The sequence below is a fragment of the Akebia trifoliata genome, chromosome 6, assembly GCF_017979445.1.
Source record: "Akebia trifoliata isolate Shusen 1 chromosome 6, ASM1797944v1, whole genome shotgun sequence".
Classification (NCBI taxonomy): Eukaryota; Viridiplantae; Streptophyta; class Magnoliopsida; order Ranunculales; family Lardizabalaceae; genus Akebia; species Akebia trifoliata.
This window is the reverse complement of record NC_141380.1, coordinates 14,545,776-14,689,954: the sequence shown is the minus strand read 5'-3', so window position 1 is coordinate 14,689,954 and position 144,179 is coordinate 14,545,776. Positions and strand designations below refer to the sequence as shown.

At 35.4% G+C, this 144,179-nt stretch overlaps 2 protein-coding genes and 1 long non-coding RNA gene across 14 annotated transcripts; 1 reads left to right on the top strand and 2 right to left on the bottom strand.

Moving 5' to 3' along the window:
* Window positions 1–31,389: 31,389 nt before the first annotated feature.
* Window positions 31,390–75,568, bottom strand: LOC147400297 (uncharacterized). 5 transcript variants are annotated; one of them, XR_015179296.1, is made up of 5 exons: window positions 75,318–75,567; window positions 59,073–59,331; window positions 58,215–58,289; window positions 37,612–37,657; window positions 31,390–31,783 (listed from the first exon to the last, which is right to left on the bottom strand). XR_015179296.1 is itself a non-coding variant. In XM_086445941.1 (4 exons), the coding sequence occupies exons 1-3, from the start codon at window positions 75,477–75,479 to the stop codon at window positions 58,231–58,233; spliced, it is 480 nt and encodes a 159-aa protein (XP_086302067.1). In that variant the 5' UTR covers window positions 75,480–75,568; the 3' UTR covers window positions 31,390–31,783; window positions 58,215–58,230. The 5 variants fall into 5 exon arrangements, 3 of the variants coding, with proteins under 3 accessions (XP_086302067.1, XP_086302066.1, XP_086302065.1); XR_015179295.1 differs by lacking the exon at window positions 31,390–31,783 and adding an exon at window positions 33,811–34,205; XM_086445941.1 differs by lacking the exon at window positions 37,612–37,657 and having other exon boundaries at window positions 75,318–75,568.
* Window positions 75,569–79,129: 3,561 nt separating this feature from the next.
* LOC147400296 (uncharacterized) lies at window positions 79,130–106,766 on the top strand. Its single transcript, XR_015178989.1, has 3 exons — window positions 79,130–79,277; window positions 98,986–99,302; window positions 106,529–106,766. It is a non-coding gene; the product is annotated as an uncharacterized LOC147400296 (long non-coding RNA).
* A 14,495-nt stretch (window positions 106,767–121,261) lies between these two features.
* Window positions 121,262–143,689, bottom strand: LOC147400295 (uncharacterized). Of its 8 annotated transcripts, none has more exons than XR_015179292.1 (10): window positions 143,025–143,689; window positions 142,592–142,864; window positions 142,121–142,212; window positions 141,894–142,001; window positions 141,436–141,789; window positions 140,822–141,356; window positions 139,905–140,355; window positions 138,529–139,118; window positions 138,079–138,122; window positions 121,262–121,652 (listed from the first exon to the last, which is right to left on the bottom strand). XR_015179292.1 is itself a non-coding variant. In XM_086445938.1 (10 exons), the coding sequence occupies exons 1-5, from the start codon at window positions 143,250–143,252 to the stop codon at window positions 141,917–141,919; spliced, it is 543 nt and encodes a 180-aa protein (XP_086302064.1). In that variant the 5' UTR covers window positions 143,253–143,689; the 3' UTR covers window positions 138,529–138,607; window positions 139,024–139,118; window positions 139,905–140,355; window positions 140,822–141,356; window positions 141,436–141,789; window positions 141,894–141,916. The 8 variants fall into 8 exon arrangements, 5 of the variants coding, with proteins under 5 accessions (XP_086302064.1, XP_086302060.1, XP_086302061.1 ...); XR_015179293.1 differs by having other exon boundaries at window positions 142,812–142,864; XM_086445938.1 differs by lacking the exons at window positions 121,262–121,652; window positions 138,079–138,122 and having other exon boundaries at window positions 138,529–138,607; window positions 139,024–139,118; window positions 142,592–142,676; window positions 142,812–142,864.
* Between the last annotated feature and the right edge of the window lie 490 nt (window positions 143,690–144,179).

The following is a 144,179-nucleotide window of genomic DNA, read 5'->3' as shown; positions in this document are numbered from 1 at the left end:
AAAGAAAAGATATAAGGATCAACTTCCCAAAATACCCCTAGTTTGATATTCTCTCTTTTTTGTTAATTATTTTGATTTTTTCTAAATGCCCCTAGTTTGACATTTTTTTTTATCAATTCTTTTGATTTTTTTTAATGCCCCTAGTTTGTCATTCTTTTCTTTTGAACATTTCAATAAGGGATTTTTTTTTGGATGACACTTTCCTTAAGAAAATACATTTTTCTTTTAATGACCGGGCCTGAAGTAACTTCTCAGGTTGCCTACGTACCCCAAATATTTCTTTTTTTCTTTTTGGGATCAGGTCAAAACGTAGTTCATAATAAGATTCCCTCCCAAGGTTGGTCGGCATAGTTTAGTAAGAAGAGGCTATTGATTTTTATTTTTTTTTTAGGCTGCGAGGGGCTAAAGACAATTATCTTTTTCTTGGTAAGACAGGAAAATGGGTCGACCAATGAAGGCCTCCTTTTGTGAAATACTACTTGATTTGGCCAAGGTTTTAGGAACTTGATGTCTTTATTGCTCTATCGAGTAAGGTTTCCTTTTGAAGAATGAATATTCTTCAGTCTTCTTTTGTGAAATCGAGTATGATTGAGTTTTCTAACTCTAAAACTTCGAGAAAATCTTTTATTCTCTTATGAATGAAAATTCTCCTCTTTTGAGTGAGAAATCTGGTAGATCCACCTGTAAGTCTTAGTTTCTTTGTCGATGCTTTCAACTATATCATTTTTGACCAATAATCTTTGACTTTGAAATCACTCGACTTTATGTCTTGATCTATATTTTTATACAATCCATCTATATATCCTTATGAGATCATGCAAGAAACATTGTTGAATTTCTCAAGTAAGTTTACTACTCTCTATGTTCTCCTGAGGATAATGTATCACCAATTTGCACTTCTTGAGTGTACTCTTTAATTTCAATATTTATCAAATTTGATTAGTGAGCTTTAAGTCATTTCTCATGTTAGATTGTATGTTCAAATCATTATTACACGCATGATAATCATAAGCTTCTATATTTTATTGGAATTGAAAAAACATAGACTGACAAACTCGACTAAAATTTGAAAGTTGAAGAAAGGCTAACGTAACTAAGACAACTAACTGGATCTAAAGACTGACAAAAACTGGATTTAAACTCAAAGAAAACTCAGGGACAATTATCTACAAAGAGAGAAGGTCCTTCTGGGTGGATGGACTATTTGGACTTAACACTGGTACTTTGACTAGATAACTCTTTTGACGGATCCAAAATAACACAGATGAGGATTTAGAACATTTAGGGGCACCTAAGATTAATCATTGATTCTGAAGGTTTCACTCTTAACCACATGATTAAAATTTTGATATAAATTAGCCCTCTGGCGGAAAATCGAATCCAAATGCACCATAAGTCTATAGTGACCAAGAAAGTGAGAAAGGTTAGATGCGGGTCTACCCCTGATTGGGATTGAACCTTTGATCAGATAAATTAATTTGATCTTAAGATCGAATCTTTCTAAATAAAGTGGTCTGGATCTTAAAAAGTGAAACCAATTAGTCCAACTGATTTGGTATCGATCAGTTTGATCCATTTGTCCATTGGGTCAACTGGTTTTAAGTGGTTCAAATTAATCGGTACATTTCACCGATTGGGTAGGACCGATATTGCGGGTTTTGTTTGATTATTCTGGATCGGTCTGCCCACCTACCTGTTGGTTGGATTGAATAAAGCAACCTAGGAACACCCATAGTCAATTCGGGTCGTGACCTATAGGAAGGCTTCTAGACTCTAGGTTTACTACGTGCAATGCATTTTTACTTAGCCACCCTTGCCCAAGCACACTTATATACCTTTCGATACGTGGTGACTTGGTTTGATATACCGTATAGGTGATAATCTAAAACCTCAATTCACTTCTCTGAAGCCAAAAACAGCCATTTCGATCTCCAGTTGAGAGGTGGTGCACAATGCTGAGCAAGGACCCACTTAAATACCTCTCATCTAGAATAGACGTAGTCTATCCCCCTCGTACAGTAGGGTACAGCGGGGCAAGATCTTGCTTAGGCACCGGTTTTGACCAAGAAGTACAATTGATATACTTAGACTATCTTTTATACCTACGGGTACGAGTCAAGAGTTGTAGCTTTCATAAATGGTTTGGCATCCCACGAGGGGACTGACCACGTACTAGTACTACGTTGGCAATCGGGACATGTGACTGTGTGGCTTACAATAGGTCAAAGGCTCAGGTCACTCTAGCCTGGGTGCATCAACATACTTCTCAGAATCACCTGATCAGACGGTATTAATGCCCCCAGTTTGATATACCCTAAGGTACGTGACTGGAGTTGTGGGTTTCATGAATGACGTCGCATCTCCGAAGAGACCGGGCCACGCACTAGTGCCACGTTGGCTAAATGGGACGTGTAAGTGAGTAAAACAGTAAACGTGCATGTGGTGTGTGCAAAACAGGGTGGGGTGTGCCCGGGACCTTTTTCAAACAAATGGGCCCATGGATCCAATCAAACCAATCATACATTTAATCAAAACCAAAATCATTCAAATCATATGAATATTCAATTAAGATCACATTATTCCCATCACATAAGCACATTAACATTACAATCAACATCAATCATGTATTTCAAGCAAGATCATGGTAAATTAATCAATAAATATGACATATGATAATGATCAAACAAACATTGCAATAGGCATAATTTTTATAATTTTTAAGGTCCAATCAATGATCACTTTTGGGTGATCCAAAATAAATCGAGATTCCAATAGGTGTTACATTGATGATAGAATGACAATGGTTGAGATGAGCTCACTCTAAAGAACATTAATTGTGCCAACATTAGATAAATTCAGATTTTCTGTAAATTAGGAAAATACAATCTGAACTTGCATTGATGATATCTAAGGCTCCCGATAACGAAATCTAGTGAACTCAAGTTCTAAATTAATCTACTCTATGAGATCTACATTTTATTAACAGGTTCCTAGACTTAATTCTCACCAGAATGTTCTGTAAAAAAGTTTTAACGTTGCTGTCCCAACTTTCATTCAGAAATAATTCCAGATTTACAGATTGAACTTGCATCGATGATATCTAAGGCTTCCGATAACGAAATTGAGTGAAATTAGATTCTAAATTAATCTACTCGACGAGATCTACATTTTATTAATAGGGTCCCTGACTTAATTCTCACTAAAATATTCTGTAAAAAAGTTTTAACGTTGCTGTCCCAACTTTCATTCAGAAATAATTCCAGATTTACAGATTGAACTTGCATCGATGATATCTAAGGCTTCTGATAACGAAATTGAGTGAACTCAGATTCTAAATTAATCTACTCGACGAGATCTACGTTTTATTAATAGGTTCCCAGACTTAATTCTCACTAGAATATTCTGTAAAAAAGTTTTAACGTTGCTGTCCCAACTTTCATTCAGAAATAATTTCAGATTTACAGATTGAACTTGTATTGATGATATCTAAGGCTTCCGATAACGAAATTGAGTGAACTCAGATTCTAAATTAATCTACTCGACGAGATCTATATTTTATTAATAGGCTTCCAGACTTAATTCTCCCTAGAATATTCTCTAAAAACGTTTTAATATTTCTATCCAACCTCCGTCATTCCATCATTTTCATAGGTTAATTTGAATCTTTCATTATTTAGGAGTCATCAAAAAGTGATCCTTAATTAGAAAAAAAAAATGCAATACCCAAAATCATCTACAATCAAGATAAAAAAATAAATAAAGAGAAAAAATAAATAAAATAAATCTAACTAAATAAAAAAAAACTTGGTCATCTTGGCAATGCTCCCATACTTGGGGTTTTTCAAGTTTGATCCTCAATAGTCCCCAGTGGAGTGAATTGAGGTTTTAGATTATCACATATACGGTATATCAAACCAAATCACCACGTATCGAAAGGTATATAGGTGTGTTTGGGCAAGGGTGGCTAGATAAAAATGCATTGCACGTAGTAAACCTAAAGTCTAGAAGCCTTCCTATAGGTCACGACCCGAACTGACTATGGGTGTTCCCGGGTTGCTTTATTCAATCCAACCAACAGGTAGGTGGGCAGACCGATCCAGAATAATCAAACAAAACCCGCAACATCGGTCCGACCCAATCGGTGAAATGTACCGATTAATTTGAACCACTTAAACCAGTTGACCTAATGGACAAATGGATCAAACTGATCGATACCAAATCAGTTGGATTAATTGGTTTTCACTTTTAAAGATCCAGACCACTTTATCTAGAAAGATTCGATCTTAAGATCAAATTAATTTATCTGATCAAAGGTTCAATCCCAATCAGGGGTAGACCCGCATCTAACCTTTCTCACTTTCTTGGTCACTATAGACTTATGTTGCATTTGGATTCGATTTTCCGTCAGACTTGGACTATTTTATGTCAAAACTTTAATCATGTGGTTAAGAGTCAAACCTTTAGAGTCAATGGTTAACCTTGGTTTACTTCCAATCAGGTGATAATTGGTCCTAAACGTTCTAAACCTCCATCTGTACCACTTTGGGTCCGTGAAAAGAGTCGTCTTTCTAGAGTACCATTGCCAAGTAGTCAGTCATTGCCACAAGTAGTCAGATTTTAGAATCTTTTCAAGCCCAGATTATTGCCTCTGTTCAAACACAAATTGAATCCCTGAAAATTGGAAAGGGAAAAGATAAAGCTATAGAACCTCAAGATGTGTTTGACTTCGTTGAAAACAAAGAAGATGATCAGTTACATGTCGACCTTGTCTTAGCTCATCGAATAACTCAAGTTGAAACTGCTTTGAAAAACATCAAAGACCCTAATGATCTTTCTCTTGGATTAGGGTCAATGACCTTGTTTCCCACGGTCCGTCTACCAGAAAAGTTCACAATGCCAGATATGGAGAAGTTTGATGGTATTGGATGCCCTAGGACTCACTTAAAAGTATATGTCGGCATAATGCAATCTCAGGGTTTAAGTGAAGAACAGATGGCTCAACTTTTTCAAAGAACTCTGACAGGTCCTGCACTACGCTGGTTAATGTCATTGGACTCATCTCGGGTAAGAACATGGCATGAATTGATGAAGGAGTTTATTGGTCGGTACTCATTCAACACAGATATTGAACTTACAAGAAGAGACCTAGAAACTATTAAACAGAAATCCGGAGAAACTTTCACTGAGTTCATTGCTCGATGGAGAGCTAAAGCCGCTCAACTGTGGGACCGACCTCAAGAGAAGGAACAAGTCAAGATTATCCTCAGGAATCTCACTCCAAATTATGCCAAGTATTTGATGCCTCAATACTTGCCTACTTTTCAATCCCTCCTTGAGGCTGGAAATCAAGTTGAAGATGCTTACTCTTCGGGACTTTTTGGTAACTCGTCTGAGTCAAAACCCAAACATTTCAAACCTAATGTCAATTCCTTACAAGTAGCCAACACCTCCTTCGCACTATCTCCACAAGCTACTCAGCCTTCACAAGCTAAGCCTAGGAGACAGTTTGCCAATCTTGGAATGTCCCTTAGTGTTGCTTATCAAAAATTGATGAAAAGGGGATTGCTGGACCTTTACAACCTAAGCCTTTACCTAATCCTCTTCCCCCAAACATGGATAATGGGCAATTCTGTGAATTCCATCAGATGCCTGGTCATATTCTTGACAGGTGCATTACTCTCCGACATGCTATCCAAGACCTTATTGAGCAAGGAAAAGTCACCATACCTACTCCTACTACTCCCAATGTTAATACTAACCCTTTGCCTACCTTTCAAAATCAACCCCCTCCTACTCTGAACCTAATATCAATGTCCAAATCCGAATCAGTTGACCCAGTTTCCTTCATTCACCCAATCGGTCTAAACAGTGCATTCGCTCCATGCCAAATTGAACTCAACTACCCTAAGACAGTGACAGGACTGAAGAATAGAGAAATTATTGAAGACATGGGTTGTCCCACGTATGACAAGAATATGAAGAGATAGTAAAAACAGGCAAATTCAAGTCATCCATCGAAGATAACTGAAGTGGCATAGACTCTAGAATTGTGTCCCTCCATTCATAATGATGTCATCTTAGTTTTTTTTAGCTTTAGTTGCGTCAGTCTTTGAATTCAGTTAGTCATCTTTATTTTTGGGTTTTAGTAAGGTTTGTCAGTCTATGTTCTTTTCAATTCCAATAAATAAAGAAGCTTTTGATTATCTTGTGTGCAATAATGATGTGAACATAAAATCTAAAATGAGAATGACTTAAAGCTCACTAATGAACTTAATAAATATTGGAATTAAAGAGTACACTCAAGAAGTGCAAATTGGTGATACATTATCCTCAAGAGAACATGAGAGAATAGTAAACTTACTTGAGAAATTCAACAATATTTCTTGCATGATCTCATCAAGATATATGGATGAATTACACAAAAACATAAATCAAGTCAAGAGTGATTTCAAAGTCAAAGATTATCGGTCAAAGATGATATAGCTGAAAGCATCAACAAAGATGCTAAGACTTACAAGTGGATCTACCATGTTTCTCACTCAAAAGAAGAGAGTTCTCTTTCACAAAAGAATAAAAGATTTTCTTGAAGTTCTAGAAGAGTTGAATATCAGAAAACTCGATCATACTCGATTTTACAGAAGAAGACTAAAGAATATTCATTCTTCAAAAGGAAACCTTACTCGACAGAGCAATCCAAATATCGAATTCCTGAAACTTTGACCAAGTCAAGCAGCATTCACCAAAGGAGGCCTTCTTTGGTCGAACAATTATCCTATCTTACCAAAAAAGGAAAAAAAATATTCTTTAGCCCCTCGCAGCCTTTTAAAAGAAAAATAAAATAGCCTCTTCTTTCTAAATCATACCGACCAACCTTGGGAGGGAATCTTGGTATGAACTACGTTTTGACCTGATCCCAAAGAAAAAATAAATATATTTGGGGTACGTAGGCAACCTGAGAAATTACTTCAGGCCTGGTCATGAAAAAAAATATATTCTTTTAAGGAAAGTATCATCCAAAAGAAAATCCCCTATTAAAAGGTTCAAAAGAAGATAATGTCAAACTAGGGGCATTAGAAAAAAAAGAAAGAAAAAAGATTGCCAAACTAAGAGCATAAAAAAAAAGAGTCAAAAGAATTTACAGAAAATAATGACAAAAAAAGAATATTAGACTAGGGGCATTTTGGGAAGTTGAGCCTTTTACCCTTTCTTTCTAAACCATGTCCTAAGCCCACCTATTAAGTCCTCCTGAATGCTAATTGACTCGGTTAAGGTGCAGGGAACCAAGAAGTTATCGAGTTGGTCATTCAAGATCATCAAGAAAAAAGATAAGCCTGCTAAGTCAAAAACCCGAAAGGCGACTTAGGAAAAATTTAGGTTATAACCATAAAAAAAAAACCTGCTAGGTTGAAAACCTGAAAAGACGACCTAAGCAAAAAATCAAGGCATCATCAGAAAAAGAAAAACAAAGTCCGCTAGATTGAAAACCTGAAAAGGCGATCTAGGCAAAAATTAGGGCATCATCAAATGGGAGGAAAAGTCTCATCAAGAAGAAAAATTCAGAAGGAAGCTTGTGCAGAAACTGCAGAACCATTCAAGCCACAATATTTGTTTTTCAGCCAAGAGCTAACATCCGACGAAGACAATGTTGAAGTCGAAAAAATCAGAAGTCATCTTGAACATTGTATGATCTTCAAGAGTATGTTTACTTGTTCAAGTGTTCACTACTGGAAGATGTAGAATCATCAACCACTTTGAAGAGAAAGATCTTCTATTCTAATATTTATCAAGATTTATTAAGTCCAGCTCAAGCATTTTTCAAAAGAAATTCGAAAGAAAATGATCAATTCTTTATTGCACATATGATAATCTTAAGAGTCTTAAATTTAAGAGAATGTCAGTTCTTCTATCTATCATACATCAGAGTCCATATTTTTCAAGCGTAATCCATTCCATCAGTCTCGTAGTCAAGTCCCATTTAAAGCCAACCTTGAAACTAAGGGCATTTTTGAAGGTCATTTAATTCCAAAGTTTTTGTTCTTAATCACATGATAAAAAGAAAATCATACAAAAATTTAAAAGTCCGGCGAAACCCAATGATAATTACGAATCCATATACATGATAAGCCAATAAAGGCCTGATCTTTCAAACTTTGAGCTCGATTTTGAATCATAAAATGAATTAATAGGATTGTTTAAGTTCCTATAAATCTAAGCCCGAGAAACGTAGCTAGTAAGTTCGAGTCCGAGAAACGAGACTCCAACTTTTTGAATCATAGAATGAATAGGCTTTTAAGTGCCTACAAACCTAAGTTTGAGTCCGAGAAACGAGACCCCAACTTTTTGAATCATAAAATGAATAGGCTTTATGAAGTGCCTATAAACCCAAGTTCGAGTTCGAGAAACGAAACTCCAACTTTTTGAATCATAGAATGAATAGGATTTTTGAAGTGCCTATAAACCTAAGTTCGAGTCCGAGAAACGAGACTCCAACTTTTTGAATCATAGAATGAATAGGTTTTTTGAAGTGCCTACAAACCTAAGTTTGAGTCCGAGAAACGAGACCCCAACTTTTTGAATCATAGAATGAATAGGCTTTTTGAAGTGCCTATAAACCCAAGTTCGAGTTCGAGAAACGAAACTCCAACTTTTTGAATCATAGAATGAATAGGCTTTTTGAAGTGCCTATAAACCTAAGTTCGAGTCCGAGAAATGAGACTCCAACTTTTTGAATCCTAGATGAATGGGCTTTTTGAAGTGCTTATAAACCTAAGTTTGAGTCCGAGAAACGAGACCCTAACTTTTTGAATCATAGAATGAATAGGCTTTTTGAAGTGCCTATAAACCTAAGTTTGAGTCTGAGAAACGAAACTCCAACTTTTTGAATCATAGAATGAATAGGCTTTTTGAAGTGCCTATAAATCCAAGTTCGAGTTCGAGAAATGAAACTCCAACTTTTTGAATCATAGAATGAATAGGCTTTTTGAAGTGCTTACCAACCTAAGTTCAAGTCCGAGAAATGAGACTCCAACTTTTTGAATCATAGAATGAATAGGCTTTTGAAGTGCCTACAAACCTAAGTTCGAGTCTGAGAAACGAGACTCCAACTATTTGAATCGTAGAATGAATAGGCTTTTCGAAGTGCCTATAAACCTAAGTTCGAGCCCGAGAAACGAGACTCCAACTTTTTGAATCATAGAATGAGTAGGCTTTTGGAAGTGTTTACAAACCTAAGTGCGAGTCCGAGAAACGAGACTCCAACTTTTTGAATCATAGAATGAGTAGGTTTTTTGAAGTGCCTACAAAACTAGGTTCGAGTGCGAGAAGCGAAACTACCATTTTAATAGGATTGTTTAAGTTCTCTAAGCCTTAGTCGGAGTCTGAGAAAAAGAGACTCCTAGCTTTGTTTGAATCATATTGAATTAACAAGATTATTTAAGTCCTTTAGCCCGAGAAGCGTTGTTACAATAGGTTCGAATTCAATAAATGAAACTCCTTTTTTGAACTCTAAAAAAGAATTTCAAATAGGATTTAATGAAGCTCCTACAATGTATGACTCTAATTACCACATTGTTAAACCTTGCCATGATTGTTTTCATTGCATAAGTGCATCTAAATTTGAATCATTATTGTCAGTGAGAGAAGATCTCTAGGACCTGACACATTTTTACTCAGTAAGCATCACACCATTGCACACACGTGCACTTTTGCATTAGTTAGGGAGAATTTTCTAAAATTCGAGGATCTGACACTGTCAGTGAGAGCTCACACTCAAGGACCTGACAACCTTTTAATTGGGGAGAGAGCTTTACCTCAAGGATCCGAACACCGACGAATTGCTAAATCAGGCTGCAAAATGAACTGTCATTAGCTTTGGCATTCGGATATCGCACTATCTACCAAAATAGGTTTGCTATCTAGTTTGCTTCAACCCTCTGCCAAAGAGGGGCATGTAGACACCCCATTTTTGCATCCGCCTGATTAATCAACTCGTCAACCCGATCGCAATGATTCCCAATGATGGATGTGTATTCCATTGCTTTATTTTGTTACTAGATGTGTTTCAAATCCGGATGAGGTATCTCAAACTAACAAAACCTTAGAAACCACGCTACGCTAGGAAAATACGACTCCAGAAACATAGAAACATCATTTTTCAGACAAAAAGAAGCTTCACGATAAAAATCACTAAAAAACTATCAAATTACCAAAATACCCCTAACATCAAAACAACCCTAGAGCCTACATTACGCTTAGGAAAACATTTTCAAACACATAAAAAACAAATTGAAATCAAATAAATCATTTCGCCAATTTTAACAGAATTTGACAAAATTACGAAAATGCCCCTCATAAAGTTCATGACATTTCACACAAAAAATTTCATAAATAACACAAAACTAATATTTCATTTGATTCCTTACAAAAAATCGATTCTAAAACATCCTAGAACATTAAAAACCGACTTAAACGTGAAAGTCCTCTCCGGGGGCAAAACGGTAATTTCACAATTTTCATAATTAAAAATTTCAAAATTAATAAATAAAACATTAAATAATTAAAGTGAAACATTAATGAAATTAATTTAAAATTTTGAACCTGAAAATCGATCAATCGGACTTTCGGGTAAGGAAATTGTTGAGGGTTCGTGAGATATTTCTTTAAGGACCCCTCCATTTGGGGGTCCAAAGAATTAAATATATTTAGAGGGGGATCTCCAAAAATTAAAAGTCAATCAAGCAAGACTGAAGTCAAGGTATTAAAGTCAATCAAGTAAAATGAAGTCAAAATTAAAGTCAATCAAGCAAGACTGAAGTCAAGATATTAAAGTCAATCAATTAAGACTAAAGTCAAAAACATTAAAAGTCAATCAAATAAGACCAAAAGTCATAATAGAACTCTAATTAAATAATAACTCTATCTAATAGAGTTCTAACTTAAAAACAATTCTACCTAAAACAATTTTAATTAAAACACAATTCTACCTAAAATAAGTTTAACTAAAACACAACTCTAATTAAAAGATCTCTAATTAAACACTAACTCTATCCAAATCAACTCCTAAAAATATCTATAAATAGAGGTGCTCACACCCTATTTTCGTATCAAATCATAAACCCTAAGAGAAGTAGGTCTAGAAGCTGCCCTAGCCCCCCATAAACCCTAGTTTTGGAGCCCCAACTCCTTACCTAACATCCCTCCTTCAATTTTAGTCTAGAAAACACCTAAAATCCCTCCAAAAAACACCCCCAAATCCGTAACAACAAAACTTGAAGAGTTCAGATTCAAAATAAGGAGATACCTTGATCTAGGAGATCCGAAGTCAAATCCGGAGACAGAACGAAGCAAGGGAGTAAGTACAAGGAGTTCTTTTTGTCAGATCTGAGGGAGCAAAATCCTTGCTATCGGAAAGGTATGAAATTTTTTTATTTTTATTTTTATCTAGGTTTTTAGCAATGTGATATTTTGGAAAGTTAGTAGAGACCGGCTTTGGCCGGGCGGGGTTGGTGCCTAACACCTTCCAACCCCGTAACGTGATCCCGGACTTCTTTTTCTCTTTCGTAGATTAGTTTGTCCTTTTTTAGAGTCAGTTTGGTTCCTAGACCTTAAACAACTAGGTGGCGACTCCAAACCTCAAGGGTCAAAAGCGGATCCGCGCACCCCGCGGATCGAGGGCGCTTTCAGTGGCGACTCCACTGGGGACTATCGAGGATCAAACTTGAAAAACCCCAAGTATGGGAGCATTGCCAAGATGACCTAGTTTTTTTTTTAGTTAGATTTATTTTATTTATTTTTTCTCTTTATTTATTTTTTTATCTTGATTGTAGATGATTTTGGGTATTGCATTTTTTTTCCAATTAAGGATCACTTTTTGATGACTCCTAAATAATGAAAGATTCAAATTAACCTATGAAAATGATGGAATGATGGAGGTTGGACAGAAATATTAAAACGTTTTTAGAGAATATCTAGCGAGAATTAAGTCTGGGAGCCTCTTAATAAAATATAGATCTCGTCGAGTAGATTAATTTAGAATCTGAGTTCACTCAATTTCGTTATCGGAAGCCTTAGATATCATCGATGCAAGTTCAATCTGTAAATCTTGAATTATTTCTGAATGAAAGTTGGGACAGCAACGTTAAAAACTTTTTTACAGAATATTCTAGTGAGAATTAAGTCTGGGAACCTCTTAATAAAACGTAGATCTCGTCGAGTAGATTAATTTAGAATCTGAGTTCACTCAATTTCGTTATCGGAAGCCTTAGATATCATCGATGCAAGTTCAATCTGTAAATCTGGAATTATTTCTGAATGAAAGTTGGGACAGCAACGTTAAAACTTTTTTACAGAATATTCTAGTGAGAATTAAGTCTGGGAACCTATTAATAAAATGTAGATCTCGTCGAGTAATTAATTTAGACTCTGAGTTCACTCAATTTCGTTATCGGAAGCCTTAGATATCATCGATGCAAGTTCAATCTGTAAATCTGGAATTATTTCTGAATGAAAGTTGGGACAGCAACGTTAAAAAATTTTTACAGAATATTCTGGTGAGAATTAAGTCTAGACACCTATTAATAAAATGTACATCTCATCGAGTAGAATAATTTAGAACTTGAGTTCACTCGATTTCGTTATCGGGAGTCTTAGATATCATCGATGCAAGTTCAGATTGTATTTTCCTAATTTACAGAAAATCTGAATTTATCTAATGTTGGCACAATTAATGTTCTTGATAGTGAGTTCATCTCAACCATTGTCATTCTATCATCAATGTAACACCTATTGGAATCTTAATTTATTTTGGATCACCCAAAAGTGATCATTGATTGGACCTTAAAAATTATAAAAATTATGCCTATTGCAATGTTTGTTTGATCAATATCATATGCCATATTTATTGATTAATTTACCATGATCTGCTTGAAATACATGATTGATGTTGATCGTAATGTTAATGTGCTTATGTGATGGGAATAATGTGATCTTAATTGAATATTCATATGATTTGAATGATTTTGATTTTGATTAAATGTATGATTGGTTTGATTGGATCCATGGGCCCATTTGTTTGAAAAAGGTCCCGGGCACACCCCACCCTGTTTTGCACACACCACATGCACGTTTACTGTTTACTCACTTACACGTCCCATTTAGCCAACGTGGCACTAGTGCGTGGTCCGGTCTCTTCGGAGATGCGACGTCATTCATGAAACCCACAACTCCAGTCACGTACCTTAGGGTATATCAAACTGGGGCATCAATACCATCTGATCAGGTGATTCTGAGAAGTATGTTGATGCACCCAGGCTGGAGCGACCTGAGCCTTTGACCTATTGTAAGCCACACAGTCACATGTCCCGATTGCCAACGTAGTACTAGTACGTGGTCGGTCCCCTCGTGGGATGCCAAACCATTTATGAAAGCTACAACTCTTGACTCGTACCCGTAGGTATAAAAGATAATCCAAGTATATCAATTACTTCTTGGTCAAAATCGGTGCCTAAGCAAGATCTTGCCCCGATGTACCCTACTGTACGAGGGGGATAGACTACGTCTATTCTAGACGAGAGGTATTTAAGTGGGCCCTTGCTCAGCATTGTGCGCCACCTCTCAACTGGAGATCAACTGGCTGTTTTTGGCTTCAGAGAAGTGAGTTGAGGTTTTAGATTATCACCTATACGGTATATCAAACCAAGTCACCACGTATCGAAAGGTATATAGGTGTGCTTGGGCAAGGGTGGCTAGATAAAAATGCATTGCACGTAGTAAACCTAGAGTCTAGAAGCCTTCCTATAGGTCACGACCCGAATTGACTATGGGTGTTCCTGGGTTGCTTTATTCAATCCAACCAACAGGTAGGTGGGCAGACCGATCCAGAATAATCAAACAAAACCGCGCAATATCGGTCCTACCCAATCGGTGAAATGTACTGATTAATTTGAACCACTTAAACCAGTTGACCCAATGGACAAATGGATCAAACTGATCAATACCAAATCAGTTGGACTAATTGGTTTCACTTTTAAAGATCCAGACCACTTTATCTAGAAAGATTCGATCTTAAGATCAAATTAATTTATCTGATCAAAGGTTCAATCCCAATCAGGGGTAGACCCATCTAACCTTTCTCACTTTCTTGGTCACTATAGACTTATGGTGCATTTGGATTTGATATTTTCCACCGGACTTGGACTATTCTATATCGAAAACTTTAATCATGTGGATAAGAGTCAAACCTTCAGAATCGATGGTTAATCTTAGGTGTCCCTAAACGTTCTAAACCCTCATCTGTGTCATTTTGGGTCATTCAAAAGAATCGTCTAGTCCAAGTACCAATGTCAAGTCTAAGTAGTCCATCCACCCAGAAGGACCTTCTCTCTTTGTAGATAATTGTCCCTGAGTTTTCTTTGAGTTTCAATCCAGTTTTTGTCAGTCTTTAAATCCAGTTAGTTGTCTCAGTTACGTTAGTCTTTCTTCAACTTTCAAATTTTAGTCGAGTTTGTCAGTCTATGTTTTTTCAATTCCAATAAAATATAGAAGCTTATGATTATCATGCATGTAATAATGATTTGAACATAAATCTAACATGAGAAATGACTTAAAGCTCACTAATCAAATTTGATAATATTGGAATTAAAGAGTACACTCAAGAAGTGCAAATTGGTGATACATTATCCTCAGGAGAACATGAGAGAGTAGTAAACTTACTTGAGAAATTCAACAATGTTTCTTGCATGATCTCATAAGGATATATGGATGGATTGTATAAAAAATATAGATCAAGACATAAAGTCGAGTGATTTCAAAGTCAAAGATTATTGGTCAAAAATGATATAGTTGAAAGCATCGACAAAGACACTAAGACTTACAAGTGGATCTACCAGGTTTCTCACTCAAAAGAAGAGAATTTTCATTCATAAGAGAATAAAAGATTTTCTCGAAGTTTTAGAGTTAGAAAACTCAATCATACTCGATTTCACAAAAGAAGACTGAAGAATATTCATTCTCAAAAGAAGACCTTGCTCGACAGAGCAATTCAGATATCGAATTCCTGAAACTTTGACCAAGTCAAGCAGCATTCACCAAAGGAGGCCTTCTTTGGTCGAACCATTTTCCTGTCTTACCAAGAAAAGAAAACCTTCTTTAGCCCCTTGCAGCCTCAAAAAAATCAAATAGCCTATTTCTTTCTAAACCACACCAACCAACCTTGGGAGGGAATCTTATTATGAACTACGTTTTGACCTGATCCCAAAAGAAAAAAAAAAAATATTTGGGGTACGTAGGCAACCTGAGAAGTTACTTCAGGCCCGGTCATTAAAAGAAAAATGTATTCTCTTAAGGAAAGTGTCATCCAAAAGAAAAATCTACTATTGAAATGTTCAAAAGAAAAGAATGCCAAACTAAAGGCATTAGAAAAAAGAATCAAAAGAATTGATAAAAAGAAAAGAATGCAAACTAGGGGCATTTAGAAAAAAAATCAAAATAATTGATAAAAAAGAGGAATATCAAACTAGGGGCATTTTGGGAAGTTGAGCCTTATATCTTTTCTTTCTAAACCATATCCTAAGCCCACCTATTAAGTCCTCCTGAAGGCTAATTGACTCGGTTAAGGTGCAGGGAACTGAGAAGTTGTCGAGTTGGTTATACAAGATCATCAAGAAAAAAAAAGAAGCCCGCTAAGTCGAAAACCTAAAAGGCGGCTTAGGCAAAATTTAGGGCATAACCATAAAAAAGAAAGCCTGCTAGGTTGAAAACCTGAAAAGGCGACCTAGGCAAAAATCAAGGCATCATCAGAAAAAAAAAATAAAGCCCGCTAGATTGAAAACCTAAAGAGGCGATCTAGGCAAAAATTAGGGCATCATCAAATGGGAGGAAAGGTCCCGTCAAGAAAAAAAATTCAGAAGGAAGCTTGTGCAGAAACTGCAGAACCATTCAAGCCACGATATTTGTCTTTTAGCCAAGAGCTCACATCCGACAAAGACAATATTGAAGTCGAAAAAAATCAGAAGTCATCTTGAACATTGTTGGATCTTCAAAAGTATGTTTACTTGTTCAAGTGTTCGCTAATGGAAGATGTAGAATCATCAACCACTTTGAAGAGGAAGATCTTCTATTCTAATATTTATCAAGATTTTTTAAGTCCAGCTCAAGCATTTTTTAAAATAATTCAAAAAGAAAATGATCAATTCTTTATTGCACATATGATAATCTTAAGAGTCTTAAATTTAAGAGAATGTCAGTTCTTCTATCTGTCATACATTAGAGTCCAAGCGTAATCCATTCCATCAGTCTCGTAGTCAAGTCTCAGTTAAAGCCAACCTTGAAACTAGGGGCATTTTTGAAGGTCATTTAATTCCAAAGTTTTGTTCTTAATCACATGATAAAAAGAAAATCTTACAAAAGCTTAAAAGTCCGGTGAAACCCAATGATAATTATGAATCCAGATGCATGATAAGCCAATAAAGGCCTTGATCTTTAACTTTGAACTCGATTTTGAATCATAAAATGAATTAATAGATTGTTTAAGTTCCTATAAATCTAAGCCCGAGAAACGTAGCTTAGTAAGTTCGAGTCCGAGAGAAACGAGACTCCAATTTTTGAATCATAGAATGAATGGGCTTGTTGAAGTGCCTATAACCTAAGTTCGAGTCCGAGAAACAAGACTCCAACTTTTTGAATCATAGAATGATAGGCTTTTTGAAGTGCCTACAAACTAAGTTTGAGTCCGAGAAACGAGACCCAACTTTTTGAATCATAGAATGAATAGGCTTTTTGAAGTGCCTATAAACCTAAGTTGAGTCCGAGAGAAACGAAACTCCAACTTTTTGAATCATAGAATGAATAGGCTTTTTGAAGTGCCTATAAACCCAAGTTCGAGTCCGAGAAACGAAACTCCAACTTTTTGAATCATAGAATGAATAGGCTTTTTGAAGTGCCTATAAACCTAAGTTCGAGTCCGAGAAACGAGACTCCAACTTTTTGAATCATAGAATGAATAGGCTTTTTGAAGTGCCTACAAACCTAAGTTTGAGTCCGAGAAACGAGACCCCAACTTTTTGAATCATAGAATGAATAGGCTTTTTGAAGTGCCTATAAACTAAGTTTAAGTCCGAGAAACGAAACTCCAATTTTTGAATCATAGAATGAATAGGCTTTTTGAAGTGCCTATAAACCAAGTTCGAGTTTGAGAAACGAAACTCAACTTTTGAATCATAGAATGAATAGGCTTTTTGAAGTGCCTACAAACCTAAGTTCAGTCCGAGAAATGAGACTCCAACTTTTTGAATCATAGAATGAATAGGCTTTTTGAAGTGCTACAAACCTAAATTCGAGTCTGAGAAACGAGACTCCAACTATTTGAATCATAGAATGAATAGGCTTTTCGAAGTGTGCTATAAACCTAAGTTCGAGCCCGAGAAACGAGACTCCAACTTTTTGAATCATAGAATGAGTAGGCTTTTGGAAGTGCTTACAAACCTAAATGCGAGTCCAGAAACGAGACTCCAACTCTTTGAATCATAGAATGAGTAGGTTTTTTGAAGTGCCTACAAAACTAGGTTTGCGAGAGAGAAGCGAAACTCCAATTTTAATAGGATTGTTTAAGTTCCTCTAACCTTAGTCGGAGTCCGAGAAACGAGACTCCAGCTTTGTTTGAATCATATTGAATTAACAAGATTATTTAAGTCCTTTAGCCGAGAAGCGTGGTTACAATAGGTTCGAATTCGATAAATGAAACTCATTTTTTCGAACTCTAAAAAAGAATTTCAAATAGGATTTAATGAAGTTCCAACAATGTTATGACTCCAATTACCACATTATTAAACCTTGCCATGATTGTTTTCATTGCATAAGTGCATCTCAATTTTGAATCATTATTGTCAGTGAGAGAAGATCTCTAGGACCTGACACATTTTTACTCAATAAGCATCACACCATTGCACACATGTGCACTTTTACATTAGTCAAGAAGAATTTTCTAAAATTCGAGGATCTGACATTGTCAGTGAGAGCTCACACTTAAGGACCTGACAACCTTTTAATTCGGGGAGAGTTTTACGCTCAAGGATCCGAACACCTGACGAATTGCTAAATCAGGCTGCAAAATGAACTGTCACTAGCTTTGGCATTCGGATATCGCACTATCTACCAAAATAGATTTGCTATCTAGTTTGCTTCAACCCTCTGCCAAAGAGGGCATCTGTAGACACCCCATTTTTGCATCCGCCTGATTAATCAACTCGTCAACCCGATCGCAATGATTCCCAATGATGGATGTGTATTCCATTGCTTTATTTTGTTACTAGATGTGTTTCAAAAATCCGGATGAGGTATCTCAAACTAACAAAACCTTAGAAACCACGCTACGCTAGGAAAATACGACTCCAGAAACATAGAAATCATCATTTTGCAGACAAAAAGAAGCTTCACGATAAAAATCACTAAAAATTATCAAATTACCAAAATACCCCTAACATCAAAACAACCCTAGAGCCTACATTACGCTTAGGAAACCCTTTTCAAACACATAAAATAACAAATTGAAATCAAATAAATCATTTCGCCAATTTTAACAGAATTTGACAAAATTACGAAAATGCCCCTCATTAAGTTCATGACTATTTCACACAAAAAAATTTCATAAATGACACAAACTAATATTTCCATTTGATTCCTTACAAAAAATCGATTCTAAAACATCCTAGAACATTAAAAACCGACTTAAAACATGAAAAGTCCTCTCCGGGGGCAAAACAGTAATTTCACAATTTTCATAATTAAAAATTTCGAAATTAATAAATAAAACATTAAATAATTAAAGTGAAACATTAATGAAATTAATTTAAAATTTTGAACCTGAAAATCGATCAATCGGACTTTCGGGTAAAATTGTTGAGGGTTCGTGAGATATTTCTTTAAGGACCCTCCATTTGGGGGTCCAAAGAATTAAATATATTTTAGAGGGGGATCTCCAAAATTAAAAGTCAATCAAGCAAGACTGAAGTCAAGGTATTAAAGTCAATCAAGTAAACTGAAGTCAAAATTAAAGTCAATCAAGCAAGACTGAAGTCAAGATATTAAAAGTCAATCAATTAAGACTAAAGTCAAAAATTATTAAAGTCAATCAATAAGACCAAAAGTCATAATAGAACTCTAATTAAATAATAACTCTATCTAATAGAGTTCTAACTTAAAAACAATTCTACCTAAAACAATTTTAATTAAAACACAATTCTACCTAAAACAAGTCTAACTAACTAAAAACAAACTCTAATTAAAAGATCTCTAATTAAACACTAACTCTATCCAAATCAACCCCTAAAAACATCTATAAATAGAGGTGCTCACACCCTATTTTCGTATCAAATCATAAACCCTAGGAGAAGTAGGTCTAGAAGCTCCCTAGCCCCCCATAAACCTTAGTTTTGGAGCCCCAACTCCTTACCTAACATCCCTCCTTCAATTTTAGTCTAGAAAACACCTAAAATCCCTCCAAAAACACCCCCAAATCCGCAACAAACTTGAAGAGTTCATATTAAAAAACAATGAGATACCTTGATCTAGGAGATCCGAAGTCAAATCCGGAGACAGAACGAAGCAAGGGAGTACAGTACAAGGAGTTCTTTTTGTTAGATCTATGCTACTTCGATGGATGACTTGAACTTGCTTGCTTTTACTATCTCTTTATATTCTGATTCAAATATGTCAGATGGGGGACAACCCGTTGCTTTAATAATTTCTCTGTTCTTCAGTTTTGCCACTGCCTTAGGGTAGTTGAGCTCATTCTGGCATGGAGCGAATGCAATGTTAAGACCGATTGGGTGAATGAAGGAAACTGGGTCAACTGATTCGGGTTTGGATATTGATATTAGGTTTAGAGTAGGAGGGGGTTGATTTTTAAAAGTAGGCAAAGGGTTAGTCTTAACATTGGGAGTAGTAGGAGTGGGTATGGTGACTTTTCCTTGCTCAATAAGGTCTTGGATAGCATGTCGGAGAGTAATACACCTGTCAAGAACATGACCAGGCATCTGATGGAATTCACAGAATTGCCATTATCCATGTTTGGGGGAAGAGGATTAGGTAAAGGCTTAGGTTGTAAAGGTGCCAGCAATCCCCTTTTCATCAATTTTTGATAAGCAACGTTAAGGGACATTCCAAGATTGGCAAACTGTCTCCTAGGCTTAGCTTGTAAAGGCTGAGTAGCTTGTGGAGATAGTGCGAAGGAGATGTTGGCTACTTGTAAGGAATTGACATTAGGTTTGAAATGTTTGGGTTTTGACTCAGACGAGTTACCAAAAAGTCCCGAAGAGTAAGCATCTTCAACTTGATTTCCAGCCTCAAGGAGGGATTGAAAAGTAGGCAAGTATTGAGGCATCAAGTACTTCGCATAATTTGGAGTGAGATTCCTGAGGATAATCTTGACTTGTTCCTTCTCTTGAGGTCGGTCTCATAGTTGAGCGGCTTTAGCTCTCCATCGAGCAATGAACTCAGTGAAAGTTTCTCCGAGTTTCTGTTTAGTAGTTTCTAGGTCTCTTCTTGTAAGTTCAATATCTGTGTTGAATGAGTACCGACCAATACTCCTTCATCAATTCATGCCATGTTCTTACCCGAGATGAGTCCAATGACATTAACCAGCGTAGTGCAGGACCTGTCAGGGTTCTTTGAAAAAGTTGAGCCATCTGTTCTTCACTTAAACCCTGAGATTGCATTATGCCGACATATACTTTTAAGTGAGTCCTAAGGCATCCAATACCATCAAACTTCTCCATATCTGGCATTATGAACTTTTCTGATAGACGGACCGTGGGAAACAAGGTCATTGACCCTAATCCAAGAGTAAGATCATCAGGGTCTTTGATGTTCTTCAAAGCAGTTTCAACTTGAGTTATTCGATGAGCTAAGACAGGGTCGACATGTAACTGATCATCTTCTTGGTTTTCAACGAGATCAAACACATCCAGAGGTTCTATAGCTTTATCTTTTCCCTTTTCAATTTTCAGGGATTCAATTTGTGTTTGAACAGAGGCAATAATCTGGGCTTGAAAAGATTCTAAAATCTGACGGAGCGCAGCTTCATCCATGGTACTCGTTTCTTCTTGTGGCAATGACTGACTACTTGGCAATGGTACTCTAGAAAAACGACTCTTTTCACGGACCTAAAGTGGTACAGATGGAGGTTTAGAACGTTTAGGACCAATTATCACCTGATTGGAAGTAAACCAAGGTTAACCATTGACTCTAAAGGTTTGACTCTTAACCACATGATTAAAGTTTTGACATAAAATAGTCCAAGTCTGACGGAAAATCGAATCCAAATGCACCATAAGTCTACAGTGACCAAGAAAGTGAGAAAGGTTAGATGCGGGTCTACCCCTGATTGGGATTGAACCTTTGATCAGATAAATTAATTTGATCTTAAGATCGAATCTTTCTAGATAAAGTGGTCTGGATCTTTAAAAGTGAAACCAATTAGTCCAATTGATTTGGTATCGATCAGTTTGATCTATTTGTCCATTGGGTCAACTGGTTTAAGTGGTTCAAATTAATCGGTACATTTCACCGATTGGGTCGGACCGATGTTGCAGATTTTATTTGATTATTCTGGATCGATCTGCCCACCTACCTGTTGGTTGGATTGAATAAAGCAACCCGGGAACACCCATAGTCAGTTCGAGTCATGACCTATAGGAAGGCTTCTAGACTCTAGGTTTACTACGTGCAATGCATTTTTATCTAGCCACCCTTGCAAAAGCACACCTATATACCTCTCGATACGTGGTGACTTGGTTTGATATATCGTATAAGTGATAATCTAAAACCTCAATTCACTTCTCTGAAGCCAAAAACAGCCAGTTTGATCTCCAGTTGAGAGGTGGCGCACAATGCTGAGCAAAGGCCCATTTAAATACCTCTTGTCTAGAATAGACGTAGTCTATCCCCCTCGTACAGTAGGGTACAGCGGGGCAAGATCTTGCTTAGGCACCGGTTTTGACCAAGAAGTGCAATTGATATACTTAGACTATCTTTTATACCTACGGGTACAAGTCAAGAGTTGTAACTTTCATAAATGGTTTGGCATCCCACGAGGGGACCGACCACGTACTAGTACTACGTTGGCAATCGGGACATGTGACTGTGTGGTTTACAATTGGACAAAGGCTCAGGTTGCCCCAGCCTGGGTGCATCAATATATCTCTCTGAATCACCTGATCAGACGGTATTAATGCCCCCAGTTTGATATACCCTAAGGTACGTGACTGGAGTTGTGGGTTTCATGAATGACGTCGCATCTCCGAAGAGACCGGGCCACGCACTAGTGCCACATTGGCTAAATGGGACGTGTAAGTGAGTAAAACAGTAAACGTGCATGTGGTGTGTGCAAAACAGGGTGGGGTGTGCCTGGGACCTTTTTCAAACAAATGGGCCCATGGATCCAATCAAACCAATCATACATTTAATCAAAACCAAAATCATTCAAATAATATGAATATTCAATTAAGATCACATTATTCCCATCACATAAGCACATTAACATTACGATCAACATCAATCATGTATTTCAAGCAAGATCATGGTAAAATTAATCAATAAATATGGCATATGATAATGATCAAACAAACATTGCAATAGGCATAATTTTTATAATTTTTAATATCCAATCAATGATCACTTTTGGGTGATCCAAAATAAATCGAGATTCCAATAGGTGTTACATTGATGATAGAATGATAATGGTTGAGATGAGCTCACTCTCAATAACATTAATTGTGCCAACATTAGATAAATTCAGATTTTATGTGAATTAGGAAAATACAATTCGAACTTGCATCGATGATATCTAAGGCTCCCGATAACGGAATTGAGTGAACTCAAGTTCTAAATTAATCTATTCGATGAGATCTACGTTTTATTAAAGGTTCCCAGACTTAATTCTCACTAGAATATTCTGTAAAAAAGTTTTAACATTGCTGTCCCAACTTTCATTCGGAAATAATTCCAGATTTACAGATTGAACTTGCATCGATGATATCTAAGGCTTACGATAATGAAATCGAGTGAACTCAAGTTCTAAATTAATCTACTCGATGAGATCTACATTTTATTAATAGGTGTCCAGACTTAGTTTTCACCAGAATGTTCTGTAAAAACGTTTTAACGTTGCTGTCACAACTTTCATTCGGAAATAATTCCAGATTTACAGATTAAATTTGCATCGATGATATCTAAGGCTTCCGATAATGAAATTGAGTGAACTCAAGTTCTAAATTAATCTATTCGATGAGATCTACGTTTTAATAATAGGTTCCCAGACTTAATTCTCACTAGAATGTTCTGTAAAAAAGTTTTAACATTGCTGTCCCAACTTTCATTCAGAAATAATTCCAGATTTACAGATTGAACTTGCATCGATGATATCTAAGGCTTCCGATAACGAAATTGAGTGAACTCAGATTCTAAATTAATCTAATCGACGAGATCTATGTTTTATTAAGAGGCTCCCAGACTTAATTCTCACTAGAATATTCTCTAAAAGCGTTTTAATATTTCTGTCTAACCTTCATCATTCCATCAATTTGAATCTTTCATTATTTAGGGGTCATCAAAAAGTGATCTTTAATTGAAAAAAAAAAAAAATGCAATGCCCAAAATCATCTACAATCAAGATAAAAAATAATAAATAAAAACAGAAAAAATAAATAAATCCAACTAAATAATAAAAAAGAACTAGGTCATCTTGGCAATGCTCCCATACTTGGGGTTTTTCAAGTTTGATCCTCAATAGTCCCCAGTGGAGTACCACTGAAAGCGCCCTCGATCCGCAGGGTGCGCGGATCCGCTTTTGACCCTTGAGGTTTGGGAGTCGCCACCTAGTTATTGTGGTCTAGGAACCAAACTGACTCTAACATGGATAAAAAGAACTAATGTACCATAAAAAATCTGAATTCGGGGATCATGTTACGGGGTTGGAAGGTGTTAGGCACCAACCTCGCCCGGCCAAAGCCGGTCTCTATTAACTTCCCAAATATATCACATTGCTAAAAACCTAGATAAAAACAAAAATAAAAAATTCATACCTTTCCGATAGCAAAGATTTTGCTCCCTCAGATCTGACAAAAAGAGCTCCTTATACTGTATTCCCTTACTTCGTTTTGTCTCCGGATTTGACTTCGGATCTCCTAGATCAAGGTATCTCCTTGTTTCTGAATATGAATTCTTCAAGTTTGTTGTGGATTTAGGGGTGTTTTTTAAGGGATTTTAGGTGTTTTCTAGACTAAAATTGAAGGGGGGATGTTAGGTAAGGGGTTGGGGCTCCAAAATTAGGGTTTATGGGGGGCTAGGGGAGCTTCTAGACCTACTTCTCTTAGGGTTTATGATTTGATACGAAAATAGGGTGTGAGCACTACTATTTATAGTTTTTTTTAGGGTTGATTTGGATAGAGTTAGTGTTCAATTAGAGATCTTTTAATTAGAGTTGTGTTTTAGTTAAAATTGTTTTAGGTAGAATTGTGTTTTAATTAGAATTGTTTTAGGTAGAATTGTGTTTTAAGTTAGAACTCTATTAGATAGAGTTATTATTTAATTAGAATTCTATTATGACTTTTGGTCTTATTTGATTGACTTTTAATGTTTTGACTTTAGTCTTAATTGATTTATTTTTAATATCTTGACTCCAGTCTTGCTTAATTGACTTTAATTTTGACTCCAGTCTCACTTGATTGACTTTAATACCTTGACTTTAGTCTTGCTTGATTTACTTTTAATTTTTGGAGAACCCCCCTCCATTATTTCTTTAATTCTTTGGACCCCCAAATGGAGGGGTCCTTAAAGAAATATCCCACGAACCCTCAACAATTTTGCCTGAGAGTCCGATTAATCGATTTTTTAGGTTCAAAATTTTAAATTAATTTCATTAATGTTTCACTTTAATTATTTAATGTTTTATTTATTAAATTCGAATTTTTTAATTATGAAAATTGTGAAATTACTATTTTGCCCCCGGAGAGGACTTTTCACGTTTTAAGTCGGTTTTTAATGTTTTAGGATGTTTTAGAATCGATTTTTCGTAAGAAATTCAATGGAAATATTAGTTTGTGTCATTTATGAAATTTTTTGTGTGAAATGGTTGTGAACTTTATGAGGGGCATTTTCGTAATTTTGTCGAATTCTGTGAAAATTGGCTAAACAATTTATTTGATTTCGATTTATTATTTTATGTGTTTGAATGGGTTTTCCTAAGCGTAATGTAGGCTCTAGGATTGTTTTGATGTTAGGGGTATTTTGATAATTTGATAGTTTTTTTAGTGATTTTTATCGTGAAGCTTCTTTTTGTCTGAAAAATGATGATTTCTATGTTTCTGGAGTCGTATTTTCCTAGCGTAGCGTGGTTTCTAAGGTTTTGTTAGTTTGAGATACCTCATCCGGATTTCTGAAACACATCTGGTAACAAAATAAAGCAATGGAATACACATCCATCATTGGGAATCATTGCGATCGGGTTGACGAGTTGATTAATCAGGCGGATGCAAAAGATATGCATTCAAACCCAAACCCACCAATGACACGACATTGTGGTAAGATCTTGAAATCCTCCAAGGAATGTGCATTCAAACCCAAACACACCAAAGACGTGGTATAGTGGTAAGATCTTGAAGTCCTCCAAGGGGTGTGCATTCAAACCCAAACCCTCCAAAGGCACGGCATTGTGGTAAGAGCTTGAGGTTCCCGAAAATGCGTGCGTTCAAACCCAAGCTACCTCTTCAAAAGTAGAATTCAAGTAAAATTCTCTTCACGCTAATCTATTTGTGGATGTGCAATCATCGGAAAACACCTAAATTAAACCCAGTCTTGGAAGGTTTTATCAAATTCAACTACAAAGTCAATTTTTACCAAAGGGAACATAGACAGAAATCCTTATATTCGAATCATCTCTTTCATCAAACAATTCAAGAGCTCTACATCGTGCTACGAAACTTGTTCTTTTCGAAAGCTTCAAGAGACATGCATATAACCAAGAAACCTAGAATTTTAGGAATCCCTGTCAAACTCAGAGTTGGGAAAACTAACTTCTTGTTTTAATAGATTGAATTTAAGTTCACTAAAGTGAAAGGCGAAGAAGCAAGTAGGCTTGAGCTCGGTCAGACAAAAAAAATTTGAGTTTACATCAATGTGATTCGCTATACACAACTCTCACAAAAAGGGGTAGTTGTAGACACCCCATTTTGCCTTGGTTGAGCCCGAGAGTACCAAAAACCTTCTGAGAAAGGATTTAACTCAAGTTGATCTTCAAGTGGTCGCAAGGCTCCCATAATAAGTCAATAGATAAATTACATTTTTTTTTTTTTTAGTATGGTATGGAGATAACCAATGGCTAGGCTTAATTTTTGGCCTAGTTATAGGTTACCAATGGCTTGAAAAGAAAAATGCACTGTATAGAGGTAACCAATGGCCAGGCTTAAATTTTAGCATTGACATAGGTGACCAACGGCCAGAAGATAAATTTGTTCAGTATGGAGGTAACCAATGGCCAGAAGGAAAATTTGTATTGTTCATTGGTTACCTACGGCCAATTTTGTTAGGCAGTTTTAAGTCCCATGTGCACTCAAATTTTGGGAGGGTTAATTACCCTTTAACCCACTTTTTAATTATTTTTTCCCTCAAGAAACCCCTCTATTTTACTTTTTTGCCCATAGCTTAAGTCCCTAATAAATCCATCACCAAGGTTCTTTTGTAAATTTCATTTTTCTTCTAATAAAGACCCTTGGTCAATTTCTTCTCCACATGAGTGTAATTACTATCCTAACCTCAACTTGTTAAAACCTAATCTAGGTAGTTTACACTTATGCCCCCTAAGTCTATCTTCAATTCTAGAAGAGTCAATGTAATTAGATCAAGTTCTAGAGGTGTTGACAATTTTGCCCAACCCTTAAAATTCTCTAGAACTTGTAAACAAAGACTAGACAAACCCTACATTGTTACAGAGTTAGTTGAGTTAGATGATATTAATATCCAAAATCCTCATTCATATTTACATGCCATCTAGCATAATTCTCTAGGATTTGACCCAAAACCAAGGACCTAAGACTCTTTTCCCTCCTCAAAGAATTTTCTAGAAACTAAGACCTTTTACAATCATATCCTCTTGATCACCATGATTGGTAAGACCTTAGGTAAATGAAAGACCTTTAAGTCCAAGGAGAGTATAAGTCATTTGGATTTTCTCTAGAGGTTTGTTTGCAAATAATGGGAATGTTAGAGTTTAGGATAAGTTTATCCCTAAGGGTCCCCCAAACTCCTATAAATATAACCCCCATTCAAAGCAAAAGAGGAAGAGAATGATCCAAAATTCTATTCAAATCTCTCTTCAAAGGAGGAGCTCAAGAAGTTAAAATTTTGTCCAAGTCTTCCTTCAAAGCTCTCTAACCTAACAAAATTCTATAAAAATCTATTCCCAAACCTTCAAGAAACTCTAACCAAGAAGAAGAAAATCAAGGTGGGGTTGGACCCTCCATTATCCCTTTCTAAACCTCCATCTCCTACCTATCCCCTTCTTTTCATTTAAGCAAGCTTATTCCATGTTTCTTTGTTTGTAGTAATGTAGATCTTAATTTTATTCTTGTGAGACTAGGAGGTAGAGAGTAAAACCTCTTAGAGGTCATCTCCTCCTATAAGCCCTCAATAAGATCTCAAGAGCATTAGAATAGATAATTATTTTATTTACATTCTAGTAAGTTTAAAGTTTTAGATCAGTTTTTTCTTATTTTCCATTGCAAGTTAAATTCTTATAATAGTACTTTGTTTTATTTTCTTTTCTAATGACTTAAAAGCTAGAGAGTAATCCCTCTTTATAGGTAATCTTTTCATTCTAAGTCCATTACATGCATACACAACATGTACACACATTACTTTGTCTGTCCATGGACATCTCCTAAAGGCTAAACCAACAAAAAGAAGCTCCCAAGTAAGCACATAACTTTTCAAAAAAGCTTTGGATCTAAAAAGGGAAAATCCACATGGATTCTCACTAAAATCTTGGACTCATAAAAAATTTCAGTAAACAACATTTTTGTTTTAGCTTGCTCACTATTTCATTTCGTTCATTTTCTAAAACTAGACTATAGTTGTTTGATTTTTTTTTTTTTTATTTATAATTTCGTTTGTTTTTTTTTTCAAAATCAAGTTAATCTTTCAAAACCACATTTGTAGTCATGTATTGGTAACCATCTTATGATGAGTGAGACAAGGTGCCTAACACCTTCCTTATCCCTCAACCCAACCTCCTTACTTAGAAATCTAGTAGACCATTTCCCTTCTTCTTTTGGATATGTGAGTCACTACAAGCCAAAGAACAAAATTTCACAAAACAATTTTTATAACTTTAATTGAATGGTGGTGACTCCTATACCTGTGTAGATGAGCTCAAAACCTCTCAAAAGGTTTTCATACCTATGTATCTACATAAGGGAAATGTTCTAAATGCGGTATGAATGAAAGAGTTATAGCCATTACCTATTTTGATAGAGTTAAGGCCATGATACTCCGATCGAAAATTAAGATTTGGTATATCTACAGTAAGATGATTTGTTACACCTGAATCAGGGTACGAATTAAGATCAGGGAGAGATGTTGGGATAGCCAAAAGAGCGGAGTTATTCGAGGGAGGATGATCACTATGATATGAGTGATCAAAGCAGTGCCAACATGTAAGAGCACTGTGATTGTTGACGCCACACACTTGACATGGTCCTCGTGAAGAAGTCGAAGAAGGTCTAGTGCCATGGATAGGAGAATGAGTGCCATTATTAGAAGAAGTATAAGAATGTCCTATGCCTCCCCTACCACAATTTTGTTGTCCATGACCTCAAGTTGATTGTTGATACCCCATGATTAGAGGAACGTCCTTGAGAGTGAGTGGCCACATTAGCTGAGAGTGAAGTAGTATCTGTGGTAGCATTGTGTAGATCAAGACTATGTTCAAAGGCTAGTAAGTGAGCCCGAAAATCCTCCATAGGAGTGTCTTCAATAGTAACTATGAGAGTTGTATAGATAGCATCATATTCAGGGGTTGGGAGACCGCCGAGTATTAATTGTTGAAGATCGGAATCTGGAATGATTTGACTTGCTGCATCAAGGTTATGAACAAGGGTTTTAGCATGGTGAAGATAAGGTCTGTATTTCTCATCTTAAAGTGTTTATGTGAGCACGAGATTTGGATGCAAACATTCGTTCAAGGGCAAGCCACTCGGATTGAGAAGATGTAAGGCCTACAACTTGAGCCAAGACAGGTTCAGAAAGATAAGAAAGGATCCATCCTAACAGGATCTGATCCTGTTTGTGCCAAGCCATAATGCTTGATTGGGGTTGGTTGGCCAGATTCTGTGGATGGAAGTTGTTGGGGTGGGCAAGGTAAGGTACCATTCACATAGCCTTCAAGATTATATCCTTTCAGATGAGGGATAAATTGTGTCTGCGATAGGAGATAATTCTTGCAATCTAACTTGATGGAGACGAGATGATTTATATTAGTGATATGAGAGGTGTTAGATGAGACAATGGAGGAATGTGAAGTGCTAGAATTGCTTGACTTAGAGGAAGAGTGCATAGCAAAAACCAAAAAAAGGAGAAGAGAAGAAATTGAGGATGACGTGAGTCTAAAGTAGCTCTGATACCATAAAGACTCTTTAAAAATATTGAGAACTCACAGAGGTTCTGTACATTCTTTTATAATGCAATTACAACAAATTCTATCCATCTACAACTAGAAGAGATTAACTTCAATTAGGAGAGATGTAAATAAGATAATCTACACTGAGATCAAGGAGTTCTGGACCTGTGGTGTACACGGTTGGTTAAGTTTGTTGAGAAACTAAAGCCATGTGATCCACCACAAAATCTTGAGAATCTGTGATTACTTGTTACTGTTTTGCAAAAAATTTACAATGACTTGTCCACGTTTACATTGTGATTATCGAAAACCACGAATTACTCTTATCAATGTTGTCTTTCTCGTCAAAGGACATTGGCGTGATACGCCTACTAAAGATTCTTAGATGCTTGTCAATAAATTACTTAAGACCGGGGATAACCAAAAGTTTCTTAATGCATGACTTCTTCGGCCTATTTATAAAATGTTAACCGACCAACTACTCCAAAAGACCCAACTGTGGGAGAGGGGGAGAACTATGAATATATGCAGGTCACGGTATTTAACTTTGGGCATGACAACCGAGAGTGGAGGAAAATATACACTCAAAATAAAATTACCTCTCCCTTAACCTTAATTTTGTAATTTATTTTAATGTTACCTCTTGAGATAATTCCTGTGATCTTAGGGATCCATGATTATTTGATACCTAGACTCATGACCTCGATGAAGAACTGTTCTATCCTAACAAGTACTTCCCATCAAAGAAGATACACGGGTGGTAATGGTTACACCATAACAATGGACTCACATATACCCAAGTAAGCTTATACCCCATCTCAAGGTACCTCATCTAATTTACCCTTAATAGGATCACCTGGCACACAATATTTCACTGTTGTCCCGCTCAATGTGAATTTCAAGGCAATACATCTGATTAATATTAATTTCATATTTTTGCCTACACTAATATCTTTTAAAAGTTTTATTTAATAGTAGTGTGAGTACCCTTTCCATGTTCATGGGTATTCATATAATAGATGGTGGAAATAATTTGGGAAATGCAAACAATTGCAAGTGAGATAAATGACTGATAAATAATTGGAAAGTAGTTAAAAGAGAATAATTTGGGAAATTTGAATAATTGAAAGTCATTTATTAAATGACCATGATACATCCACGAAGAGGAAAATGTGTCGGGTGAACCATAAGAATTGTTTATGGATGATTTTCCTGAAGTTTAATATGCAACTTGATGAAGAAAAAAACATAAAAAGTGATAAGAAATTGACTTAGACATCAAAGTCTCTTCAACAAGTACCGCATCAGTACCCAAAGTAGGATCTTAGTTAGGAAAGCATTGGAAGAACACGAGGTGCGGAGGGAAGAAAGCTTATTCCATTACAACAACTATTTAAATAAAAAAAACATGTCAATCACCTCCCAAATGAGAATCCTACCTTGCAAAGATACTACAGTTTTTAGATAGATATATGAATGGTATAAAAGATTCATGGTGCCAATCCCAATATTTAAGACAGAGTTGTGCTGGAGTGACAGTGAAATTCATTGTGTTTCACACTTCTGGCATGGAGGTCCGCACAGAGCCATAGATGCTTTTCATCGAGATACGAGTGAAGCATCTATGGTTCCATACACATGTCCACATCAGCGCAGTGTGAAACGCAGTCACTTCAGTATTTTCACATAATTAGTACTACCATGACGGAAAAAAAAAAGACGAGGAATTGAAGTAATTTAATAGAATTATGGGTACCTCTATTACAACCATGATTGCAAGATTACATAATTTATGGCTCTTACACATATTCATGAGATCTTCAATGAAAAACTCCCAATTTTTAAACAGACATACATTCATTTTCATGAAAAACTCCCATTTTCCTTTTAATTCGTGATGAATCTGTAAGGCCAATCAAGATATTACATAAAAGAAAATCACACTCCATGATGATCAAAAGCCCTTCAAATCATATAAATTAATAAAATCCATAATAGAACAATGAACCCACTAACAAAAGGTAACAACTTTTCGAAGAAATTTCACTTAACAAATAAAATACATGTTTGAAAATTGTAAACCTTGATGGTGAGCATCACTGTTGCCTCCAATGCTGCTTCCTATAAACATACGAAATCATACAATCCATCATCATCCCAATTGAATACCCAATGTTTGCTAACATAAGTCAAATAAATGGGTACTTAGTCTTAAGAATCCAAAGATTTTCTCTCATATTACTTAGGAAATGCATGACTTGTCCCTAACAAGACCCACCAATGAAGAAAGCAAAGTGATTGATAAAATATAAATCATGGAGAATTCAAGGGATATGCTGACTAAGACGGTTCAAGTAGAGAAGTTGAAATGGACATTGATTTCTCTAGGTTTCAAGCCAAGGTAAGCTTCATGGTTTGAATAGGGCATATACGTGATTTTTATCAAGTTAAAGATTGTTGGGTTCAATGAGAAAATCACCACCCCTTTTGTGTGATGGAGTTGATTTCTGTTACCACTCTTGTGTAGAGGTACTTTGGGTAATGTTTTCATTCGTTTGAAAAAACAAAAAACAAAAAAACAAAAAGGAGTCTTATTTATGGTTCTTCTAATCCACTAATAGGGGTTCTCTCTTGAAAAGTTCTCTTTCCCCCTCTTTCTTGTTGTGTGAGAAAACATTAAGAGGTCTCCTATTTATTAAGGCTCTTATGTTGGGTGTGTTTCCTAAGATGGTCTTACCATAATAAACACCAATGTTTCCTTCTTCTATTAAAATCCGGTTGATTTGTTTCTGGTTTGAGAAGAGAGAAAGTTTCCTTGTAATCCACACCGTTTAGGGTGAAACCTTTGGCAACCAACCTAGCTTTGAATCTTTCAACCTTTCCCTTACTGTCTCGTTTGGTCTTAAACACCCATTTTCATCCAACTGGCTTGATTCCTTCAGGTAATTGAACAAGCTCCCAAACCTGATTCAACAAATGACATTGGATCTGATTCTATTCCGACATCATAATCACACTCCTGAAGATATACGAGATAATTGTCTGATATTGTTGACCTTCTTTCCATACTCAACCTCCTCAATGGAGGCTCATTAATAGGCTCAGCTGCAGCTTCTACCATATATAATTGGATGCTCCTTAATTAGATGGGAGTAATTTACAACATCAGTTTAAAAGATCGACATCGATATTAGGATCTTATTTTCCTCAAACACAAACTGTCTAAAATCAACATCCTCCAAGAACTTAGCAGTTCCTGATTGAACAATTTTCATGGTATGGGTTGGGCAGTAGAACCTAAACCCTTTGGATCTTTCATGGTAACTAATAAAATAACAGCTAATAGTTCTAGGATCTAATTCCTTCTCTTGTGGTTGTACATCCTTGCCTCAGCAGGACATCCCCATACGTTCAAATGTTCCACAATTCAAAAGGTGTCTTCGTTACAGCCTTGAAAGGAACACAATTTAAAATGTATATGGCCATTTTCAAATATTCTCCCCACAATGAATCTGGCAATTTTGAATTACTAGCCATTCTTCTTACCATATCCTTAGAAGTACCATTCCTACTTTCTGCCACTACATTTTGAGCCACAATCTCGTACTCTTATAAAAGCAAATGGTCATGGGTCCCATGTCATTATATCTTCCATAATATCCACCCCCCAAATCATATCTGACAATTTTTATCTTCTTCCCAAGTTGGTTTTCTACTTCTAACTTGTAAATCTTAAACTTTGTCAAGGCATCCAATTTGTCATGAATTAAGAACACATAACAATAACGAGAAAAGTAATAAAATAATTTTGTCCTCACAAAGAAGGAAAAGGAAATGGCCCACAAATGTCTATGTGAATGATTTCTAATAACGCTCAACTTCTAGTAGCTCCTTTCTGTCTATCTAGACTAGGTCATTTTTTTCCTTAATACAATCAATACATAAACTAAAGTCCGAGAAGTCAAGTGCACATAAAATACCTCCCTTCACAAGCCTCTCTTTTGATATGTGACCTAACCTTCGATGCCATAACGTTGACTTCTCATTTGTAACACCAAGCTTCACACCACACACATGCAGAGATAGGAGTGATTGAGCATATGCATCATCCAAATTCAATTTATACAAACCATCACATAATTTTCCAGAAACCACAGCTATATTATAATAAAATAGGTTAAACATTCCATGTCCAAAGTGAAAATCAAAACCTCGAGTATCCAACCTAGGTACAGACAAGAGATTCTGCCTAACAGATGGAACAAAAACAGTATCTTTCAAATTTAAGACAAACCCACTATCAAGCACTAACCTATAAAGTCCTATTGCCTCCATTTTATTATACTCCATTTGGCATCACGAGTATTGGATCCCCTTCACTGAGGTTCCAGCTGCTTGTGAATCCCTGCATGGTGGTACCCCTTCTTTCAATGCCAAAACCCCTAGCATTATTATTTAAATATTATGCTTCCAACCCAGGAAATTTGATCAATTTAGGACCTCAATGCCAGCCAAGTAGCCAATAACTATAGAGGGATTATAGCTGAAAATAGCAAAGAAATACACCCATAAATAATTTCATATAAATTCCATGACACAATCTTAAACAACATTTTAAAATCAAGTGGAAGCCGGCCATAAGTTGAGGGTGACCCACTTGTCCCTAATTTTGTCTGCCCTGATGGGACAGCCTATGCATTATTATAAACCCTCCTTTGGGTAGAGATTATAACATGCCAATGGCCTCCCGATTGGTCAACACACTATATAATCGCCCACCATGGAGCTAGTTGATTGTAGACGTCATAGGTGTTGAAGATTTTATTCGTTTCTACTCCATTAGACCATTCTCATAGTGATCCACCTTTGAGCTTGATCAATATTTGTAACAGTCTAACTCAATTTTGTAGGCATCCCATGGTTCAACCAATCCAAAATGGACAGTTTTGAATAAGAATGCCTACAAGATTGGTGTCTCAATGAGTTCTACCTATTTGGATCTCCTTACTACATGAACCAATTCGGTGCAAAATCAATTAAATTAATAGTCCCAAAATGGTTGTACCAGGTTGAATAAAAAAGGTTTTATCAAATCTGGTCGGACCATTTTAGATTGTCAAATCAGGCTGGACTGTACGTTCAATCAGTTTGGCACAGATACAACTCAATACGTTTTGTACTTGCTTAGTTCATAATTTATTAAATAACCATTATACTAGACTTGACTTAAAAGTTTAACAACAGAGAACATGTCTTCTCCTTTACCTAACAAAACTGCGATATGAGGGTTTTGAGGTTGTGGCAAACTAACATACAGCCCCAAAACCGCACTTAAATCGTTTGCGGTTGTTCCCATTCGACTGGCTAAACTAAAAAGAATATCCAGCAGTTTTTTTTTTTTTTTTTTTTTTTTCTTTTTTGTCGCGGTCGATGGGGATCGGTGGTATTGCTGAAATCATGGTGGTACAAACATAGATGTTTGCAATGACTTGTTCATGTAGCACAACAACTAAAATAAATGTATTCAAAGTCTCATTATTAGGCTCCAACAAGAGTTAACGATCAACATGGCTTTGTTACCATTTGATAGATTTTCCAGTTTAGATTGGATCATGGTTAACCTTTATTGAAAGACAATAACAAGTAGAAAAGAAACACATACTACCATTGTTTGCTTCTAAATAGGATTAAAGATGATTCTTAATCACTGCAAAAAAATAAAAAAACAAGTTGGTGCAGTCTTAACTCTATCCTATGCCAAGCTTGATGGAAATGCTTTTCTTTATGGTATCAGTTATAGTTGGGACCGACCAACTATTTATAGAGATTCATGGTACTCACCCATCATAGAGCTTTCTAAGTGGGAATTTCCTTTAGAATCATTTCCATTTTTAAAGGAGAGAAAAGAAACAACTTCCTAAAACACAATCTATAATTAGGAAGGTATCTCTATGCTCAAACCTGAAACAAATCACCCAAAGGAAGGTGTGGATTACAAGGAAATTTTCTCCCCTATTTCAAAGAAAGATTCCTTTAGGATAATCATGGCACTCGTAGCTCACTGTGGTCTTGAGTTACATCAAATGGATGTCAAGACTGCTTTAAAGTGAAGGTTTTATAGTAAAAAACCAAGAACATCTTGTAAATTGAAGAAATCAATATATATATATATATAGACTCAAACAAGCATCTAGAAAATGGTATTTAAAGTTTGAACAATTAATCAGATCATTTGGGTTTGTCAAAAATATTGTGGACCAATGCATCTATATCAAAATTAGTGGGAGTAAGTTCAATATTTTAGTTCTTTACATTGATGACATCCTTCTTGCGAGTAGTGATCTCCACATGCTACATGGGTTGAAGAAATTTCTTGCAAGCCTTTTGATATGAAGGACTTAGGTGAAGCCTCTTATATAATTGGTATTGAAATTGTCCGAGACAAATCTTGAGGTGTCTTGGGCTTGTCACAAAAGGGTTACATTAGTAAAATTCTCAAACTATTTGGTATGGAATATTATTCACCTAGTCCAGCGCCCATTGTTAAAGGTGATAAACTAAGCACATGGCAATGCCCTAGAAATCAAGTTGAAAAGGAATTCATGAAGAATGTACTTTACACATCAGTTGTGAGAAGTTTGATGTATGCTCTAGTATGCACCCGTCTAGATATAGATCTTGTTGTAGGTGTACTTCGGAGATATCAAAGCAATCCGAGAATGGAACATTGGAAAGTCATCAAGAAAGTCATGAGGTATTAGCAGGGACTAAAGATTATGCACTCACATACAAGAGATGTAATTATCTCAAGGTGATTGCATATTCAGATTCGGACTATGCTGGCTGTCCAGATGATAAGAAGTCGACATCAAGATACATTTTCAAGATGGCTAGTGGTGGAGCCATATAATGGAAAAATGAAACGCAGAAATTGACATCTACATCAACTATGGAAGCTGAGTTTGTGTCTTGCTATAAAGCTACAAAGCAAGCTTTGTGACTGCAAAATTTCATCTCAGGGCTTGGTTTGTGGATTCAATTACCAAGCCGTTGAAGATCTTCTACAATAACTTAGCAGCAGTCTCGTTGAAGAACTTGTTGTGCTTATTGAAGGCATCACTTCAGAGCTTATGATTGCCAATCCACTAACCAAAGGGTTGAACCCATGTTATTTATTTAGCATGTTGCCCAAATTGGTTTTACAAACAATTTTGATGTACTTGGTCAGTGGAAGTTAAGTTCCTATCATTCTGTTTATGACACTATTTGGTATCTTTCTTACTTCATCAATTAATATATGATGCATCATGTTTCTTTCGTAATGTTGTTTGGAAAGACTTCAGTTGTTGAAATGGGCTGATTTATAGAATATTGATAGTTGCCATATCATTCAGACAAATCCATCATTAAGTTTAATATTTCGGGCCATGGAGAGTGATGGTACTAATACGTAGAAGATTAGATTATGGTTTAGATAAGAAAAGAAGGAAAGAATGGAGAAAGTGGGAGTCAAACTTGACTCTCACTGTGAATCATGGTATATATAAAACTAGAAAATAAATGAAATTACAAAGATGCCCTGAAATATATTAAACAACTTAAAACGATCCTTCATTAAAAATAACCAAGTCATCCTTGAATAGCCATCCACAAAAATAACAAAATATTTAAAACCTAAATAAAAAGTAGTGGGAGAAGATCCCCATACATCGAATGTACCAAATGAAAAAGACTGGACTCTCTAGGACCACACTAAGTGAAAAAGACACTCTATGGTGTTTGCTAAACTGATACACTTTAGAATTAAGTGTGCAGTCTTTATTTAAAATAAGAATTATGACTCCGTAAAACACGAGGAAAAGAATGATCAAGTCCACAATGCCATTGAAAGGTGCTAAAAGATGAATGAAGAGTTGTTGGGACTGGAGCACTATCAAGAAGATACATACCATCTACTTCACACCCGGCACCAATCATCTTCTTTGTGTTTAGATCCTGAAACACATAGTGAGAGAGGAAAAATGTCACTGAACAATCCAATTTCTTTGTAAGTTGACTTGCAAAAAGAAGACTAAATGAAAATTTAAGAATATAAAATACTTAGGATAAAGAAATATTAGGATTGGGTTGTGAAGTTCCTAACCCAACAACTTTTGAAAATGACCCATCAACTAATTTAAGGTTTTGACAAGATGGAGAAATAAATGATAACAGGTGAGAATTACCTATCATATGATCTGATGCACCAGAATCAATGATCCACGGGCTCATAGATGATAATAAACAAATGGAAGCCTTACCTGTTTGAGCTAAAGTAGCAGTAGTTGATAAGGTGGAAACTAATTTGTCATACTCTTCCCGAGAAAGGATGATGGATTCCCTCTCTATACTCTAGTTTGATGAAATAATAAGCTGAACAACATCCTGAATTGAAGATAATAAGGTCTGAGAGACAACTGGTCTCCTATGAAGACGCCAACAAAAGTCAATAGTGTGCCGATCCTTACCACAGTGGTATACTTTTGGGTTCCACGACATCCACGGTCTCCCCCTGAATCTCTACTACTACCTCTACAACCACCACCACGTGCCCTACAACTACCTCTATGACCATAACCACCACGATCTCCAATAATAGCTAAAAAAGAGCAGCTACTCGTAGGTTGGCCGACTCTATCTAGTAAAGCGACCCTCTTTAGCCTGGAAAAAACATCTGTCAAGGAAAGAAGATCAAGACTTCCTAAAATCTAAGACTAGACTCCATCATACTCTAATTGGAGGGATGAAACAAGATGAATAAAATTCATATCCTCTCTTGGCTTCTGTATTTAAAAGATATCACTAGAAATGGGTTGATATTGATTCAATTCTTTATGCATACGCATCAATGAAGGGAATGTCTAACCTGCGGCTCCATATTGTTCCACAACCAAGTAACTGTAATGACCTAAACATCTTAATATGTATCTCGAGGAAGGAATTTAAAGTTTATACAATGATTCAAAAGTATGGATCCTAAATTTTCAATATTTGAGGAAAATTAATTTCACCAATAGATTCAGAAGGATCGAGAAACATATTTTAGCCTGTAAGCACAACATAATCAGAAATCGATCGAAAAAGTTACTAAATCCTCGAGTTTCACATCAAGTAATTACCAAATAGGTAAACAACACTTTAGAGATATAATTTGAGGAATCCAATCATATCATTAGATTCGTGTCGAAAAATCACCGAAAATAGAGTATAAAAATATCTAAATCGGCATTTGGAAAACACAATTCCCGAAATGACTCGTACATCCCAACTTAAGTTATAAATATCAATCCCTAATTAAAAAAATCTGATTTTTCTTATTTTCCTCTCTAAACAAAACTAAACCCTTTTTCCTCAAGATTTGCAACAAAGATCTACACCAAACGAGAACGATCCGAGCTTTGTCGCAAGAAGGAAAGTTATTCCTCTCGTCAAGGGTTACGCGTGAACGCTAGAAACATCGATTTTTTTTTAACGAAAATCTTTGAGATCGGTCAGAGGTGATCCTTAAACTCCGTTGAACCGTAAAGAATAACCCGAAGTAGGTTGCCTTCCCTTCTACCTTCTAGTCATGCAATAATTTCATAGATAATCCATGTGATCTTCAATAGATCGATTGTTTCATTACATTTATACATATTTGAACGTATTGGATCATATTTGCATGGTTATTTTTTATTTATTTTAGTTCATTTGATGTATTTTATGCATTTTATGAGTATAAGATTTAGATCAATTTTGGTTAAGTTTCGACAAAAAATCAGCAATTCGAAAAAATAAATAAATCAAAATGTTAAGTTTAGTTCCAATTTTTTTTTCACTTCTATATAGTATGTATACCCATTTCCTACCATCATTTCATTAAAAACAATTAAGTAATTTTCAATTACTTTAAGTTCTTAAATGAAATTAAGGTTTTACCCTCCATTTCGAAATGCTGAGAATGGATTTAAGATCCAAATCTCATTGTATCAAAATGTGATTTTTGGTTTCAATAACAAAATGTAAAATTTGACGTTTTTGCCTGATTTTCAAAACGTGATATCTTAAGCGTTCCTTTGAATTAAGTAATAAAAATTATATGGTATTTCTCATATTGTCGAGGGCTTTCATGTACAAAAACCCGTTTCAATTTTGACAACTTTGAAAAAATCAATTTTTTCAACACTTAGCCAAATTTTCACAAATTTCCAACTTTTACGTCTTATGGTTTTATAGTATTTTTCAAGTCTTTCAACTCAATCAAAACCATCGAATGAAATTGGTTGATGCCTTATGAGTTTCGAATTACGTTAAACATGAAATTACTTTGATAGATATGTAGGAAATTAGATGATAGATTGATCGATTTGATTGATGGATGGATGGATAGAGAAAACATGTTCTCGACTGATTGATGGGATAGTGCCTCCAGTTCTACGTAGTGGCTATGCCACGTAAAATGTGATAGATAGATAGAGGGATAGGATGGTTGATGGAAGGAAATGATAGATGATTGTCACTGGAGGGCACTACCAGACCTTGTTTGTATTTTCAATTAAAAGAAATGATATACTATATACAAAATAAACTATTTTGTTTACAAGAAAAGATTCGTAGAAAGTCTATAAAGAGTGACGCGTTGTTGTGTATTCGGAAGCGGCGAGTCAATCTAGGATAACGCTAGATGTCATATGCTCTTCGGTAGTATGGGATACCTTAGAGCATATTATAGCTTATGAGATCTGGGAATTCCTCATACTTATTTCCAAGGGAACGTTGTATGTAAAGGCGATTTCTGTATAATGTAGAGATAGGCGGGGTTCACATACATTGCCTCTTGATAAGCTTCAACGCGAGGGGTTTCCTGGGTTAGTTAGTGATTATTATTAGTCTGTAGTTATCAAACGGTCGACCTCACCATTAGTTGAACTCAGTATTGGGTTCTTGGTTAACGGCCAGTCTAAGCCGAATAAATGATCATCCAACTGTAGTATATTAGACCGGCCACAAAATTAAATTATAACGATGGGATTCCACGTTGAATTAGAAATCTGGAATAACAAATTGCCTTAGCCGAGACGGTTATATCGACGTGTTCCTCTGCTCTCTTATCGACTACACCGCCGTGTTCTTATTATGTATCTTTTCTTTATTTTGTAATGTTGATAGATGTTTTCATTTGAAAGATGCGTACGTTACTTTAAATGATAGAAATGATAGATTGAAAACTTTTATAATTGTTTATTGAGTATGCTTAGACATTTATTATATGTTAAATAATGAAAAACTTGCATTATTTAACTGTTCTGGTGATTACTCGTGCATGTATGACTCGCTGTTAGAATGACGTTCATCCTGCTGAGTAACACTCCCTTGTTACTCACCCTATCTTTCCCCTTATAGATTATTCAGCTAGTGAGAAGCCGTTTTTTGAAGAGCCTTTTGAAGAGTCCTTGAAGAGAATCAGATTGATGTCCTACCACTGCCATGTCTTTAATGATTAGTAGAGGGTCCTAGTGGTTTTTGCTTGTAGATAAGGAACATGTTAGTTTAGAAATTTTTATAATCTAATGTACTATGAGATTGAGGATTTTGATGATATCAGTGTTTGACGATTGTTCCGCTTATTCTAGACTCTTGTATTGATGTTAGTCAAATGTTTTTCCGCTGCGTATATTTTCTTTTCTATAAGTATTATTGCTTGTGAATGTTCTAGTAAGTTGTGTGATTGGTTACCTCACACCTCGAGATTCTAACTGATGAATCATAGGGATTCGTGTTGGGATTTGGGGGCGTGACAGTAACAATCTAAGCATTTTTTTATTCCCATATCTCAATGGCCTTTTCATCAAGAGAATCAAACTTCGCTTTAGTTAGATAAGATTTCTTACTCGACATTCAAAAAAATCTCTACAATTTTCGACCATTGTATGTAATTACTCCCATTTAAGCGAATGAAAGTTATTTGAGTTCCAACCAAATCAGTAGATATACCCAAGATAGTCTTTTGTTCCATGATGAAATAATTGATTACCCAAGAATCAATAAAATTTCTAAACAATTTTCGGTGTTTCTTCCCCCACAAAATTAATTTTCAGATATTTTCGTGAACGATTTTTTACTACCTAAAAATCTCCTCAACACGAATTCCTTATAGCCAAGATGTGCAAAAAACCTCCCAAAAAAGAGAGAAATCTATCTCAGTGAAGTAAGTTTCTAAAACCCCTCCAGATAAAATAACAGGGCTCCAAAACCCTTTTTAGATAAAATCGCAAAACTCCAATACCTCAGAAAATGAAATCGTAGGGTACCTTGAAGGCCAAAAACATAATCTGAAACCTAACCACTACACCGCACCACAACCAACCACTAATAACTGATGAAAATCTCTTGATCTATGATCACATTAGGGATATTTTTCAACCAACAACGAAAAATCCTCCAAAAAGAGGATTTTAACCACCATGGGGATAACGGGTACAAATCAGATCAGAAAAATCTGGTTTATAGGAAGAGAGAAAAGAAAAAAGAGAACCAAAATCTGACCACTAGAGTGGCACAAAACCATGTAGAAGATCAAATTAGGGTTTAGTGAAGAAAAAAACGGAGAAAGTGGGAGGAGTCGAATTTGACTCTCACTATGAACGTGGTATATATAAAACTAGAAAATAAATGAAATTACAAAGATTCCCTTATGACACATGTAAAAATACTAATATATCTAACATACTGCAACCAAGGAATGGTGATATGTTGTTGGTTAAAACAAAGTAGCCTTCTTGATTCGATATTAGCAGTTTCATTCTTTTTGGTCTTGAGGAGAGAATATTTAGTTCTCTCAAACCAGAAACATGTTTTCAATAAAGATTGGCCACTCGTCAAGTCATTTTAAAATTAGTTCATTCGGGAGGTACTAAAAAAAATTAATGATTATTGTTAGACCAAGTGGGAGAATGTTAGGTGTGTTTCCAAAGATGATCTTTCCACAATCACCAATGTTTCCTTTTCTTTTAAAACCCAGTTGATTTGTTTCTGATTTGAGTAGAGAGATACCTTCCTAATCTAAAATTGTGTTTCAGGAAGTTGCTTATTTTCTCTCCTTAAAAAATGGAAACTATACTAAAGGGAATTCTCACTTTTAGAAAGCTCTATGAAGAGTGAGAGCCATGAATCTCTATAAATACTTGGTCGGTCCCAACTCTAACTGATATCATAAAGAAAAGCATTCCCATCAAGTTTTGCATAAGATAGTGTTGAAGAGCGCACCGGCTTGTTCTATTTTTTTTTTTTTTTTTGCAATGTTTAAAAATCATTTATAATCCCCTTTAGAAGCAAACAATGGCAGGTATGAATATATTTTCTACTTGTTATTGTCTTTCAAAAGTTAAACTGAAAAATCTATCTTATTCTCTTGTAAAAACCTAAAAACTCAAGGAAGGTATTCTAATCACATTTTTGTGGGTTTGCGGCAACGAGAGTGGAGGCAAGTTTGTTTGATGGAGCAATACCATTTGGGTATTTGGGAGGTACATATTGACATCCATTGTTGCAAGTTTCATTTTGATTAGTGGATTGAATCCTATTGTGGGTGAGCTTATGTTGTTGTTATTGACTCTCTTACTTGTTCCTTGCACTTGCTTTGCACTCATTCTTAGGTTGTGGTAGCATGATTTAACTAATCGGTTATCTTGGAAGCTTGATTTTGGTAATTGATTTTGCGTATTTGGTGCTAGCTCTCCGCAACAAGTGGTATTAGAACATTTGGGTTGCAAGTGTCCGTTGAATTGTTGGTAATGGGAGTTTGCAAGAAAGATGACAAGTAGTCAATTTGAGGTGGATAAATTTGATGATTGAAACTTGAAAGAACTCTGAGCTTTCATGATGGGGTGGACCAACAAGGGCAACACAAGCTTTACTCGAAGAAAATAAAGTTGAAATTTATGTCGAATGATACTTGGAAGGAGATGGATATGAAGACATTGTCTACAATTCACTTGTGTTTAGCAGATTATGTTTTATTTCAAGTATATGAAAAACAATGGCTGCTGAATTATGAAAAAATTTACAAATCTTATACCAAAGCAGGTCTCTTACTAATCATTTTTCCTGAAAAAAAGAAGTTATATTCTTTAAAGATGGAAGGACAAACAAAAATACCGGAACATTTGAACACATTGAACATTAAGTGGAGAATAAGGCAGTGACATTGCCATGTACATAGTCGAAATCTTATGACAATTGAATCAAAATGATGCAGGACAATGCAAGTAGCCTAGAATGATGAATCTAAGATCAAGCTAAATTACCAAGAACAAGGAAAATCATAAACAAGCTAGTCACCTTAAATTTAAGAGAGACCTAATAAAAGACTACGAAAAGGTTTTAGGCTAAGCATAGTCCAACAAGGTAAATCCCTAAAATATGGAGTGAGGGGTTGAAAGGATATTTTGTAATTCCACTAGCCTAGAGTTTCAGTTCAATAGCCAATTTAGATTCCATTGATCCTTTCAAGGATTTCAAAGAATAATTAGGCCCAAAGAGTTTTTATTGGTGTCGTGAAAATTTCCACAATCCCAATATATATAACTTGAAATGTAAAATGAAAATTTTGCAATTATGGGCATGTAGTAAAACATTCAACAAAGAACCAGCAGTAATATCTTCAATAAATAAAAAAAAATAGGCAAGGCTTGGGTTCAGGGTGTTTAGGAGGTTAAATAGGCGAATCTAGGGTGCTGGAAAATACTGGCAGCAGTATTGTTGCACAGAATAAATTTTCTGCTAGCAAAGGTTCTTAAAAGGTAGTTTGGTCGGTGTCGAAAGACATGATATTAGTCTAGTTTTTATATATGTAGGGGTAGTCATGTAATTTCTCTAATTATTATATAAAATAGAGAAATGGGTCAATTGACCTAGATGAGTTCTAGAGCAAACTTCTTCCATCTTTCTTCTCTTAACCTAGTTTCTATACTACTACATGGTATCGGAGCACAACAAAGATCAGGGTTTTTTTTGAAGGGAAAAACTCTTGTTGGGCTGCTGATTTCAGCATGATGTCATGCTGATGTCAGTCCTAGGTCAGCCATAATCATCTAAAAACCCTAGTTTTCTTGAGATATCAACCTTACAAGTCTCATAGGCTTGTTTCTAGGGAGTTTTGGTGCTGCTTGGTGGGTTTTTTTTTTATATTAATGAACAATAAAGATTTAATAAATAAAGAATGAATTTCTTTAATGGAGTGAAGTGAGTATTTCACCATTCTTATTGTGATTCCAAGGTTCTGTCTTTCTATCCCTTCTCTTTTTTATTAATCTTTTTTTTTTCTGTTTTTTTTATTTTCTTTTAATTCCTTGTTCTTGATTTTCTTGATTCTTGAAACCTACAAATTTTTAACCCTTAATCATTTCTTTACCCTACAAACCTTTAACCCTTTTCATCTATCCCGTTGTAATTGTGAAAAAAAATTTTACTTTTGGGTTTACCCTATCCTAACCCAAATCCTTAAACCAATCCTAAACCAAATTCTCTAAAACCCCATAATTTTCTTATCTCCCCTCATCGTCCTGTATCACTTCTCTTAGGAATCTTTATTTTATTGAGTTTCTATTTTTTAAGCTGCTTAAATAGTCCTAGTTAGTTTCTATTTCAATTTTAGAAAATTTATTTTCCTAGTTAATTTCTATTTTAACTTTAGGAAGTTTCTAATTTGATTTATGTTTCTATTCTTTCCTAAAATTCGTTTTTATTCTTTATGTTAAAATTAGAAGTCCTTTTAGGTATCCAAATTGAGTTCTAATAGGATTAGAAAGTTACTTTTTAGTATTATAAAAGATTTCTAAGTTGTTATGAAGGAGTTATCTATATAAGGAGCTCCAATAAACAAATTCAATAGTTAACTTTTTTAAAGATTGACTAATAAAAAATAAAATAAAAAAGACTTTTCTTCCCTTTTGTAGGAAACTGAATTTATTGAGAATTCTTTTATATCCATTACAAATGCCCTAATAGGGTATTTATAGACCAATTATCCTTTACAAGAAGATTCTAGAAAACTATCTATTGTAGAGGATTACAAGAATATTCTAGATAACTATACCAACTATCCTATTACAAGAATATTCTAGAATATCCTATTATAGAGGATTACAAGAATATTCTAGAAAACTATACCAACTATCCTATTACAAGAATATTCTAGAAAACTATCCTATTGTAGAGGATTACAAGAATGTTCTAGAAAGTAAAAAAATGATCAAGAATAATCAAGAAGAATATCCTATTTTTCTAAAATAAGCCTTGTAGATTTTTCAGCACTCCCCCTCAAGCTGGTGAATATATGTTTTCCATTCCCAGCTTGCCAATGACCTTTTGAAATGTGGTTCCAGATAATCCTTTCGTTAGAACGTCTACCAGTTGCCCTTCTATTGAAACGTATGGGGTGCAAATTAAACCACTGTCTAGTTTTTCCTTTATGAAATGTCGATCCACTTCCACATGTTTGGTACGATCATGTTGCACTGGATTATGAGCAATATTGATGGATGACTTGTTATCACAATACAACCTCATTGGACTATCCCAGGTGATTTTAAGATCTTCCAGAATTATTTTGATCCACAGAAGTTCACAAATTCCTTGTGCCATTGCCCGAAACTCTGCCTCTGCACTTGATCTTGCTATAACCGGTTGTTTTTTACTTCTCCATGTAACTAGATTTCCTCCTAGAAATGTACAATAACCGGATGTCGATCTTCTATCCACCACGGCCCTGCATAATCTGAGTCTGTGTATGCTTCCAAACGCAAGTTTGCTCCCTTTTTAAATAAAATTCCCTTACCTGAACTACCTTTTAAGTATTGGAGGATGCGGTATACGGCTTGCAAGTGTATACTCTTAGGATTGTGCATGAATTGGCTAACCACACTAACAGAATATGCTATGTCAGGCCTAGTATGAGAGAGGTAAATCAGTCTTCCAACCAAACGTTGATACATCCCTTTGTCTACAATCTCATCTTCTGGAGCTTCACTTAGCCTATGATTTGCTTCTATTGGTGTCTCCATGGGCCTGCAACCTATTTTTCCAGTTTCCTTGAGAAGATCTAGCACATACTTCTGTTGTGAGACAAATATTCCTTCCTTTGAACGAGCAACCTCTATACCTAGGAAATACTTCAACTTGCCTAGGTCCTTTATTTCAAACTCTTCTGCAAGACGTTTCTTGAGTGCTCCTTCTTCCTTCGCATCATTACCAGTGAGAATAATATCGTCCACATATACCAGTAGTGCAGTTACTCCCCCAAAGGCTGAGTGTTTTATGAATAAAGTGTGATCACCTTGACTTTGTTTGTAGCCCATTCCTAACATTGTCTTTGTAAACCTTCCAAACCATGCTCGTGGAGATTGTTTTAACCCATACAATGCTTTCTTCAGCTTGCATACCTTCTTATCTCCTGAATTGTCATCAAATCCTGGAGGCCTCATCATATAAATTTCTTCCTCTAGGTCTCCGTGAAGAAAGGCATTTTTCATGTCGAATTGGTGTAAACTCCAATCTAAGTTGGCTGCCAATGACAACAAAATCCTTACTGTGTTCATCTTAGCCACCGGTGCAAATGTTTCTTCATAGTCCACTCCATAGGTCTGTGTATAACTTTTTGCAACTAACCTGGCTTTGTATCGTTCAAGTGATCCATCAGCTTTATACTTCAGAGAAAACACCCATTTGCATCCAACAGGTTTCTTTCCTTTGGGCAGCTCCACCAACTCCCAGGTTTTGTTCTTTGTGAGTGCATCCCTTTCCACTTTCATAGCATGTCTCCATTCTTCTTTGCTTAGGGCCTCGGATAGTGTTTGTGGTATGGTTGTGGAGTTTAGATGGGTGAGAAAGCTTTTGTGTGATGGTGCCACTTTTTCGAATGACACAAAATGAGACAATGGATATTTTGTACAATTTCGGGTACCTTTTCTAATTGCAATGGGTAAGTCAAGATCATTTTTTTCAAAAACTTCAGAAGACAAGTTGATGACAGGGATATCAATATTTACCTCATTTCCGAGAGTTGGTTCGGACGCTTGAGTTTGCTTCGGCTTAGCAGTGGAACCACTCTTCCTTGAGTAAACTTGCAATGGTTTCGTGATAACTGATTCAATACAAGTATGTCCTGGGGTTATAGGTTCAAGCTGTTCAGCTTCGGGTTGTTTTGATGGCTCAACTTCTTCTTGTTCAAGTTGTTTTGGTGATTCAGTTTCAGACAAGGGAAATGGTGGAGTGTTTTGGGTTGGTGGTTGGCTAGCTTGAACAGGAAAGTCCATTAGAAAGCCATGATCCCCTTGGACCTTATCTTCACTAGTAAGTGTCTCCCCCTGAAGAGAAGGTTGGAAAAAACTTTCACTTTCAACAAAAATTATATCGGCAGACACAAAGATTTTGCGAGATGGTGGATGATAACATTTATAACCCTTTTGAGTTGAGGAATACCCCACAAAGACACACCTAAGAGCTCGATGATCAAGTTTACTACGACCATGAGAATGAATATGAACAAACGAGACACATCCAAAAACTCGAGGTGACAATTGATTGTGAGATGCAAAATCAGGAAAAAAATTTGGAAAAGACCTCCCAGGGACTTTTAAAATCAAGAACTCGAGATGGAGTACGGTTTATTAAGTGGGCTGATGTGAGAACTGCTTCACCCCATAAATATTTGGGGACATTCCGTTGGAATAACAATGCACGAGTTGTTGACAAGAGATGGCCATTCTTCCTTTCTGCCACTCCATTCTGTTGGGATGTATCTATGCAAGAGGATTCATGTATTATCCCCTCTTTTTGAAAATATGGAGATAATACTTGATTAAAATATTCTCTTGCATTGTCAGATCTTATTTTTTTTATTTTAACCCCAAACTGATTTTTGACCATGTCATGAAAGATAGGGAGAACCGTGCAAACATCAGATTTTTGTTTTAGCAAAAAAACCCATGTGACACGAGTACAGTTGTCAATAAACGTGACAAACCATTTAGCCCCTGAAATATTTGAAATTCTTGACGGTCCCCAAATGTCACTATGGATTAATTGAAAAGGAAATGAGGATTTTTTATTACTCGAAGGAAAAGAAACTCGTTTGTGTTTGGCAAACTCACAAATGTCACAATGAAATTCACGAATATCAATATTCTTAAATAAGGAAGGAAACATGACACTCAAAGTCCTAAAGGAAGGATGTCCAAACTGAAGGTGATAAAGGCAAATCTGGTCTTTTATTGGAGATCTTGTATCTGACAACAAGGAAGATGGATTGTCAATCCTACAACTCTTATTTTTATTCTGCACATCAAGATAATAGAGGCCACTGCTTTCCTTAGCATGCCCAATCGTCATCCCCGTAGCTCGGTCTTGAAAAATACAAGAGGTGGATGAAAAAGTCAAGCTACAATTCAAATCCTTTGTAAGATTTTGGACAGAGATTAGATTTATTGTAAGTTTTGGAACGTGCAAAACATTTTTCAGAATTAATGAAGGACTTATGTGAATATCTCCTTGACCTGCTACAGTAGCAAGTGACCCATCGGCCAATGTAATTTTTCTGTTACTAGAACATGGACTATATGTGGAGAATATAAAGGAGCAATGAGTCATATAGTCAGTTGCTCCTGAATCAATGATCCAAGAGTCGAAATAATTACTATCCGAGACACTAAAGGCATGAGAAGAAGAAACTATACCTGAATGTGCAAATGACCACATACCCGATGGTTTCTCCAAGGAGTTGAGAAGTGATCTTAGCCATTCAATGTCTTCTTTGTTGATCTCCTTACTATTAGAATTCTCTTGAGCACCCGAGCCATCACTGCCGGTTTGTGCCAGATTAGCATGTAACTTTTGTTGCCAATTCTGTTGCCAATTTCTTGATCCTCCCCCATTTCTACCAGAAAAGTTTTGTGGTTTCCCATGAAGTGTCACCATCACAGACTGATTGGTGGCTCCTGACTCTTCTGACATCGTGAATTTAGCAAAGATCACAAGGGAAAAAAAAAAGGGAGGGTAAAAACAGATGAACAACGAACAAGATGGCAACAAAAAAAAAAAAAAATCGATTCCTAGGATATGAACCTAAGGCTCTGATACCATGTAGGAAACTGAATTTATTGAGAATTCTTTTATATCCATTACAAATGCCCTAATAGGCTATTTATAGACCAATTATCCTATTACAAGAAGATTCTAGAAAACTATCTATTGTAGAGGATTACAAGAATATTCTAGATAACTATACCAACTATCCTATTACAAGAATATTCTAGAATATCCTATTATAGAGGATTACAAGAATATTCTAGAAAACTATACCAACTATCCTATTACAAGAATATTCTAGAAAACTATCCTATTGTAGAGGATTACAAGAATGTTCTAGAAAGTAAAAAAATGATCAAGAATAATCAAGAAGAATATCCTATTTTTCTAAAATAAGCCTTATAGATTTTTCAGCACCTTTGTTTTTTTTTTAGTATAAGGGCTCGATATTGGTTCTTAATTTTAGTGTTTGCGATTTATTTCCACCAATCAATCAATCTCAAACCTAGATTAAAGTTTCTAGTCTATTTTGCTCGACATAGAGATTTTTCATTACTCTTAGTTCTTGGGATTTTACCTTAGAATCTGATTTTTAACATAAACTCTAGGTTTGTGTGTTCTACCCTACATCAGTCGGTATCAAAGACATACTTTGCTCTTCTCCACGCCAATGGATACAAGGATGCATGATCTTTTGAAAGGAGGATGCACAAGAAGATATTAAGAGCGTAGAAGTACATAGTACGCTTGAGGAAGTTACTACTCGGTTTGATAATGTTCATCAAACATTTGATAAGAGATTGGAGGTGAAATTAAAGAAAATTCAAGCCAAATACAACAAAAAGATGGAGGAACTTTGAAGGCAAAAAACAAGCTTTTAATAAGAAACTCAAATCACTTTGGAGTGAAATTCATTTCGTGGTCAAGGCCAAAATAGAACCACCACTACAGAGGGTTTGCCAAGTTAAAGCAGATGTTTTACAACTCTCTACAAGTCTATATTCTCTCCCTCAATTTGCCGATGAAGGTATCTCTTCTCATCCCCAAGTTACTTCTGCTACCAAAAATCCTTTCCAAACCATCTAGGGCCTAAACCGAAATTCCCCACCCCCAACCCTCCTTCCCCAACAAAATCTCTCTATTCCACCACCTTCAAACCAAGTTGTTTACGGACTTCCCCAACATTATACCTCTTTGAAACACCAAAATCAACCCCGAAACCATCACCAAGTTCCTTATGATCCTACCTATTTAAGTAACCCAACCAACAATTATTCCCCCACTACCCAAATCTACCATATGGGTAACACTCACCATGAGGAGGAGTTAAATGCTTTTCCAAAGTACGGCAATGCCACACAAAGGGTAACACTCATCCATAACATCAAAACCATCTCTACTAACCACATTTTTTACCTCGATTGATCAATAACACACACATACACACACAATAGTGTATCACCAACAAAGCCAATTAAATTTATAAATCCATACCATCAAAACCATCCCCACTAACCACATTTTTTGACCTCTATTGATCATCGACATGCCACCTAACATGAAAACTCGACACTTGGACCATCACCTCACAAAATAAAACAATTCCTAACAAACTAAATGCACAAAGTTCTAATGTCATTTATAAGTTAGCTAAATCAATAAAAAAGTATGTTCTTTGATGAACACCATGTAAGTCATTTGCAATAGTTAAACGAACTACAAAATCACCTGCTTCATACATAATCCAGTAAATCCTTGTTCAAATTATAAGATTTAAACCCTAATTTTGCCCCTCAAAACATATGAGGCGTCGCCAGCTATTTTAAACAAACTGATTCATACACAATTCATCAAATTCATGTTCAAATTGGGAGATTAACTGATTTGCCCACTAAATTAAACATCTAATACATATGTACCTTGAGGAGTTCATTGGATTCGAGGATTTTGATGAATGAAACAGCGGCAGAGGAAGTAACACCAGACTTACCCACTTGTTGGCATTTAAGTCCTAGGCTGTGAGCGTTAGATGCTAACTCCTTTTCCTTTACACTCAGACTCGGCAATTTCGCTGTTAAGTTGTTACTAGAAGAAACCTTCACAGATGATTCGGGCTCTTGTTCTTGTTTAATGTTTTGGGGTTCGATTTGTTGGTGTTCTTGATGAATGATTTCATCATCCGAGTTGAAATCGAATGTGTTGTCTCCTTGAAGCAAAAGAGGAGAGAGAAAAGGGTGTTGAAGATATGTGGGAGAAGATGAGGAGCAGAAGAAATGACAAGGGTGTGGTGATGGAGAAGAGAGAGGATTGTTGAAGATTTCACGGAAGGGTCTAATAAAAATAGAAGAAGAAATAGGAGGAGGAGATTTGAAGAGCAAATGGTGGAGCAGCAAAAGAGATGTCGCTATTACTACTGCTGGACATACTGTGATGGATGGACTGCAATTTGTTGGTGGGGAAGATAAGTAGCAAGCAGTAGAGGTGTCGATGGACCGGGTTGATGCAAATACAAGCCCAATTAGGTTTCAGATCTAATCCATGAGGGTGGGGCTTGATCCAGAAATGGAAACCTTTCTTTGACTGAATCAAAAGCGGTCTCAATGGTCAATAAATGTCTCGGGTTAGTAATACAAATGAGATTTTGACGATCAAGTGCGCCTCAAATAGTGAGATCATTTCAATCTCAATGATCATCATTCATATCAAAGGGAAATAACAACTTCTACATGAAAGAGTGCTTTGTTCGGGATCTGTTGTGGTTTGTGGAGCCTGATGTTACAAGTAAAAAATGGAGTGTTGTTCATCATTTGACATAGTCCTCGTTGGTAGAGCTCAACACTAAGCTTGCTAAGGGGTCAGGGGTGGAGTCCCGAAAGAAATTTTCCAAGAGTATTTACGTAATTTTATTAGCATTGTGTAAAACCCTAGTTAGGTTTTTCTTGGGGATATATATTTCTATTTTCGGTGAAAGGGTGTAATCCATAACTGCAAGTTTTCTCTTCACACTGGAATCAGTGTGATCTATAGACACCCTTAAACTGAATCTTGTCTTCATAACTTTATTGCTTTCTGTTGTTGTGCATTTTCATGCTATATACATAACAATTTAATGTTCCTTGCTCAGTTCACAAGGGATGATGACTGCACGTTCATTTTTCATATTCTAATTTTTATAAAAGGATTGACAAAATGTTCTATTTGCTGACTAAGTAGTGGATGACCCCTTCATAACTTGATGTCGTGGCTCTCTTGGTTTTTACCATTTCGATACACACTTTTATAGATGTTAAAAACATGAATCTACATCATACTCCCTAGAAGCCAATAGAATAAGTGTCTTTCCAAGTCCTACTACACCTATTATTGTTAAGCTTTTATGATCTTGATGTTTCGTTGGTAAGAATTATAAGGCTACCATTTGGTATATGGGATTTCTGATTCATGAGGACAAACCTCCAATGCTTTGTTTCTGAATATAAATATTTTTTGTTGATTATGGATGGTTTTACTAGCTATTCTTGGATATATCATTTTACAGGAAAATTTGACACGTTGCTAAGTATTCTTATGTAAGTGTAGTGTAATATGTTTTTTTCTAGTATCTTACAGTTTGACTGAGGAGGCTAGTACATAGCAAGCTCATCCTTACATTATTCCTTTTGCATTTAAATGACTGGGTATTATGCGCAAAGTTAAATACATTCTTTCCAAGTATCAAAAAATCAATCCAAAAATAAATATCCCCATCTTCGCCAACTGTATTAAATAAAACATTTTCATGTTGAAAAAACTGCAAGGCTTATTTTAGGAAAACCATGTATAGCACTAGTTTAGGAAAGATATATTTGACTTTGTATATTCCTGATTTAGTTAAAGAAATCCCTGATCTTATGGGATTTAAAATTTGTATTCATTCCTAATGTACAGCAGTAATCGGCTCCTTATAAGGGCTGCCATCTCTTTGTATTTGATTAATCAATTCCTTAATACAATTCAAAAAAAAAAAAAAAAAAAAAAACAATTCTTCTCTCATTTGTCAACATGGTATCAGAACCTTAGGCTCATATCCTGGGAATCGACTTTTTTTCATTGTCTTGTACGCTGTTCATCTGTTTTTCCCTTCCCTTATTTTTCCTTTGTGATCTTTGCTGAATTTACAATGTCAAAAGAGTCAGGAGCCACCAGTCAGTTCGAGCTGGTGACGGTCAATCAGGCCGCAGGGGAGTTGCAGAATATTCAAGCCACTTACAGACTTAATGTTAAAAATTACCTAAAATGGTCACAACTTGTTCGAACTTTTCTCAAAGGCAAGGGAAAACTCAATCATCTCCTTGGTACCAAACCCAACTAGAAGGATCTTGTATTCGTTGCTTGGGACGAAGCAAACTCCATGGTCATGGCCTGGCTTTGGAATGCAATGGTGCTGGAAATCAGTGACACTTGTATGTTCCTCACCATGGCCAAGGATATATGGGAGACAGTTTGACAGACATATTCAAAAGTACATGATTCAACCCAAATTTATGATATTGAAACCAAACTCATTGCTACAAAACAAGGTTATCGTGCAATTACAGAGTATTCTAATCTATTGAAAAACATGTGGCAAGAGATGGAACATTATAGGTGTATTCTGATGAAAGATAGTGAAGATGCTACCATTCTCAAAAAATTTATTGAGAACAATCGAACATATGACTTCTTGGCGGATCTCAATCCCGAGTTTGATCAAGTGAGAATGCAAATCTTTGGAAAGGAAGAATTACCGTCTCTAAATAAGAAAATTGTCCGTGCCGAGGAAAGCTGAAGGGGAGTCATGCTCGTTCCACATGCATCGCTGGAACCCTCGGTGTTAGCTACGACAAGTCCTAAAAAGCCAACTCCCTCAGAGAAGGCCCTTGTTGTAAACTCAGAAGACAAACGGCAAGATCAAAGAAGTGGTAACAAGGCCAATCTCATCTGCAACTATTGCAAGAAGACAGGACACTTGAAGGAGTAGTGTTGGAAACTTCATGGGAGACCACAAAACTTTGCTGGCCGAAATGGGGGAGGATCAAGAAACTAGCAACAGAATTGGCAACAAAAGGGACAGGTTAATCTGGCACAAACTGATAGTGATGGCTCAGGTGCTCAAGAGAATTCTAATAGCAAGGAGATCAATAAAGACATTGAACGGCTAAAATCACTTCTCAACTCTTAGGAGAAATCATCGAGTATGTGTTCATTTGCACATTCAAGTATGGTTTCTTCTTCTCATGCCTTTAATGTCTCGGATAGTAACCATTTTGGCTCCTGGATCATTGATTCCGGAGCAACCGATCACATGACCCATTGCTCCCTTATATTCTCCACATATAGTCCATGTTCTAGTAACAGAAAAATTACATTGGCTGATGGGTCATTTGCTACTATAGCAAGTCAAGGAGATATTCATATAAGTCCTTCATTAATTCTGAAAAATGTTTTGCACGTTCCAAAACTTACAATAAATCTAGTCTCTATCCAACATCTCATAAAGGAATTGAATTGTAGCCTGACCTTTTCATCCACCTCTTGTATTTTTCAGGACCAAGCTACAGCAGTGGCCTCTATTACCTTGATTTGCAGAATAAAGATAAGAGCTGTAGGATTGACAAACCATCTTCCTTGTTGTCAGATACATGATCTCCAATAAAAAATCAAATTTGGCTTTATCACCTTTAGTTTGGACATCCTTCCTTTAGGACTTTGAGTGTTATGTTTCCTTCCTTATTTAAGAATGTTGATATTCGTGAATTTCATTGTAACATTTGTGAGTTTGCTAAACACAAAAAAGCTTCTTTTCCTTTGAGTAATAAAAAATCCTTATTTCCTTTTCAATTAATTCATAGTGACATTTGGGGACAGTCAAGAATTTCAAATATTTCAAGGGCTAAATGATTTGTCACGTTTATTGACGACTATACTTGTGTCACATGGGTCTTTCTGCCAAAACAAAAATCTGATGTTTACACAGTTTTCCCTATCTTTCATGGTATGGTCAAAATTCAGTTTGGGGTTACAATAAAAAAATAAGATCTGACAACGCAAGAGATTTTCAAAAAGAGGGGATAATACATGAATCCTCTTGCATAGATACACCCCAACAGAATGGAGTGGTAGAAAGGAAGAATGGCCATCTCTTGTCAATAACTCGTGCACTGTTATTCCAATGGAATGCTCCCAAATACTTATGGGGTGAAGTAGTTCTTACATTAGCCCATTTAATAAACTGCACTCCATCTCGAGTTCTTGATTTTAAAAGTTCCTGGGAGGTTTTTTCCAAATATTTTCCTGATATTGCATCTCACAATTAATTGTCACCTCGAGTTTTTGGATGTGTCCCATTTGTCCATATTCATTCTCATGGTCATAGTAAACTTGATCCTTAAGCTCTTAGGTGTGTCTTCATCAGGTATTCCTCAACTCAAAAGGGATATAAATGTTATCATCTACCATTTCGCAAAATCTTTGTTTCCGCCGATGTAACTTTTGTTGAAAGTGAGTTTTTTCCAGCCTTCTCGTCAGAGGGAGACACTTACTAGTAAAGATAAGGACCAAGGGTATCATGGCTTTCTAATGGACTTTCTTGCTCAAGCTAGCCAACCACCAACCCAAAACACTCCACCAATTCCCTTGCCTGAAATCGAACCACCAAAACAGCTTGAACAAGGAGAAGTTGAGGCATCAAAACAACCTGAAGCTAGACAGCCTGAACCTATAACACTAGGACAAACTCGTATTGAATCAGTTGTCACGAAATCATTGCAGGTTTACCCAAGGAAGAGAGGTTCCACTACTAAGCCAAAGCTAACTCAAGCATCTAAACCAACTCTTGGTAATGAGGTAAATACTGAGATCCCTGTCATTGACTTATCTTCCGAAGTTTTTAAAAAAGATGATCTTGACTTACTCATTGCAGTTAGAAAAGGTACCCGAAATTGTACAAAACATCCGTTGTCTCATTTTGTGTCATTCGAAAAAATGTCACCATCACAAAAAAGCTTTCTCACCCATCTAAACTCCACAACCATATCACAAACACTATCCGAGGCCCTAGGCAAAGAAGAATGGAGACAAGTTATGAAAGTGAAAATGGATGCACTCGAGAAAAACAAGACCTGGGAGTTGGTGGAGTTGCCCAAAGGAAATAAGTATGTTGGATGCAAGTGGGTGTTTTCTCTGAAGTATAAGGCTAATGGATCACTTGAACGATACAAGGTCAGGTTAGTTGTGAAGGGTCATACATATACCTATGGAGTGAACTATGAAGAAACATTTGCACCGGTGGCTAAGATGAACACAATAAAGATTTTGTTGTCATTGGCAGACAGCTTAAATTGGAATTTCACCAATTCAACGTGAAAAACGTCTTTCTTCACGGAGACCTAGAGGAAGAAATTTATATGGTGAGACCTCTAGGATTTGATGACAATTTAGGAAATAAGAAGGTATGCAGGTTAAAGAAAGAGTTGTATGGGTTAAAACAATCTCCACGAACATGGTTTGGAAGGTTTACAAAGACAATGTTAGGATGGGCTACAAATAAAGTCAAGGTGATCACACTCTATTCATAAAACACTTGGCCTTGGGGGGAGTAACTGCACTACTGGTGTATGTGGATGATATTATTGTCACTAGTAATGATGCAAAGGAAGAAGGAGCACTCAAGAAATGTCTTGCAAAGGAGTTTGAAATAAAGGACCTAGGCAAGTTGAAGGATTTCCTAGTATAGAGGTTGCTCGTTCAAAGGAAGGAATATTTGTCTAACAAAAGAAGTATGTGCTGGATCTTCTCAAGGAAACTGGAAAAACAAGTTGAAGGCCCGCAGAGATGCCAATAGAAGCAAATCACAGTCTAAGTGAAGCTCCAGAAGATGAGTTGGTTGACAAAGGGATGTATCAATGTTGGTTGGGAGGCTGATCTATCTCTCTCATACTAAACCTGACATACCATATTCTGTTAGTGTGGTTAGCCAATTCATGCACAATCCTAAAAGTATACACCTGTAAGCCGTATGCCGCATCCTACAATACTTAAAAGGTAGTCCAGGTAAGAGAATTTTATTTAAAAGGGGAGCAAACTTGAGTTTGGAAGCATACATAGACTCAGACTATGTAGGGTCTATGTAGGGTCCGTGGTGGATAGAAGATCGACATCCGGTTATTGCACATTTCTAGGAGGAAATCTAGTTACATGGAAAAATAAGGGCTGCCATCTCTTTGTATCTGATTAATCGATTCCTTAATACAATTCATAAAAAAAAACAATTCTTCTCTCATTTGTCCACACTTCATATTCCATAAAATGCAAAGAACAAGACAAATACAACACTCAATACTGAAAATGAGGAGTCATTCTTCATATTCCACTAGAAATGCTTGTGCACATGGAAATAAATAAAAAAAGAAAGGAAAAAGGAGAAACAAACCATAAAATTGATCAACTCAAAGATGACCTCGTCCTCCACAATCTGAACACATGATGTTGCCAGTGCCTCCGCAACCTACACATTATGATGAACGCAAAAAAAATATTAGAAATGCTTCAAACAATCTATTACAAACAAAAGAGAAAAAGAAAACATTAGTGAGAAGGAACATGCACGATGAACTTTCTAAAAGTGGTGTGGATTAAGGTATTAATGGCAGGCAGATATAGAACCGCACTAGTCTATGGAAGACCATTGCTTTAGGTAGAATTGAACATGCAAGCAAGATTCATTCAATGGGCTCCGCATATTTTTGGGGTATGGCTCTTATGATAATAATGAGCATTATTTGGTGGCATTATGATCAAATATATTAGTGATATTAGCAAAAAAATGCATAAGCGGCTGAAAATAATTTTAGAAATCCTAAAATATCTGCACTAATAGTACTAGAAATATCAAATTAAAAATAAGCTGATATTTATTATAAGAAAAAGATAGCTAAGGAGTGCCACTTTCATGTAAGATAGGCCTATTTATCAAGAAACATAGCAATTGATTGCCAATTTACACTTCTTTGGCCAATTAGTTGGTATGATTTTCAAAATTTCCAGGGGTTCTGCAAAGAAGAACGAAAAAATTTCAATCCTTTGACAATGGCAGACATCCTTATTAAATTCCTCAACTAAATTGCCCTTATTATCAAGTTAATTTCATTTACTTACGAAACAATATTTTCTGAAAAGACCAGTCTTGAGATTGGTTCAGAGCACCAATTGAGCAGTAAGAGATGCAAATATAAGATATTAACACATCAAGGTGAGGGAGAGAGATTTGGGTGGGGTTTAAGATCATTACCTAGGCATCGAACTTTGACAATGATTCCTTGGCTCTCCAATATAGAGTCAACATATAATCCTGAACCAGAGCAAGTGATGCAAAGGATTGCACCTTTGGTTTCACAGTTAATGCAGCGAGGATTGTCCCCGATTCTTCTTTCAGCTAAATGCAAACCAACTGGTTTCTCGATGATCTCCTCTGGTGTGGTCTTCTCGTAAGAAAACATAGAGTTGGTACTACTTCTGCATCTATGCACATCTACTTGGTTTGACCCTGTCTGAACCAGCAATAGGAAATAATACTAAATAAACAGTTATGTTGGTTGAATATTTTTTCCTTAAGGAAAAAAAAAAAACATTTATGGTTTAACATGGTAAGCAACACATAAACAAGTAGACAATTTACAGTAAAAAAAACCCAGAATCTTGGCTCAGTTGACAAAGCAAAAGTAAGGTCTTGAGTGGGTCCTGGCACAGTCATTTGCTGGGCACCAGACAGGTCTTGACCAAGAACCTGTACTGGAAGGTTGAAAAAAAAAAGGCAAAAAAATAACTATAGGTGACTATCCCAAATTTACAAGCAATACATGAGATCCTAAGATTTGGATAATCAGGACTGCTGAGCATGAGTGCCATATTTATGACCAAGTATAAAGAGACAGCTGAACCAACTTCACACAAAACACATTTGGTTTCTTCTCAATAGATTTTTTTCATATTCCACAGAGCAATGAAGTGCATGAATTGAAGCCAGTGGTGGAGCCAGGATTTTTGGTCAGTGGGGGCAAAGTGTTAACATCGATCGATAATCTTGGTTTCCTTCTATGTCAATGTTGGCTCCTCACTATAAATGATGGTTGGCTAATAATCTCCATAATAACAGGCTTACCAATCCAAAAAAGAAAGTTTCTATTGTAGGATAAACCATGTTTAACCTATTCAACCTCATATTCAATCCAACGTCTTCAATGTGTTGTCCTCAAATGACACGTGTTCACTCTAGATTTTGCGAATTTTTCAAATATCCCTCTATTTTCACTTTCTTGACATGCCCCCTTGACCTCAGTCTTCACTTATCAACTAAAGAAAAAACTATTTTGAAACTTTGATTTTTCTTAAAATCAGTCATTTGCAACCTTTTGGGTATGATGAAGATGATGATGGTTATGAGACGTTGATGGCAAAAGGTAGTGATCATAACAATGGTGATAGTGATGAGATGATGATGACGGTTGTGTTACTGATGAGTATGATGATGGTGATGAGGGCATTGGGATTAGTTTTTATTATTCTATAGGGAAATGCCAAAGTCAAGAGGCATGTCATCAACTTGTAGAAAATAAGGAGGTATCTCAAATATGCATTAAACATTGAAGAGCATATTGTTATTTTTTTATTTTTTTTTTAAAAACACCACTTGTAAGTACAAGGGGGTTAGCAGCTTCAAAGTGGAGCTTTCAGGATGCATGACGTCGATTTGCAAAAAAAAAAAAAAAAACTTAGGGGAATCTCTAGTATTGATCAAAACATAGGGGGGTGAGGGATAAATCATAGATTATTACCAAGTCCAACTAGCCTTACTAAGGGTCATTGAGCTAATCTTGTGGCATCCAAAAATATGATCCAATGCCACAGTGTTGTAGAGGACAAAATTCTATGAATTTTGAAAAAGAAAATGTTATTTTTCATCGTTGAAAGTTAATTTTATATTTGGGAGTTCCGTGGAAGTTCAGAGCCGTCCATTTACAAAACCTTGGATCTAGCCCAAAAAAAATTAAGTTTGTTTTTAAAGAAAATAAAAATTGGATCTTGAGTTTTTCCATGTAATATAAGAGGGTTGTGGTGTTGGATTGCCAATGAGGTAATCCATTTGAGCTCAAGGACCCATAGTAAGAGTTAAAATCTTAGCCAATTGGTAAGGAAAGTGTTTTTAATTATTAACTTTCAGTACCTATGTGGCTCTGCCCCTTACTTTGAAAAACACAACGGTAACCTCTAATATCAATCAATTAGAAGGGCTAAATATTAGAATTTTTTTTTAAAGTTAAGTGGGGGCTATAGCCCCCACTCAGCCCTATGTAGCTCTCCTGATTAAAGCCATGCTTATGTTGTAGAGAGATGGTCAAAGAAAATGGTATTTTGCTATATTGAAATAATTGAAGAGATCAAAGAAAATGGTATATTGATATATTGATATATTGAAATAACTGAAAACATGCATAACAGGGTTGTGATAAGAGTGAGTTAAAACATAGAGGAGACAAATGAGTTCTAAGTTACGATATAAGAAGTGCCACTTAGCTAAGTGGTAAGATATGTGGAAAGTTGTTCCCACATCTTAGGTTCAAGCCCCCTTGAAATCATACTTCTTCACCTATAAAAAAAAAAAAAAAGTTCTAAGTTACAATTGATTAACATCAGGCATCAACTTTGAGTTCATATTTGTTTGCTCAAGTTATGGACGAAGTAATTTCTCATATCCAAGAGCACGTAACTTGGCGTATATTAGGAGGGATGGGTCTGGCTAAATCTAATCCAGATCCATGCATTTAATTACTGATTAGGCAAGAGCTGAATCAGGGAAGGATTGATCTAAAATTTTCTTGCCCTGAGTATGATAGCAAGGAAAAAAAAAAAGAAAATCGACAACTTCTATATCATAGTAATCATCCGGTAAAAACCGTCGACTCTTGCCTAGATCAACATGATTTTCCAATGGAAAAGAAAGGATCATCATCTACCAAATAATACAGTTAAAAAATAAATCCTATTAGAATTAGAAGATAGAAATCCTATTAGAATTAGAAGATAGAAATCGTACTAGAACTAAAAAATAGAAATAAATCCTACTAGAATTAGGAAACTATTTAAAACTAATTAAAATTGTAGATGTTCTACATCATGTAGATGTTCTACATCAAGGGAAAACTTCAGAAATATTGAAAAACCAAGGAAGAAACGAGAAAAAAGGGAAAAATGATAATTATAAAAGATAAAAAGAAACATTAAAAATTATGAAATATATAATATATACAATACATTATACTTCCATTCTAAGTTTCCAATATATTTTTTAGCAAAAAAGTAGTATTGAATATCTATGCATAACATGTTTCCACACATAATTATACATTTTATGATGCCAAAAGAGTCTAATCATCAACATACCTTTTGAGGAAAAAGGACAATTAAAAAAAATCAAAAATAAAAATTTTTAAGACATATCATCAAATCTCACATTAAACAACATTAATGAACCAAATCACAAACAACCATAAGGCCACAAAAATTAAACATAGGCCTTCAAAAAATAGGTTATTATAAGTTTTATTTATTTTGAAAAAGCATGTATAAAACATAAAGGACACATTTAAAACATAAAAAACGTGTTCAAACGTTAAAAAAAGTGGTTTTTCAATTGCTTTGATCATTAGGTGCTAACTACATTTTAAACGAGACTTTTAAACAAAAAATGAAGCTTTGAGTGTGACTATGAGACCAATACACAGTTACAAATATTAGTAAATGAAAGAGATCAAACGTGGTCTGTGTAGCATGAAAATTACATGTAACAAAGAGACCAGTCATGTCTATTTCTAATTTGTCTAACTTTCAAAAACTTAGGCCCTATACCCTACTTAACCAAAACTTAAATGCACAAACAAGAACTGGAAAGCAAAAATAAATAAATAAATAAACTTTATATAGAGTTATCAATAACTCTATGTGATCACTATAAATGTCTATACTTCACGGAGATAATTACACATACTTGCACTAACAAAGTAAATCTCAAGGATTACTGTTCCCAGGTGATGAGGATTCAAGGGTGTCGTTCCTTTACTTCGCAGATGATACTCTAGGCTTCTTGGACGTGATGGATTCTCAAGTAAAATATCTGAAAGGGGTATTATGTTGTTTCGAGGCGGTGTCGGGGATGAGGATCAATTTCAAGAAAAGTAGGATATTCAAGGAAGGGAACGACATCGGGTGTCTAGACTGACAACCCTCTTTGGTTGCCAAAATGAGTGTTCCCCTTCTTCGTTTTTGGGTTTGCCTCTAGGTGAGGAGTACAAGAGCAAGTCGATTTGGGATTCAGTGATCAAACGTATAGAGAAACGACTGAGCTCCTGGAAAACTAGGTACTTATCTAAGGGAGGCAAACTTACCTTGAGTAAAAGTATTTTAGCTAGCATCCCAGTCTACCACCTTTCTTCGTTTTCAATCTCTAGGAACGTAGAGGAAAAACTGAACAAACTTGTTAGGGACTTCTAGTGGAACGATAAAGACGGGCCAAAAATGATACATTTAAAGAAGAATGGGGGTCTTAGGATCAGGGGCTTCAGGGCCGTAAATAAGACTATGTTGGGAAAGTGGTTGTGGAGGTATAGTGCTGAAAATTCTAGTTTGTGGAAAAGAGTCATCAAAACAAAGTACAAACAAAAATGCAATGGATGGGAGTCCAAGGAAGTCAGGTTTTCATTTGGGTGTAGCTTTTGGAGAGAGATTATGAAGATTGGCTCGGATTTTAGGAAGTTGGTAAGGTATAAGGTGAGGAAGGGAGATAAGATCATATTTTGTGAGGATTGGTGGTGTGGAGATTCAGTTCTCTGCCTTCAGTTTCCTCGTCTTAACAACCTTTCCTTAAAAAAAAGATTGTCTTGTTCTTTCTTGAAACTTGAGGGAAACGAGCCGGTTTGGGACTTGGATTTCAAGAGGGATTTCAATGATTGGGAATTTCAAAATCTAATAGACCTAACAATTCAGCTTGATCAAGCCCGTTGAGATACCACGAAAGACGACAAAAGGGAGTAAACTCTCACCAAAGGAAAAGTCTTCTCTGTTAACTCCTTCACCTCATGGTTGGCAACCAAAGCTAGTTATATTAGTCGGTTCCATGCTGACTTCATTTGGGGTTCGAAGGCTCCATTCAAGGTACGTTTCGTCATTTGGGTAGCTATGTTGAACAAGCTTCCAACTCTTGATCTTTTGATTCATAGGGGATTTGTGTCTCCTAATTTTTGTTTCATTTGTAATTTGGCTGGTGAATCAATGAATCACATTTTAATCCATTGTAAGTTTTCCTTCTCCATTTGATCTCATTTCTTTGGTCTTTTTAAGGTATCTTGGGTAGTCCCAAATTTGATTTAATCACTTATTCAAAGCTGGGATACTACTTTGTTTTCTGGGAAAAGAAAACCTTGTGGACATTTTTACCTTTAGCCACTGCTTGGGGGATTTGGTTAGAGAGGAATAAGAGAGTTTTCAAAGGAAATGAAGCGTCTTTTGAGAAAATGGTACTAAATATCCTAGGATTGCTGTTTTTTTTTTTTTTGTAATTTTGTTTTTTTGTGGTAGTTAAGTTTTTCTCTATCTTCGTTGGTCACCTTGACCGACCTTCGTATTTAGATAAGACTCTTTGGCAACGAAGAGGGTGATTGGCAGTGGTCGTAAAGCAGATGGCTTGTACCTTCTCAACGTTCGAATATCTCAGTACATTCCACATGCTCATGCTTCTCGGAGTGATAGTAATAGAGTAGTCAATAAAACTCGAATAATGCGGTGGTATATTCGTTTAGGTCATATTTCTTTTTAGTATTTACAACGTTTATTTCCTTCTTTGTTTTTTTCTATGTCATTGTTAGAATTACAGTGTGAAGTTTGTCAATTGTCAAAACATTATCGTTCGTCTTATCTAACCAGTTTAAATAAAAATAGTTCTTTATTTTCTCTTGTATTCTGATGTTTGGGGTCCATCCTCCATTACTTCTTTGTTGGGTTTCCACTATTTTGTTACATTTGTCGATGACTATAGTAGATGTACGTTGGTGTACTTAATGAAAACAAAAGATGATGTCTATTCTATATTCCAAGAGTTTCATGCGATGGTTCTAACGCAATTTGGAGTAAATATCAAAATCCTTCATTCAGATAAAGGAGGAGAGTAGGGGGTTAAAAAAATTATGTGCTACTCACGGTATAGAACAACAAACTTCTTGTGCTTCTACACCCCAACAAAATGGCACTATCGAAAGGAAAAATCGTTATTTGTTGGAGTTAGGAATAGCTTTGTTGATTGGGATGAATGTTGCTAAGCATTTCTGGTCAATAGCAGTTCTTACTGCATGTTATATTATCAATCGTACTCCCTCCAACATCTTGAACTTCCAACTTCCTCTGTTAACTCTTTATTCTGATCGTCCATTGTTCCCTGTGGTTTCACCAGTCTTTGGGTGCGTATGTTTTGCTCATGTTTTTAGTCATACTCGCACTAAACTTGACCCTAAGGCATTGAAGTGTGTTTCTTAGTTACTCTAATTCTCAAAAGGATTATAAATGCTATCATCCACCTACTCATTGTCGTTTTATTACAATGAACATCACATTCTTTGAAGATCAATGTTACTTTCCTCGTCCTGATCGACAATGCCTTCAGAAGGAGTGGTTTCTTCAATCCACTAATGATGAGTCACTTCTAGAGTCTTCTTTTCCAGTTTCACTGCCTTTGGAAATTATTCCCGACTATACTAGAAAAGTTGAACCACCGATGTCAATGCCTAACCCTAATCTGTTTAGGCGTATTTACACTATAAAGGGAAAACAAGTCATTGCGGATCCACCATGCCACATCACTAATGAGCTAAATCCAATTTCTTCAGATTCCATAGTTCCCATTGCTCCTTGGAAAAATAAACGTACTCGTACTTCGCACCCTATTTCTTAATTTGTTTCTTATCATGATGCGTCTCCATCCTATCATTCCTTTGTTGCTACTATGTCTTCTATTTCCATCCCATCCAATGTGAAAGAAGCTCTCTCTAATCCCAAGTGGAAATAGGTATAGATGAGGAAATGCGAGCTTTAGAAAAGAATGATATCTGGGAGTTAGTGTCCTTACCACAAGGGAAGAAGTCAATTGGGTTCAAGTAGGTGTTTACAGTTAAGTACAAGTCTGATGGATCGATTGACAGGTACAAGGCTAAGTTGGTTGCCAAATGCTATGCTCAAACTTACAACATTAACTCAAGAAACTTTTGCTCCAATAGCAAAAATGAATTCTATTCATGGCAACCAATTTCTCGTGGGAGATTCACCAACTAAATGTGAAAAAGGCCTTCTTGCATGGTGATTTGCAAGAAGTATACATGAATACTCCTCCAAGAGTTCTTTTTCCTAGTGCTGATGGGAAAGTTTGTCGTCTCAAGAAGTCATTATATGGTCTCAAACAATCCCCGCGTGCATGGTTCGAACGGTTCCGCTCTGTTATGCACGATGTGGGTTACAAGCAATGTCAAGCTGATCACACTTTGTCAAGCACAGTAGAACGTAGACTACAGTTCTTATTGTATATGTTGATGACATTGTCATTATAGGCAACTGTTATATTGAGATCCAAACTTTGAAGCATCTTCTTGGAAATCGCTTTGAAGTAAAAGACCTTGGACTTTTAAGATATTTTTTAGGTATTAAGGTGACTCGGTCCAAGATAGGCATTTTTATCTCACAGTGGAAGTATGTGCTAGATCTGCTCCAAGAAGCAGGTAAAATTGGGGCTAAACCAATAGATACTCCAATCGAGCCTAATCATCGATTGAGTGATAGTAATAGTGAAGCCCTTGAAGATATCAGTCGTTATCAACGGTTGGTGGGTAAACTCATCTACCTATCTCTTATGCAACCCTACATTGCCTATGCCATCAGTAGTTTTAGGCAATTCATGCATGCCCCTCGCACGACAAATCTTGATACTGCCTTCCGCATCCTTCGATACCTGAAAGGGTGTCCGGGGAAAGGTTTACTATTTCGTTCCCATGGTCACATGCGTGTTGAAACATGGACCAATGTTGATTGGGTAAACTTTATTACTGATCGTCATTCAACTTCTGGGTATTGTACTAACGTAGGTGGAAATTTGATAACTTGGCACAGTAAGAAACAATCGATAGTTACCCACTCTAGTGCTGAAGTTGAGTCCAAAGCCATGGTTCTTGGCATATGTGAGTTACTTTGGTTGCGACTATTACTGTGTGAATTGGGTTGTTTACTTCCTATGCCCTTTCAGTTGTACTGTGATAACAAGGCGGCCATTAGCATCGCTCATAATCTAGTTCAACATGATCACACCAAGCACATTGAGGTCAACTGTCATTTCATCTGGGAGAAAGTCACTTCCAGTGACATCTGCACCATCTTCCTTCCTACCACACAACAGTTAGCCAACATCCTCACTAAAGCCTTGGATCATGAAAATTTAAATAGTCCTATGGGCAAGCTGGGCATATGTGATATCTTTGCCCCACCTTGAGGGGTAGTGTTAACAGTAGTTAGTTTAGTTTATTTTAGTCTATGTCTATTTAATCTTTTCATGTCTATCTATGTCTATTTTAGTCTTTTCATGTTTATATCATTTTCTGTCTTTTCCTATTTATTTAGGTAAATGTATAAACAATGCACAAAGATAAATAATTAATCTGATTTTTTATAGAATTTCTTTTCTTCTCTTTCTCTCTATCTTCTCTAAAACCCTAGATCAGTTTCTACAAATAATACAAATCTTGATAAGCCTACAACTTTGGAGAAGTCAGTCAATTCCTAAATTTGTATTATCTACAACAACAACCTACATTATTTAAAATCCTAAGCATTATGGTGTGTTTGAAAAGTATAAGTTCATTGTGAGCGTTGGAATTCAAAAGTTCAACTTTTGGAAGTTAAGAGTAAGGGTTAATTATGACCTATGTGTTTGGATACTATGAGTGTTCACCGAGTCCCTACTTCTTCCATAAACTACAATGAAACCCTAAATAATTTTTCAAGAAAAAAAATCCCCCCAAAATATCTATATGTTTACTCAATAAAAATCCTAGAAACTTTTTGTTTTCTGCAAAAATGGAGCTTCAAACTCAAAACAAGCCCTACAAGAATACCTTATGTATTTAGGGTTTACCATTTCCCATTTCAAGAGAAATAGAAGCCATTTATGTTCTTAATATGCACAAGAGAGAGAGAGAGTTGGAGAAAGTACCTGGTTAGAAAGGTAAGAGTACCTGCTGCGATTTCGTGATGAATATTTTCGACATTCACCCTTCAGGGTGAATGTTGAACTTCGCAAAAGACAACCGATTTGGAAAGTTGGCGAGTCGTGCAAGTTGTCTTCCAAATGCACAAAATTCTCCAACATGCGCAACTAGGTGATTATCACACGCAACTCTCGTTTATCAAACACACCTTTAGTCTTCGTTTGCACCCACTACCAACGACGAGTCTAAACATAAACTAATACAATCCAATTTATATAATAAAACACAATTGTAAGACCCACTTTTGTAGGGGACAAACTTCCATCCAACTACAATTTTTGTGGGGCCACCTTATTGCATTTCCTCTTCATCCCCTCGAACTTTACTATATTTCCTCTTTTACTTCCTTAACCTACTTTATTGTTTTTCATCTTTTATCCCTTAACCGCAAATTTTTTTAATTAATACCCCTATCTTTATTTTTTTTTCACTTTTACCCCCTTAATCCTAAAGAGGATGCTCGTGTTGTAGGCACGGGTGAACTCTAGTACAAGAATATAACTCAATAATCTTGAACTTAATCCTTAAAAGAAAAAAATAATGATAGAGCACAATTTGGTGACCTACCAATAACAATTCATCTAAATTTGAGGTCTACATTGTTAAAAGATTTATTCCCTAATAAATCAATCTATATATTATATATAAATGATGGATTGTAAATGTCATTAAAACTCCTAAAATGATGCAAAGTGGTAAATCAGGGTAATATGCATAAAAACAACATCATCAATATCTTGATAGACTGGTTATAAACTAATATTTTTTTAATTTCTTAGTGGGTAATCTTTTTGTGCTAAAAAATATGCTGACTTTATATTCACTTTAAGACAAAAGACGACACTTGAAAATGACTTTTTTACATGCTAAAATCAAGCTTTAATAAAAGGGCCAAAAGATATTTGGGTTAGGCCTTGAAATGGGCAAGGGCCGCAGGGCAAAGTCTACTATTTGTGGTGGGATGAGTACATTTATGGATTATGATCATTTTAGTTTAGGCAATAGGTCCCAAGTTAATTTGAGCAAAGAATAAATAATAAATAAGATTGATTTAACTTCTAAAAAAAACCAATAAATATAAACAAAACTTAAAAAAGCCTTCAATTTCATAAGAGGGGGAATTTATGATAATCGATCACTTGAGATAGAAAACCGTCGTTTTATATTGCAACTAGGCAACGCCATTGAATTTGGAACCATAATTCAATCGCCAAATTCAAATCATAATTCTTTTTTCTTAAAAACGTAATCCAAAATATGTATTAAACAAGATGCATTGCTTAGGTAAATCTTGTAGAAAAATTTATTTCTGTAATCTATTCTCTAACCATCGATACATGATTGCTCTAATTTCACTTGCTAGAGTTTAATCATACGACCATCCATGATTCTAATACATGATGGATAAAATATAATATAATTTGTGTGTACATGTTTTTATGATCCTGGCTTTGAATAATCTTCATGATTACCTCGATGGCTATGGTCTTCCATCCTACTTCTTTCTTGTGCAATATTTTGATAAAAATGTAACTACAATTATTTTGTGTTAAAGTAAGATGGGGATCATAACCCCATTTATAGGTTCTCCCATCCACCATTTTTAATTTTTCATAAAGGATGATGAATCATAAAGTAACACGGTTTCTATATGTTAAAGAAAAACATATTTCCCCAGTTTAAGAGGGAATGTAGCTTTTACACTTTGATAAACCCTATATCAGAGGCACATTTACAGTGGAGGCAATAGAAGCACTTGGCCCCACAAGAAATTTTAAAAAATATGAGGATTTTTTGTTACTCGGACTAATAACAACGGACGGAAAGAAAGATCCACCGCTACTGCCCCCACAAGAAATTTTAATTGCCCCCACGTTAACAAAATCCTGGCTCCATCCCTACCCCATGTTAACTAATTCCTCATATAACATAATTAAATGTATATGCAAGATGTGTCATGGACCCTGATCATGCCTTGATTGGTAACTAATAAAATGGTCCCACTAGCATTACCCATTCCTTTACCTAACGGTCGACATGTAGATACGGTGTGATCTATGCAAGCCTAATTTTGTGACTATATATTCTAACATGGATAAATATGGGCCTTTTTTATTTATGTTTGGATAAATATGGATACATTATTTTATTTAGGAATGGATAATTCAATAGCTTTAATGGCTCAAATATCATTTGTACTGGCTCTTTCATTGATAAACTGGATAACTAGAATTAGAAACACCATGCTTGAAGTTTAATATGCTTCTAATGTGTATAAGAGTGGTATGAAACGATGATTTCTAAATGAAAATCCTTTTATGTTGTGGCACAGGCATCTAGGAAAAATTTCTAAAGAGAGAATCAAAAGATTGTGAAAGACAAAGCCCTTACCTCTATTTTACAGATTTCAAAGTTTGTAGCAATTATAATGGCAAACAAACAAATAAAAAAAATTGGTGTCATTATGAAGTTCAAGCGTCTTAAGAGTGACTACATACAAATACATGTGGTGTGGTCCATTTCCTAAGATTGCTTGGAATGGTTAAAGATATTTTATCATTTTATAGATGATTATTCTCGATATGGGTATTTATACTTGATTCACGAAAAGTCACTAGTTCTTGACGTATTTAAGCAAGGTCAAAATCAACGTGATAAGAAAATCAAAGCCATCAGATTTGATCATGATACTGAATGCTATGGAAGATCTGATGGATCTAGTCAGTTACAAGGATGTGGTATTGTTCCTCAAGAGACCATGCCTGGGACAACTCATGAGAATGGTGTAGCTAGGAGATGAAACCAATCCTTAAAGAACATTGTAAGGACTTCAACCTGGAGTGAATCCTTAAAAAAGTGGAGTCTATATCTTTAATCGAGTACTTAGTAAGGCTGTCTCTAAAACCCCATTCGAGTCATGGACCAAAAGAAAAACTAGTAATAGGTATATCTGTGTTGGGGTTATCCAGCAAAGTTCAGCTTTTACAAACATGAAAAAAAATTAGACTCCAAAATTGTAAGTTTCCATTTTATAGGATACCTAAAAAGGTCGAAGGGATTTTAATTCTATTACCCTTCTACAAAAAACATAATTGAGATGGATAATGCCAAAATTTTCAAAGATTAAAAAAATAATGAGAATATGCCACCCAAAATTTTGTGCTTGACGAAAAACAATCATTACCATGTTAACAATTCAAGACGATGTGGTGACCACACCTGTAGTTGAACCGGATGCAATTGCAAAGCACCAAAAGATTCTTGAATTGTCTCCAACTAACATGGTAAGAACCAAACATCCTCATATTGTGAGGCATAAAGTTGGATCAGTTTAAAATAGCATGATTGATCACTGTTTAGTTTTTACATGTAATTTCCATTCTACACATACCACATTTGATCTGTCGCTGAGGGTACTAATACGTGGAACCATGAATTAGTCCGACCACAATAAATGGGATAACGACTGTTATGATTCAATATTAGTGCTTAAGTTAATGTACGTAAAAACCACTACCCCCTTAGACCATGAAAAAAGTATTTTTCTTTGACACGTAGAAACTATGTTTCTTCATGGCTCAACATCCTTTATGACAAGTTAAAGATGATACATGGGAGGACCTGTCAATAAGGTCATAGTTTCCACATACCTCAACATAAAATGACTACAAGCAAATTCCCATCAAAGTTTTGTGTAAGAAAGAGGCTAGAACGGAAGAGCATAGTTGTTGAATTAGCAATTAATACCATGTAAAGTCAGATCGTAGAAACAGGTCAAAATAAATTATATTCACTCTATCTATCGCATAAAAAAATTCCTAAACGGTTACAAGATGAAAATCCAACAAGTGGTATTAGAGGAATCATTTATCAATTGTAGAGGTAGAGATTTTAAAAAATGGACTTTATAATCCATCAAGTTTTACCTAAACAATGCAGCAGTATTGTTTAATATTTATTTTGGATTATTTTTAAAGATATGAAAACCTTATGATTTGGATTCCATAAATAGATGATCAATTGGATATGGTGTCTCAATCATGGTGTCGGATTCAATAGCATTGTCTGTAACATTGTAGCAAGGTGGGCACCCATCTCGACAGATTGATCATCATAAATTATTTTATTATGGAGTTGAAAGCATTGATAGGTTTATGTTATGGGTAATACTAGTTTATTTCTTGAAATTAAATCTTTCATTTATTATTTCTTATTTATTTTAATTTATACAATTCCTCTACTCTTATTTATTTTAAATAACTTGGGATCTATAGCTCAAACCAATTCATGCACTACTTAAAGCAAAAGTACTATAATCCATAAATACACCCAATCTACCTCAAATCATAGAATCTACCCAAACAACCTTTGGACCCCTATTAAAGCCTAATTTTTGCCCATAATTAGTAATTTTAAAGTCCTTTTTAATAGTTGTCTGTTGGACTCAAGTGAAAATATTATAGGATATTTTTAGAACTCCAAAAGATTTTCCACTACGGAATTTAAGGCTTAAGAATATATATTTGGCCCCGTCAAGAAATTGGCGCTTCTGCATTTATGCATACTTGCATATTTCCTTCATTTAATAATTACATTATTTTAGTTCTTTTAATGATATATTTTAATTAATGAAAATTCGTACTTGCTTAGACAATAAGTTTTTGTATACATTGTTCGATTGGGACATAAACATTATAGCAATCAAGACTGGAAATAAAAAATAATTCTAATTGGTATGTCGCCGAAGTGGTCTTAATCGTGAAAGTTTTTGTCCAGTTTAGAATCAAGGTTATTGAATTATACTCTTTACATTACATGGCATTGCGTAAGTTTGCGTTTCACTAATCTGGTTAACAGTCAGCCCAGAGGAAAATTGTTTCTTTAGTAGGCTTTAGACGATGCATGGTCGTTGATGTGGATAATATAAATTAAAAATTAGCCTACTTTCCCAAAAGTGTAGGATCATCAAAATTGATAGTATTTATGTTAACTAGCATTATGTTTAAGAGAATTGCTTGCATGTTGTAATCTTTGCCTAAAGGTTAATTGCAATTGTAAACTAGGACTCCCAACAAGGCAAAATTGTTTGGAAGCACCTAGAGTATCCAATTGATTGCCCCATCGATCAGATCAAAGTTGCATTATGACAAAACATCGTAACTAATTTAGTAATTAATGCATAAAAATGATGAAAAAAATTTGTTGATTGTGAACATTTTTTATTTTTACTATGAAAATAATGGATGCATCTTTTACATCTACCAATTTTAAGAGTATTCCAATGTTAAATGGATCAAATTAATTGAAATGGAAAAAAAGAATGTTTGGTCTGGACCCCAATTATGTGTTGCAAGTCGATGAACTTATGTTGTCCACTGAATCTAGTACGCCAAAGAAAGAACATTATATGAAAAAGTAGGACCATTCAAACCAAAGGAATCTTAATGAGATATATTCAAGGTGAAATTACTAAGGAAGATAATGCAAATACATTCCTAATCAAAATCCAAAAACGTTTTGTTGGATCAGATAAGGTGGAGTCAAGTACGTAGTCACCATGAGGTATAACAATCATGAAAATAGGTTGTCACCATGACGTATAACAATCATGAAAATATAAGACAATACTCAATAAAAATGTTTAATCTAATTAGTAGAATGAGGTTTTCGAAAGTAGAATTCTCTCATGAATTTCTTGTGCACACCTTATATCTTGTTGTCACTCTACAATCACTCCTTTCAAGATAAATTATAACACTCAAAAAAAGAAATGGAGTCCTAATAAGCTCCTTGCTTAGTATGTGGTGAGAGGAAAGAATAAAGCAAGAAACGAAAGTGAGTACTCATTTGGTAACCCTCACCCAAGGCAAAACAGGGCACCAAGAAAAGGGAAGAGAATCTCTAGACATAAAAGAAAAACATGCTTTCCACATTCTAACGAGGGAAGTGGTTTCTACTCATTCATAGACCCCACATTAATTCATTCTACATACAACATGATCAAGTGTATGTGCAGGATGTGGCATGATCTCATTCATGTCTTGATTGATCACCAATATAAAGGAAAAAAAATCAAACTACAAATTTCAGAAGGTTTCAAGGACTTTTCCTTGTATTAAAGTTTTTCCTGCCTTAATAAGCGGTCATGCATATGGCATTCGAATGAAACTATTGTTGGCTAGTGTGGGATTGCTTCATGTTCACCCAGTCTTCATAACATGGTTTCTTTTGTTTGGAATTATTTATATTATGTGGCCTACATGTTTAGTATTTCTAAATTACTTGAATTCTCAAATTTAAAATCTTAATATATCTAGTCTAAGTTAATGAGGGACACAAATGAATCATATTCTATTTGTTTCCTTGATGGGTTAAGATACCTAATTGGAATAGAAACACTTAGCCCCCTCTCCACCCAATAAAGCCCTTTAGCAAACAAAGGAAATGAGGGGGTAGATGAGTCAAGAGAAATCCGATCAGTGGATAAAGCTTCGATCTATCATGGATTGATGTACATTGTTTGTCATTAATCAATGAAGTGCAAGGATTAAGAATTTGGCAAAAGGTACACAATTTTTGTTATTTTTTTTCCCTATGTAGACGATAATCGTATGATTCCAAGATCCACTGTTCGTGGTTTTAGAACATCAATGATATCACATAAAGCTAAAGTTCCCATCTTTCTCTTCTCTCCCTTTTTTTTTTTTTTGTTATGTTTGTCTGAATAAGTTGAAAATCCAAAAAGAAGACCACAATGTACAAATTAGTTACTCATGGGTAAGGGAAAAAAGGTAAAAACCATTTAAGAATCTCAATAACTACAACACATTTACATATGTTTACATCAAAATAAGGGGAAAAAACACAACAACTTGAGCTCATCACCATCTTAATTTATTTCTCCCGTCAACAGAAGAATCATTCACATATGTTTGACATAACAAGCAAGAAATGAAAGAAATCTTAAATAACCCAAATTTCCTTTTCGATCAATAAACAATACACAAATTTCCATCAATCAAAATTTTAACTAAAAAATAGGGAGAAATTCATAGAAACCAAATAATATCTACGAAAGACACCAACCCATTAAACCAAATTCCGAAAAAAATCATAAATTGTTCAAGAAATTAATATAAAATTAGGCTTACAATAGAAAGAAGAAGAGAAGGAAAAAAAATTACCCAATTGGAATTATGGAGAGGAAACGAATTGTTGAGGGAGAGAGCATGGAAGTTTATGATGTATTCTCTTCTTTTGGGCAGAAAGTTTGAGTGCTTTTCGAGAGAAGATCTGCATGAAGGAATTGGCGAGGGTATGGAAGAGATTTTAATGGTCGTCTCCATTAGAGAGAAGAGGAGAGAAGTTGATCTTTTGTTTCAAACGACCATCGTCTCTCTCTCTCTCTCTCTCTCTCTCTCTCTCTCTCTCTCGTCATTAACTAGAAATCACCTAAATGACACGTGGCATTAATGAGTAGAATCGCCGGAAATATCACTCTACATGACACGTGGCATTTAGAAGGCTTTCCAGCTAGAAGTGGAGATTTTCGGGCGGTTCGGACCGGACCCATCTATATTATGTTTGGAAAAGCCGGGTGAAGGCTAAATTCATATCGAACACATTCCGTTTTTGGAACTTCAGTCTTTGGGATCATTACAAACTCTTTTTAGTTGTCTATTCTCTCAATTACCAACACTTCAACGAACTTTTGTAAAATCACACGCCTCTCCAAAAATAGAGTAGTAAAGTTGACGCCATTTCGCAAAAACAAAATGTAACACCCCAAATTTTTAATTCGTATCTCGAGGAAAAATAAATAGTGAAATTTTAAGAAAATCTTGAAAGTGGGACTTAGGATAAAACTGTGGGACCTTGTTTTGATCATTTTTAATAGAATCTGACCTCACCATTAGATTTAAAATGATCGAAAAACATAGTTTAGCCTGTAAGCACGCTCAAATGCGAGTCCGAATATAAAAGTTGGCAAATCCTCGATTACCGGGTCGGACTAGGCTAAAACAGTGACTTTTTATTAGAGAAATAATTTGTAAAATTCGATTATACTATTGGGTTCATAACGAAAAATATTCAACATGGACTATTTATTTGTCATTTTTAGAGATCAGGAAGTCAAATTATCGTCAAAAACGAAAACGACATCAAGTTTAGGGGTCACCTCAGGCCAAAAATGTAAATTTTTGTTAGAGATAAAAATTTGTAGAAATGGACTACACACATTAGATCCGGAACGAAAAATTAGGCGAAATAAAGATTCATTCGTCAGTTTTTGGAGTCCGGATGATCAAGTTATCGTCGATCAAAACATTGATAAAATGTCGAATTCGTCCCAAATTTAATATAAAAATAATATTTAAACTTTTTTTTATATGTCATCTTCCCCAACTCGTCAATACAGCCGTGCGAAAAAAAAAAAAAATTCCATCGATGTTCTACCTCAGATCCTTCGCAAACGGTTCACCATCGACGATCGCCGCAGAAGGGAAAAAGATCTGCAGCTGCGTTCTCTACAAAACCCACCCAACCTTTCTTCATTTCACTTTCTATTTCACCTGATATCGTCAAAAATCAGTCATATTTGGATACGGAAATTTCGAAACTTTGACCTCGGATTTCGTCCGTTTCGGGGTCAAACCGTCTTCCGACGTAGAAGGGAGAAACGTCCGCACCCCTCATTCTCTACACAACCCAATCAAATTCCTTTCGTTTTCTCGTCTTTTTCATCCCGTATAGTCAAAAATCAGTCGTATTTTATAGGAGATAGATTTTCGTAACTTCGACCTCGATTTTCATCGATTTCAGGGTCAAACCGTCTTTCGTCGTAGAAAGGAGAAGAGACGAGCACATCGAGATCTTCAAAACCACCGGGCCAGTTTCGAAAATCAGCCGCTTCGAAGTTTAGTCTGTCTCGATTTCCGTGCCATTCGCCTCGATTTCCGTGCACATGCTTCAATTCCGTCGCCTAGTGATTGTAAGGAACTCTCAATTTCTATTAGTAATCGTAGATTGTGAAAATTGCATTTAGGATTTTATTAAAATTTGTGGTGAGTTTCCAAAATATAGAATTCTTATGTTATTTAAAAATTCACGCCAGAAATTGCATGTTTAATATGTTTAATTGTATTTTTACACAATTATACGTGGGTAGGATATTTTATCGGGGGTTATTTCTGCCAGTTGGGTCCTGTGCACCGCTTGGACCCTGTTTTTAATATAAGTTTGTATTTTTCGAAATTTTTGATAGAAATGAATTTCATAGTTAGAAAAACGATTTACTATTCAATTAACTCATGTTGAGTTGATGAATATAGAAAATGGATGTTTATTGAAGATATTGAAAATTGTAAAAATCGGAAAAAGGGAAAAAGGGTATGAAACGGTAAAATGTCAGAGTCACACCCGAGGGGTGGTGTCTGCATTTTACGTTGTCGTGTTGTGTGTAGGTTGGTGAACAGATATCCAGGGATAATATTGTTGGTTGCATGTTTATTTAAATTTCTGTTAGCGCGAGGCACTCCGTTATGTTATTTATGTTAGGCCGAGTGGCCACACTTGCATGGTAGGAAACTGGATATCTATTCTCAACTTTGTATTGTTAATTTCTCTTTTGTTTTCAAATGAAAATAATATATATATGTACCTATTTTGTGAGCTGTTAAAGAGTTTGTGAATGCCTGAAGGGATAGTGCGTCATATCATCCGGAGTGATGTACTATCCTGGGATGTACGGTAGGGACCACCAAGCTCATACGTGGTATGGGACGCGTAGGAGTGGAGTCACAACTGGAATCCGGGTTTATTCCTCTCTATCTTTACAGTGAACTTGTAATGTAAAGGTGGTCGTATACGAATGGTTTGCATATTTGGGAATCACATGTACGCCTGATAGGCATAAACGAGATGATTAGTCAGTGATCACTAACAATCTATAGTAGTCGAACGTCGTCTGACACATCGAAAAGAGACCCATTGCTTACGGTCACGTCAAACGGCCAGCCTGAGCCGGATAAATGGTAAAACCAAGCGTGTTAAACAGCGACCAGCCACAAAATCAGGAACTAAAAGCCGAGAAGAATAATTGAAATCATGTCCCGACTGGGAGCGATCCAGTCGTGAATCCCAACTCTCTAATTCCAATACTCCACCATTGTGTATTATGTATCTGTTGCTTATTTTGATATATAAGATGAAATGCATGTTTATTGTTTCAATTTGATCAATTAGATTTGTATAAAAAGAGAATGTTATTGTGAGTACTGTTGATCGATGTAATGTGAGTTTTAAAATGTTTAGTTGCTCATCCCTGGTTATATGTACCAGTTAATCGTAGTTTTCTTCTGTAAAACATTGTTTATTTTAAAATGTTCAGTATGTTTATTCGTTCATGTTATGAGAGGTTATTGGCAGAAATTGTTGCTTCCTTACTGGGTAACCATTGTTACTCACCCTTTCCTTCTCCATTTTTTTTAGTTTCAGATCTGAAGCTTGGCGAAACAAGTGTAGAAAACGAATGAGGATCATCTGGTTGGTCAGATAGACAACTAGAGTCCGTCACCTGGTAAGTACTAGGACTATACCCCCTAGTGGTGTCAGTTTCTCCAAGTAGTTTTATGGATTTGTCTTGAGTGTTAGGAATTCTGTTAGAGTGAGGAATTTTGTATAATCCTGTATATAATTTTTCTTCTTCCGCACTCTGATCTATCGAACATTATTAGACGTATATAGGCTTCCGCTAGTATTTATATTTTGTTTGTTATATGCAGGATTGTATGTCGTTTATCAGGTGCAGGTTGAATCGTCTTAGAATGCTAACATAAACAGAGGAGACCATGCCGAAATTTCGAGGTGCCACCTCGTACCTTGAAATCTGACATGGGGATTTGTGTTAGCGTTCGGCGGGGCGCCACACAAAAGAATGACAATTTTGGATCATCTTTAACGTAATTTTACTTCACTTTCTTTCTTACTCTATTGGTTGTTGATCGATAGATTATCTTGGAAGAGTTTTTTTCTTTTGTTTTCAGCTTTATCAAGATTAAATTTCACTTCAAGTTTCTATTTGCACATTTTCTTTATCTAATCGATTCTTCGGCTTCATCATCACTAATCTGAAAAACTTGGAGGTAGTAATCTAATCTTTGTAGACACCCCATTTTTGCATCCGCCTGATTAATCAAGTCGTCAACCCAATCGCAAAGGTTCCCAATGATGGATGTCTATTCCAATGCTTTATTTTGTTACCAGATATGTTTCAGAAATCCGGATGAGGTATCTCGAACTGACAAAAACTTAGAAAACCACGCTACGCTAGGAAAATACGACCCCAGAAACATAGAAATCATCATTTTGCAAATCAAAAAGAAGCTTCACGATAAAAATCACTAAAAATGATTAAATTACCAAAATACCCCTAACCTCAAAACAACCTTAGAGCCTACATTACGCTTAGGAAAATCCGTCTCAAACACATAAAACAACAAATCGAAACCAAGTAAACCACTTCGCCAATTTTCACAAAATTTGACAAAATTACGAAAATACCCCTCATAAAGTTCACGATCATTTCATACAAAAAACTTCATAAATGACAAAAACCAACATTCCCATTGAATTCCTTACGAAAAACTGATTCCAAAACATCCTGGAACATTGAAAAAACGACTTAAAACGTAAAAAATCCTCTCCGAGGGCAAAACGGTAATTTCACAATTTTCATAATTAAAAAATTCGAAATTAATAAATAAAACATTAAATAATTAAAGTGAAACATTAATGAAATTAATTTAAAAAGTTGAACCTAAAAAATCGATTAATTGGACTCTCAGGCAAAATTGTTGAGGGTTCGTGGGATATTTCTTTAAGGACCCCTCCATTTGGGGGTCCAAAGAATTAAAGATATAATAGAAGGGGGTTCTCCAAAAATTAAAAGTAAATCAAGCAAGACTGAAGTCAAGGTATTAAAGTCAATCAAGTGAGACTGAAGTCAGTCAAATAAAAGTCAATCAAGCAAGACTGAAGTCAAGGTACTAATCGAGTCAATCTCATAAGACTAAGGTCAAAACCCTAAATCAAAACCCTAATCTAAACTAATCAAGTCAATCTCATAAGACTAAGGTCAAAACCCTAAATCCAAACCCTAATCTAAAACTAATCAAGTCAATCTCATAAGACTAAAGTCAAAACCCTAAACCCTAAAGACTAAGTCAAAACCCTAATTGAAACCCTAAAAGAAACCCTAATCAAACCCTAATGCTTCTAAAAACTTTATAAATAGGAGCCTCCACACCCTATTTTCGTATCAAAAAAAACCCTAGGAAAAGTAGGTAGGGAAGAAGCCCCCACAACCCCCCAAAACCCTAATTTTGGAGCCCCAACTCCTTCCCTAACACCCCTACTCCGATTTTAGCCTAAAAAACACCCAAAAACCTCTCAAAAACACCCCCAAAATCCACCACAAATTCAAGCATCCAGATCCAAAAGAGAGACACCTTGCCTCGGAGATCAGGAAATCAGATCCGGAGACAAAGCGAAGCAAGGAGTACGGTACAAGGAATTGTTTTTCAGATCTGAGGGAATAGTACTTTTGCAGATCGAAGGTAAGGTTTTTTTATATTTTTTAAATCTAGGTTTTATCATTAGCGAATGTAGATCTATTTGGGATAAGTAGAGACCGGCATTGGCCGGGCGGGGTTGGTGCCTAACACCTTCCAACCCCGTAACATGATCCCCGGATTCAGATTTCTATAGTAGATTAGTTCTTTTTTATCCATTGTAGGGTCAGTTTGGTTCCTAGACCACAATAACTAGGTGGCGACTCCCAAACCTCAAGGGTCAAAAGCGGATCCGCGCACCCCGCGGATCGAGGGCGCTTTCAGTGGCGACTCCACTGGGGACGTTGAGGATCAAACTTGAAAAACCCCAAAGTATGGGAGTATCGCTAAAATAATCTAGATTGTTTTATTTTATTTTTATTCTCTTTTTGTTATTTTTGTTTCATCCGATTTATTGAGCATGCCATTTTTGATTGAAGGTATTTGGCTTCGGCATATTGTTCTTATGAGTTAATCAAGGGCATCTAGGTGATTGTAACTAATGCAATATTTTGATATGGATGATTTTATTGAGGACGGGATGTTGATAATTGGACAATAATTTTATGCATGGGTTAAATTCATTTAAAAAAAAAAAAAAAAAAAGCTTTAACGTGTGCTTGATTTGTTGTTCTATTATTTATTTCTGTTTTTTATTTTTATTTTTATTTTATTAATTTTTTTTTTTTTTAAACTTTTTGCAAGCCATGCTGTCCATTGACAGCAAAAGGAAAAGGAAAAAGAGTGGAAAAATAAAAAAAAGAGGCGTTTTGAAGGTTCTGTAACCTAGAGACCAATTTTCGTTTTCATTAATAGATGGTGTGTCCCAAGAGAAAATCGAGTTTTAATAAATACATCTTTTTTTAAATCATTTTCTCTTCTTCTCTGCCAATGGATCCTAACGTCTCCAACAGAGACCGATTGTTCTAAAAAAAATATAACGATCAGTTTGATCTCTCAAAGCAAATCGTTTTGAATCTGTCACGTTAATCGGATTATGATCGTACCTCTTCAAAGAGAATGAGTGTTTCATTCTTTGAACGCTTGGAATCGGTAACCAACCCAAGGCCGTTGAGTTCATCAGATTTTATTTTCTCTCTTTGATTATCAAAGAACCATTGAAGTTTCTGATTGGTGGAGAAATTTTAGAGTAGGATCGGATTGTTCGTGATGATCTCTTCTTGAAAAATCTGTTTTGAGTTTCGAATTAATCAAGATTTTTTCGGTATTTCGAGTTTCAGTCAAATTTCCAACGAGAAAAACCTCGTGGTCATTAAATCACTCGGTTGAAATTGCGACTCATGGAGTCTGTGGATACAATGTCCATTCCAATATTGAATTTTAACGAATGATTAATGGCAGTTTTTTTAATGTTATTTTTCTGAAATTCAGATTTGAGATCACATGAGATCAGTGATCATTGAACTAATGGCAGATTTTTAAACGTCATTTCTTGGTAATTCAGATTCGAAATCACATGAGATCAATGATCGTTGGACTGATCTCAACCGATTGTATCAAAAAACAAGATTGTCTTCTATATTTTAAACAAAAAAAAAACTTGGCGGACATGGCTGAAATCTGTTGGAGAAGATGATGTGAAAATTAAGTAAAAATTTTATTTTATTTACTAAGGGCACACCCCTTTTAATTATAATGATTAGTTGTTATAATAACCTACCAAATTGCTCTTATTTCATTTTTTTTTTCCATTTTTTATTTAATTTAGTTTTTTTTTTCTACTATTTTTACTTGCTGTATTTTTAATAGTTTAAAAAAAAATAAAAAAAAAATGTGTTTTTTAGTTTGTTTATAAAAGTAAAAATCGATTGTTTTTTTTAATGTTTTTTTTTTTTCTTTCCTCTCTTTCAATTCGCGTAAAAATCATCATCCCAACGATTTCATTTTGTTCTTAATCCAATATCCTCAGAAATATCAATTTGGTTAGTGTCACCCAAAATGACCCTTGATTAGACTATATAAATTGTAAAAATTGCGCCTATTGCAATGATTGGATTTAATGGATTATCATATGCCATTGATTAATTTACTATGATCGATGTAGGAAGGTGATGTGTATGTTTAGATCTTAAATCGGACCATATCATTAGTTCATGTTAATCACCCTTCTAACATGCCATAATCTTGCTTGAAATACACGTTTGATATTGATCATAATGTTGATCGTGATTAAATGCTCATGTGATTAGAATGATGTTAATCTTGATTAAATATTCATATGATTTGAATGATGTCGATCTTGATTGAATGTTCACATAATCCGATGTATGATGGTATGATCAGGCCCATGGGCCCATTTGTTTGAAAAGGCCCCGGGCACACCCCACCCTGTTTTGCACACACCACATGCACGTTTACCGCTTTACTCACTTACACGTCCCATTTAGCCAACGTGGCACTAGTGCGTGGCTCGGTCTCTTTGGAGATGCGACGTCATTCATGAAACCCACAACTCCAGTCACGTACCTTAGGGTATATCAAACTGGGGGCATCAATACCATCTGATCAGGTGATTCTGAGAAGTATGTTGATGCACCCAGGCTGGAGCGACCTGAGCCTTTGACCTATTGTAAGCCACACAGTCACATGTCCCGATTGCCAACGTAGTACTAGTACGTGGTCGGTCCCCTCGTGGGATGCCAAACCATTTATGAAAGCTACAACTCTTGACTCGTACCCGTAGGTATAAAAAGTAATCTAAGTATATCAATTGCACTTCTTGGTCAAAACCGGTGCCTAAGCAGATCTTGCCCCGCTGTACCCTACTGTACGAGGGGGATAGACTACGTCTATTCTAGACGAGAGGTATTTAAGTGGGCCCTTGCTCAGCATTGTGCGCCACCTCTCAACTGGAGATCAAACGGGCTGTTTTGGCTTCAGAGAAGTGAATTGAGGTTTTAGATTATCACCTATATGGTATATCAAACCAAGTCACCACGTATCGAAAGGTATATAGGTGTGCTTGGGCAAGGGTGGCCAGATAAAAATGCATTGCACGTAGTAAGCTTAGAGTCTAGAAACCTTCCCAATAGGTCACGACTCGAACTTATTGTGGGTGTTCCCGGGTTGTTTGTTGATTGGAACTTGTTGATTGATGAATGTATGTGAATGGTGTAGATCAGAGTGTATGATTGTCCTCAAGGATCAAATAATGTTTTTGAAAATTAAAATGGGTGCACCGACCCAATAAAGAATCCATTCTTTTACAATAATGACTCAGTCCATCCCGATCTAACAATCATGGTGGGCCGAGTCATTTAAATTGAAAATGGAAATCAAATTTTCAAATAATTTATAGAAAGAAAATCTTTTCAAAAAAGATTTTTCCAAAAGAAGTGTTTTTAGAAGAAATGTTTCCAGAAAAAATTTTTTCCAAAAAGAAGTGTTCTTTAGAAGAAAATTTTTCCAGAAAAAAATATTTTCCAAAATGTTTTCCAGAAAAAATATTTTCCAGAAATGTTTTTCAGAAAAAAATATTTTCCAGAAAATATTTTCCATAAGAATAAGATTTCCAAAAGAAAATAAAAAATTGATATTTTTACATGGACCTTGGAAAAGTACTAAAATACCCTTTTGTGTCAAACCAGGATGCTAGTCGCAGGCGACAATCCAATCGAACAGTTAGTCAAAACGACCGTTGTAGGGATGCACCCTGTAGAGAAGATCAATTTTGGAAATTATGTTGAGGAGTGCTCTTTACTTCCATGAGTTTGAAATAGACTGGAATCTCCTACATGCTATGGCTAAGCGATGGAATCCCCACCTTCATATATTCCATATGGGGTATATGCATTTGTGCCCCACTCACGAGGATTATTGCGGCATCATGAGGATATCCACTTCAGGACCTCTAGTCAGGCCCTCATTGAAGACCGGATATTCTGGTGAACTCGCCACAGGACTAAACATTTCCAAGGAAGAAGCCAAAGTCTTAGTCAATGACGGGAGATTGAACTTAGTACCCCTACTGGGCCCGTATCGCTCTCGCAGTCACCCTATCAATGTAAAACCCGAAGCCTGGCGAGCTACTAGAGATTATCGATTGTGCCTAGGAATCCTAGCCCAATACATGCTGACTTCCAATAGTGATGGCCAAACTATCCCTGAGTCCTTCATAGATATAGCCTCACAACTCTCAAGGAAAGCCAACCCAGTACCTCTCATCCTAGCTGAAACTTTCTCAGGTTTAGATGCCATAAAAAATGGTGAGCGGGAAAGCTTCAAAGGAAGCCCCTACTTACTCTATATGTGGCTTTGTGACCGTCTTAAATCGTAGAGGTTCCCTCAAACCTCGAATATGGGCCAGAACACTTTTCCAAGAGAAACCTATTAGTGCGTCACAACTCAGTCAAAGCTTGGAGCAAATGGTTAGACTCTCGCCTTGCCCGTCATATTGGTTTTAGGTGCCCTTGGTGGATGACTGATCCCCCTGTTCTAGGAACCAAAGGATCATACTATGTCCGTCTGATTGGTTTAGAAGAAACATCTTTCTACCATCCTAATCTAATCCCAAGCAGTACGATGTACCTATAGAGTTATCCTTACCTCAGCACAAAGCTTTCTTTCCCCCGAGCCTCTGACTGAAAAGTTAGTACACCTCATTGAGAAAGCTTGGAACAAGCGCACCTTAGGGTATCCAGATGGACCAGCAGAATTCAAAGAGCCAGTTGTTAGAGCCAAGAGGGTCAAGCCTGACAGCAATCCTGATGACCGTCAAGACAAAGCCAAGCGTCCATGTAAAAATAGTTCAAGTCAAATTTGTTGAAATATGTTTTTAATGAGAACATTTATTTGTCAATTATTTTCAATAAAGCTATTTTTCTTTCAAATGAATATTGATTTCTTCTTTGAATGTTCATTATGTGAATGGATTAATTAATGGATTGGTGCACAAACCTCAATGAAATGATTCCTTAAAATGTTATCAAGAGGGTAATACTGAAATTGACTAAATTTACCTTTGATGGGGTCATATAGGATTATCATTGCGCCCAAACTCAAGCGTCCACCTCCTAGTTGGAGTCGTAAGTCCAGTCGGTTAGAACGAGCTACAGTACCAAGTCAACAAGCAGAGATGGCTTCAGAATCTGAACTGACAGAGATCCGTAAGATCTTGGCAGCCTTTGCCAATGATATCACCAGTATAAAGGGTAAAGTAGAAGTGCTAGAACAGACCTCGGAATCAACAGGCAATCCCTTAAATGATCCAAAAGGAAAGAAAGTAGAAGAGAGACGTCCACATGAAGTCTTCGAACTCGATGGAGATGAAGAATATGTCAATGAAAATCCGATGTTAGCTAACAGAATGTCTCAGTTAGAGTCGGCTATGAAAAGTATAAAAGGCATCGATGAAATTGCAGCAGGTATTGAGGCTCTGAACCGCATCCCTAGAATCCATCTGCCCGAGAAGTTCGTGATGCCAGAAATGGACAAGTTTAGTGGTATAGGGTGCGCAAAAACACATCTTAAGGTATATGTTACTAACATGCGCACTATGGGGCTCAGTGACGAACATATGACGTTGTTGTTTCAGAGGACTTTATCAGGGTCAGCACTACGCTGGCTAATGTCTCAAGATCCAGTTACTGTGGGCACATGGGAGAATATGTCAAAGGCTTTCTGGCATCAATATAAGTACAGTACCGAGATTGAGACTTCAAGAAGAGATTTGGAGGCGACTAAGCAGAGAAATGGAGAGACATTTACTGATTTCATTGGTCGTTGGAGGGCCAAGGCTGCCCAAATGTGGGATAGACCGTCAGAGAAAGAACAAGTAGCGATTATCCTAAAGAACCTCTCGCAAGGATATGCTCAACACTTAGTGGCCCAATATCTCCCTACTTTCGAGTCATTGTTACAAGCTGGAAGCCAACTCGAGGATGCATTTGCCTCAGGGATTCTTCTAACTCTTCAGATAACAAGCTTAAGAAACCCTATGTTTCTAAACCTAGCACCAACCATGTCTACATAGCCAACACATCAGCTACCCCAGCTCAACCCCCAGTCCGAACTAATAACCAGGCTCACCCAAGTCAACCTCGAACTCCGCGTCAATTTACCAATTTAGGGATGAGCCTCACTGTAGCTTTTCACAAATTGGTGAAAAAAGGCTTCTTACCCCTATCCAACCCCGACCTCTACCTAATCCCTTGCCAGCTGGACACAATTCTAACTTGTTCTGCGAGTTCCATCAAAATCCTGGCCATCACACAGATCGATGTATTACCCTACGTCATGCCATTCAAAACCTGATTGACAACAAGAAGGTCACAATCCCTAGCCCACCGAATGTCACCACTAATCCACTGCCTACCTATCAACCTCCACCAACTTTGAACATGGTGTCCCATACACCATTACCATTCGATCCTATCTCTCTCATCCATCCCATTCAAGTCAAACCACCTAGTTACCCCCTTGCCGGGATAGCCTTCACTGATGAGGTTTTCACCACAAATTACGAACCATTCGATTTAACCTCAGATGATACGTATTGTTTGTCCCCGCCTCGATACAGTAGCCCCACATTCACCAGTTACCTGTTGGCCCAGATGAACTTAAAAAGCCCGGTACCTTTAACAGATGAAGATCCATACGTGCTGACTGAAGAAGATGAACCTTATCCTCTCTCCTGTGATGAAGTTAGACATATGACTCGAGGGGGAAGAGTTTTTAAGCCACAAGAACTTTGTGTTGATAATCCGGCAACCTTGGCAAGAAAAGAAAGAGAAGATCCTATCAAAGAAAACATTGAAGAAGATAACTCCGTGATTAAGCAATTGAAGAAATCAGGAGCCAATATCTCGGTTTGGGGATTACTTATGGCTTCCACTGCCCATAGGGAGGCTGTTCTCAAAGCATTAAGTACAGCCCAAGTCTCCCTTGACACTTCTCCAGATCAGCTAGCCAACATAGTAGGGGCGACCTATGTGGAAAATATCTTGTCATTCTCGGACTCCGATCTCCCAAAGGAAGGAGCAAACCACACTAAGCCATTGCACATCACAGTTGACTGTAACGGGATGAGAGTACCTCTGGTATTGATCGATAATGGGAGTGCATTGAATGTTTGCCCTTTGAAGACCGCCACTTGCCTTGGGTTAAAACTGAAGATCTCAAGCCCACTAATCAGGGGTTAGGGCCTATGATAACACTAAAAGGGACGTACTGGGAATTCTGCACCTTCGATTGTCCACGGGCATAGCTGAATTTCTGGTAGAATTTCAAGTCATAGACATCCAGTCCTCCTTTAATCTGTTATTAGGAAGACCGTGGCTACACCAAATCAAAGCTATACCTTCCACGCTGCACCAGAAGGTCAAGTTTATCAGAGATGGGCTAGTGATCACTCTCCATGGAGATGCTGAAATTGTAGGGATCATAAATAGTACTGAAGCTAAGGATGAGCCGCTGCTTGAGATTCAGCCAGAACAACAGGGAGTAGAGCTCAGTGGGTTCGAGTTCGAGAAAATATGCTCAGTCCAATGGGATCAAGCCATGAAAGAATATTTTCCAATGGAAAATACTTCTAACTGCAACATGGCCAATATATTCAAGAAAATGAGATTTTTCCCTGGTATGGGCTTAGGCCGCAAGCAGCAAGGTATTAAAGAGGCACCAGTGATTAAAGAGGCCATTGGCACATTTGGGCTAGGATATAAGCCTACTAATGAAGATTGGGCCCAGTACTGGAAGACAAAGCGAGACAAGGCAATGGCGAAAAGGCAAAGACGAACCATGGATCTCATCAAGATGAAGCCTTATCGTAAGACCCTTAATGGCTATTTTGTGAAGGAAGGAGAAGATTTCCGTTACTGTGGGTTCCCCGAGCCATTCATTGACCATATCACAGGTACTCGTTTGCCGGGATTTGAGATCTTCTTTGGTATGGATTGGCCTGAAGAGGAAGCAAGCACAGAAGCTGAAGAGAAGGAAATTGAAGACTGGGCAGTTCAACATCGACTCCCTCAACATCGACCAGTTATTCATTGAAGATCACAGTGTCTTGGTGTTGTCAACTGAGAAAGGGATCTCAAATCCTCAATCTGCAATCAAACCTGCTGTAGGGTATCTCTCTAGCTATCATGTAATTAGTCCTGTATTGCATGTCAAGACTGGGTCTGTCAGTCCCCTTAGTCCTGTTCAGTCTGAGTGTTGCCAGATGAGTCATTTGCTTTCTGTTGAGTCAAGTAAGTCCCACTATCGCTGCTAAGTTAAGTGAGTCTGTCAAGTTGGCAATAATAATTTAACTAATAATCTGACTTCGGAGGGAGAATCTTCTGATGAAGAACCTCCCCCTGAAATAATCAAATTACTTGAACAAGAAAATGAACGTCGGGCTCAACCTCCAATGGAGGAAGTAGAGATTATCAATCTCGGAACAAAAGAAATTCCTCAAGAGATTTGGATTGGGATCACATTATCCCCTGATGAACGCAAAGGGATAGTAGAGTTGCTCAGAAAGTTCAAAGACGTGTTCGCGTGGTCTTATGAGGATATGCCGGGAATAAGCACAGACATTGTTCAACATCGAATTTCGTTATATCCAGATGCTCGACCCATTAAACAGAAACTTCGACGTATGAAGCCGGAATGGACTCTGAAAATAAAAGAAGAAGTTACGAAGCAGATTAACGCTGGATTCTTGGAAGTAGTAGAATACCCTGAGTGGATTGCCAATGTCGTCCCGATGCCGAAGAAGGATGGAAAAGTCAGGATGTGTGTGGACTTTAGAGATCTAAACAAAGCAAGCCCAAAGGATAGTTTCCCTTTACCACACATAGACGTTCTAGTAGATAGTACAGCAGGGCACGCTTTATTGTCCTTCATGGATGGTTTTTCGGGGTACAATCAGATAAAAATGGATCCTCGAGATATGCAAAAGACGTCATTTATCACAGTGGGGAACCTTTTGCTACAAGGTTATGCCTTTTGGTTTGAAGAATGCCGGAGCCACCTATCAAAGAGCAGCCACGACATTACTACATGACATGATACACAAGAAGTCGAAGTCTATGTAGACGATATGATAGTCAAGTCCAAAGAACGACTGGGGCATGTTGCTGCGTTAGAAAAATTTCTCACAAGGATTCAAAAGTACAAACTCCGTCTCAACCCGCAGAAATGTGTGTTTGGAGTAACTTCTGGAAAATTGTTGGGATTTGTGGTCAGTCAAAGAGGGATCGAAGTAGACCCTGTGAAGATTAAAGCTATCCAAGAGATGCCACCGCCAGAAACCGAAAAGCAAATTCGAGGTTTTTTAGGCAGAATCCAGTATGTCAGCAGATTTATTGCTCAACTCACCAACGTCTGCGAACCTATTTTCAAGCTTCTCAAGAAGAATGAACCAACAGTTTGGATGAGCAATGTCAAAAGGCCTTTGACCAAGTCAAGGAGTATCTCTTGAACCCACCTATTTTGGTTCCACCACACCGGGTGAACCACTTCTTCTTTATCTGTCAGTCACAGAAGAAGCTATGGGATGCATGCTGGCACAGTATGACAAAGATACTCGCAAAGAAAGGGCTATCTACTACATCAGTAAAAAGATGTTAGAGTATGAACGAAAGTATTCAGCCCTGGAAAAAACTTGCTTGGCGCTAGTATGGGCTACTCAGAGACTCCGACACTATATGCTATCTCACTCAATTATCTTGTTATCTCGGATGGATCCTCTCAAGTATCTTTTCGAGAAACCGGCACTAACAGGGAGAACTGCACGATGGTTATTGTTATTATCAGAGTTTGACATCACGCACGTTACGCAGAAATCTATCAAGGGGAGAGCTGTAGCAGAATACTTGGCAGATCACCCCGTAGCAGAAGGAATAAGGCCCGTTGATCAGTTCCCAGATGAGAACATCTTGCATGTTGAAGAAGAGCCTCAGAACCAAACATGGCAATTGTATTTTGATGGAGCCGCCAATCAGAATGGGTATGGAATAGGGGCAGTCCTATTTTCTCAGACGATGCCACATTCCGATCGCTATTAAGTTAGCCTTCTCTAATACCAATAACACAGCCGAATATGAGGCATGCATCGCTGGACTTGAAGCTGCTTTGAATCTGGGCATTACAGAAATCGAAGTTTTTGGGGATTCAGCCTTGGTCATACACCAGTCATTGGAAGAATGGAAGACTAGGGACGAAAAGCTGAAGCCTTATCATGAATATTTGTTAAACTTAGTGGGTAAGTTTGAAGCTATTCTGTTCCAACACGTGTCAAGGGAAGATAATAGATTTGCTGACTCGTTAGCCACTCTATCTTCAATGATCCATTTACCCCCTGGCATGGAATTGAGGCCGATTACTGTTGAAGTCAAAGACAAACCTGCATATTGTTGTCAGATCAATATTGCTACTCGACTACCCGATGGAAAGCCGTGGTACACAGATATTACAAAGGTGTTGGAAAAACAAGAATTTCCAGAAGAAGCATCGAGGAAGGAACGGCAAACCCTTTTAAGATTAGCATCCCAATTCATCTTGTGCGCAGGAAGTTTGTACAAAAGGTCTTATGATGGGATTCATTTGTCATGCGTCGATGAAGATCAAGCTGAACAGATAATGGTTGAACTACATTCAGGAGAATGCGGCCCTCACATGAGTGGGAAAATGTTAGCTAAGAAAATTATGAGACAAGGGTACTACTGGCCTACGATGGAAACAGATTGTCATCACATGGTCAAGACCTGCCACAAATGCCAAATACATGCAAATCTCATACATGTGCCACCTTCTCGATTAGTTGGTCTGACTTCACCATGGCCATTCTCAGTTTGGGGAATCGACATTATCGGTAAAATATCGCCTAAAGCATCAAATGGGCATGAATACATTTTGGTTGCTATCGATTATTTTACTAAGTGGGTCGAAAGCCCTCTTATGCTGTTCTCACTGCGTCTCGAGTTGCAAAATTTATCCAAACGAACATCATCAGCCGATACGGGGTACCTTCAGAACTGATTTCTGATAACGGGTCACATTTCAAAGCTGAGGTTATTACTTTGTGTTCAAAGTTCAAATCTCTCACACCACAAATCATCTCCTTACCGCCCTCAGACTAATGGAGCAGTCGAAGCAGCTAATAAGAATCTTAAGACTATCATTAGGAAAATGTGTCAATCACATCGAGATTGGTCTGAAAAATTACCATTTGCACTATGGGCATATCGAACTTCAATTCGATCCTCTACTGGAGCTACTCCCTACTCCTTAGTGTATGGCATGGAAGCAGTCTTGCCAGTTGAAATGGAAATTCCATCTCTGAGGGTCTTGTTGGAAAGCCAATTGTCAGAAAACAGATTGGGTTCGCCAGCGGTATGAAGAATTGCATTTGATTGAAGAAAAACGACTGAGAGCTTTGTATCACGTTCAAGCTTATCAAAGAAGAGTTGCCCGTGCATTTGATAAAAAGATCAAGGTTCGTCACTTACAAGTCGGGGATTTAGTACTCAAAGAGAATCGGGCACCTATCTTTGACCCTAGAGGGAAATTCAAACCAAATTGGGGAGGTCCGTACATCATCAAGGAGATACTACCAGGAAAAGCTATCAGGCTCCAAGATCATGATGGAATCGAGTTACCAGAACCAACCAACCTTGACCAAATCAAACGGTACTACATTTAGGAGGCCATTTTTGGCCGAATCAATTTTCCTATTACCTAATTCTTTATCTCATTTCTCAAACCCTTTGCAGCCTGCTCAAAAAGAGAAAAAATTGTGCTTTTATTTCTTAGCCTGATCACCTAACCTAGGGGAGGGAAAAATCTGAATTACGTTTTGGTCTGATCCCAAAAATTTGGGGTACGTAGGCAACCTGAGAAGTTACTTCAAGCCCGACCACATCAAAATAAAAAATAGATTCCCTGATGAAGAAAAAATCTAAAAAAAAAATGCAAAAAAATATCATCCAAAATGGGGAAGAAAATTCAAGAAAAAGTTTAAATGAAATGCCACACAAGGGGCATTTGGGTTTTTGAGCCTCAAAATCCCTTTCATTTTATGCCTAGTCCCAAGCCTACCTATAAAAGTCCTCCTAAGTACCGTGTGAAAAAGTCAAGGAGGGTAGTAGAACATGATCAGACAGTGATTCTAGAACGTCAGAGGAAAAGAAAAAAAGATAAAAAAAAATGATGAAGCCTGCTAAGTGAAAACCCGAAAAGGGCGACTCAGGCAAAAATTAAGGCAAGCTCGCAAAGTTGAAAATCTGAAAGGACAACTTTGGCAACAATCAGAGCCAAGAAAAAAAAGAAAAGCTCGCTAGATTGAAAACCTGAAAAGGCGATCTAGGCAAAAGTTAGAGCAAGCTCGATAGATTGAAAACCTGGAAAAGGCGATCTAGGCAAAAATTAGAGCAATAAAAAAAAAGAAGAAATCCCAAGCTGAGAGCAGTTCGAGCCGAAACGTCAGAAATCCGAATAATCAAGTTCAATACTCAGCTTAAACCAGGCATAGATTCAGAACCCACAAGTATCTTGTCTACGATCGATCTGAAAAATCTTACTTCCCCAAGTAAACCAATGGAGAGAATGGTGAATTCTATGATGAGTCTCAAAAGGAAATATTTTGTTCTCTTGAGCCTGACTCAAATCTTTAATAAAATTAATCAAAATTAAAAGTTGAATCTTTATTACGCTTGTGGTAATCAAATATTTCAAATCTTCATACCAGGGGCATTTTTCTTTTTCATCTAGATATGTAATTTCCTCCTTATACCAGGGGCATCTCTTTATGATGTGTTCAATTATTTTCAATGCCATGTTTATTGTCAAACTAAGGACATTTTATTTTGAGCAATGTTAATCCTAAAATGAGAATTCCAAACTTAAGGTTACCTCTTTATAGCAGTTTTTCAAAAAACTCTTGAGTTTCAAACTCAGATTTTAAATTACAAAACTTTTTTAAAATCTTGAGGTTCAAACAAATGCATTCTGAATCTCACATAGGAGATAGGACATCCATTATGTCTCAAATTTATTCATTCCCAGATTCAAACACTCTTCTCCAGACTCATTTTCAATCGTTTCTCTCCCAGATTTATCTCTTTGTTCTCAGTAGTTTTACTCAGTCAGTCTCCGCAAGCGTTATCTTGGATTTTGCTCAGTTTCCGCCAAGGGTTATCTTGGATTTTGCTCAGTCTCCGCCAAGGGTTATCTTGGATTTTGCTCAGATGCCGCCGAGGGTTTTCTCGAAACTATGCTCAGATACCGCCAAGGGTTTTCTTGGAATTATGCTCAGATGCCGCCGAGGGTTTTCTCGGAACTATGCTCAGATACCGCCAAGGGTTTTCTTGGAATTATGCTCAGATACCGCTAAGGGTTTTCTTGGAATTATGCTCAGATGCCGCCGAGGGTTTTCTCGGAACTATGCTCAGATACCGCCAAGGGTTTTCTCGGAACTATGCTCAGATACCGCCAAGGGTTTTCTTGGAATTATGCTCAGATACCGCCAAGGGTTTTCTTAGAATTATGCTCAGATGCCGCCGAGGGTTTTCTCGGAACTATGCTCAGATACCGCCAAGGGTTTTCTTGGAATTATGCTCAGATACCGCCTAGGGTTTTCTTGGAATTATGCTCAGATGCCGCCAAGGGTTTTCTTGGAATTATGCTCAGATGCCGCCGAGGGTTTTCTCGGAACTATGCTCAGACGCCGCCAAGGGTTTTCTTGGAATTATGCTCAGATGCCGCCGAGGGTTTTCTCGGAACTATGCTCAGATGCCACCGAGGGCTTTCTCGGAACTATGCTCAGATACCGCCAAGGGTTTTCTTGGAATTATGCTCAGTTTATATTTACTTCATGCTCAGATTTGACTCATTTCCAACTCAAAACTCTTTGAAATCTATCTCAGATTTTGAGCCCACACACTTGCACAGTTGTTATATCAGTCAAGGAGATTTTTTTTTAAAATTCAAGGATCTGACACTGCTAGTGAGAGCTCGCGCTCAAGGACCTGACATTTTTTTTTCGAGGAGAGTTTTATGCTCAATGATCCGAATACCCCGACGAATTGTTAAATCAGGCTGCAAAATGAACTGTCACTAGCTTTGGCATTCGGATATCGCACTAATCTACCAAGATAGATTTCCTATCTAGTTTGCTTCAACCCTCTGCCAAAGAGGGGCATCTGTAGACACCCCATTTTTGCATCCGCCTGATTAATCAAGTCGTCAACCCGATCGCAAAGGTTCCCAATGATGGATGTCTATTCCAATACTTTATTTTGTTACCAGATATGTTTCAGAAATCCGGATGAGGTATCTCGAACTGACAAAACTTAGAAACCACGCTACGTTAGGAAAATACGACCCTAGAAACATAAAAATCATCATCTTGCAAATCAAAAAGAAGCTTCACGATAAAAATCACTAAAAATGATTAAATTACCAAAATACCCCTAACCTCAAAACAACCTTAGAGCCTATATTACGCTTAGGAAAATCCGCTCAAACACATAAAACAACAAATCGAAACCAAGTAAACCACTTCGCCAATTTTCACAAAATTTGATAAAATTACGAAAATACCCCTCATAAAGTTCACGATCATTTCATACAAAAAACTTCATAAATGACAAAAACCAACATTCTCATTGAATTCCTTACGAAAAACTGATTCCAAAACATCCTTAGAACATTGAAAAACGACTCGTAAAACGTAAAAAATCCTCTCCGAGGGCAAAACGGTAAATTCACAATTTCATAATTAAAAAATTCGAAATAAATAATAACACATTAAAAATAAAGTGAAACATTAATGAAATTAATTAAAAAGTTGAACCTAAAAATTCGATTAATTGGACTCTCAGGCAAAATTGTTGAGGGTTCGTGGGATATTTCTTTAAGGACCCCTCCATTTGGGGGTCCAAAGAATTAAAGATATAATAGAAGGGGTTCTCCAAAAATTAAAAGTAAATCAAGCAAGACTGAAGTCAAGGTATTAAAGTCAATCAAGTGAGACTGAAGGCAAAATAAAAGTCAATCAAGCAAGACTGAAGTCAAGGTACTAATCGAGTCAATCTCATAAGACTAAGGTCAAAATCCTAAATCAAACCCTAATCTAAACTAATCAAGTTAATCTCATAAGACTAAGGTCAAAAACCCAAATCCAAACCCTAATATAAAACTAATCAAGTCAATCTCATAAGACTAAAGTCAAAACCCTAAAATCCTAAAGACTAAGTCAAAACCCTAATTGAAACCCTAAAAGAAACCCTAATCAAACCCTAATGCTTCTAAAAACTTTATAAATAGGAGCCTCCACACCCTATTTTCGTATCAAAGAAAAAATCCTAGGAAAAGTAGTAGGTGAAGAAGCCCCCACGACCCCTCCAAAACCCTAATTTTGGAATCCCAACTCCTTCCCTAACACCCCTACTCCGATTTTAGCCTAAAAAAAAACACCCCAAAAATTTCAAAAAACACCCCAAAAATCCACCACAAATTCGAAGCATCCAGATCCAAGAAGAGACACCTTGCCTCGGAGATCAGAAATCAGATCCGGAGACAAAGCAAAGCAAGGAGTACGGTACAAGGAACTGTTTTTCAGATCTGAGGGAATAGTACTTTTGCAGATCGAAGGTAAGGTTTTTTTATTATTTTTTAAATCTAGGTTTTATCATTAGCGATGTAGTTATATTTGGTATAAGTAGAGACCGGCATTGGTCGGGCGGGGTTGGTGCCTAACACCTTCCAACCCCGTAACATGATCTCCGGATTCAGATTTCTATAGTAGACTAGTTCTTTTTTATCCATTGTAGGGTCAGTTTGGTTCCTAGACCACAATAACTAGGTGGCGACTCCCAAACCTCAAGGGTCAAAAGCGGATCCGCGCACCCCGCGGATCGAGGGTGCTTTCAATCTTTACTCATTTTTTTTCCTTCGTTTTTTAGCACTCTGATTCATGTTTTATTGTTTATGGACAATTGTACCTTATGTGTTGATCATGTTTAGTTTAGGGTTGTCTTTGTTATCTATTGATTTCAACATTGTTTCAATTGTTTTTTTTGTGATTCAGTTTAACTGGTCTATATGTTTGTGGATTTCCCTTACTACAAATTGGTAAGAGTAATTGCTTGAAATTCTCGATTTAGTAGAGCTATGCTTTGAAATTCCTTACTCTTTAGCTTAAGATAGTCCGCAATTTTTTAATCTATGTAACATGGGATATATACAAAATCATCGAACGTGATAGTCAATTTAATATCCCCACCAAGACATTTCATTGATTTCATGGATCTGAACTTTTTAATGGGCATTATAATGATAAGAATGCTATCACTTGGCCGAATAACTAGGATAATCATATTCTCAATGGATTTGATAGTTTTGTAGTTTCATTTGATTTGGAAGAACATTTCATTGTTATATCTCAGCCATTGTCTATGTTGGAAATTAGGCGTAGCAAGGTTTCGTCCATAGCTTTCACTTCAAAAGCATATAGCTGCAGTATCAGAATTTTAATGATTTGGGTCGCAAGTAGTGTAATTTTTCTCAAGCAATCTTTTTTTTGGAATACCTAGATGACACCTTGGTTTTTCTTGATACCTTGGGCGACCAATTAAGATTTTTGACAGGCCTTTTAACTTCATTTGAAGTGGTATTTGGGTTGGAAACCAACTATCAGAATGTGAGGTGTTTTTTTATGAAAACATTCTTGTATGATGTTTTGACTGGATTTCTAGTTTGTTTGGTAGCTTATTTTTTGTCCTCCTATGTTGAGCTTCCATTTAGTGCAGCACATGATAGTAAATTCATTTCAGATCCAATTTTGGAGAGTGGACAAAAGGTACTATCATGGAAACTATACCATCTTTCCAAAGAATTCAAAATGAAACTTATCATGAGCACTTTTGCCAATATTACGATATTCTTCCTTTCATTGTTCTCTATATGCCTACATGGTTGAGATTAAGCTTGACACATTGTTTTAAGATTTTCTATAGATAAAGACAATAAAAGAAAGTTCTACCTTGTCAACTGAAAAAACATTATTTATCGGAAGACAATTTGGGTTTGGCTTTTGGAGGTTGGGGAAATGGTTGTAACATGTTGGATTAATCAAAACAACTTGTAGAGGAGAGTTATTAAAGAAAAGTTTGGAAAGGACTTTAAGTGAGGAAGCGTGTTTATGCGAACTTTCTTCGATAGTGGGGTTTGGAAAGATATACTTAAGGTCCTCACTGCCTTCTATAAGAAAGTTGTCTTCTTATTTAGGAAAGGAAATATGATTCGTTTTAGAAACAATCTTAGTGTGATGTGGTGTCTCTCATGGAGCAGCTTCCTAGTATGTTTGTTGTGTTAGATAAAAAAAAGTATGTTGATTGTTGAATTCATTACATGGTCAGAATCAAACGTGACCTGCAATTTTGGTTTCAAAAAAAGCAATCAATGACCAGGAGATCGATTCCATATCTAGGTCGATCTATTGCATTTCCTCAAGAAAGATTTTTGCAGCCTTGTAGGTGGGATAGGGTTCTCTTACATAGGTTTTCTTTATCATTTCTTATCAAATGAAACCCAATTTTATTTATTTCTATAGCAATTTGGGGTCCATACGTTGTTTTCTTCATTCGGGTGGCTGCATTGAATAAAAATATCACTATGAATTGGGATGCTCTTAGCAAAAATTGGTGAGGAAATAGAATCTCTAGATCTGAAGTGCCTTAATATGGATGGATACCAAATGTCAGATTCAACAACTCTGTTGTTAGAATATATGGATGTAAATGCCATTTACTGTTTGACTAGGTCACATTAATGGTGGACTGTTGCATATTGGAAAGGCTAAAGAACCTGATATATTGGCCTGCACCATTCTATAAATAGAGAAGATATCAATGTGAATAATCATCGATGAATATAGAAAATCTCTATTTTGTTTACCTCGTTGCATTATTCAGTTGGCAATTTGTGGTTGTAGTAATTATTATGACACTAATTTTGATTGATTTATTTGGTGACCTCTTTAAAATACCAAGGTTATATATTTTGTTGGTTTTATATTATCAGAAATAAGCACGACCAAGGAAATCTATAAATAACTCTAATAGGGAATAAAATAAAATTTGTTGTGATGCCTAGTTGTGATTAGCTTGTATTTATGGGTCATGTAAAAGGAGAAGACTACATGATTACCTATTACTTAGTGCATCTTCCTCTTTGTAGTTCTTTGATTATTTATCTGACTTAAAATGTGCGTATGTTTTACTTCTATAATTAGGCCATAGAAGTTTGAGGCAATAACAGGTTTGTGATGCCCTTAGATGTTCTGGGCCGTACACACGCCACACTGATGTATTCAACGAGTATATAGCCTTAGCCGACAGGCCTGGATAATCTTTGAAAATTTCATCATGATGGGGATAGATCATTGCAATTGTTGGTCTTCAACGAGGAATTCCTAGTAAGCGTGAGTCATCAACTTGAGTTGACTACGTCCCTGCCCTTTGTACACACCGCCCATTGCTCCTACCAATTGAATGGTCCGATGAAATGTTCGGATCGTGGCAACGTCGCGAGAAGTCCACTGATACTAAGGTACTCCGTACTACTCACTTAATTTTATTTTTTTTAATTTAAATTTTACTTTTGTAATTTTTATCAAAATAATGTATAGTCAACCATTAGTAAAAGCATATTAGGATTCAGCAATACATAAAATCTGGGTGGAATGTTATGTTGAAGTAGTTCACAAATATGGTAAAAGGATTAGAGGATCTAACTTCAAAAGGACACGATTATTTTATAACTATATTTGAAGAAAAGTCAAAAAAATCTTACACCAAAATTCAATACAAGCATCGCTGGGATTATGTGAAGGATAGATGGAAAGCATGGAAGAATCTTATGATGAAATTTGGATTATGATGGGATATAAATACGAGATTCTTTAAAGTAATTGATGAACAATGGAAGTCATATGTTTTGGTAATTTTTTTATTTTCATATGATAATTGAAGTTAAATGAGTTAGTTAATTTTTTTTTCTGATTATGTTTTATATCTTTTATCAGTTAAATAAACATTTCAATTAATTTTAATATAAGACATTAGAGTACGAAGATGAAGTAGACCAAATGTTTAGTGGGATCATTACAACTGGAAAATATTGCATGACCCCAAACGAGACATCTTCTTCAATAATGCAAGATAATCGTGTTTCTTTCGAAGATTTGGATACAGATATTGATGATGTGAATAAAGGGTCAACACTAAATACTTCAATTGATCTAGTTGAAAAATCTATTTAAAAAATACTTAAAAGACATCATAAGAGATCGAATGAGTTTGACCCCTATTCTATCACAAATGCGAATGCGAAAAAGGAATAAAAAACGGACGATGTTGAAGTCCATAGAATGCTTTATGTGATGACTAACAGTATAAAGGTAGATTTCAAAAAAATAAGAGATAACGTAGAACGCAAAGAAAGACACTTTTATTATCCCATTCATCAACCTGTTAAGTATTTTCTATGATATGGATCGGTGTGGAGCAGTATAAATGTTTTTAATTGACAAATTGTTCAAAAATTCTTCTAACATGAAGATTTTTATTGGATTGCTGGATATTGATCACATGTCTACATCAGAGTGGATTAAAATGAAGTTTAAAGAGGCTCATGGGATCTCGTGATAGACAATCTTTTAAGGATAGGATAGATTTATGATTACAAATTTTATTAAATGCTATAATAGAAGAATGATATTATTTTTTAGTTTTTTACTACCATAGTTGTTAGAAGCACTATTTTAGTTTATTAAATTTTACATACATTTTTTACTTAATATTTTTACGTTATATTTGTTAGAAATGTTTGTATTTAATTTTTTTATTTTTCATTTAAACTTTATATGATTAAATAATTATGAATTGCTATATATTTATAATCATGTGATTTGCATATATGCAATAACAGATGGATGATAACACAAAGAAGAAAATTTTCTTTTTTATTTTACTGTGGTATTTCTACTGTACAAGGAATCGATGCATGAAACAATCATGTCGAACTTCACTACTTTATAGTGATTCATATGTCAAAGAAATATTTGATTTAGACAACCCAATGCCTTATTATGACAATTTTCATATGGGTAAGTATGAACTCTATATGATTAGATAATTATGAATTGCTATATATTTATAATCATGTAATTTGCATATATGCAATAACAGATGGATGATAACACAAAAAAGAAAATTTTCTTTTTTATTTTACTGTGGCATTACTACTGTACAAGGAATCGATGCATGAAACAACCATGTCGAACTTCACTACTTTATAGTGATTCATATGTCAAAGAAATACTTGATTCAGACAACCCAGTGTCTTGTTATGACAATTTTCATATGGATAAGTATGTCTTTAATAGATTATGTTATTTTATGACAGATAAAGGATTACTTCATGAAAATAAAATGATGAGAGTTGAAGAAAAAATTATAATTTTTTTTATATACAATTGGACATAATGTTAGGAATAGAAATAATCAGGATACATTCTAACATTCTGGTGAAATGATAATCCAATATTTTCATTATGTGTTGCAAGCATTATATAGTTTTGCCCATGATTTAATAAAAACACCTAACTTGAGCATCACACCACCAAAAATATTAGTAGATTGACGATAATTTTCATGATTTAAGATAATTAATTATTTAATATTTGAATTAATATAATCAATAACATAATAATTGTTTAATATTTACTTTTAAATAAAATATGATTGCGTAAGTGTAATTGATAGGACTCATATACCTGTGATTGTATCATTTGACAAATAAATACCATTTCAATTAGGAAGAAAGACCGAATGTACACAAAATGTCTTGGCTATTTGTTTATTTGACATGTAGTTCACTTTTTTTTTAGTTGAATAGAAAGGTTTGACATACGATTGGCGAGTTTTTCAATCTACGCTTAGCGATCCAAGTTTGAATTTTTCGCATCCTCCTACTGATAATGAGACGTTATTTTATTTTCTTATTTTTGATATCTTTTATATCTATTAAGATAATTTAAATTTACTGAAAAAAATCTAATTATCTTAGGAAAATATTACGTGGTTGATGCGAGTTACCAAAATATGCGAGGATATCTACCACTATATAGTAATATACGGTATCATATACATATTTTCATAGAGAAAATGGGTCAAAAATGAAGGAGTGGTTTAATTATTATCACTCTTCGTGTAGAAATGTTATTGAGCATTATTTCGATGTACCGAAGAAACGATTCCCAATTTTGAAATGGATGGTTTCGTATTTTTTTGTGACTTAGATATGTATTGTATGTGTGTGCATGACCTTATATAATTTTATCAAACAACAATCAGTTATTGATAGTTGATTTACACAATATGAGGATGAACATGTTGACATTGATAGAGGAAACTCATCTAATACGACACCAAATGAAATTGATGATGAATTGGTTGCTGATATGAATATTGTACGAGATGAGATTATTTAACAAATTTATAATGCCATATATACATGATATACAATTTTATTTAATTATTATTTTTTGTTTATTTAATAGACATTAAGTATATTAGTACAAAAAAATGAAATGAAATTTTAATTTTAATTTTTTAATATTAAATCTCATGTTTATACTTATTGTTTACATATTAGTACTTATATCACATAAATAATCTATTTTTCAAATATTATTTTTAATTTCATCCCGTAATTTTTAGACAATAGGTGACCAAACAGTTTAACATCTTAACAGCACAATTAGACAATATATTATCAAATAATATATTCAATTCAGCAAGTTGCTTCAACAACAACAATAACAACTTTCTTTCAGATTCAACAACTTAATTTAGCATCATCAACTTTACATACAACTTTTCCAAACAGAGTACTAGTCCTGGAGAGGTGGGTTATACCTTAAACTAGTCCTTCATCCCTTTCGAGCCTAAGTTAGTTAAGCTTAGGCCTCACACTAAACTCAAGTTGATTTTCAGATTTTATAAAAATATTAAACTGATAGATCCACTAGAAGCTTGTAGGTTCCTAATGTCGTGCAAAATTGTTGATATTCAATTTTTAGGAGGTTGGTTAACACATATTTATTAAGAGCATTTCAAGAAAGGGTTGGGATCCGTTAACTCCTAAGAATGACTCATGAAAAAAACACATGATTCCAACCCTTTAAAGACAAAATCCAATTGGTTGAGAGTTATGAGTATCTTGGTAACACAAATCTCAGAGATACTTATCTCGAGAATAAATCTCAACCATTGGATTTTGCATTTAAATGGTTGGGATCATGTGTTTTTTCATCAGTCATTTTTAGTAATCAAGGGATCCTGGCCCTTCAAGAAAATAAGCAAGTGACAGATAAATAACAATCATAAAGCATGAGATCTAATGAGTTGAAAGGGAATGAACGAGATTTTGAAATAGAAAGAATAGGTTGACATTAAAGAAAATGAGGTAAGGAAGATAGTAATTAGAACCATTAGAAGTAGGTTAATGTTAGAGGAAAAAAAAGTGAGTAGTGTTCCTTTAAAATAATGTAGACATTTGCATTGAAGACTTGTCAAATAAAAAACCCAAGTGTAACATGTCACATGTAGCCGAATGCGAAGCTAGTAAAATAGAAGCCAAGAAGAGCATCATTGACGTACCAAAAAAGAATAAATTAAGGGGTAACAAACTACTTCGAGGGGATTTATTTGTGAAGTACAATATCTTGACTATATTGCAAATATCATTGACATCTAAGGTAAAATGGGAAGATCAGAGTCAGCATGGGCTTCATAAGTCAATAGATCTCTCCTCAAAGAACTTCCTATCTTTTTTTGACTCTTTTGAATCGTAAATTCTTAATTATGAATTCTACTTCTTTTTTGCCAACTCTTTCTTAATCGAGTTGAGTTGCTCAATCGTTAACTTGATGATATCTTTGTCCACTTGCTCCTTTATCTTCAAAGTGGTTGTCATGCCCCAAAACCCCAACACAAATCCCTATGAATAAATGTTAGAATATTAAGGTGTGATTAACCGTTTTTGTAATGTCCTAAGTTTTTTTTTACTTGTATCTTGAAGGAATCTAATAGTGAATTTTAATAAAATTCTAAACGAAAGATTTATGATAAAATACCCCAATTTTATTTCGTTCATTTTTAACAAAAATTAACTCCGCCATTGGATTAAAAAAAGTCGAAATATATACATTAGCCTGTAAGCAAGTTTGAAATCGAGTTCGGATGAAAAGATTATAAAATTCTCAAATTTCGTGTTGAGTGGGATCCAAAATAATAAATTTTTGTTAGAGGAAGAATAAAAAAAATTCAATCAAAAATAGAAACAAGCAGAAAATGTCAAAAATGCCCCTAGCCCTTATTTAAAAGAAATATAACTTTCTTTTATTTCATTTCTTTCTTTCTTTTCTAAAAAACCCAAATCAGTCATACCTCTACCCTAGGGTTTCGACCCATTCTCATCAATATCCCTCGTGATTAAGCCTGTGTTGATCGTTGACGAAGAAGGAAGGATCGTCGGCATTGTCAAGCTCCACATCCTCCCCCTTATTTGACCCTTATTTTCTCTTCTTTCTCTTGGTTTCTTACAAAAATCAACAAGTGGGTTCGTTTATACCCAGTTAGAGTCACATCCAAATCAAGGAAGAGTCGTTTATCGTCATTGAAAAGGAGAAGAACACTTTCATCGAGGGTTTCACGACCAACTTGGCCGTTGGTACCCGAATTCAACCAATTTTGAAACTTAGAGTCGTCGAACATTGACCCTTTGTATTAGTTCATCACCATTGACAACCACAAACCAAGTAAAGGACTCTCAACTTTTATTAGTAGTTGTAGATTTCGAGAAAATTTCATTTAGGGATGTTTCGAAACTTATTTTGTGTTTTAAAAATTGTAGAATATTGTTGTAATGGCTTCAAATTCATGCTAGAACTAATGTATTTGATGTATTTTATCATGATTTAAATATTAGATCCGTGGGTGGGTTAGTAGAATCGAAAACGAGTCAAAAACTCAAAAGAAAAGACGAAAAATGGAAAAATTTGCGAGTTTCAGTGTTTTAACAGTTCCACCGTGAATAGTTACGGTGCCACCGTGCTCAAACTTTTTTTTTCGAAACTACTCCATATTTTAACCTTGAACTCCCTATCACTTGTAGGTGTATTTCCACCCTTTATTTCATTAAAAATATTTAAGAAAATGTCCTCTTTCGGAATAATGGGAATGATTTTAAAATCCAAAACTCAAAGGACCAAAATCCGATTTTTGGTTTAAAAAATAAAATGTAAATGCGACGTTTTCGTCCGATTTTCAAAAGCGAATATCTTTTGCATTTTTGTGAATTATGAAATAAAAATTACATAATGTCAAATCTCATGTTAAAGGCTTTCAAGTACAAAAATTCATTTCAATTTCGAGAACTTTGAAAAATTGAGTTTCCGACACTTAATCAAATTTTCACCGGCTTTTCCAATTTTGGCAATATGCCTTCGCGTACTTATTGGGATCCCGTTTTAACAAAAATTTAATAGTTTTTCAATCGACTGATCCAAGTGAATTTGAAAGCTTAAAAAAGAAAGATTTGATTTGAAAATTCGAGAAGTGAAAATACAGCATAATAGGAAATGGATGAATCGGTAAAATGTCATAATCACACCGAGGGGTGATGTCTGCATTTTACATTGTATATTGTGTGTTGGTTGGTGAAAGGATATCTAGGGATAATTAATAGTTATATGTTTATTTCAATTCTATTAGCGCAGAGGCTTCGAGTATTGTTATTTATTTTAGGCCGGGGGGCCACAGTTGCATGGTAGGAACTGGATATCCATTCTCAACCTTGTATTATTAATTTTTTTTTGAAATATGATATATATATATATATATATATATATATATATATATATATATACGTAGCTATTTTGTGAGTTGTTAAAGAGTCTGTGAATGCTTGATGGGATAATACGTCATATCATCCAAAGTGATGTACTATCCTAAGATGTACGGTAGGGATCACCAAGCTCATACGTGGTGTGGAACGCATATGAGAGTGAAGTCACAATTAGAATCCGGGTCAATTTTCTTCTATCTTTACTAGTGAACGTGTATTGTAGAGGTGGTTGTATACGAATGAAGTGTTTATTTTGGGAATCACATGCACGCTTGATAGGCATAGACGAAGATGATTAGTCAGTGATTACTAACAATCTAGAGTAGTTGAACGTTCTGACACATCGAAAAGAGACCTATTGCTTACGGTTATGTCAAACGGCCCGCTTGAGCCAAATAAATGACCACCAGTGTGGTAAGAGCAGCGACTAACAACAAAATCAGGAACTAAAGTCAGATTTATATTGTAACATCATGTCCCGACTAGGAGCGATCCAGTCGTGAATCCCAACTCTCTAATTCCACTACTCCACCATCATGTAATATGTATCTGTTGTTATATTTCGAACTATAAATTGCAAAACATGCTTGTCATTTCAATGTTGTCAAATTATTTGTATAAAAATGGAAATGTATAGTGAATATTGATAATGGATGTATGTGGACTTTTAAACTGTTTAGTTGCTCATCCCTGGCTATATGTATCAGTTAATCGTATTTTATTTTGTAACACCTCGCATCTGTTAAAATATTTTAGTATGTTTATTCCTACATGTTAGGTGAGGTTATTAGTAGGGGTTGTTCGTGGACTTACTGGGTAACCATTGTTACTCACCCTTTACTTCATAATTTTTTTTACTTCAGAGCCTGCAGCCAGAGAGGCAGTCGTAAAGCAGTCGAGCGATGACTATTTTGAGGGTCATACTGACGACCAAAGTCCATTACCTGGCGAGCATCAGGGCTATTTCTACTAGGAGTATGTTCATCCTAAGAGGTGTATGTAGTTCTATGTTTTGGGGGGGGGGGAGGGAGCCGAGTGTTAGGTTTATGTTAGAGTGAAGATAAATTTTTGTAATCTTGTATATTTTCACTTTTTTGTACAACTCTGATCAAATTCTATGATATTCGCAAATTGCTGTCTTCCGCATCTTGTATATTTTGGTATATTATTATATACAGGAATTGTTAGTTATTGGCTTATCAATTTTCTTTGTTTTTGAGTTTTGTGGAACGCTAACATAAACGAAGGAAATTGTCCAAACTTTGAGGTTTGATCTCGGGATTTGTGTTAGCATTCAACGGGATGCCACAATCCCATCCCATGCTAATATATAATAATAAAATAATTTATATTTAACAATTGTATCATATCAAAAATAATAACTAAAATCAATAGATAAGAGTTTGTGGAAGCTAACAAATTATTAATAATCTATAATCCTCAATCTGATGATATTATAAACCGATGACTCTAAAATTGACATATAAAGATAGCTAATAAGTAAAATTGAAACAAATGGCACACAATGCATTGACATAAGTTTCTCAAATTGAAACATTAAAATTAAATAACTACTAAATTCTAAGACTATTCTAATTGATAGAGGTAGCCACTCATCCACATACTTTATCTCTAGTATTTCCTCGTAAATCTTATCCACAATGACTGACTCCTCTAAAACCATATGATTTGAAAATGTGAATGGTAAGGTGAATAACGGGAACTACTCAGCAGGATATCTACTTTTCTAACAACTAGTTACAACATGTGATGAGTAGCCATATTAGAATTAAATCATGCAAGTTTTGATATAACATAGCATTCGAATAAAGATGAACAAAATTGTAGAACAATTTAGATAATTATCAATCTATCAGTTCTATCAAATTTATTGTTATCAATTCTAACATGCTTTCAAAATATAAGCATCTATCTATCAACATATACATAATACAAGCACGGCGATGTAATCGATAAGAGGGTTGAGGAACATGCCGATATAACCGCCTCAACTATACAAAATTGATATTCTAGTATTTAACATTTGGTGTGGAATCCAATCATTTTCATCTGATTTTGTAGTCAATTTAGCATTCCACAGTTGGATGACTATTTATTCAGTTCAGATTGACCGTTGACCAAGAACCTAAAATTTAGTTCAACTAACGGTAAAGTCAACTATTTGATGACTACAGATTCTTAATGATTACTAACTAGCCCAAGAGGGAACTCCCCCTGTCTAAACCTATCTAAAGACAATACATGTGAACCTTGACTTTCTTTACATTTTATAAAAATCATCTTTACAGACACAGTTGTTCCTAAGAAAGAAGAGGGGAAATTCTCGAATCCCATGAGTTTTATTACTCTGTAAGGTATCTCACACTATCGAAGAGGATATGATATCACGTGTTATTCTAAATTGACCTGCCACTTCCAGAAATATAGCAACGAATTACTCTTCATAGGTTTTTTACGACTCTTTTCTAATAAATAGAAATAGTTTTATTTAAATATTTATATATATAATTTCTTTCTATGAAAGATACAAACAAGGTATGGTAATGTCCTCCATTGACATCTATCTGTCATATTATCCATCTGTCAATCATATCTCATGTGATCGTGGGAATATGAGATATGCATCCATCTATCTATTTATTATGCATAATGTGACATAGTCGCTGCATAAGTCTGGAGACACTGTCACATCAATCAATTGAGAACATAAATTCTCTCTAAACATACATAAATCAATCGATAAACATCTATCATTCTAGGTATCTATCAACATATATATTTTTGAAACATATGTGACTTCAAAAGGTATCAACCCACCCCATGTAATGGTCTTGATTGGGTAGAAAAGACTTGAAAATCGTGATAAAACTAATAATAGCAAAAGCTGTACAAAGTTGTGAAAATTTGGCTAAGTATTGGAAAATGTGATTTTTTTCAAAATTATTTAAATTAAAAATGAATTTTTAAAAATAAAAGCCTTAAATAAATGCATTGACATCGTGTAATTTTTATAGCTTAATTCAAAGTAACATAAAAGATATCGGGATTTGAAAATCTGATAGAAATGTCGAAATTTACGTTTTGTTCTTGAAATAAAAAATTATATTTTGATATATTGAGATTTGAATTTTTAAACCATTCCCATTGTTTCGAAATGGGGGGTAATCCCTTATTTTTATTAAATAACCTTAAAATAAATAGAAAACTAAATATTTTTAAACGTGACATTTATTTTAAAGTGTTTTAATGAAAATAAGGTATGCTTGAAGTGCAAGAGCTGTGAGAGCAAAATAGGATTGGAACAGTGCTATTGATGGCAGAAGGAATTTCTGTTAGTGCCATCGACACAAAGAAATTTTCAGTGGAAAAACCAAGTTTTTATTGGTGGCAAGTCGGTGCCATCGATAGACACGAACCATAATCGAATTTTCCTCCATATTTTATCTGAATTTGTCCCAAAATCAACCTAATTATTTCCAGCAACTTTCTAAATAATTTTTTATTTATGAAGTGTCCAATTCATAGTATACAACATAAGATCTACCGATAACAATCGAGAATTGCAATTCAAAACATCTAATTGTGCATGAATTTTAAAGAAATTTACCTAATTCAAAGTTATAATTATTACCATGGATTAAAGATGGATTTCTACATAAAATTCGTATAACTAGAAGGTAGAATGGAAGAGATCCTACCTGATCATATCTTCTACAAAGAATCAACTTTAATTGGGTTTGAGACGATTACCACTATTCGATCTCAAATCTATTCTTCCGACCGAAAATGAAATCTTAATGGTTCAAAATGATGTTATTGAGACAATGATACTGCTTTCCTTTTTCACCTAGTCCCGAATCTCGCTTCACGTCTTTGGATTTATGTTTGAAGTTTTTAAGAGGTTAGAGTTAGGATTTTAGTTTGGAGAAGAGATTAAAAGAAAAATCTGTAAATTTTTCTCTAACTTTAGTATATATAGTGTCCCAATGACTTGAAGGTCATTCACAAATTTGTTATATTTTATTTAGAAAGTCTATGTTCCAGGATCCATTTTTTACAAACTTATAGTTGTTTGGATAAATTTTCAATACAAACCTAATGTTATTCTTAGATTTTCTAGAATCATTTTCTAAAAAAAAATTATTTCTAAGTGACCAAATTTAATCATTAATCAAAAGTTCTCGAGATACGTAATGAATTTCTAAGACATTACAATGGAATTTCAAGATTGCACAAGGGAAGATGTAAACTATAATATAAAACAAATGGGACCTTAATTGGTCCTTATCCCTAGGAAGTCTCAACATGTGCAAATTCCCTTTGGATCATCATGCAACGACGTTGTAGCATATATGAGACAATCTGATGCACCTCTTGCCTAAAAAGCCTACTCAAGACTTTCGACCCTTAGAGTAGGATATTCTGCACAATAATACACCCAAAGCCATAAAGTAATCATCTTTATTGAGATGTGTTTGCTTCTTTAAAAGAACAAGTTCACCCCTAGTCCCAATTGGAAGCTCACATTTTGTGACATGAAAGATTCTACTTTATACATTTTTTAGTTGATTGCTTTGATAAAACCTAACGCTTGCCCAAGATCGATACTAGTTACGGGCAGAGCTAGTAGGAGGTAGTGGGGGCACTTTTCCCTGTAGAACTTTGAGATACCCCTTATTTTCAACCAATCATATGTGTTACTTACCCTCACTCTCTCATCTTCCTCCTCATTTGCTTCCTCCCGCTTACCTACCTCCAATTTTTGCCCCCCTCACCCCATAATTTTTTGAAGATGGAAGTTCTTCTTGAATAGGTCTTCTCTCATTGACTAATTGGAAATGACCTAAATATAATTTTTAAAGTTCTAACAAAAACCTTTGAATTTCTTCCCAAAAGTATTCATCTTCAAGCTATTCAAGTGTACCATTAATTATAGTGTGCGCCCACTACAAAAAAATTCTTGACTCCACCCATGGTACTAGTTGAGTATTTGATCCAACAAAGTGGAGGTTGAAAAGTCATAATATATTAATAATAAGTACATGCCTCCCAATTAAAGGCTAAAGGTTCATGAGGAAAGACTTGGACTAGATCTTTTGCGATCTGATTCAAACAAGCGGGAGAGAACAAGTTTATTGGAACTTTAGCTTAACCATTGAAGTTTTTGAATTTGACAAAAATAAGAGTGCAAAGAAATATTTTGTTCCTTCTTTTTTATATTATTTGGGAGGTCTTTGAAGAACATGATGTTGAAATATAACCATAAAGAAATTCAATATGACAGTATTTGCTCGTCGTGTAAAGATGTCTCTGAAAAGTACAAGAACAAAATATAAAATAAAAGTAAAAATTTATTTTAGATTGACAACTATAATCATTCTACTGAGGATTGGGGGATTAATATTTTAAATTTTAGAAATCCAAAAGAACAATGGTGTGATTTTGAATACTAAACTAAAAACTAATTAAATTAATTAAAAAAAATCTGAATTGAAAAATATCGAAGGAGACTGAATCTTCCTAGGATAATTAATTTAAATTAATTTATTTTTAAGTTCTTTTTCAATAAATCAAATTAAGAAATCAACAATGGTTCTTGATTCAAAAAGTTTAACAATAATATTTTTTTTTACAAATCTAAGAATTGACAAAGATTTCCTTTCCTTCAAACTGTTATCGCCCAATGATCATGCATCACAGCAAACATTCGATATAATGGTTCTCCGTAATAATAACAGATCACGTCTAAAATAAAAGATAAGGAGAAATAAATAACATAATTTTAGAAACAAGATTTGTTGAAGACAAATCTATTAAGAATTTTGAAAAACATGAAAGAAATTTAAAAATAAAAATAAAAATAAAAATAATTAAATATCTTGGTTATTAATTTCCCTTCGAAGATTAGCCAAGACTCAATCTAAAAAATTAACAAATAAATAGATGAAAAAATAATATATCTTTTACTAATCTTTGAAATATATCTTGAACAAATACTTTTCTTCCAATTTGCAGAAAATAATAACTAAAACTTCAATTTAAATAAGAAAAAGAAAATATTTGAAAGAGAGAGAGAGAGACAAGAGAATAAGCCAATAGACAATCCAAAAACTTAGAGAGTTAATGTATTTTTATAAATAAAAAATTAAGATTGTTTTGGCGACACATTTTTGTCATTTTTTCATCTCAATTTGATCTTCTATGTAAAATAAAATTATCTTCCCCTTTCAATTAGAGATTTAACCTACTAACATTGTCTCATTTTGATAACCGAGTTAAAAGTTACATCCAAAATGGTGAAACGTGACAAACTTGGAGTCTTTGGATAGTTACATATTTTTGACCAATTCAAAGTTTGAATTAGCTTTGCTATGTGAAATAAAAATTTGTTCTCCTATGAATCAATTTGTACACTCTAAAATCTTGTCTTATTTCAATAAAACAGTATGACGTGGCAGATTCAGAACTTCATTTTGTCAATCTAGAATCATCAAATCTCTTAGATCATGCTTATTCCCATTTATTTTACATACAAGAAATGAGAATATAATTAAACCTTCAAAATATGTGAAAATACATGTAATTTATATAATAAAATATAACTTATGATGAATTAATTATTATACTTGATTCTATGAAGAAATCATAGTTCTAGATTTGAAAATATGGTTAAGTGTTTTATAAAATAATGGGAAAATATATATTTTTAAACACTTAATGTAAAACCCCGAATTTTTAATTCGTATCTCAAGGAAAAATAAATAGTGGAATTTTAAGAAAATCTTGAAAGTGGGACTTAGGGGGTAAAACTTTAGGATGTTTCTGATCATTTTTAATAGAATCTGACCTCACCATTAGATTCAAAATGATCGAAAAACATAGTTTAGCCTGTAAGCACGCTCAAGTGCGAGTCCGAATATAAAAGTTGTAAAATCCTCGATTACTGGGTCGGACTAGGCTAAAATAGTGATTTGTTGGTAGAGAAAGAATTGTTAAGATTCGATCATACCATTGGGTTTGTAACAAAAAATTATTGAACATGGACTATTTATTTGTCATTTTTGGAGATCAAGAAGTCGAATTATCGTCAAAAACCAAAATGACATCAAGTTTAGGGGTCACCTCAGGGTAAAAATGTAAACTTTTGATAGAGACATAAATTGTAGAAATTGACTGCATCATTAGATCTAAAACGAAAAATTAGGCGAAATAGAGTATTCATTTGTCAGTTTTGGAGTCCGGATGGTCAAATTATTGTCGATCAAAATAATTGACAAAATACCGATTTTGTCCCAAATTTTATATAAATAAAATTTAAATTTTTTTCTTATTACTTCGTCTCCTCCAACCGTCTAACAGCCGATGTTTAAAAAAAAATTTGTTTTTTTCTTAAAACTTCAACCTCAGATCTCTCGCAAACGGTTTGCCGTTGACCACCGACGCAAAAGGAGAAATGTCCGCAGCTGCATTCTCTACAAAACCCATCCAACCTCTTTCCATTTCACTTTCTTTTTCATCCAATATCGTAAAAAATCAGTCGTATTTATATACGAAAATTTTGAAATTTTAACCTCGGATTTCATCGATTTTGGGGTCAAACCGTCTTTCACCGTAGAAGGGAGAAGAGATGAGCACATCGAAATCTTCGAAACCACCGGGCCGGTTTCAAAAATCAGCCGCTTCAAAGTTCGGTCCATCTCGATTTTTGTGTCGATCACCTTGATTTTCGCGCACACCCTTTGATCCTTTCGCCTATAGATTGTAAGGAACTCTTAATTTCTATTAGTAATCGTAGATTATGAAAATTGCATTTAGGATTTTATTAAAAATTTGTGATGAGTTTTCAAAATATAGAATTTTTTTGTTATTTAAAAATTCACACCAGAAATTACATGTTTGATATGTTTAATTATATTTTTAACAAATTGTACGTGGGTAAGATATTTTATCGGGTTATTTTTGTCAGTTGGGTCTTGTGCACTGTTCGGACCCTATTTAGATATGAAATTTGTATTTTTTATTATTATTATTGATAGAAATAAATTCTATAGTTGAAAAATGTGATTTAATATTCAATGAACTCATATTGAGTTGATGAATATCAGAAAATAGATATTTTATGAAGAGATTGAAAACTGTAAAAATCGGAAAAAGGGAAAAAGGGTATGAAATGGTAAAATGTCAGAGTCACACCCGAGGGGTGATGTCTGCATTTTACGTTGTTGTGTTGTGTGCAGGTTGGTGAACAGATATCCAGGGATAATATTGTTGGTTGCATGTTTATTTAAATTTCTGTTAGCGCGAGGCGCTGTTTACGTTTCCGTTTTGCTATTTATTTTAGGCGGGGTGGCCACATTTGCATGGTAGGAAACTGAATATCTATTCTCAACCTTGTATTGTTAATTTCTCTTTTGTTTTCAAATGAAAATAATATATATATATATATATATATATATATATATATATATATATATATATATATATATATGTAACTATTTTGTGAGCTGTTAAAGAGTTTGTGAATACCTGAAGGGATAGTGCGTCATATCATCCGTAGTGGTGTACTATCCTGGGATGTACGGTAGGGACCACCAAGCTCATACGTGGTATGGGACGCGTATGTGAGTGGAGTCACAACTGGAATCCGGGTTTATTCCTCTCTATCTTTACCAGTGAACTCGTACTGTAAAGGTGGTCGTATACGAATGGTTTGTATATTTGGGAATCACATGCACGCCTGATAGGCATAGATGAAGATGATTAGTCAGTGATCACTAACAATCTATAGTAGTCGAACGTTCTGACACATCGAAAAGAGACCCATTGTTTACGGTCACGTCAAACGGCCAGCCTGAGCCGGATAAATGGTCAATCAAACGTGGTAAACAGCGACCAACCACAAAATCAGGAACTAAAAATCAGAGAAGAATTGTAACATCATGTCCCGACTAGGAGAGATCCAGTCGTGAATCCCAACTCTCTGATTCCAATACTCCACCATTGTGTATTATGTATCTGTTGCTTATTTTGATATATAAAATGAAATTCATGTTTAATGTTTCCATTTGATCAATTAGATTTGTATAAAAAGATAATGTTATAGTGAGCAATGATGATCGATGTAATGTGAGTTTTAAAATGTTTAGTTGCTCATCCCTGGCTATATATACCAGTTAATCGTAGTTCTTCTATAAAATTTTGTATATTCTAAAATGATTTAGTATGCTTATTCGTTCATGTTAGAAGAGGTTATTGGCAGAAATTGTGTTATTCCTTACTGAGTAACCATTGTTACTTACCCTTTCCTTCTCCATTTTTTTTAGTTTCAGATCCTAAGCTTGGCGAGGCAGGTATAGGGCATGAGTGAGAATCATCTGGTGGGTCAGATAGACAGCCAAAGTTCGTCACTTGGTGAGTATTGGGGTTATTACCTCTAGTGGTGTCGATTTATCTGAGAGTAATATAGATTTTGTTCTGAGTGATAGGAATTTTGTTAGAGTGAGGAATTTCTGTATGATCCTGTATATAATTTTTTCTTCTTCCGCACTCTGATCTATCGTACATGATTAGACGTATATAGGCTTCCACTAGTATTATATTTTGTTTGTTATATGCAGGATTGTATGTCGTTTATCAGGTGTAGGTTGAACGCCTTGGAATGCTAAAATAAACAGAGGAGACCATGCCGAAATTTTGAAGTGCCACCTAGCACCTCGAGATCTGACATGAGGATTTGTGTTAGCGTTTGGCGGGACGCCACACTTAATAGCATTCGAAGACAAGCCAGGTAAATACACAAGAGTTGGGTAAGAGTCTTCTTTTTATTTTTCTTCTTCCACCTCATGATCCCAAATTCTTCGAACACGCAGAAAAATGTTCTAGTTTAAATATAACTTCTCGAAGGAAAGAGAGTTAAGTTCGACAAACGAGAATAGCAACTTGGTTTTTGTTAGACTAAACCCTAGGATCCGAAGTATAAATCAAGTAAGAACACAAGAATCTCACATGACACAAAATATACGTGGTTCGGTCAAAGAATCGACCTATGTCCACGGGCGAAAACGACGATTTCACTATATTAACCAAAGAAGAACACAGTTACAATTTCTCTATGTCTCTCGTATCTCACTCTCCCCCCTTAGGGTTTCATTTCTTACCCTTTATATACTTAAGGTTACAAAGAGGTTAAACGGGTCGGATCCAAAATCAAACCAAATGGGCCCAATATTTTGCCCGGGGGCTTCGCCCATGCGGGTCGTTAACGGATTTCAAAAGATCCGGGTTGAATCCATGACAACCCTCCACATACAAGAATAGAAGACATAACCAACAAATCTCCACCTTGGCTTCAATTCTGCAAAAAAGAAACCGCTTTCGCCTTGTCCCATTAGGGCCTCAAGAACTGCAAACACCTATCAAGTTCAGGCTGCCCCTAAACTTGATACTTGGGATGACCTTAGCCATTAAATCTGTTGGATTCTTCACAGTATCAATCTTTTTCACTACAATAGCACCCTGAGCAACCACATCTTGAATGAAGTGTAATCTAACATCAATATGCTTGGTCCTCTCGTGATACATCTGATTTTTGGTTAGATGTATGGCACTTTGGCTGTCACAAAATACTGTAGTAACACCTTGTTCCAAACCCAAATCAGTAACCAAGCCTTGCAACCATATTGTCTCCTTCACTGCCTCTGTAGCTGTCATATACTCTGCCTCTGTAGTAGACAATGCGACTGTTGACTGTAAAGTTGCCTTCTAACTGATGATACTACCGCAAAGAGTGCAAACATAGCCCGTCAAAGATCTCCTCCTGTCTAAATCACCAGCATAATCATAATTGACATACCCAACAACATTATCAGAAGTGTCACTACTTCTATCATATAGCAAACCAACTCTTGTAGTACCCTTTAAGTACCTCAGTATCCATTTAACCGCTTGCCAATGGATCTTCCCAGGTTTATCCATGTATCTGCTGATTACATTACCTGCATGTGAAATGTTAGGCCTAGTGCAAACCATGGCATACATAAGACTGCCAACAGCACTAGCAAAAGGAACATAGGACATGTGCTCCACCTCCTCCTCCGTCTGTGGGGACATCTGAGCTGAGAGTCTAAAGTGAGCTGCTAGAGCAGTACTCACAGATTTACATTCTTGTATCCCAAAACGATCCAACACCCTCTCAATGTATTTCCTTTGTGATACATACAGTCTACCTGCTCTTCTATCCCTATGAATCTCCATACCCAAAATCTTCTTTGCAGCCCCTAAGTCTTTCATCTCAAACTCACTACTGAGTTGAGCTTTCAGCCTCCTAATCTCAGATGTATCTCTGCATGCAATCAACATCTCATCCACATATAAAAGTAAGTATATAAACGAATCATCTGTGAACCTCCGATGATAAACACAACTGTCATACTTACTCCTGGTATAGTTGTTTCCTACCATAAAAGTATCAAACCTCTTATACCACTGTTTATGAGATTGCTTCAGGCCATATAAATATTTTTTCAGCAAATACACACAATTTTCCTTTCCTTGAATAATGAATCCCTCTGGTTGATGCATATAAATCTGTTCTTCTAACTCACCATGTAGAAAATCAGTCTTTACATCAAGTTGTTTAATCTCTAAATTGTATAAGGCAACCATGGCAAGGAGCACCTTGATAGATGTATGTTTCACCATAGGCGAGAAAACCTCGGTGAAATCCACACCTTCCCGTTGGGTATACCCCTTTGCCACCAATCTTGCTTTGAACCTAGCATTTTCAACACCTGGAATTCCTTCATTTTTCTTGAAGACCCATTTGCATCCCACAATCTTCTGACCCTTTGGCTTCTCAACAATCTCTCATGTTTGGTTCTTGTGAAGAGATTCGATCTCCTCACTCATAGCAATACACCACTGTGTTGACTCCTCACATGTGATGGCCTCCTGATAGGTACATGTCTCCTCATCATCCATAGTCTTTGCCACACTAAGTGCATAAGCCACCAAATCTCTGAGGTGGCTTAACCTGCCTCCTTTGTCTGTCTCTAGCCAAGCTGTACTGTTGTAACAGAACCTCATCCATGATAGTAGGATCCTGTCGTGGTTTTTCATCCTCTTGATCTAAGTCATATGTACCATTATTTTCTAAAATAGGAGCCTCGAACTCCACCTGTTCAATGACACCACGAGGCCTCTCAGTATCGAGTACCTCATTTGCACTGAACATGGCAGACTCATCGAATGTCACATCCCTACTGATAAGAAACTTTTTCCCTATCGCATTTAGGCACCACAATCTGTAACCTTTCATTCCAGTCTGATATCTAAGAAATATGCATTTTTTTGCCCTCGGTTCAAGCTTCCCATCATTTACGTGAGCATATGTTGGACACCCAAATATCCTCAACCCAGAATATGTAGCAGGAAACCCCGACCACACCTCCTCTAGAGTTTTGAACTCAATAGCACTGTTAGGAGATCTGTTCACCAGATAACAAGTTATGTTAATAGTTTCAGCCCAAAACTACTTTGGCAAACCAATTTAATTGCATGCACCGCGCTCTTTCCAATAAAGTCCTATTCATTCGTTCTATTGTGGTGTCTTCCGTACTGTGTGATGCCGCACAATACCCTCATATTTATAGAACTCATCGAATTCTCCAGAGCAAAATTCCAAACCGTTATCAGTCCTCAATCTCTTGATCTATTTTCCAGTTTGTTTTTCTATCAATGTCTACCATTGCTTGAATTTGACAAAAACTTCATCTTTGCTCTTCAAAATAAATATCCAGACTTTCCTCAAAAAATCATCTATGAAAGTCAACACTTGCCTTGGTTATGTGAATACCCGTACTAAACTTTACTCTACACTGCTTCCAGAAAACACAATGCTCACAAAAGTCCAATTTGCCAATTTTTGTCCATTAAGTAAATCCTGTTTGCTCAATACTGTCATCCCTCTCTCACTCATATGCCCGAGGCGCATATGTCACAATCTGGTGGTGTCTAAATCTGTTGCTGATACAGACGCCGTACCTGTAATTATCTGCCCTTACAATGCATACAACCCATCTTCTTCAGCCCTTTCATTACCACGAGAGAACCCTTAGAAATCCGAATTACTCCATCCCCTGCTTTGTAACAACAACCATTAGAGTCTAGCATACCTAAGGAAATCAAAATTTTCTTCAAATCTGGAACGTGCCTAACATCTGATAATGTTCTCACAATACTGTCAAACATTTTCACCCGAACTGTGCCTATCCCCACTACCTTACAAGCAACATTATTTCCCATAAGAACTTTACCCCCATCAAAAGGTCGATAGGTTGTGAACCAGTCCTTATTGGGACATAAAGTGCACGCCGAATCAAGAATCCACTCCTCACCGGAGAAATTGGTAGAAACTGAGAGTACATCACCGTTATCACTGTTTCCATCTGCCACTGCTACATCGTCAGCATCATGGTCATTATAATTTTGTTTTCCCTTCCCTTTACGCTCCGGACAATCTCTTTTAAAGTGTCCTTCTTGATGACAATTGAAACACTTTAACTTTCTAGTATTCGATTTTGATCTAAACCGTCCTTTTCCATTATGGTTCCCTTTATGATTTGATCTCCCCCTAACAAACAAACCTTCGCCTGAGCTTTCTGTAATTCCATCTACTTTCTTCTTCAATTCTTTAGAATTTAAAGCAGATTTAATCTCCTCAACCGAAATAGTAGTTTTTCCATACATTAGGGTATTAACAAAATTTTCATATGAGGGTGGTAAGGAACAAACCAAAAGTATTGCCTGATCTTCTTCATCAATTTTAACATCAACATTCTTTAAATCCATAAGAATATTATTATATTTATCAAGATGATCAGGCATAGAAGTACCTTCTCACATCTGTAGGGTGTAAAATCATTTCTTTAGATACCACCGGTTTGTGAGAGATTTTGTCATGTACCGAGTTTCCAGCTTTGTCCATAGTAGATCTGCCGTGTCTAAATCATCGACCTCTCGCATGACCGCATTCCCCAAAGACAACAGAATCACACTGTGTGCATTCTCCATGATCTCCTCTTTCTGTTTTGGTTTCAATGATTCAGGCAAATTATCACTTCCCAACAACGCCTTTGATAAACCTTGCTGAACAAGTAAAGCTTTCATCCGAACCCGCCATAGATTAAAATCATTCCTTCCATCGAACTTCTCAACATTATACTTCACAGTCATAGCTCTGATACCAGTTTGTTAGACTAAACCCTAGGATCCGAAGTATAAATCAAGTAAGAACACAAGAATCTCACACGACACAAAATATACGTGGTTCGGTCAAAGAATCGACCTACGTCCATGGGTGAAAACGACGATTTCACTATATTAACCAAAGAAGAACACGGTTACAATTTCTCTATATCTCTCGTATCTCACTCTCCCCCTTTAGGGTTTCATCTCTTACCCTTTATATACTTAAGGTTACAAAGAGGTTAAACGGATCGGATTCAAAACCAAACCAAATGGGTCATGCGGGTCGTTAACAGATTTCAAAAGATCCGGGTTGAATCCATGACAACCCTCCACATACAAGAATAGAAGACATAACCAACAGTTTTCAATGGTAACCTTGTGTTATAAAGACAACAACAGAGGTAATTATTACCAACATAAACTCTTTTTTGGGGAATACCATTAGAGTAATACCTTTAGTGTTCCACTTAAAAAGAACACTTAAGATTTTACCTCAGGATCTAGAAACTCCAATTTTTAGGCACGATGATTGGTTTTTCATCCACTTCATGTTTAAAGATAAGACACCACAAATAATATAATCATAAACTTCATGATAAAAAATTGAAAAAACTACAAGCATGACGATTTTTACCAAGACAAGACGTGGGGAATAACAACGAAACGGGATATCAGCTTGTAGAGGGATGCCTTTGTCATCCCAAAGATAGATCATCCAAATTAGTAAACGATATGAATACCATTGAGTTGGCTGGTAACACAATTAATGAACCAAAGAAATTTCCTAATAAAATGATCAAATGGGAGTTGTAGACCAATATTAAGTAGCCTGACGTAGATGCAAATTTTTTTGTTATCTCTGACTTCACCAATTTGGTCTACTCAATGAAGTCCTATATCATTTAGGATGTTAAAATGTTGCCTGCGACATTTTGAGGTGTTAGGAAGTGCAATAATTAATAAGAATATGAATAATTAAAAGTAGATGCTAGATAAAAGAAATTATTCCAAATAGGCAAGAGAGAGATTGGTCAATGACATGTAGACTAAGTCACTAATTTTTGAAAATTGAAAGCAAAATTGAAAAAATCAACATAAGAAAAGAAAACGTGAGAGGGAGAAAATGGTTGTAGGTGACTTAAGGAATGATCAAACTCATCTAAGAAAACAAAGAGAAAGGAAAAATAAATAACAAAACGAAAACTCAAAAAATAAGATAAAAGTTCTAGAATGATAACACTCCCACCTATTTATAGGGAATGATAAAGCCAACTCAATATGTCACACCCAAAAATCTTAACACACACCCCCTGAATAATATATTAGAATATCGAGGTGTGATTAATTATTCCATCCCATTATAACATTTAATAATAAAGACATTATGTTTAATAATTATAATGCAGCAAAAATATATTAAAATCAATAAATAAGAATTCACAGAAGCTAATAATCGATAATAATCCATAATTCTCAATCTGGTGATAACATAAACTGATGACTCTAAATATGAAATATAAAAAAATAACTAATAAGTAATACGAAAACAAAATGGCACACAATGCCCTGACATAAGTTTCACAAATGGAAACATAAAAAAAAAAAAAACTACTAAACTCTAAAACTACTCAAATTGATGAAGGCAACTACTCATCCACATATCTGGTGTCTCTTCCTGAATCTCATCCTCAAAGACTCGATTCACTAAACCTGCATGATCTGAAAACATGAATGATAAAGAATAGTTAAAGCTGTGAAAAACTGTGAAAAAATGGCTAAGTGTTGAAAATGAGATTTTTCAAAGTTCTTCAAATGTAAAATGGATTTTTAGAGATGAAATTCTTAATCAAGAGATTTGACATCTTGTACTTTTTGAAATTTAATTTGAATGGAGGTTAAAGTAAACATGATTTGAAAATTTTACAAAAATATCATAATCTGTGTTTGTTCTTAGAACTAAAAATTAGATTTGGATATGTTAAGATTTGAATTTTTAAAATATTCTCATTATTTCCAAATAAGGGTATTTCATAATTTCATTATAGAACTTAAATGAAAAATGAAAAATTAAACATGACATTTACTAAATGTTTTTAATAAAAATAGATATACTAAAAATGTATGAGATGTGGGAAAAATTCAGTACCAAAATAGTTTTGTCGATAACAAGATCGATGCCACCGAATAAATCTTGTCAGGAAGTATCAGTGCCATCGAATGTATCTTTCAGTGCCACTGGCAGAACACAATATTTTGGTGCCAGAAGAAAATTCTATTGGTGGTAGGGCCAATAACATCGACAAATGTGAACCCACAATGATTTTTCTTCAAAAATTTATCTGATTTTTTTCCAAATTCATCCAAATTACTTCCAATAGCTTTTAAGTTAAAAATTGATTTATGTAATGCTCAATTCATCTTGTATAACATAGGATATACTGAGATAAATCAATATTTATAATTCAAAACAACTAATCATATATGATCTTATAAGGAAATTATCTTAAATTGGAAATATAATCAATATCAAAGATCAAAAACTAATTTTTATAGAAATTTATGTAACTACAAGGTAAAAGAAAGGTATTCAGTTTTTTTTTGCATCTTCTACAATGCATAGGCTTCGAGATCAACTCCCAATATCCTTCTTCATTTACTTTTCATCTTTCTTCTCCGACAAAATCATGATTTTTCTAGATCCACCTTTCATCAAGTCTTGGATTCCGCTCTACATATCTAAGTTTTAAGTTTAGGGAGGTAAGGGTTAGGGTTTAGTTTGGAGTAGAGATTACAAAAATTTCTATAAATTTTTTATAACTTTAGTATATATAGTGTCTTAAGAACGTAAAGGTTGTAGACACCCCAAGTTGATCGAATAAGCCTGAGAAGTCATTCGAATCCGATATTGAGGGTCAAATTAAGAGAATTTCGATCAATCAAGTGAACCCAAATCAAATCAATTGAGGAAATCATATTTAATAAAAAAATTGGTTTTTGCTTGAATATACTTACCGAATAGACAAGTATAGAAATAACTTGGCCATTTGGTACATATGGCCACGTCATTTTTTATTCTAACCTTGACTTTGGTAATGCTTAGGTTTAATTTGCCTTGGCTGTACCTAATATATGTCCAATTCAGTTAAGTAGTTAGAGAGCTCCTGTGCGCACGAGATTCTTCACAAGAAATGACTCCTTAAACCTTTTTGTTAATGACTTTTTTCCAAAAAAGCCCTCTTAATTCTACTTCTACTCATGCTAAAACCTTTATAACTCCTTCCACCCAGGGTCTTTTAATAAACCACTCATTCTTCTTATCTTAACCCAAGATCTTGCTTGGTCCCACTCAAGACCAATTACCTCCTTTAACCTTTGTTTGTTAAAACTCATCAAAGGCAAATCCCTTGTGGCGCCCCGCCGAACACTAACACAAATCCCCATGTCAGATCTCGAGGTACAAGATGGCACCTCGAAATTTCGGCATAGTCTCCTCTATTTATGTTAGCATTCCAAGGCGTTCAACCTGCACCTGATAAACGACATACAATCCTGCATATAACAAACAAAATATAATACTAGCGGAAGCCTATATACGTCTAATAACATACGAAAGATCAGAGCGTGGAAGAAGAAATTATAATACAGGATTATACGAAAATTTCTCACTCTAACATAAGTCCTATCGCTCAGAACAAAATCTATAATACTTTTTGGACAAATTGACACCACTAGGGATAATAACCCCAATACTCACTAAGTGACAAACTCTGGCTGTCTATCTGACCCACCAGATGATTCTCACTCGTGCTCTATACGTGCCTCACCAAGCTTCGAAACTGAAACTAAAAAAATGGAGAAGGAAATGGTGAGTAACAATGGTTACCCAGTAAGGAATAACACAATTTCTGCCAATAACCCCTCCTAACATGAACGAATAAGCATACTGAATCATTTTAAAATATACAAAATTTTAAAGAAGAAACTACGATTAACTGGTACATATAGCCAGAGATGAGCAACTAAACGTTATAAAACTCACATTACATCGATCATCATTACTCACTATAACATCATCTTTTTATACAAATTTAATTGGTCAAATGGAAACATTAAACATAGATTTCATTTTTATATATCAAAATAAGACAACATATACGTAATACACAATGGTGGAGTATTGGAATTAGAGAGTTGGGATTCACAATATTAAACATGAAACCAACAATATTATCCCTGGAAATCTGTTCACCAACCTGTACACAACACAACAACGTAAAATGCAGACATCACCCCTCGGGTGTGACTCTGACATTTTACCGTTTCATACTCTTTTTCCCTCTTTTCGATTTTTACAATTTTCAATCTCTTCAATAAAACATTCATTTTCTGATATTCATCAACTCAATATGAAACCAACAATATTATCCCTGGAAATCTGTTCACCAACCTGTACACAACACAACAACGTAAAATGCAGACATCACCCCTCGGGTGTGACTCTGACATTTTACCGTTTCATACTCTTTTTCCCTCTTTTCGATTTTTACAATTTTCAATCTCTTCAATAAAACATTCATTTTCTGATATTCATCAACTCAATATGAGTTCATTGAATATTAAATCACATTTTCCAACTAAAGTGTAAAATCCCAAATTTTTAATTCGTATCTCGAGGAAAAAATAAATAGTAGAATTTTAAGAAAATCTTGAAAGTGGGATTTAGGGGTAAAACTTTAGGATGTTTTTGATCATTTTTAATGGAATCTGACCTCACCATTAGATTCAAAATGATAAAAAAACATAGTTTAGCCTGTAAGCACGCTCAAATGCGAGTCCGAATATAAAAGTTGCAAAATCCTCGATTACCGGGTCGGACCAGGCTAAAACAGTGACTTTTTGTTGGAGCAATAATTTTTAAAATTCGATCATACCATTGGGTTCATAACGAAAAATTATTCAACATAGACTATTTATTTGTCATTTTTGGAGATCAGGAAGTTGAATTATCGCCAAAAAACGAAAACGACATCAAGTTTATGGGTCACGTCAGGCCAAAAATGTAAATTTTTGATGGAGACATAATTTGTAGAAATTGACTATACCATTAGATCTGGAATGAAAAATTAGGTGAAATAGAGTATTCGTTTGTTAGTTTTGGAGACCGAATGACCAAGTTATCGTCGATCAAAACAATAGGCGAAATACCGAATTCATCCCAAATATTATATAAATAATATTTAAATTTTTTTTTAATCTCATCTTCCCCAACGCGTCTAAACAGCCGAGACCTATACGAAATGAATTTTTTTTTCTCCTCGACCTTCCACCTCAGATCTCTCGCAAACGGTCCACTTTCGACGATCGCCGCAGAAGAGAAAAAGGTCCGCAGCTTCGTTCTCTACAAAACCCACCCAACCTTTCTTCATTTCACTTTCTATTTCACCCGTATAGTCAAAAATCAGCCGTATTTTATACGGAGATTTTCGTAACTTCGACCTCGGTTTTCATCGATTTCGGGGTCAAACCGTCTTTCGCCGTAGAAGGGAGAAGAGACGAGTACATCGAGATCTTCGAAACCACCAAGCCAGTTTCGAAAATCAACCGCTTCGAAGTTCGGTCCGCCTCGATTTTCACGCCAATCATCTCGATTTCCATGCACGTGCTTCAATTCTGTCGTCTAGTGATTGTAAGGAACTCTCAATTTCTATTAGTAATCTAGATTGTGAAAATTGCATTTAGGATTTTATCGAAAAATTTGGATGTATTTTTAAAATATAGAATTATTTTGTTATTTCAAAAATTCACGCCAGAAATTGCATGTTTGATATGTTTAATTGTATTTTTAATAAATTATACGTGGGTAGGGTGTTTTAACGGGTTATTGTCATAAATTGGGTCTTGTGCACTGCTCGGACCCCGTTTTGATATGAAATTTGTATTTTTTTCAATATTATTGATAGAAATAAATTCTATAGTTGAAAAATGTGATTTAATATTCAATGAACTCATATTGAGTTGATGAATATCAGAAAATGGATATTTTATGAAGAGATTGAAAACCGTAAAAGTCGAAAAAAGGGAAAAAGGGTATGAAACGGTAAAATGTCAGAGTCACACCCGAGGGGTGATGTCTGCATTTTACGTTATTGTGTTGTATGTAGGTTGGTGAACGGATATCCAGGGATAATGTTACTGGTTGCATGTTTATTTACTTTCTGTTAGCGCGAGGCGCTCTGTTATGTTATTTATTTTAGGCCGGGTGGCCACACTTGCATGGTAGGAAACTGGATATCTATTCTCAACCTTGTATTGTTAATTTCTCTTTTGTTTTCAAATGAAAATAATATATATAAGTAGCTATTTTGTGAGCTGTTAAAGAGTTTGTGAATGCCTGAAGGGATAGTGCATCATATCATCCGGAGTGGTGTACTATCTTGGGATGTACGGTAGGGACCACCAAACTCATACGTGGTATGGGACGAGTATGAGAGTGGAGTCGCAACTGGAATCCGGGTTTATTCCTCTCTATTTTTACCAGTGAACTTGTAATGTAAAGGTGGTCGTATACGAATGGTTTGTATCTTTGGGAATCACATGTACGCCTGATAGGCATAGACGAAGATGATTAGTCAGTGATCACTAACAATCTATAGTAGTCAAACGTTCTGACACATAAAAAAGAGACCCATTGCTTACGGTCACGTCAAACGGCCAGCCTGAGCCGGATAAATGGTCAACCAAACGTGATAAGGGCAGCGACCGGCCACAAAATCAGGAACTAAAAGCTAGAGAGAAATTGTAACATCCTGTCCCGACTGGGAGTGATCCAGTCGTGAATCCCAACACTCTAATTCCAATACTCCACTATTGTGTATTATGTATCTGTTGCTTATTTTTATATATAAAATGAAATCCATGTTTATTGTTTCCATTTGATTAATTAGATTTGTATAAAAAGAGAATGTTATAGTGAGTACTGCTGATCGATGTAATGTGAGTTTTAAAATGTTTAGTTGCTCACTATGGCTATATGTACCAGTTAATCGTAGTTTATTATGTAAAACTTTGATTATTTTAAAATGATTCAGTATGCTTATTCGTTCATGCTAGGAGGGGTTATTGGCAGAAATTGTTTGTTTCCTTACTGGGTAATCATTGTTACTCACCCTTTCCTTCTCCATTTTTTTAGTTTTAGATCTGAAGTTTGACGAGGCAGGTATAGAGCATGAGTGAGAATCATCTGGTGGGTCAGATAGACAGCCAGAGTTTGTCACTTGGTGAGTATTAGGGTTACATCCCTCTAGTGGTGGTAGTTTGTCTAGGTAATGTTATAGATTTTGTTCGAGCATTAGGACTTTTGTTAGAGTGAGAAATAATTGTATAATCTTGTATTCTGATTATTCTTCCGCACTCTGATATTTCATTCGTTATTAGACGTATTTAAGCTTCCGCTAGTATTATATTTTGTATATATATGCAGGATTGTATGTCGTTTATCAGGTGCAGGTTGAACGCCTTGGAATGCTAACATAAACAGAGGAGACCATGCCGAAATTTCGAGGTGCCACCTAGTACCTCGAGATCTAACATGGGGATTTGTGTTAGCGTTTGGTGGGGCGCCACATAAAGAATTTATTTTTATCAATAATATTGTAAAAGAAAATAAATTTTATATCAAAACGGGGTCCGAGCAGTGCACAAGACCCAATTTATGGAAATAACCCGTTAAAATACCCTACCCACGTATAATTTGTTAAAAATACAATTAAACATATCAAACATGCAATTTCTGGCGTGAATTTTTGAAATAACAAAAGAATTCTATATTTTAGAAATACATCTAAATTTTTTCGATAAAATCCTAAATGCAATTTTAACAATCTACGATTATTAATAGAAATTGAGAGTTTCTTACAATCTCTAGGTGAAAGGATCGAAGCACGTGCGCGGAAATTGAGGCGATTGGCACGGAAATCAAGATAGACCGAACTTCGAAGCGACTGATTTTTGAAACCGACCAGCTGGTTTCGAAGATTTCGATGTGCTCGTTTCTTCTCCCTTCTACGGCGGAAGACGATTTGACCCCGAAACAGATGAAAATCGAGGTCGAAGTTACGAAATCTCCGTATACAAATACGGCTGATTTTTGACGATATTGGATGAAAAAGAAAGTGAAATGGAAAGAGGTTGGATGTGTTTTGTAGATGTCGAAGCTGCGGATCTTTTTCTCTTTTGCGGCGATCGTCGAAAGTGGACCGTTTGCGAGAGATCTGAGATGGAAGATTAGAAAAAATCGAAGAAAATTCGTTTTATTTTGTTGGCTGTTTTGGACGAGTTGGAGAAGATGAGATATATAAAAAAAATTTAAATTTTATTTATATAAAAGTTGGGACGAAATCGATATTTCGCCTATTGTTTTGATCGATGATAACTTGGCCATCCGGACTCCAAAACTGACAAATGAATACTCTATTTCGCCTAATTTTTCATTCCGAATCTAATGATATAGTCAATTTCTACAAATTATGTCTCCATAAAAAATTTACATTTTTGGCCTGAGGTGACCCCTAAACTTGATGTCGTTTTCATTTTTTACGATAATTCGACTTCCTGATCTCCAAAAATGACAAATAAATAATCTATGTTCAATAATTTTTCGTTACGAATCCAATGGTATGATCAAATTTTAAAAATTCTTTTCTAACAAAAAGTCACTATTTTAACCTGGTCCGACCCGATAATCGAGGATTTTGTAACTTTTATATTCGGACTCGCATTTGAGCGTGCTTATAGGCTAAACTATAGTTTTCGATCATTTTGAATCTAATGGTTAGGTCAGATTCCATTAAAAATGATCAGAAACATCATAAAATTTTACCCCTAAGTCTCACTTTCAAGATTTTCTTAAAATTCCATTATTTATTTTTCCTCGAGATACGAATTAAAAATTCGGGGTTTTACATCCCTCTTCCACCCTTCTAATCTTTTTTTTAAAATTTAAAAGGATTCTATGGCATTCAATTTAAATTCACCACTTTCCAAATCTTATGACTATTTTGTCCACACAAGAGAAGTTTTTAGAATTTTTGCCTAATGACATTTGTATCTCTAGTTTGTTAAAAAAACTAGCCTAAGGAAGTAACCAAAGAGGACAAAAAACCACCACCTAATTACATACCATTTGGCTTAGATATCTCACAATTGATCCAAATCATAAGGTTTAGGATCATTTTACCCCCCACTAAGAATTCTGTAGAATTTTGGGTGCAAAGACTACCCTCACTACAAAATATGAGGTATTTAGAGGCGGTTTTAAACTGCTACCAATTTCAACTAAACCGCCTCCAATATATTTAAGGGCGGTTTAGCCAAACCACCCACTATAGTGGCGTCGCTGTTCCTTTTAGTGGCCAACTAAGGGTGGTTTTAAAACCGCCTCAAAATAATGATTGAAGGGTGTTTTTTATATTTTAGAGACTATTTTAAAACCGCCTCTAATAATAATATTTTAATGGTGATTTTAAAACCGTCTCTAAAGAATATGATTTAAGGGCGGTTCTTATAATTTTAGAGGCTATTTTAAAACCACCTCTAATAAAAATAATTTAATGGCGGTTTAAAAACCACCTCTAAAGAATATGATTTAAGGGCGATTCTTATATTTTAGAGGCTATTTGAAAATTGCCTCTAATAATAATAATTTAAGGGCAGTTTTAAAACCGTCTCTAAATATTGATATTTAAGGACGGTTTTTTATATTTTAGAGGCAGTTTGAAAACCGCCCCTAATAACAAATTAGTTTAAAAAAAAAACATTAGAGGTAGTTCAAAACCGCCTCTTATGTTGTAAAAAAAAAATTAATAAAATATTCATTCCAAAATAAAACCTACAATTATATAAAGAAAAAGAGCTGCTATTGGCACTACAAATTTCACTTATCACTTATTTATACAAAGATATCACAACCTGTAAATGAATATTTTACCAAACATAAGCTACAATCTACCAAACATGCATCAACGAAATCCATAAACAAAGTACGCATTCACGAATATTTTCACTATAAAAAAAGAGACAACTCTATGAATTATAAACAAATGTGATATGTTTTTTAGATTTAGTGTGCACTTGAAGCCAATCATCTCTCATACTCCACCCCATCTCCATGCTCACTCTGGCAAAATAAAATGGTAAAGCCATAAATCATGTGCAACCAAAACATACTTTAGAATCTGTCGTTTGCAATGATTTTATGGATGGCGTCACTGACAGCTTGATCCTCAGATCAAACAGTCAACTTCATTGCTACTACCTGTGTAAAACCCCTAGTTTTCAATTTGTATGTCGAGGAAAAATAAATAGTGGAATTTTGAAAAAATCTTGAAAGTGGGACTTAGGGGTAAAACTTTAAAATATTTCTGATCATACTAAGGAAATCTGATCTCACCATTGGATTCAAAATGATCGAAAAACATACTCTAGTCTGTAAGCACGCTCAAGTGTGAGTCCGAATAGAAAAATTACAAAATCCTCGATTACCGAGTCGGACTAGGCTAAAATAATAACTTTTTACTAGAGTAAGAATTTTTAAGATTCAATCATACCATTGGGTTCGTAACGAAAAATTATTGAACATGGACTAGTTATTTGTCATTTTTGGAGACCAGAAAGTTGAATTATCATCAAAAATGAAAACGACATCAATTTTAAGGGTCACCTCAGACCAAAAAAGTAAATTTTTGTTAGAAACAGAATTTGTAGAAATTGACTACACCATTAGATCCGGAATAAAAAATTAGACGAAATAAAGTATTCATTCGTCATTTTTGGAGTCCAGACGATTAAGTTATCGTCAATCGAAACAATAGGCAAAATATCGATTTCGTCCCTAATTTTATATAACTAAAATTTTAATTTTTTTATATACACTTTGTCCTCCTCAACCCATCAAAATACAGCCAATGAAAATTTAACGAAAAATTCATCTTTTTCTTCGAATTTCAACCGCAGATCTACGATAAACGGCTCACAGTCGACGACCGTCGCAGAAGGGAAAAAGATCTGCAGCTTCGACATCTATAAAACCCACCCAAGATCCTTTCATTTCATCTTCTCTTTTACCCCATATCATCAAAAATCAGCCTGTAGACACCCCATTTTTGCACTCGCCTGATTAATCAACTCGTCAACCCGATCGCAATGATTCTCAATGATGGATGTGTATTCTATTGCTTTATTTCGTTACTAGAAATGTTTCAGAATCCGGATGAGGTATCTCAAACTGACAAAATCTTAGAAACCACGCTATGCTAGGAAAATACGACTCCAGAAACATAGAAATCATCATTTTTCAGACAAAAAGAAGCTTCACGATAAAAATTACTAAAAAACGACCAAAATACCCCTGACATCAAAACAACCCTAGAGCCTACGTTACGTTTAGGAAAACCCTTTCGAACACATAAAATAACAAATCAAAACCAAATAAATCATTTCGCCAATTTTAACAGAATTCGACAAAATTACGAAAATGCCTCTCATAAAGTTCACGACCATTTCACACAAAAAATTTCATAAATAACACAAACCAATATTTCCATTGAATTCCTTACGAAAAATCGATTCTAAAACATCCTAGAACATTAAAAACCGACTTAAAACGTGAAAAATCCTCTCCGGGGGCAAAACGGTAATTTCACAATTTTCATAATTAAAAAATTCAAAATTAATAAATAAAACATTAAATAATTAAAGTGAAACATTAATGAAATTAATTTAAAATTTTGAATCAAAGAAATCGATCAATCGGGCTTTCAAGTAAAATTGTTGAGGGTTCGTGGGATATTTCTTTAAGGACCCCTCCATTTGGGGGTCCAAAGAATTAAAGATATTTTAGAGGGGGGTTCTCCAAAAATTAAAAGTAAATCAAGCAAGACTGAAGTCAAGGTATTAAAGTCAATCAAGTGAGACTAAAGTCAAAATTAAAGTCAATTAAGCAAGACTGAAGTCAAGATATTAAAAGTCAATCAATTAAGACTAAAGTCAAAGTATTAAAAGCCAATCAAATAAGACCAAAAGTCATAATAGAGTTCTAATTAAATATTAACTCTATCTAATAGAGTTCTAACTTAAATACAACTCTAATTAAAAGAACTCTAATTAAACACTAACTCTATCAAAATCAACCCCTAAAAAAATCTATAAATAGAGGTGCTCACACCCTATTTTCGTATCAAAGAAAAAACCCTAGAAAAAGTAGGTGAAGAAGCCTCCACAACCTCCTCAAAACCCTAATTTTGGAGCCCCAACTCCTTCCCTAACATCCCTCCTTCAATTTTAGCCTAGAAAACACCTAAAAGCCCTCCAAAAACACTCCCAAATTCGCAATAAACTTGAAGAGTTCAAATCCAAAAACAAGGAGATACCTTGATCTTGGAGATCCGAAGTCAAATCCGGAGAAAGAACGAAGCAAGGGAGTACGGTACAAGGAGTTCTTTTTGTCAGATCTGAGGGAGCAAAATCCTTGCTATCGGAAAGGTACAAAATTTTTTATTTTTATTTTTATCTAGGTTTTTAGCGATGTGATTTATTTGGGGAGTTAGTAGAGACCGGCTTTGGCCCGGCGGGGTTGGTGCCTAACACCTTCCAACCTCGTAACATGATCCCCGAATTCAGATTTTCTGCGGTAGATTAGTCCTTTTTATCCATGTTAGAGTCAGTTTGGTTCCTAGACCACAATAACTAGGTGGTGACTCCCAAACCTCAAGGGTCAAAAGCGGATCCGCGCACCTCGCGGATCGAGGGCGCTTTCTTAGTCGTATACATATACGGGGATTTCGAAACTTCGACCTCAAATTTCATCCGTTTCGGGGTCAAACTGTCCTCCGTCGCAAAAGGGAGAAAGGACGACGACATCGAGATCTTCGAAACCACCGGACCGGTTTGAAAAATTAGCCACTTTGAAGTTTGGTCTATCTCGATTTTTGCACCGATCACCTTGATTTCCGTGCACGTGCTTCGATCCTTTTGCCTAGAGATTGTAAGGAACTCTAAATTTCTATTAGTAATCGTAGATTGTGAAAAATTGCATTTAGGATTTTATCAAAATTTTTTTGATGTATTTCCAAAATATAGAATTCTTTTATTATTTCAAAAATTCACTCGAGAAATTACATGTTTGGTATGTTTAATTGTATTTTTAACAAATTATACGTGGGTAGGGTATTTTAACGGGTTATTTCCATAAATTGGGTCTTGTGCACTACTCGGACCCCGTTTTGATATAAAATTTATAATTTTTTTAATATTATTGATAAAAATAAATTTTATAGTTGGAAAATGTGATTTTATATTCAATGAACTCATATTGAGTTGATGAATATTAGAAAATGGATATTTTATTGAAGAGATTGAAAATTGTAAAAATCGAAAAAAGGGAAAAATGGTATGAAACGGTGAAATGTCAAAGTTACACCTGAGGGGTGATGTCTGCATTTTACGTTATTGTGTTGTGTGCAGGTTGGTGAAAGGATATCCAGGGATAATATTGCTGGTTGCATGTTTATGTAAATTTCTGTTAGTGCGAGGCGCTGTTTACCTTTCTGTTGTGTTATTTATTTTAGGTCGGGTGGCCACACTTGCATGGTAGGAAACTGGATATCCATTCTCAACCTTGTATTATTAATTTCTCTTCTGTTTTCAAATGAAAATAATATATATATGTAGTTATTTTGTGAGCTGTTAAAGAGTTTGTGAATGCCTGAAGGGATAGTGCGTCATATCATCCGGAGTGGTGTACTATCTTGGGATGTACGGTAGGGACCACCAAGCTCATACGTGGTATGGGACGCGTATCAGAGTGGAGTCACAACTGGAATCCGGGTTATTCCTCTCTATCTTTATCAGTGAACTTGTAATGTAAAGGTGGTTGTATATGAATGATTTGTATATTTGGGAATCACATGTATGCCTGATAGGCATAGACAAAGATGATTAGTCAGTGATCACTAACAATCTATAGTAGTCGAACATTCTGACACATCGAAAAGAGACCCATTGCTTATGGTCACTTCAAACGGCCAGCCTGAGCTAGATAAATGGTCAACCAAACGTGGTAAATACAACGATCCGCCACAAAATCAGGAACTAAAAGCTAGAGAAGAATTGTAACATCATGTCCCGACTGGGAGCGATCCAGTCGTGAATCCCAATTTTCTAATTCCAATACTCCACCATTGTGTATTATGTATTTGTTGTCTTATTTTGATATATAAAATGAAATGCATAGTTAATGTTTCCATTTGATCAATTAGATTTGTATAAAGATAATGTTATACTGAGTACTATTGATTGATGTAATGTGAGTTTTAAAATGTTTAGTTGCTCATCCCTGGCTATATGTACTAGTTAATCGTAGTTTCTTCTGTAAAAGTTTGTATATTTTAAAATAATCCAGTATGTTTATTTGTTCATGTTAGGAGGGGTTATTAGTAGAAATTATTTGTTTCCTTACTGGGTAACCATTGTTACTCACTCGTTCCTTCCTATTTTTTTAGCTTCAGAGCCTGCAGTTGGCGAGACGGGCATTAGACCAACGAGTGAGGATCATCTGGTGGGTCAGATAGACGACCAGAGTCTATTACCTAATGAGTATTGGGGTTATAACCCCTAGTGGTGTCGATTCGTCCAAGAGTAATATAGATTTTTGTTTTGAGCGTTAGGAATTTTGTTAGAGTGAGGAGTCTTTGTATACTCCTGTATATAATTTTTCTTCTTCCGTACTCTGATCTATCGTACATTATTAGACGTATATAGGCTTCCGCTAGTATTATATATTTTATTTTTTATATGCAGGATTATATATTGTTTATCAGGTGCAGGTTGAACGCTTTGGAATGCTAACAAAAATAAAGGAGACCATGTCGAAATTTCGAGGTGCCACCTAGTAGTACCTCGAGATCTGACATGGGGATTTGTGTTAGCGTTTAGCGGGGCCCCAAACCTGCTTGGGTCCAAATGTAGCTTCGGGTTCAAGGAAGACACAGATGTAGCTTCGGGTTCAACAAACTTTGTAAGTGCAGTGTCCCAGTCCCAGTATTTTTCAAACACTGAATGTAAGCAACATGTGCAGCAGCGAGTAAACACCTTCCATCAAGTGCTTGTCTAACAAACGTTCCTTTCACGACATAATTGCATGACCTTGACCTTGTCTTCTTCTATTCTAGAGCTTGAGTTACCCATTTCTAATACTATACTAATAGTTAATAGAGATTCCTTCAATGAAGTGATTATGGTTGAGATTTCTTCCTGAAATGAGAAAGGCTCAACTGAATAGTGGTTCAACTAATACAGAAGGAAACAAAAGGCCTCTCTAGCTAAACTATGATACTAAGTCATTAAACTTATCGAAAAAAATTCAGAACTAAATTTCTCCAAGAGTCGAAGTCATTCAAAAGCAATATAAATTCGGAAAGTTAACATCCAATAATACTGTATTAAGATTTGGGAAAGAAACAAAACGAAATTAAATCTCCATCAATCTCTTTGTTCCAAAAGAAATTCCCATGAAAACTATCTATTTAAATTGATAGTTCTAAGTTCTAACAAACCAAAGATAGAATTACAATCACTAGCGCAATTTCCCCTTTTCTTCAAGCATCCAGATCTTTAAGAAGGTATAGATCCCATCTCAATATTATTTTCCATGAGTAGCCGAGTCAACAGAAATAAAATCCAAATCTACGGAAAAGTTATCACTTTTATGCCTTATTTTTACAAACCCATATTAAAAAAAGAAAAAATTGGAATCATGGTCAGAAATATCAATCTCCAGAAGTTAGAGACAAGGAAAAAATAAAGAAATTCATCAAACATCAATGCAGAAAATTACTTATAAAAATTCAAAAGCAATATCTAGTTTATACCCAAATGAAAACAATGAAGCTAATTACAGAAACAACATAAACACAAACTCATCCCAGAACAGAATCAAAATCTCAATTTTAAAAATCAATCAAGTTATTGCCAAATAATATCAAAAGAAAGAGAGAGAAAAGAAGAGAATATTTCCAAATTCATGCCACGTGGAGAAACACAATGGTATCTCAAATATTCACCAAAATATGGAGAGGTATATCTAAATCACCCACAAATTTCACATTTTTACTGTCTATGTAATCTTGTCAATAATGTTCAAACCCCCAAAAAGTAGAATGCATCAAGAGAATAACGAAGTGTAGCAAAAACTTATAGTAAGGCAGCCAAAATCAAGGTTTAGTCTGAAAACGCTCCAAATTGGCTGCCTCTACAATGACAAACAGTTGTCTGATAGATTGTTTTTCAATTAGGTGTGACCCATTGAATGGTGGGTCAAGGTCCATATGGGTGCCATTTGTGTGGCTATGTCACTATAGTCCATGGTTACAATCAATAAGAATTGGATCGTGGATGATCATCTTTTGTGATACTCAATTCCATGGCCAACCTATGACTTGAATCTATCTAACCCAAGTCCACCTGAAACAAATAATAAGATTGAACTAAAAGTGCAGGTAATTACCGACGCCAAGATGGAGAGAACGGTACAACAAACCATTGAAAAAGCTAGAGGACCTCTTGTATGATATTTTCTGTAAGAGACTTGGGAAGCCCCATAACACTATCCATGTTAGTAAATGAATCTCACTTTTTCACCTTTCTAAAGTAAGTTTCAATTTACTAAAATGTAGTTATTTTCACAATGGGATTATACCCAGATAATGAGATAAAATAATTTTCTTTCTTTAAAAAAAAACATCTAAAACTTGGTCAAACGTATAATTCAAACAACTTCCAAAGTCATATAACTTCAAATAACACCCATACACAGTAAGGCAAATGTGGATAAAGAATAATACAAGAAAAGAAGAGAAGCCTTGATAGTTGGCACATTTAAGACATTTATTTATAAGTCACATCATAAATATTACCATTCATTTGCTCCTAATATGTTTTAATGTTCAAAGAAGCAAGTAAAATATGAACCTAATCATATCATTATTACAGTCTTATCCCAAAGATTTGGGGTCGGCTTTAAAATATGAACCTAATTGAATGACATTTATAGGGAAAATAAAAAGGAATATTTTTCAAATCCTACAATTCATCACTGTAAATTTATTGAAATTACATTATTATATATATATCACAAATACACCAGAAATATTTTGTTGGGTTTGAAAAGATAGAAGAATTAGAAAACAGATGCAACCAACTACATATCGGAGGAATCAAAAGAAACTTTGTTTGGTGTCTTTCCTTTCTTTTCCCTCTTCGAAAAGAGTTTAGGGATGAAGAACAGAATTAACAAGCAGAACCAAAATATGTAAAAGAAAGGAAGAAAACCTTACCTGAGGGTATCAATATGTAAAATAGAGACACTTTTCTAAATTCATATTGATATAATTATATGAGAGATCTTTTCCCAGAAAAATCCGAATCATGTATTCAAGTGATGATACAAGTTGTGTGTGCTTTCTCTGTTGAGAATTGTTTTAGCCATTTGAATCAGTAGGTGTTCTCCCTCTCCTACTCAATAAAGAGAAAGACATAAAATAGCAAAATACCTCTCTACTTCCACAGTAGCGTCTGGTGGTTGCCATAAAAGTTCCGTTAGAAAAGCAGTTCTCCAAAATCCTCATCCCATGGCCTTTACAAAGAGATTCAAAATGCTAGTTCTATACTTGAATTTCCCTAATAGTAATGTTTAGATCCTCAGAACTAGTGCAGCCAATAACGTGGATAGTTGAAACTCTATGTTATCATTAGACTCCTCAATCTGATACTTCTCAAACTGAAGTTCACAATAAGAGTTCGAAGCTTTTAAACCGTATCCCAATCCCTAGCCTAACATATTTCTCACTGATTACTTTAACCACAACAAAATTTATGTTAGTAAAATAATAAAACAATTTACATTCTTGTGCACCTTTCTTTCCTTTTTCTTGAATCATATAGAAATTAAGTTTATCATTTAATAATATTAAACCACTTGTATTAGCAGGAATTATGCCAAGTGCCCCTGTTCTTAAATGAAACAAACAATGCCACAACTATTGCACGTGAAAACATAGAAATTTGTTGATCCTTCTGTAAAGATTTATAGTACCTCTGATTGGGAAGAGGTTTCTTAGGGGCTGATGCATCTTTATTCTGCAAACAAGAAAATAAAAGCACTCAACAAGACAAGCAGTGATGTCGGAACTAGCAAACTCTAGATAAAAATGAAATGTTCTTGAAGACATCATGACTACTTCCATTATATTAAATTACTTAACACAATAAGAGAAATAGGAGATGTACTGATAGTCCTGTGCAACGGGAATAAGAGAGATTAAAAACGTGATAAGGGAGGATGTGCTTACACTTTCTCTCACAATTTCATATTAATAAAGGAGAATCAATTTGACAAGTTTTTCTTATCTCGGGATAATGAATTTATGACAATGTTTCCACGTGTCTACTAGCTAGTCTGTTATACAAAATATCAGTGAACTGGCACAACTACAATACATTTTTGCATGGCAGGTTGAGGATGAAGGAAACATGAAACAATTACCTCCATAGATAATCCTGGTTGCGGCAACAACTTCATCACCAACATTCTCTTTGAGCCATTTCCTCAATTGGAAATGCACCTATTATATACAAAATATTTAGTGTGAGAAAACGACATGGTGGAAAAGCAGATTTTATCAATAACAGAAAAGTTGGGCTATCCCATACAAAAGGGCTCCCACGATAGTCAACACAAGCTTCATTACTGCAACTGATAAGACATAGAACTTGTAATCTCTAATAAATGTTAATTAGTATTCTAGAATGAGGGAAGACAAAAAAGAAAGTGTCACCCAAGAATCCGTCTCTTGTTGGAATCTTAGTCCAACACTAGCACTTCAACATTTCACAAGACACCAAGCAACATTGGTCCACTACAATGAGAAATACAGCAATAACTCTTGAGTTTCAAGAAGGAAACATAAAACATGCTTGCACATACTAAGATTTTTTGGGATAAAACATTGAATTCTACCAATAAGATTAAGAACCCAACTTCCTGAGCCTGAGCAGGAGTTGCAACCTTTCCAGTTCCAATAGCCCACACAGGTTCATAGGCCACAATAACATTAGCCTAGTTTGAAACCAAATCTGCAGGAAAAAAGGGAATTATCACCAAAATCATAACATGGAAATAAACAAGACTTAATTGTACATTAGAAACAAAGTGAACACATATCCAAAGGATAGAAATAGGTCAGATTATAAGCAAGTAAATACAAAACCACACACAAACGTGTGCACACCGATAGACACACATATACACATATACACATAGGCATACTCAAATTCAATTGCAGGTAAATAGAGAGGGAGGGGGTGGGGGGCTATCTTTACCATCCATATAAAATTAGTAATGTGAGGTCAATGAATGGAACAGTTCCAAAAGATTTTTTTTAAAAATGTTTTGAGCCACTTTTTCCTTCTTGGAAAGTGTCCCAAGACCTATTATTTGTTTTCTAAAATCAACTTTGTTTTCTAAAATCAACGATAACAAGAAGCAATATGAAATAAAGGTCAAATTGGCCACAAGACTAATTTAGAATCTAATACAAAAGTAAATGTTTGCACTGGGTACATGTTTCTCTAAACATAACAGGATAAGTTGGGCTGCATGAATTAGTAATTTCAATATTCCATAAAGTGACATAAGTAGGGATAAAAGATGTAATTAATTTCATTGGCGTTATTTATGCCATATCCTGAAAGTGAGTTTGTTAAGGCCCTTTCTCCATTTCATAAGCTTATATGCATGGAAAAGGACTTAAAATTTTGAAGTAGATATTGAAATAAAACATGATTTTTGGGATAAGTATTTGATGATGATGATGAAGCAGATATCGAAAAAACAAAGTTGAGGAGAACAACAAAACTTACATTATCAACAAAGACAGTACCAAAGTTTCCGATAATATTGATGATTCCGAAACAAGGCCACCATAACTCAACATTGTTATATAAGACCCTTTGTAGTTCCCATTTACAGGATCACAAGATTGCCCATCATGAAAAAGCAGTTCCTAACAGATTCTTGATTTACTAGCAACATCCAAGAGATGATTGTATATGACTTTCGGGCTTCCAAGTTGCTACTAGCCTTGTAAACAAGAAAGACAAATACGACCAAAACAACATGAACTGAAAGCAGATATATTTAGACCAAATGTTAGAAAACTTCAACAAAGTATCGAAAATCAAACAAATTCAAGTTGGTTACCTATAACAGAATGTATGTAGCTTGCCAAGAAAGTGGCCGTTAGTCCTCTTGCTAATGTGTAGATTATAACACCAAGGGGTAACAGAAAAAGTACAGCATAGATGTTCACTCCTGTAAGTGCATTTCAGATGCCAGAATTACCAAGAAGAAGCATTACAGTGACAATAATATTCGTCAAGAAATAGAAATCCAAAAAGACAATATGAGCAATAGTGCCCCATCTGGAATTTTTTTTTTTAAGAACTAAAAAAGATACAAATATATTCAAGTAAAATTTGTGTACATGTAATTCAGATGGTTTAATTAGTCTGTAATCTAAGAAGTTATAGTAATTATCATCTACAAACGAAGAACTGTACATTAGGCACGATCATAGGGGTCATGAATTTAGTCCTACTTTAGAAAATCCTATTCTGAAAAACAAATTCCTACCATTTTTCTTCTATTGTGCCAAATGTCCTCATATTCTGTTTAAAGATAGTAATTAGGTGACCCAATATTTAGTTTTATTAATAACTAAAAAAGTAATACAATTCAATCAAATTAATGCCAAATATAATACATAAAAAAGAATTACTTCTTGGCCAGGTGCATCAAGCAAACTACTCATTGCTTCATCCTTTTTACTCCTCCTTTATCCGGGCTTGGGACTGGTAATGTAAAATGTTTAATTTTACATTGACGGAGTTAAAAAAGGTTTACCTAATAAGTAAAAAAAATATGAGTTAGTAACAAGTAAAAAAAATGATATAGTAAGAAACATAAAATATGCAATACGAGATACTAACAATAAAAAAAATATGAAGTACTAACAAGCAAAAAAATATGATAAAAGGTAGGAAAAGTGTATGAAGTCTTACACTAACATATTAGTGTATGTGTACCTTACACATTCCAAAATAAAAAATATGATATGGGTGAAAGAAGTAATTCTTACCTATGTTGAAATAGTTCAAAAAACCCCAAAAGTTACTGATGTTACTTAGTATTTAAAACAAAGTACTTTACTAAAGACATTAAAAGAAAGAGTAACTCTTAAAAGTTACAGTAAATTAATCATTGTCCGGAGGCTGGGTAGAAGAGTTAGGTGGAACTGAGTACGAGTTTTCGAACTGCAAAAAAAAAAAAAATATTATGAATTATATTGTATTACTTTATTATAAAACTTAAACAATAAGAATAAATACTTACTAATCGTTCCATTCTCATAAAAAAACGTTTGAGCTCCTCATTCGCCTCCCTATCAGATTCTCTTTGTCGCGCAGCCTCGACCTTATCAACTTCTGTTTGTTTCTCCATTTCAATTAGTTGATTTTCTAAAGTTTTCATTTTATCCTTCAAAGTGATAAGATCCTCGATATTTGTGGATGAGGAGGCACCTTGGCTAGAAGATGATCCAAACAATGATGTTGGAGTCGGACCCAAGCCATACCCACGAACACGGCCAGGTTTCTCAAGTCCCATAACCTTAGTAAATATGTCATTCGGTCCGATGATGTCTTGAGAGTCCAGTGATAAATCTTTCATGAGTTCTTTCATCTCATCCTACAAAAATATTTATGATTTTAATTAATTTAATCAACAATTATTGACAATGATTAATTATAGTAAATAATTGATATTTTTCAATAACGTAATTTTGCACTTACAATTTTCTTAGCAGCAACATCATCTACTGGAATGTTATCACCATTAGTATGGGTCTTGATAAATAATTATGTTCGGCTAAGTCGACCTTTCGTTGGATTTTGCTTTTCCTATTCACATATTAGAAAATAACATAATAGTGATTAGTATAGTTACATATGTAATTGATATATCAAACAAAATAATGACTATATTTATAATTAATGAAATATTAATATGATTGATATACCTCTTCATGAAGTATACGTGAGAAACTCTTCGAACCACATGTATGAAGTATCGTTTGGTGGGAATGTTTTCTCGATTAATAGTATTTCGACGCTATATCAAGATCAATTAATTAATTAAAAAATCAATATGTAATGTTAACAAACTAAATTCTTTCATACAAAATATAACTGACCCAATTTAGAATTTCAAAAATCAATCAACGTGATCCACTACTCAAGAGGAATATCATCTAGACAGTTTTGAACTCGAATTCTATCATCATTAAATACATCATAAATACGAGCCTTCAGTCTATGCTTATAGTCCTTCCATAATTTGTTAATTTTTTTCATTACATGCTTACGATATTTAGAGCCGATGATAAATTTATCCTAGAAATCAAAGAAAAATGTAAAACTATTACAAAAAAATTCATAAAATTATATCGAAAAAAAAACCTACATAATTCTGTTAAAGATATCTAACATACCAAAACGCTCTGCCACACCCGTTCTTTGGCATCCTTATCAATTATCTTCCATGATGGGACATCTAATCTGAGTAGATGTGGGTCTCTAGCCAAGATACCACAAAAACTAGACAACTTTTGAGCATGTTTACCATAAGCTTGTCCAGCCTTATTGAAAAGTACTTCCGGTCTTCGATTAGGTTCGACATTAAATATATTAATGTATTGTGTCGGGCCTCACCTTCTCTTGGGGGACACTCCTGAATCATCAACCTCATGCTGGAGTAAGTCCATCTACATTTACAAACAATGTTAGAATATAAATATGAAATCAAAATAAAAATTAATTAAATATTTATTGAAAATTTAAGTAGTAAATAATTAATTAAACAATGATATTGATATACCGATGAACATTTAAATTAAATAATTCATTACAAAAAATGAGCTTTACCTTAGTGATTTTCAAAATCAGAATCATTTGCATCATCAAGAGCATCAACTGGATAAGAAAGCAGTTCAGATAACAAGTGAGGAGGTGCATTGATAGTAACCCCCGGTACATCATCTCTAACCCAATTGACATCACCATCATTGCTCTCTTCAAAGATATTTCTATCAAAACCATCACCAAATGGATGACTCTCCCATATATCGTCTTCCTCATTAACAATTTTCTCATTCATGTCATACAAATATCTCGATTTAGTCTTTACAACAACATTCCATCCTAAATCAACAAGATCTTCTACATAGAAAACTTATCGTGCTTGTGAAGCTAGTGCAAATGTTCATCTGTGACTTTATCTCCTTGAAATAAAAGTCGTGTGAAGTTGACAAGAGTAAATCCATGATCATCAATCTTTATTCCTTTGTCCATTGTCGTAACATCAGTCCAATCACACTTAAACAATACAAACTTAAGATTATGAGAATATGTCAATTCAATTATATCTGTTAAATGCCCATAATATGTTATTGATCCTGTAACGGGTCTTTTATCTCTAGCGCTTGCATAACTTGTAGTGGTTGCACTAACCGCAACACCACTATTTTGACTTTTACATCCCTTCTCGTTATCCGATACACGAAATATAAAATCGTTTTGAATATACCCCTTAAATCTTTTTAAAACTTTGTGAACCTAAGCTTAAGCTCACAATTTCATCTGACATGATTTTATTTGATTTCTTCAGTAATTGCACCTGATTGAAGTGAAAAAATTAATATTGATACATTACCAAGATTAAACTAATGAGTCATAATCATATTTAATCTATTTCACTTACATGATCCTTGAACCAAGTAGTAACATTCATTTGTAAGCAATTTCATGTAATTCTTCGCTGAAACGAGAATTCTTGCGTGAAAACTGCATTCTAAGAGAACGCATATGTTGTCTGCACACATCACAAAACTAAATTACATTACACTTATGCATAACTTAAATGATTCAAACAAAATTCTCTTACTCTATGTAACACGTAACATTCTTGTTGTTGAACAGTATGTAGCAATGTGCTTGTTCTCTTTCCAATTCCCTCAAATGAAATGTAGCAACGCCTCCTATCGCACAATCATTGTAATTTCTAATTGGTCTATTGAACCT

Excerpts from the sequence above, each read along its gene's own strand:
- LOC147400297 (XM_086445941.1), bottom strand. The coding sequence starts at position 75,479 with ATGGAGACGACCATTAAAATCTCTTCCATACCCTCGCCAATTCCTTCA. Across the intron at positions 59,332-75,317 it reads CTCTCCATAATTCCAATTGG|ACAGGGTCAAACCAAGTAGA; the intron begins GTAATTTTTTTT and ends TTGCTGGTTCAG. Across the intron at positions 58,290-59,072 it reads TGTCAAAGTTCGATGCCTAG|GTTGCGGAGGCACTGGCAAC; the intron begins GTAATGATCTTA and ends CATAATGTGTAG.
- LOC147400295 (XM_086445933.1), bottom strand. The coding sequence starts at position 143,252 with ATGAGAAAATTGTTAATGAGGAAGACGATATATGGGAGAGTCATCCAT. Across the intron at positions 142,865-143,024 it reads TGATTTTGAAAATCACTAAG|ATGGACTTACTCCAGCATGA; the intron begins GTAAAGCTCATT and ends TTGTAAATGTAG. Across the intron at positions 142,213-142,591 it reads GGGTGTGGCAGAGCGTTTTG|CGTCGAAATACTATTAATCG; the intron begins GTATGTTAGATA and ends ATCTTGATATAG.